The sequence below is a fragment of the Daucus carota genome, chromosome 1 (genome assembly GCF_001625215.2).
Source record: "Daucus carota subsp. sativus chromosome 1, DH1 v3.0, whole genome shotgun sequence".
Lineage (NCBI taxonomy): Eukaryota > Viridiplantae > Streptophyta > Magnoliopsida > Apiales > Apiaceae > Daucus > Daucus carota.
In genome coordinates, this window is record NC_030381.2 from 38,127,594 (window position 1) to 38,245,889 (window position 118,296).

The following is a 118,296-nucleotide window of genomic DNA, read 5'->3' on the forward strand; positions in this document are numbered from 1 at the left end:
GTGAACATATGATATATGAATATGATTTCTTCTCCCTGTGAACAAAAATTTTTGATTTATATTTTTATTCAAACTTTTTTTTTCTAAAACTAATAATAAAAAATATGTCTTTTATGCATGTTAAATCACATGTGAAAAGTCAAATGGACATTTATAATAGTACAATGAGTATTTAATTTAAACTTGGTCAAATGATATGATAAAAAAACTGAAATGTACATGTATTTTAGATCCAATCATCCCAAGGAAGTAGAATTCAAATTTGACTTCTAGAATTTACTAAAATAAAAAATACTTACTAGTAAAAACTTTTTTGCATGCAGGAATATCACTATTAGTAAAATTATAATTAATAAAATTTTACCCTCTAACAAAATGGTTGTTAATACATGAACACATCAGCGAATTCGTTTAAAAATATTTAAAATGGACTTGTCAATTTTTTTATTTTGTTTCTTTTTTAAACACGGAGGAGCTTCGGTGATAACTTTGGCAGGGATGTTTCTATGGAAAGCAACCGATTAAAAGTTAGCAAAGAAAATCAACTTTATTTTTGTGATAGAGAATCATACAACTAAGATGTACATCACTTTTTCTCAAAAAAAGATGTACATCGCTCAAATGATTAGTCCTTTCAGATGGGTGCACCATGTGCGATATTATAATTCGAGTGTAACTTACAGGTCAATGCGATACCCGTGCTTCGTTAGATTTACGATAATTATATAATAGTACTACTCTTTTGTTCTCGCAATTCCGAACATAATAGAGGGTCACCTCACCTTTAAAGAATCACCTCACCTGTCTCGCATCTAAAGAAGCATATGATCATTTATTAAGACCCATGCTCAGAAACCGCCCAGGCATTATGGTTGCAATTTAATAAACTACACCCCGAAATCTGAAGGAAAAAAAAAAAAAAAAAAACTTGCATACCGAAGCGTAGTGTAATAATAATCGAACAATTATTTTAAAAAAATGATCCGACGCTCACTACCTTTTTCAAATTATCTGTTAGATTATGATAAACAAGGCGAAGGAACTATGTCAGATAATCTGATTCGGGGAAGGAAAAATATCGTCCGATAAAGATAATTAGTTTAACAAAATATGTCAAGATATATTAAATATTTATGCTTATTTAAACTAAGCTCCCTCCGTCCCAATCATTTGTATACAAATGGTTGGGACATGGAGACCAATGAAAAGTAGGTAAAGTGGTGGTATCTATTTATTTTTAATAATAGATTTGAGATAATGGAGGAAAGTAGCGGGTGTAATAGTGTTTTTATTATTATAAAATGAAGATAGTGGAAGAAAGTAAGGGGTGTAATAGTGTTTTATATTATAAAATGTTACTATTTGGAATGTATACAAATGATGGGAATCTCAAAAGGAAACTGTATATAGATGACTGGGACGGAGGGAGTATTAAATACTGGTGATGCTTCCTTAAATCAAGAGTATCAATCCCATTATAAACAAACTTTTATAAATCATAATCCAATGATAGATTCGTAAGTAAACTTTCAAAATAAATAAAGTGTTAATCAGTCGGCCAAGGATAAATGAGGAAGATTCACATTTCATAAAAGGTGCCCACGCGTTATGCACACTCAATGACATTACATTCACTTTGTAATAACGAAAACTAAACACAAACTTAAACACAAGCACAACAACCTATGCATAAACATTCGTGCATCCATAACATGTTCACCCTTCTCGAGGAATCATCACCATCATCGTACCCACCTCATCCAAAACCCTAACATTTTCACATTCATATTCGTAAACTACGTCGTTTTGCTCGTCGCAAGCTGCATTGTATGCACCATTAACGCAAGGTTGTTTCGATTAATATTTGTTTTCAAATTAGTATGTTTTTGTTCATTAATAAAATATGAAATTATTTTACACAGATCGTAGATTGTTAGTTGAATGCAGCTCATGCATTTGTATGTTTGCTCTCGGATGTTTTCACTAATATTTTGAGTGTTTTTTAAGTTGTTGATGATTTTCTCATATTTACAGCTCTCTCTGTGTGTGTATGTGTGTGTGTGTTTTTAATCATCTTAGGCCATGAAAATTGAAAAACAGCATAAATAATTGGTGAAAGAAATGTGGTCCACTAGTATTGGTTGATTGGTAGGCCTTAGTGTGTGTTGTTAATTATTAATGTCTTAGTCCACTTTTTTTAGGATGGATTGAGCTTACTTTTGAGTGATTTGATTGTTAATTATTGATTTAGTATGGTTTCGTGTCGAGCTTTTGCCTGATGCCGTAGTTTGTTGGCATAAAAGGAAAGTAGTTGAGGAATTTGGTAGGTTTGGTATCAGTTTTCTCGTTCAGGCTATTGTTGCATAGAGAGTTAGTTCTGTTTTTCCGCTTTGAAATTCATGTCGATTATGTGAAATAAACAGTTTTTTAGTACACGGTTTAGGAATTGGGACAATGTCATGTATTTTAACTTCTTGAGATATAAATTGACCGGAGCTAACCTATATATGTTTACTAATAATCAGAACTTGCTTTTTCTGTGCCACTGTTAGGACATTGTGTCATGATAGTACATTGCAAACCAGACATATTTGGATGTAGTTGAGGTCATTTGAAGAATTATTATTGCTGTATATTAACTGCAATGTGTCTTACCTGCTTTTACTTTGATGTGATTCAGGTGATTGTACTATTCAAGGAAAAATATGGCTAGTTTGGAGGATATTGGTGTTGCTGCCGGAATTAATGGTTTATCTGCCTTGGTATTTCTTCTGGCATATTCAATCTTAAGGCTTCAACCAATTAACGATAGAGTATACTTTCCAAAATGGTACTTAAAGGGTATAAGAGCCAGCCCAGTCAGTTCAGGGTCAGTGACGAAAATTGTGAATTTAGATCCCAGAATGTACCTGAGGTTCTGGAACTGGATGCCTGCTGCCTTACAAATGCCTGAACCAGAGCTTATAGATCATGCAGGTCTTGATTCTGCTGTATATATTAGGATTTACCTTCTTGGGTGAGTTAATGTTTCCTCTTAATTATAAAGAAAACCATTTGCACTTCTGTTTATATTAGTTTTTCTACCTAATGGACGTGTTATATTATTATGATTATCCATATGTATGTTTTGTGAACTGTATTGGAAAAGCAAACCATTTTAGAAACATAAGCAATCTGACTAAAAGAAAAAGTGCTACAACTTAAATTTAATAATACCATGTAATTTTTAAATGCAGCTTGAAGATCTTTATTCCCATAACTGCACTTGCTTTTGTGGTTTTGGTGCCTGTAAATTGGACCAATGAATATCTTGCGAAACTCAAAGATGTAACATCTAGTGATATTGACAAGCTTTCAATATCTAATGTTCCTCCTGGATCCTCGAGGTGAGATTTACTTGTAATTTGTTTTTGAGCTATAGTACCATTTATGCGTGTAGTATGATAATATAATTTCTGTCCTTTGGTTAATATTTTTCCACATCATGCTGAATTTTTTTTTCAAATCCTATTTCCATAGTTCTTATTATGAAGAACCAGTATGTCATAAAACATGAGTTGTCGTAAAACTGTCATTGTTAAATACTTTTTTTTAACTTCTGTAGACTCGTAGTAGCAAACTTGGAGGTGCATTATGATTGCATTCCTGCCGAGTTTAATCTGTATCCAGCGTTTGTGTGGTTCATCCTAATAATACTTCTACTTTGCTTTTATTATATATATTTATGGAACAGATTATGCATTAGAATATTAGATTAGATGGTAGGTGTGTTGATGTTGCAAGTTGCAACAGATGTGCAGAGGCTCTGCATCCATCTATAGCATGCAATTAAGTTTTAATTGATATTTCAGCTATCTCAGGTCAAGGGTTAAAAGAAAGTTATGACTGAGATCCTTGTCTAACTGTATATATGGGTTTTAGTCTGTTAGATGCAGAAAGGAGGCCCGATTATTATATCTAATGGCAATTCCCAATTTTCAATTCACAAAGTAAATTTTCCAATTGGACCACTTCACAAATTTACTGTATTTGGCTGTACACTCTGTATTTGGCATTTATTGGGTCTTGTTGAGCCTAAAGCACTTTTAACGAGGATATGTCTATGTACTGGAGTATAAAACTTTTAACCTCAATTTGTTATATGCTTTACAGTCACTACCATAGACATCATTTTAATGTGATTTTTTATATATTAAAAAAACCTTAAACCACTTGATGACAAGAAATTTAGTTTTGTTGGCACCGGTGCATCACCCTTTGTTGGCAGGTGTCTTAATTTAGTAACATTCTCTGTTTACAGGTTTTGGGCACATATAGTAATGGCTTATGTCTTCTCTTTCTGGACTTGGTATAAACTTTACATGGAATACAAGATCGTAACTAAAATGAGATTGCAATTTCTAGCCTCTGAAAGTCGCCGTCCAGATCAATATACAGTGAGTATGCCGACTTTTGTACCAGATTAGGCTTGCATGTATTTCTGTGAATGTGTCTTAATCAGTTCTTCTTTCTTGTTTGAATGGTCACTGGGCACATGTTGAGAGAGATCTATTTCAGTTTCTGAGCTATTAAAATATTTAATAGCTACTTGAGCAACTATTTTAGCACACAAGCAGAAATAACAGAATGCTAATAAGGTGAACTTTCATGAAAAGAATTTCATGCCTGCACTGCACTCTGTAAAACTGTACCATGGCTGCGGTATTTTGTATCATTGTATAAGGTCATTAAACTCTAAATGAATATTTTGTTTACTCATTGAATGCTAAGTTATTCCTAGTGAGTTGTCTGTGGCTTTTCAAATCACAAAACAGATTTTAAAATGCATGCCATCCTTGAAGATAACAACATGATATTAATAACAGTAGAAACTAGGAAATGCTTTTGTTTTTGAAGGTATATAATAAGCGACAATTTGTAGTATCAAAAGTAGGAAAAGTAGGAATTAGAAAGTCTGTTGCCAACAGTAGGAACTGGGAAGTACCCGATATAGAAAGTGCATGTTCAAACTGCTATGTGGATACATAGTTTCATGATACACAGAGAGGAGGTCATATCCACCTCTTAATTTATAGGGCTGTGGAATCATAAGGAGCATCAAGTCAAGCGCCTATAAAATTAATTTGGACTTGTGAGCTAGTTTGACATAGTATACACATTGATGCATATGTGAAAATGACTGCATCCAAAACAAAATTTTATACTTGACTTGCTAAAACGGGTACTAAGGAAACTGAGCAGTTGAATTCGATATTAGTGGCTTTGCTAACTATAAAAATTATTCTTTAATATTTACTTAAAAACTAACAAACTAATCAATTTAACAATCTAGTGTTTCTTCTGTTGAATGATGTGTTATGACTGAATTTGTATCATGACAAGCTTAATATGAGTAATGACACTTTAGTTTGCTTGAATGCTAATCAGGTCCAACTCCTTTTGCAGGTCCTTGTGAAAAATGTCCCTGCGGATCCTGATGAATCAGTTAGTGAGCATGTTGATCACTTCTTTTGCGTTAATCATTCTGATCATTACCTTACTCACCAGGTCTGCTTGTCTATCATTTATATTTAAAATCAGTAACTTTACAAGTAATGACGAGATTTGTGCATAGTGAGGGCTACTTGCGAGGTTTTGACAAGATTCCATGAGTGTGATGTTTATCTGTTATTTAACACAGATATAATTTGGAAATCTGATTTTTATATGTTGCTTAAAAGTTCAAGTTCTGTCATTATTAATTTCTTTAGGAGTTATATTAATACAATTTTGTCCTGAACTGTCAGATAGTGTACAACGCAAACCGTCTTGCTACTTTGGTGGAAAATAAGAAGAGTTTGCATAATTGGCTTACTTATTACCAGAACAAATACGAGAGAAATCCTTCAGCGAAACCAACTGTCAAGGTACCTGCTCAATTTGATATATTATTTTGAGCCTCATTAACATTTTATTGTTGTACTTTATTTTGTCAATCAATTTCCCGTTATTCATTTCAATAAATGATGGTAAGAACTCAGACCATATTTATGTGTATAGACAGGTTTTTGGGGTCTTTGGGGACAGAGAGTAGATGCAATTGACTACTATGCAACTGAAATAGAAAAGCTGACTGAAGAAGTAAGTTTCCATAGATACTATATTGTTTGTTTTTCCAAGATTATATGATCAGTTTGATGTTGCCTTGAAGAACTTGCATACATGAGTCGTTCTCAGTTCTAGAAATTAGTAGCCATCAGGGTTTAGGCGAGAGAGAAGGAAAAAAAGCTGGTGAATTAAGTAATTAGAGTTGAAGTGCATAAATTGGAGAACGTTTTTAAACAAGAATTATTTTTTTGTTTATTTGTTCACTTTTAAGTTGCGAAGTTCATTCGTGGCCTCATTCACAGACAATTAAAGGCTCACTTGCAGTAGAATAAATGTTATATACAAATCTAAGCACAGATGACAAAACACCACACTTGTCACTAACAGACGTCCCTAACAAGCAACAATTCATAAGAACGTGTGTGTATCATATATGAAGCACGGACACTTCATTTTGGTTGCCATATGCGAGTTCGACTCGCCCGACTCGACAACTTGGCCCCGACTGGGCTGAGTGTGTAGCGGACTAGCCAGGTGGAGTGTCGGCTCGAAAACGTCATTGGACTCGCCACCGACTGGGGGTCACACGCCTCTGACTCAGCCCAACCGCCCAACTAGAAAAAACCCATTTTCTTTTAAACCTAATTTTAAAGAGAGCCGACTATATACTCACATCTTAGGTTTTTATTAGTTTTCCACTTATTTCAAAGAATGAAACTTCCATTATTTGTTATAAACTTAGAATTTCTGAATGAAAATGTTAAAGTATTTCCAGATGCAAATCTTATCATGGACGAAGCGACGAACACACACACGCGCGCGCGCGCAATTGCTTAAATACAAACCAAAATTAAAATGGAAACTGCAAACTTTTTTAAGCCCTTAGGGCACGTCCAACAATGTCCGAAAATGAAAATTTAAGGCATTTTGAAGAAATGAGTGCTCCAATAATGTTCTAGTGGTGCCTCAAAACACTAGGACATCCAACAAGTGCCTTATTTTTAAGGCACCACTATGCATGTCCTAAACCATGTTTTATCAGTGGAAAATTAGCTTCCCTCCATTTCAAGACATCTGTCTCCTCTCAACTTTTCACTTCCCTTCGATAGTAATTCAAATATATTATTATTTAATAACAAGGCACAATTATAAGGCATGTTGTTGGAGTTCATACATCAAAATGATGTCCTAAATCACTAAAACAGTATTTTTTATTATATTTATAAGGCATGTGGTAGGACATTGTTGGACTTGCTTTTAGGTTAATTTAATCTAGTGTCCCTCGAAGTTATCACGCACAATTAAAATACAACTTCCCACACATGTTCCCATGTGATCCTATCCGTTTCTAATATGATTTTTTCTGTTAATCAATGAGCTTTTTTCGTAATCTGACTCCACTGTATTTTTCTTCATGTCCCAATGATCAATTTGCATACCATATGTGTTATATCTTGATGTGATTAAGAAATTTTTTATTTTAGTTTTTAGTTTAAGGAGGTTTGTAGTGGAGGAGGACCCTCCGAGCCTCATATCCAAGTCTCTTCTTTGATTCGCGAGTCCCCTTGTCGTCGTATCGGAGTCTGTGCTTCCTAGATCATGCCGTGATAATTTTACAGTACATCGGCAAAATAGTTGATAGGCGTGTCGATCGGAAAGGGAACATTCTTTTGATTATTCAAATTCTTCTAGAATAAGTGAAACTGATGAATTCCCATGTTTCATTGCATGCACAATCTGTTAATGATCTTCAGGACTCCTAATATCTATCCGTCCACAACGTTTATTAGGGATTTATCTAATTAACTTCAGTTATGATGAACTTAAACTCATGTGATATTTTGAGCTATAGATACTGAGGGAAACCCTTGTCTAACTAAAATTAATAGCATTAATGTAAGTCCTTATCTACTGCTCTTCACTTTGCGTTGGCACTAAGATGCATTTTGGAGTTAAGTAAAGCAATAACTGTATATATGTTTTAGTAATAGAAAAGAAAAACAAAGCACTAGAAAAAAAAGATTATAGAATAAATATTGTACAACACGTATACCAATATGGAGATGGGTCGATGAAATTTAAGTATCAGTTTGCCTTGGGATTACATAATTCTAATATTCTCATGGTTAAATTTATCAATCAACAGTGTTAGTGTATTGGGGCTATGGATGAGACTTTGATCTCTCCCTAATCTGGCAGTGTGTTCTACTGATTATTTAAGGTTATATTACTTATAATGGATTCTATGTTTCCTGGCAGCATCTCATTCAAATGGTTCTTAATGGTCAATCAAATGGGCTTATTTGTTTTCCCTTTCCGCATCGTATAAACACCTCAGATAGTGTCTCACTTTATCTAAATCATCATTTAATCATGGCTTAATTATTGAAGCCAGCCACATATGTAGGAACATAAAGTAATTTCAGACATTCTATTGCAGCAACTACATTCATCCTTAATATTTCCTTTTTCTGTTTATGTGATTGATATTAAATAAATTTACAATTATATTAATTTCTTATATCATATACTTTAGAATGCACTTAATCTTGATAATTAGTTATGCAAATCACATTAATCTCTTGAGGCCAAATATTATATTGAGATATCGTGAGCTGGATCAACTGTTCTTCTGTAAGAAGCTCCATGCTTAAATTCATCTAGTCATGAATTATGTATTTTTCCAGTAATTTTTTAATGCACTAATAAACCCACCAAATCACATCGCAGGAAGAAATAAATCATATCGTCTTCATGTTTTGGTTAGTTGTCTTATGGGAGTGAGCAGTCTTTAGTTTTTGAGAAGCACTATCAATTTGGGTATTGCCGTATGAGGCTTTTTTCTTGATTTTGGTTGACGCTTTCTGATTTTTTTCAGGAAGAAGCAGAAAGAGATAAGATTACAAGGGACCCGAAAGCAGTGATTCCGTCTGCGTTTGTTTCATTTAAGTCGAGATGGGGAGCCGCTGTTTGTGCTCAAACCCAGCAATCAAGTAATCCTACCATTTGGTTGACTGAATGGGCTCCTGAGCCACGTGATGTTTATTGGAGAAATTTAGCCATACCATACGTTGAACTCAGTCTTAGAAGGCTGCTCATAGCTGTTGCTCTCTTTTTTCTTGTGTTTTTCTTTATGATACCTATAGCTATCGTCCAGTCTTTTGCCAACATTGAGGGAATAGAGAAAGTCCTTCCTTTCTTGAAGCCAGTAATAGAAGCGTAAGTCATATTTCTTGTCTAAATCTATTATGTCTTTTTTATGGTAAAGTTGAGTCAATTATCTCTATAGCCTGTTTGGAAAAATGCACATTTTAAATTTTAGTTTTGAGGAGATGGCATGTTTCGATAAACAAAAGCATTTTTTTCATTTGAAATTCAAAACATTCAAGTACTATTATAGACTAGAGAATTTGAAATGATAACTAAAATCATGTTATTTGAAATGATTTACATGTTCCGAAACACAATCTTATTGTATTTCCTTTGTTGAACAACTTTAAATACTAAAACTGTTTACGTCATATGCTGACAAGTATTACTGTTTACACTTGGGTTTGGGCATGCATAATGCTGGTTTAACTGTAAAATGGTTAAATATTAGTACTGGAATGTGCAACAGTCTGGTGTGTGAACAAGTACATCATCTATATCTGAGTAATATATTATGTATCTATCTGGGGGATAGATTTGGCATATTTTAATTGTAAAATGTTTTATTTCATGAAATGATCACACCTCAAATCCCACAACGCAAATGAAGAATTTATTTTTATTAGTTTCACAGAAAAAAAAAAACCTGGGATGTTCTTGTTTTAGCAAGCGGAAGCAATTCTAATTGTAAACTAAAGTAAAATATTTTACAGGAGCTCTTTTGATTAATTTATTCTTGTGTAGGTACTCATATAATGCCTGATGTTCTTCCTCATCCCCATTATATTTGTTTATTTATACTTGTTACTGCACTTTCCTGGCTATATTTTGAGATGGTTTTTATGTTTCTAATATAAAATCCTCATTTGCAGAAAAACCATCAAGTCTTTTATTCAAGGGTTTCTTCCAGGCATTGCACTAAAGATATTTCTCATTCTTCTTCCAACATTACTCATGATCATGTCTAAAATAGAAGGATATACGTCTCTTTCAGCTTTAGAGAGAAAATCCGCTTCCAAATATCACAAGTTTATACTAGTTAACGTCTTTCTTGGAAGCATTGTTACAGGAACTGCATTGCAGCAACTTCACGACTTTTTGCATCAGTCTCCAGCACAGTATGTTTCCTTGAATAAGTACTAGCTTCTTTAGTTTGACACTTATAAATTGATATCTCTACTATGTGTCTATGTTGCTTGATAATTCTTGAGGATGTCTATGGAATTATGTTGAGCTCAATTATGAACATAGATTTATGTGGGAAAGTGGAGCTCCTCAGCTATTTGTTTTTTTGGGAGATGTGTTTATTCAATTATCGATATATTATTATTATCATTAATTAATTAATTAATTATTATTATTATCATTAATTGACTATTATTATTATTATTATTATTATTATTATTATTTTGGGTGGGTGGGTGGGGGTGTGGGGGGGGGGGGGGGGGGGGGGGGTTGAAAGTTAACTATGCTTTGTACGATGTACTGCTATTAAAATATTGTTGATGAGGTTTGGAAAATTTCTTCATCACTTGTTGAAGATTACCTAAAAAAATACTCCAATAGTATGAGAAATGGGAGCTAAAGTCATGGTTACACTATTTGATGCACAGTTTCTAGCAATTGTACTAAATCATGATTTGTAAAAAATTGAAATGAGTTCTAGACAAAAAATTGTTGTCGAAATCAAATTAGGTAGCCTGCCCCCAGTGAGATTCCCGTTTGATCCCCCAAAATAAATTAGAGAGGAGAAATTGGTAAAGAACAGTCCATGGGATTATATTAGGGGGATTATTCATGATAGGATGAAGTGAGTGCAAATTAGAAGAAATCTTAAGTAAAAACGGTCTTATGTATGATGTTACGTTGCTGCAAGTAAGATATATGCCTAGTTTATACTTTATATTATATGTATATTTGATGCACTTTCTGCTCCTAAATATAAATTTTGATCCTGGTTTATAATTCATGTGTCCGTCAATGAATGTGATGTAAAAGCAGTCTGTACAGTGGCCCATTTGTGCCTCTTCTCGTATATGTTCCCATATTATAAAAATATCTGCTTTTTTGCCTAATGAGAATCTCACAAATCATAATGAAAATATTGAACCACAAAATCGTACCCTCCTTGCAGGATACCAAAAACTGTTGGTGTGTCCATTCCAATGAAAGCCACTTTCTTTATATCATATGTAATGGTTGATGGTTGGTCTGGAATTGCTGCGGAGATCCTCAGATTAGTTCCCTTTGTTATTTTCCACTTGAAAAATTCATTTCTGGTGAAGACAGAAAAGGACAGGGAACAGGCGATGGATCCTGGTTCATTGGCCTTTTCTATTACAGAACCTCGCCTTCAGTTATATTTTCTGCTGGGGCTTGTGTACGCACCGGTCTCTCCTATACTGCTTCCCTTCATTATTGTCTTCTTTGCCTTCGCCTATGTGGTTTTTCGCCATCAGGTATATTTGCTTTGTAATTGCCATATGTTAACATTTGGATGGACGCACATGCTTTAGTGAAAAGAATGATGGAACTAAAGGATTTTAAGTGTGTAAAAGGAAGAACAACTGCATAAGTGTAAATTATTTAAAAATGCGTATGACCAAACATAACAATTTGACCTTTCACTTTCTTTGTCCTGCCAGAAAGATAGGAATAAACTGCCATGAGAAGATCAGATCACCCTTATGGTTGGTCTTCTTCTTCATCAGTCCTGTGAGCCCAAACCCAGCTCATATCAGCTCCATGTGTTCCACAAACTATTATGTGAACCAACAAAAAAGTATAGCTTGGTTATCTTTAAAAAAATAAATTGTTAAATAGGGCAGCACAAATTTTGGCAGACATGATTTACTCTGGGCAGACCACATTGGACATAGAGCTTTTTTTTTTATAGTCGATGTTCGTGCTTTCTACTATTATTATTTTCTATTCTTGGTGAACCCGATTGATAGAGGAAGTCTTTTCTAAGGGCAAAGTTAATCAGGAGATGGTAGTCTAAAGGAAGTGATAATCAGAAACCATCATAGTTGAGGAATATAACAGGAAAAATCTGGTAGCTGCCACACCATATATAAATTTTGGAACCTGCTTAGAGAAAACCTACTTAATTAGCTGAATTAAGTATGTTAGATGACTATAGGTCTTATAGTTTTTCGAGTCTCTTAAATTTTGTTTTATTACTTTTTGGTTGTACCCAATTAATTAAAATGTTTTCAACTTCAAGGTCATCAATGTCTACGATCAAAAATACGAGAGTGGGGCCTCATTTTGGCCAGATGTGCATCGTCGCATATTAATTGGTCAGGTTATATCACAGCTTCTGCTTCTGGGATTACTGAGCACAAAGGAGGCAGCCCAAACGACGCCTTTTTTGATTGCACTCCCTCTCCTAACAATCTGGTTCCATCTATTCTGCAAGGGACGCTTCGAATCAGCATTCTTAAGACTCCCATTACAAGTAAGTTCAGGTTATATGTACGAGTTATTATAGGCTTATCATAAATATTTATATGTAAATCCGGTACTGTTTTTCGCATGATTACTAGTGTTGGATATACTGCTAGCAAGTATCAGCCCTTTATTCAAAATTTAAAATAGAGAAGCATTTTGGAGAGTTTCTACTTAAATTTGATCCTTATAGTCATAATCTGACAGTGTAGTCCGCATTGAGATTCAGTACTAAGGGTGATACTGGTGAAATTATTGTTTATGGCATTGTTTTGCCAAAATTAGTCATAGTAGTCAATGCGAGTTACCTTTCTAGCCTTATAATTGCTAGTTGTATACTTCGACCTGTTATTTCCAAGATTTTATGATATGATGAAATATATCATGTTTTATTGGAAGTCAAAACTTCTACATGTTTTCTCTTCAATCTCCATAAATCTCCATATGTGACCAAGGTCCTAGGTCTCGACGTGCAATATGTTTTGCAGGTTACATTTCATTCCATCATGCTAGCTCCTGTCATTTTGCTGACTGCCTTATTTCTTGTAATGCAGAATGCAGTAATCAAGGATACACTAGAGAGGGCCACAGAACCAGAACTAAACTTAAAAGTGTATCTCGAAGATGCATATATTCACCCGATCTTCAAATGTGGTGAGTATCGGAGACCAATCATAGACGAAGAGAGCGACCCCGTGATCGTTGCAACCAAGAGGAATTCACGAAAGGGTAGTAAAACTGGTTCCAGTGAAAGCAGTCTCAAATTATCTTCTACTAGATGATGGTTTATGACAACAATATATTACTTGCCCACCTTGTACACTTCCACAGTTGCACATACTACTCTAGCTTATGTATACCGAAAATTTATTGTCAATAGTAGGAAATAGAATAGGAGCTGAATCACATCTTACGTTGGGTTCGACAATTTTTGCGGAATTATTAAAGTGATATGTTAGCAGATTTTCTCCTTATCGTGGTGTAATTTCGTGCACACAAGCAGAACCTTCTGCGTTTCACCATCTGTGAATAACATTTTGCATATCAAAAAGAATGTATTCGGGTCCTAATAAAAATTTGAGAAATATATACCACGATGGATTATGATTGATAATCATGCTGGAGAATATACGTACTAGAATTTTTGCTCGCCGGTTCTATTTTAATTAGTTTTTTTAATCAAAATTCTACTTATCCGCGTTAAAAATTGAATTTTTTATTATTTGTTTCTTAAAATGTGAGAGCACCTCCAAGCCCCGACAACAAAAAATTCTTAACTAAAAATAGATAAGAATTGCTATAAATAATATAGTATATAAAAGAGACATGATTCATTAATTTGTGTGAATTAATATGAATTGCTCCGCATTTGACAATTAGTTTGCCGATAATATATGTACTCTCTCCGTCTCAATTTATAGGTCCATTTTGGAATAAACACGCATATTAAGAAAAAAAATCGATTAGATAGAATTTTTTTCTCATGTATCATTAATTAGTGCATTGATAAGTGAGAATATAGTTGAATTTCAAAAAAATCACAATTAATATGTAGATAAATTTGTATTGAAAGAAGAGAGGGACAAGTATTTTGGGACAAATTTTTTTTCCAAAATGGACCTATAAATTGAGACGGAGGGAGTATTGTGTATTTATTGAATTATTTTATTTTCTTCAAAAAATGTATTATGTACTTTAATTTTATATAATAAATATATAATTATTATTTACATGTCATACTTCGAGAAAAGAGCTATCGCTTCCCCTATGTTAGAGTTTATAATAATAAAATGTTAAATATTGTTTAACGCTAATATTTCTATGCCTTTTCAATTATCAATATTAAAAAGATTAACATCATAAAATGATATTTAAAATCATAATTTTGAGACTGATATTTGAAACATATTATCAATTACTATTTGAAGTTATGATAGGGAAAAACCAACATCCGAACACTTTCAAATCCATATAATTAACGAACTACCCTTTATCCCAATTTCTATTAAAATTTTGTTATATGATCTCGGGAAATGAAAAACGAAGCAACAAAAATAAATTTAATCATAAACAAATTAAATAATGACAGGAGTCCCATGGTTTTGTGTGTTTCAAAAACCTAGACTAATTTCTGAGTATTTATCTAAAGCATATTTATCCGATAGTTATCCGATAGTTTTGTTAATTACTTTCTATTTTCCAAGTTAAAATTTAATTTTCAAATTAATTTATGTAGCTATCGGTTAATGTGAAGTACATGGACTATTTTGTTTTTAGCAATGGAGTCTTTTCAACAAGAATAAAATAAATTAATTAATAAATACATTAATGGTCATCTTTTAGCTAGAATAGTGAATAGATATGGGGTTTGTCTTGATTTTGAAGCTGTGTAACATGCTGCACTAGTTCTTGATTTTAGCACACCCTTCTCATTTCCACCTCGAAAACTGTGACAAATTCTTCAATTTTCTGAACCCAGACTGTTAAAGTGAGCCTCTTTGAGTCTCTCTCACCTCAGCATTGCAGCTTCTATCTGTAAATTTCAATGATGTAAGGTAAAGTTTCAATCTTTTCTGTTTTCTTGATCTGGGTGTTCTTTATTTTCAGGATCTATGCAATATTAATGTGAATTGTAGCTTCACCCATCTTCATTTTACTATTTTATATGAAATAATCATTGGCTTGGATGTCCTTTTTAAGTTTGCTCAACTGGGTAATAGTTATTTATAGTGCTGGTTGTGATAAATTGTGTAATGTATGACTGTCTTGACTTGTGTTGTTGCAATCACAGTTGTATGATTTGTTGTAAGTTAGTACATAATTTGAAGTATAGTGATATAAAATTGATTTGGAGTAGGGTTTTGGTTTACGAATATTGAGTATGATTTAAGGTTTTTGTATTCTAAATATTGTGATTCTTGTTGTTTTAAGCAGAACCAGGTTAAAGATCAGATAGAGCAATTCTTCTGTTGTAGCCAGTTTTATGTCCATATTTGCGGTTTTATCATGGCTACATTTCCAGTATCCTCTATAGTAGGATCAAATGTTTTTTTCAGTCGGGCCACTGATTTGAGTAATTTGGTTTTTGCTGGTCACATGATCTCTAAGAAAATAGTGGCACAAAGTGCAGGAAAAAAAGATGGGCAGAGAAATTTAGTTTTTCAAGGAGTTGCAATGAGTGCGGCAAATAGATCTTATCATGAACACAGGCAAAATGTGTTGATTACATCACAATCTTTTGTTCTTCACACTCCAGAAAAGGTCTGGAAATATCTATTTAGGACGGAAACTGGTGATCTGGTAAAGGTGTGGATTGAGATGAAGAATAATAATTACAGTGTCTTTGTCGAAGTTTCATCACCACAACTTTTAGATGGAAATGGCGATCTGCTTATGGTTTGGGGAATGTATAGGTCTGATTCATCATCGTTCATGACTATGGATCATCAAAGTTCCAGTGTAACTTCCCCACAAAATACTACAGAGACCCCGCTGTTGCTAAAGTCTTCAGGGAAGATTGCAGTTGAGCTAAATTTAGAAGCAAATCTAGCCCCATTTTACCTCTCATTCAAACTTAAGTTTCGTTCAAGCGATGGCTTAAGAATATCTGAAATTAGAAGCCACAGAAATACAAACTTTTGTGTGCCAGTCGGTTTCAGTTCAGGGTATCCAGCTCCTTTAGGTCTTTCCTTCTCTACTGATGGTTCAATGAACTTCTCCTTATTTTCACGAAGCGCGGAAAGGGTTGTTCTGTGTTTGTATGACACTTCAATGAATGCTGAGCCTGCTCTAGAGATTGATCTAGATCCTTATGTCAATCGGACAGGTGACATCTGGCATGCCTCGATAAATAGTGCAATTCCTCTTTTAAGCTACGGCTATAAGTGTCAGGCTGGTACCAAGCAAAAAAAAGATACTGTCCTTTTAGATCCCTATGCTAAAATCATTGGGAACAATAGTTCAAGTTTGCTTCCACGGTATCTTGGACAACTGCAGAAGGAACCGAATTTTGATTGGACTGGTGATATTCGCCCCTTCTTACCTTTAGAGAAGCTTGTGGTCTATCGATTAAATGTTCTGTGTTTCACTAAAGATCAATCAAGTGAATTACCTGATGACATTGCAGGTACTTTCACTGGTATCTCTCAGAAGTTGCAGCATTTTAAAGATCTTGGTGTCAATACAATCTTATTAGAACCATTCTTCCCTTTTAATGATCAACAAGGACCCTATTATCCCTTTCATCTCTTTTCTCCAGCAAATATTTATGGACATTCCAAAAGTCCTATATCCAATATAAAGTCAGTTAAGGAGATGGTAAAGACATTACATGCCAATGGCATAGAGGTTTTTATGGAAGTTGTTTTTACCCATACCGCTGATACTGAATCACTTAAAGATATCGATAATTCATCATATCATTATGTAAGAGAATATGATGGTATTCACCAAAATACTTTAAATTGTAATTTTCCTGTTGTCCAGCAGTTGATTTTGGATAGCCTTCGACATTGGGTAATTGAGTTTCATATTGATGGCTTCTGTTTCATAAATGCTGCTTCATTATTGAGAGGGTGTAATGGGGAGACCCTCTTCCGCCCCCCTTTGGTGGAAGCGATTGCGTTTGATCCCATACTCTCAAATGTCAAGATCATAGCAGATTGTTGGGATCCACATGATGCTGAGCCAAAGGCTGTACGTTTTCCACACTGGAAGAGGTGGGCAGAAGTGAATACAAGATTTTGTGAGGATGTAAGAAATTATCTGAGAGGTGAGAATCTTTTAAGTAACCTTGCAACTAGGCTTTGTGGGAGTGGAGATAATTTTTCGGCTGGTCGAGGCCCAGCTTTCTCCTTCAATTTTATTTCCAGAAATTCTGGACTCTCTCTTGTTGACTTGGTCAGTTTTAGTGCCAGTGAGTTGGCTTCAGAGTTAAGTTGGAATTGTGGAGTAGAAGGTGCAACAACTAATCCTGATATACTTGAAACACGACTTAAACAAGTTCGAAATTTTCTCTTCATTTTGTTTGTTTCCTTAGGAGTTCCTGTCCTAAATATGGGAGATGAATGTGGTCAATCTTCTGGTGGTTCTCCTGCATATGCAGACAGAAAGCCCTTTAATTGGGATTCTCTAAAAACTGGCTTCGGCATTCAGACCACAGAGTTTATCTCTTTCCTGAGTTCACTGAGAGTGCGGAGAAGTGATCTTCTTCAAAAGAAGAACTTCTTAAAAGAAGAGAATATTGAATGGCACGGGATTGATCTGAGTCCTCCAAGTTGGGAGGACTCGGAAAGCAAATTCTTAGGCATGATATTGAAGGTTTATGAAGAAGAAATTCAGTCAACCTCCTCCGCACCTAGTGTGAATGGTAACATGTTTATTGCTTTTAATGCCGCAGATCATTCAGAGGACATTCTTTTACCCCCACCCCCAGCTGACATGGAATGGCAACGTTTGGTTGACACATCTCTTTTATACCCGGGATTTTTCTCCTTGGATGGTGATCCAGTATTTGAGCAGATGCCAGAATTAGTATACGAGATGAAGTCTCACAGTTGCATCTTGTTCGAGTCTAGACACACAAGTGGTTAATCTATAGTCTCTTACCAGCCAAACTCGGGTTGCCTCTTTGGCAGTGCAAATCATGTTTCCCCCATCATATCTGCTGCATGTATCATCAGTTCAATTTCTCAACATGGCAACTCACTGTGGCTCTTAGGCCAGACAACAGTGCAGCTTTGTTAGAGATACTTAGTACATAAAATGTTCTTGAAGCGAGGTAGATGCACATATTCCATACCATGTAACTATTATATATCCTGAAGTACGATTTTCTGGCCCAGTTTTCTATAATCTAAAATTTTCTGATACAGTTATTGATCTACTTTAGTATCATCTTAGTTCACATTGATCATAATATAAGTTGGTGCATCATAAAAGTGTCATCTGTCGGTAAATGTAGCACCAAGAAGCTGGAGATATTTATTAGTGAGTGATTTTCCCCAGCAGGGAAAAGCCAAAAAAAATAACATTGTGTGAGAATTGCACTACTACATTCAGGTGAAATTTGTACTCTGATTCACTCAAAAGGTATGCACAGAAGTTGATTGTATTTTAAGAATTTCGCAGTAGTGAGAATTTACTCGAATCAACTTGAAATGTGATTGCATTTGCTACAATCGTATATACAAAACAGTCTTGTAATCAAGGTTGCAGAAAACACGATTCAGAATCGATTCAGGATTTATTAGATATTTATCAGAGATTTTTCTGATAAATCGAAGATTTTTAATTAAATCAAAGTGTAATTAATAAATCGGTAAATATTTTTTAAGGATTAATTGGAGATTTTTAAATAAATCGGGATCTTTATAACACGACTATAACGAATAAAAAAAGGGATTATAGTGGATGAATCTAAAATTTTGATAACAGAAGTAACAGAACAGGTCCTCAAGTTACATACTGAAGCATATACCTAAATTATATTGTTAATAATGTTAATGTCAATTACAATCTCTACACAACAGAAATACACCTAGTAAACTAACTAGAAGGGCTCTGTTCGACTAGCTCAAGTAAATTTTTTGGAAAAAACGAAGTATATAAACCAGTCTACCACTGTAAATTGATAGCCAACTCCAGGACGGCTTCAACTTGGTGTATAGCTTTTTGTTTCTCCTGTTGTTTCAACCTTCTTGCGACAGATTCAGCATCAAAGCCTTGTCCCCCGGGAGTTTGACTTTGTTCATGTCGTACTTCTCGCAGCAATTCATCAACTTCTCTAACGAAATCTACTCTCAAAAGAATATCATCAGCTTCCAGTGGCGGTGTCAGTGGGCCTTCATGCTGCATCATGAGATAATAAAAGGTCATCTATTGCAAATCATGAATTTATCTACTAGCTTAATTAGTCATGGCCTCAGATATAGTTGACAGCAGAATTAGCTTATGGCCCCATATTAATAACATAACGTTTGAAGTGCATTCCAGTTTCCTAATAAGGCCTCGTTAAGATACCTATAAATTTGGTGCCTCTACCAATATCTTCATTGGCCTTGTCATACATTAGGTCTGAGGAATAGCTAAAAAATATAATGCCTAATCTTTTGCTACTCTTAGGTGAATAACGATTACACTAATCATTGCGTCGAAGGATGTCGAAAGTTATACATTGCATCCTCCACTGTACCTTATCAATGTCAAATCCTGCTGGAACTAATATACTAAATGGATCCTCACGTGGAAAGGTATCAATCATACGCTTTTTGCATGCTTTCAGCCACCCATCATCGTCAAATCCGTCATGCATGATTAAAAGATCATTGAGTAGTCTCATGGCAGGAGTAGCCTCGCGTTTCAAAATCTCTGTCTAAGACAAAAGTACATTTCAGAGTTTCTGATATTTTATGTAAAAGTCATTACATATAATATTATTTGAAACACAAGGAAGTACAGTGCAAAGCATGAAAGCATGTCGTTCAATTTTAGTAGATAAATCTTGGGGATATTACACAGGTAAACCAAATATATGTTATTTAATTAGTATTCCCAAGTCATTCATTATGCACAGTAATTCTGCCAGTTTAGTATTAACGTTTCTTGTATTCATTTTGGCATGTTCAATACTTGCAGCATTATAGGCAACTGTGGGCTTTTATAAATCAAGAAGTGCATACCTCAACACGCCTGTATAGAAGATCAAGACTTCGAACTGCATCTTTCTCTTCCTGTTACAATGTCGTAGATATTTGAAAGATTAAAAAGATATAGAATTCTCCAGAACAAGTCGGAGCATAAATTTTCTCAGCAAGTCATTAGATGTTCAATCAAATCTATTTATATAAAACAGCTGAAAGTTTAAGGCTGCAAAAGCTTAAAAGTTAAGAGTAGACGTGTAGTACAGTAAGAATACACATTGGGGAGGCAGGTTGTCGACCACTCGACCCGACCTTATGGAACTCGATGAACAAGAATAATAGGATTAGTTCATGACAATTAATGAAAGTTTAATTATATGATTGAATGACCACAGAACCTTACAGGTAAACGACCAATGCCATTGTGAGAGGTCATATTTATATGCTTGAACCTATTCATCATATATATCCCTAGTGCAACTTCATTAGAACGGCTATAAGAAAATTACCAGGGTGCTTCATATAATTAGACAACTACGCAAAACGCTTTGATTAAAGTCAGCCATTAACTTTGTTGGTACAAGGCATTAATGTAAAAGACCCATTTTCTTCGATACTTATTCACTATAACAGAACCAGAGGGCTACTGCTATAAGGAATACCATTTTCGATCAACGTCTCAACTAATTGGCATTTAATATAATAGAACAAGTATGTCACATACATCACGTCGAGCAAGATCAAGGCGATTCCAAATAACCATAAGCACAAGCTCGTTAAGCTCGCCTTTCTCAGCAGCTTCCTCAATTTTCTGCAAAAATAGAACAGAAAAACTATATAGCTTCACAGTATTCAAAGATACTGTAGTCCAAGGGACAGCCAATAATTCAGATATGGATATGGGTGTCCCAAATGATTTATACATAAATATGGTAAAGAAGCAAGGGTGAGCTACTGCTACAGAGGTTATCTAGTTAAGGGTTCCATATCCAGAAAATTATCTATTTAACCAAGTGGTAAACGATGAGAAGAAAAAAGGAGCAATTTTCAGCTTTAGGCTCTTTCTAAGCAGAAAAAACAAGGACTAAAAACTTGGGTGATGGATTTGTATTACTACGCAATATCATTATAATAGGATGCACCGCAGCCTGGTACAAAATCCAGTAAAATGATATACCTATCCTTGACTTGGCACGACAAATACAACAGTTGCTTATCAAATACAATGAGCCACATGTGATTAAATTCTTTAGAACCGGATCCCGATCCAGATATATGACAGGATAGGAGCAACTGAGGTCTGAGAACGTAACAATTCTAGTCATAGACCCATATATATTCATATAGTTAAAGGCCCCAGAATACTTCCAATGTAACATCCTTTTTAGACATCTTAATATTGTATGAAATTTAGATTTACGTTCTTATGCCAGGTCAAATATACAAGATTAGCATCTCAGATTATTTTTATTCTTAATAACTTCTCAGGCTATTTAAATACAAAAAACGAATATAAAAGTTAGTTTTAAAAATATATAATTACCTCTTCCACTTCTTCAGCAGACTTGATGAAGCTTGATACTAATTTCTTCGCGTTCCGCACTTCTTCTTCAGGATAATTTTTTAATCTGAAGCCAATTTCACGATACTCATCGATCTTTCTTTCCTCTTCATCTTCTTCTTCTTGACGCTTTCGGTGAAATTCCTTTGTCTTCTCACGCTGACGTGCTTGCCATTCCTGGTTAAAGGAAACAAAGTGACAGTGGTAAACTTCAATTTTAAAAATTCAAGACAACAATTTTCTTTCTTACTATCCAATATTTAATGATTCTGCTTAGTTTCACAATCCCAATCTCTCTAAGCTTTGCAATGAGTATTTATTTGGTTTCGCAAATGGTCAACAGGCATCTGAGAATTTTTAGGTTTAATGCAGGTGATTTAACAATATACAACAGCTCCATCTCAATAATATTCACACTGCTTGTCCATGAGAAGTGATAGCACTAGGCATGTTGTTGCAAATTCTTGTAATGATTATGATTAGTGCCAGTGTGTGATGTACTGACCTAAATATTATCACAGGAAAACCACACATAGCTATAAAAAAAGAATAATGATATTGGATGTTGATGAATCAATATAAGATTTCATATACAAAATCTTGGGAAGATAATTGTTAACTCAATAGTCAATATTAAAAAGCATGTTGTTTAAGGTGAACCATGAATTACATTGGAGAATATAGATGAAGTTTTATGATGGTAAAGGGACTCAGTATGAACAGGACATTGTCAATTATCATATCTTGATAATGGAGACTCTTAATTTAAATCATACTCCAATCTCAGCAACTTATTTTTGACACCAGCTGAATTCATACTGCAAGGTATATATTTTACACACTATTGCACTCTTGTTTTTTGCCTTTCAACTTAATAGTCTCAATTGTTCATACTCAAGGCACACACTATCTTTTTTAAAAATAAAATAAACTTACAAGCTCAATTATCTCTAAAAGTAACATTTCCGTATTCATAACACAGTTACATACTTGCACATGTAGAAATCATAAGGAACTGCATACTTATTAATATTCAGATTGGTACAAACTCTCCAAGGTAGACACCAAATCCAAACAGGTAACCACTTCATCGACTTTCACAAAACCAACCCAATAAAAAAAACACTAAAAACATAAAGAACCTATTTTTCCCTCACAAAATTAAAAACTGCATCTTTTAAAGAAGCTGACACCCAACATTACCCAAATCTTGCACAACCCAATAATCAAAGATTCTAAACAAACCCAAATGAAATTTCACCAAAATCAAGTACACAAGGGGGGTGAATCAAGAAAATCAAGAAATGACATACATCATCATAATACTCTTCGGGAAGCCCTTCAACTTGTTGTTGCTCTTTTTCTCCAGCCTTCTTGCTCCTACACACAACTCTTAATCTAACACAACCCACTAAATATCAAAGAAAAATTCAATACATGAGTAATGCAAAATTGTTAATTTAATCAAGAAAATAAAGGGTTAAAATATAGATAAATAATTAAACCTGAATTGAAGTTGAAGAATGTTGGAGAGAGAGTTAAAGGGGGTGATGAAAATGGTGGGAAGAGAGCTGAGGGAGCTGAGCTCGTCAGCTGGAACAACTTTGCCTCCATTTCACCGCCTAGACATGTCAAGTGTGTTCATTCTCGTATTATCTTTTGTAGTATGATTTAAGAAAAACTATTTGTAATAACTTGTGTCGGATTAAAAAGCTTAAATATATAATCATGTTAAAGAATAAATTCGAAGTAAAATTGTATTTTAAAAGATGGGTTAAATTTCATGCACTACAAAAATATTGAAGTATCATTAATAATTTTTTAACTGAATTATAAGAAATATTTTTCATTATCTAAATTTATACTCCCTCTGTCTCATTCATTCAATTGTATACGTTATATTTTGGTACGCTTTTTAAGTCTTGTTTAAAATATATCTCCATAATATTTTTTGAATTTTTTTTCCTTTTATAAAAGTTGATGTTTAAACTTTTACTAAAAAAATTAAAAAGACATTATGAAATTATATTTTATAGGAACATGCAAACAATGGACGTATACTACTCATAAGGACGGAGGGAATATATAATTTATCATTTATAAGTAGTCTTAAACACTACTTATCAACTAATTACTGATTTTTTAAGTTTAACAAGTATTAAGATTATTATTCTACTTATGAGTTATATTGTAGTAGGGGTATAATTCAAGTCGGGTAAGTCGAGTTTCGAGCCGAGTCTAATTCGAGCCAAGTTTAATCGATTCGAGCAGAGCCGGCTCACTTAGTTAATCGAGTTTAAACTTCTGCCCGAACTCGACTCCTAAAATTTCACAGGTCGAGTCGAGTCGAGTCGGCTCGTTTAGTTAAATGAGCTGATTTTGATGGGTCAAGCGAGCCAGTTCATATAATTTTACACTTAATCTAGCCTAAACCACTCGACTCGTCTAATTTCATGAGTCGAGTCGAGCCGGATCGTTTAATTAAACAAGCTGAAATTTTTGTATGAATTCGACTCGTTTAACGAGCTGAGTCGAACCGAGCCTAGTTAAATGAGTTCGAACAGGCGAGCTCGCTTAGCCACCCGACTCAAATTACAGTTCTATATTGTAGAACCTATACCACAATTTATAAAATAATTGTTCTACCTTTTGATAATAATTGATTACAATGTTCATGTCCATGCTTACAAATATTGTTGAGAAAAAAAATTAAAATTTAAATGATTAAATTATATTTTATTCAATTTCGTTCTCCAATACTTGAATATTTTTATATACTCCATTGAACTTGACTCAAAAAAAATATATTATATTTAACGGTTCTTTTTTCTTTTTTTCCCGGATATTTAACGGTTCTTTTAGTTCTTTTGAAAGTAAGTAAAAGTTGTTTACTAAAATTGAAATTCGATTTTTTCAAATGTAATCTTGTTTTCTGGAAAAATGAATTATCCATTAAAAAAGAACTAGTTTCAACACTAGGTCGAGCAATTTATTTCAATTTTAATTTATTTTTTTCATAAGATTGTTACAAATACTCCGAAACAGAGGCTCATCTATTATATTTACGAAACATCAATAGTTTACACCGTATATTTTTATAACTTCAGAAAAGCTTATACTACGACTAATAACCTATTTGGATGTACTTACGACTTATGACTTAACAATTAATGTGACTTATCTCATAAGATGAGAACTTAAAAAGTATATTTGGGTAATTTTGACTTATTAATGATTTATGAATTATTAAAATATAATAATAAAAATAAAAGTGATTATGAGTAATTTATAATTTAGGAGTAATTTTTATTAAAAAAAATTCAAAAAAATTTAGTCACCGAAAAAAATACCTCAAACTAACATGTGGCTTTAAGTAAGTTTCTGACTTATTTCTGATTTTAAGCTGACTTCTGACTTAAATCCCGGGTTTTAGGCCCAGACAAACCCGCTAATACACAATCGATATTTTAGCAATTCACAATTTCACTCACTCTAGGAGCCCGTTTGGCTGAGTTTATGGCTTATGACTTAACGTGGCTTATGACTTAATGTTACTTATCTGATAAGCTGACTTAATGTCTATTTGGGTAATTTGACTTATGAATGACTTATGACTTATTAAAAATATAATAATAAAAATAAAAGTGATTTATGAGTAACTTATGACTTATGAGTAATTTTTATCAAAGAAAAAATTTTAAAAAATTAAGTCACTGAAAAAGGTACCTCAAACTAACTTCTGGTTTTAAGTCAGCTTATGGCTTATTTCTGACTTTAAGCTGACTTCTGATTTATTATACAAACAGACATTTTTCAGTTTAAAGCTGGCAACAACTTTAAGTCCCAGCTTAAAGCCGGGACAAACACGCTCTGAATCATAACTGGACTAGTTACAAATCGTTGGTTCAAATTTCCACGTACAACATATTCTCATATACTCTTGGTTTCACCCTTCTGCCATGTGCATCTCTGCCCTCCCTCCAAGAGACATTCATTCCCCCTGCGGTTGAGGACAACAGAATGCATACTCAAACAGTTACATAAAAAAACAATTAAAATAATTTACAAAACTATATTATATAAAATATTAAAATGTTTGTTGAATCCGTCCAAAATATATTCAAACTCAAAAACACTGAGGGGGTAAGTGCCAACCAAGCTTCGCTCCAAATTCTCAAGTGAAACCACTCGAATCGTAGACCAAGAGTATGTAATTATCTTCTAAACTTGTTGGGCCAGCCAAGCGAGCCTAACTCCACAATAGTATGATGGGGCCGTTTGGCTGAGCTTAAAATAAGTGTTTTTTACTTAAAATAAAAAAGTGAAGTAGAAGTTAGAAGTTAGTTAAGACTTATAAGTGATTAAAGTGTTTGGCAAAAAAGTAGAAGTCATGAAACAAAAGCTAGGATTCGTAGCTTTTTTTAAGTGCTTCTCGACTTTTTACACAAACGGTACGAATAAGTGCTTCCAACTTAAAAGTCCAGAAGCGGGGCTTAAAAGCCCCGCCAAACACCCACGATATTGTCAGCTTTGGACCGAGCCGCACGGAGTATTGGAGTTGTTCTGGCCCCTCCAACAACCAATGTGGGACAACTCTAACAATCTCCTCCTTCACACATCGGGCTCGACACCTGCCAATGTGGGACAACTCTAACAATCTCCTCCTTCACACATCGGGCTCGACACCTGTCAAATTCGGCCTCCTGATGTGTGATCGGCCTCCTCATGCCCATACTGGAAGTCAGGACAACTCCTAACAAAACTCTCATTGGGAGATACCTTTAGTTCTGTCCCACAATGGCTGTTGCAGCGCCAAAAGGCCAAAGATTGTTACCTCACTTGCAAGTTGCACACACAATAGAAGAAAAGAGATGGAGTGAAAGAGCACTGAATGTGCTTAAACCTAGTCTGAGTTCACACAAATGCTTCGTCTTGGTTTCTGTGAAGAATACAGACATTTGAATTAGCGCGTCATATTCAGCATAAATAGGGATGCATAGGCCTTCATTGAGTCCCAAAACATAGAAAAGGAGTAAGATAACCGAGATACAAACTGATAAATTTCTCAATACATTTATATGGCTGGCAAAGATGGTGGTTCAAACAACCGTGGGAATAACAATAGAAAGAAAAATAATGAGAGCTTGGTACTTCCTCCAAGGACACATGTCATAAATATGGTGGGTGCGCGACTTGCTCAATCTGTTACCGCACTTGTCAACAACAAAAAGAATAAGATCAGCCGGGAAAATGATGATGACAATGCTGCTGCTTCTGCTTCTGCTTCTTCTTAGCTGCATAGTTACAACTTACAATATGCGTGGTGGAAGTGGTGATGGTGGGGCGGGCTGGGTGCTATCAATAACTTATTGTGTTGTCTTGATAGAGTTTTGTCTTGTTGTCTAGAAAGAAGTTAATGAATCGGTTTGGTTTTGATTAGCATAGCTTAAGATTATAGTCCAAGTTCTGGCAAAAAAAAAAGATTATAGTCCAAGTTATATGTTATGTTTTATGAGGTTTGATAAAGTTTTGTCTTCTTGTCTAGAAACAAGTTTATGATTTAATCAGTTTGTTTTTAACTAGCATGGCTTAAGATTATAGTACAAGTCATATTGCTTTTGTGACAAAAGTTTCAAATTGCACCTGTTGAAATATATGGCATTGCCATCTATTTCACTTTACATAAGCACTATGCCTTCACATTTTAGCTTGCACAAAAAATTTGAATTATTTTGTCAGATATATAGATTAGCAGGGATGGATTTCACTGTCTTCTGAACCAAGCACGTACGTATTAAACAACCATGTCAGGGAGAGAGTTTAAGTGGTTGTCAACCGGAAAAACTTTGCCAGACTAATAGTATTAGTAAATTTTAAATACATTGTTGTCGTCTGACTAAAAGAACTTATTTCTGGAGAAAAAGTACATAAAACTCTATTTTTATCTGAGATAGATGACAAGTTGGTTCAAATAGAAGCAACTTTTACATAGCTGGGTATATTTGACAAATAAAAACTCTAGTTCAACTGAACTTCTTTTAAGATTCCACGTGGAAAGTAGAGAAACATCTGTATTGCTTTAAGAGAACACACAACATACATCTATTACACCATGAAAAAAACAGAAAGTTCAAGCTCCACAAATCAGAAATCAAAACATTTTAACAGAGAACAAGATTAGCAGAAGAATTCAATAACCGGTTTGGTTGTACGAGTGCAGAATTACATCCCCTGATGGGAGTTTTTATAGTACAACCCATACACAATCAGATATTACACACTCTGACACTCTTGAGCAATCCATCAAGTTCATCATTACTAAAAAGTTTTTAAAACCAATTTACATCTAATAAGAAAAGAAGAGCTGAATCAACTTTCCTGACTCTAGATCAACACTAGACTATGTTACAGATCATTGGTTAAAATTTTCACCCACAACAAATTCTCATATAGTCTTTGTTTTACCCTTCTGCCATGTACATCACTGCCATCCAAGAGACCTTCATTCCCACTGCGGTTGATGACAACAGAATGCTTACTGAACCTAGCTACATACTCCAATAATTCGGTCAGGACAGATGGACAACTCTCTTTTAGATAATCAAAACCATCGGTTTGCATTACAGCTGCAGGAAAAAACATACACCAAGCTTAGTATAACACTCTATTCCAAATTCTCAAGTGAACTACTTGAAGCATAGACCTAAGAGGATGTATATATGACCAAGAATCAGGAAATTACAAATTCTGGTTAATAACAAGTAGAAGATACAGATCAACTAAATGGATACAAGTATTGAAGGATAAAGGGGAAAAATGGTACACCACAATACATTACTAACTTTCGAACTGATCAAATTCTTGTCTTGTTATTTCTCAATTACTTCTAACTTGCAAATTAAGCTAGAGGATTTAACATTGCAAGTCCCAGATTCACCTCTTAAGTTCTTGGGCATTGCAACAAATTTCAGACACACAGATTTCAGCTGGGAACAGTGGTGCTGCTCAGCCAAGGCCAGTGTGGTTGAGACAGTGTCTATAGAAACACCGTCACAGAGGCTAGCCTCACATAGTAATCTGAGCCTCTCTAGACCATATTGGTCAGCAGCTGCAAGCAGATGTTGGAACATCACAGTTGAAGCCCATTGCGATTTCAAACCAGTAAGCTCTTCAAAGTCGGGAAGTGAATCCCAGTACATAAAGTGAAGCAATGCCTGCAAATTAATAAGCAAATAAACAGAGAGAGAGAGTGAGGGAGGGACTGACAAGTGTTGAAAGACATAGATGTATTTGCATAATGATAACACATTAGACATAGAGGAAACAGTAACTTTGACAATGTAGCGAAGAGTATGACACAAGTCCTTTGTTATCTAATATTTTGGTTAATTATTCATCGTAATTCTTGCTACCACATCATTTTGCTCCAAAGTCAGTATAGGGACCTCTGCAATAAAAACATACTGGAAGTATACTACTTAAACTTTACCAAGTATTATTGGCTTGTACCACAATAGTACAGTAGCCATAAAAACAGTTACACCATCAGTTATTAAAATATAATAAGCAATTTATATATGAGTCTGTTGACCAATTCCTTTAACATGAATATTTTACAATTTTAATAGTGTTCATATCTGCTTTTTTCCAAAACAGGGAAGATTGATATTTAAATCTACCAGGGACAATCCACATAAGATATATGGTCTAATGTTTCTTAAGTTTGCATAGATTGCGTAATGGATCGGTCACAAATATATACAGCACTGGCTCACAATTATATACGAGTTAATTCTCAAACAAGACACATTGACAAATCTTCACCCAACTTGTCCACTACATTCTTTTATAAGTGAACCAATTACAAATTATTTGTGGACAAAAGCTGGGCAAGCATACACAGAAATTTCTAACCAATGTGACAATCTTTAAAGGTAATACCAATAATTCAGATTCAAAGTAAACAAAAACCAGTATTGCAGCGATCAAGACATAAGCGACTAGTAACCACCCTCTTAAGCAACAATTTGAAACCAGTACTGCCATCTAGTACATATATCACATACGTAATTACTCTCACCGACAGTAGGGCATCCACACGAAAGATGGGCAATAGATAAAACTGAAGAAATCATCCATAAACATACATCTCTATAAAAGATAAGGCACAAAAAAAATAGATGTCTAAACCTTGAAAACAGGAACCTCCATCTCCTCGATATTTATGAACTCCGTATTTTGGTCTTTCATCTGGCCAAAAAGTTGTGCCCTAAATACAGGTGAGCGAGCTGCAAGCACCAACTTGTGAGCAGCAAGGATTTCTCCATTTACTTGAATATTAACATCAGTTCCTTTTCCACTTTCTAATAGCTGTCCAAAATGTTGACCAATATCAGACACTGGCACTGGTATGGAGTAGATTTTTGGACCTTCAGTGTGAGACTTGACAACCCCTACGCAGCAATGAACTTGAAGGCAATCGTCTTTTAAGTAGTCTGATGTCTCCAGATTTGTTCTTCTGAAGAACCGCTTATAACCCCTACAGCAGCTCCAAACAATTGAATCTAAATACTAAGCACTTGTATTGAAATACGAGGGACCTCGTAGTAGAATCTAGACATAAGAATCATTAAAAACCTTAAGAGTACATGATTATGGTGTTGCATGATCTCTTCATGCCACATATGTTCCTATTACTGTCAACTAGTGTTATATCAACTGCTGTCTGTAAATATGAAAAACTAAATATCCGCGTGAAACAGTAGTAAGTTTTTAGCAAGTAAAGATTGGAATGAAGTAGTTTTTGCAGTTATTTAAAAATTTTAATGAGCAAGGGAAATTTACTAATGAGTTAAGTGAATTGATAGGCCAAGAAAACTTCTAAGATAAATTTTCTACGAACTTATGAGTTATGACACATTAGATTTAGCGTAAATGAAGGTCAGCTAATAGCATCAGAGTTCATCGCTTATCAAAAGTGAAATATAAACAGGCAAACTAACACTTTAGCACAGGCAATATCATTTATTAACAGTGCTTACTTTTCTGTTAAATACTACAACTGCATTAGGCTACAAAATGCTGTCGCCGTTTGGTGGATAACAAGTACTTTAACATCAAAAGGACCAAAAATGTTTTGTTCTTATAAAACCGTGACTTGTTTAGACTGAAAGTAAAGACCATAACAAACAATAAATGGAAGATATATGAGAATGGAATAAAGTACACTAACATATTGCATCAGAAACTATAATCACCTTACTAAATGATATTTTAACCACAATCTTAAGTTCCATAGAACTTCTCATGGTCTGCTGTTAAATTAGAGCAGTAATGTAAGCCGAGCTCTTTGCTAGCTAGCTCATGCTCGGCCTGAGCTGACAAACAAGCCAAGCTTCATCTGACCTTCTAAGCTAGTGAAGGTTTTGATTCAAGCTGAACTTTTGATTTAACTTGACGAGCTCGAGCCCACTCCACTTACATATTTTTGCACAAAATAGAACATATATCTGTTACCAGTGTATATAATATAAAAAGATCATCAAAATATAACTATAATCTTTTAAGAAACTTTGGAGTACTTTTACATAATTGAAGCACTTAATAAGAAAATATTATTCGGTTTTACATATATAAATTGATATAATAGAATACACTAAAAAGTAAGAGGACCAATCTTGCAATTAAGCTTAAAATAGTATCTTAATTCTTCTTGATCCAAATAAACTCAAATATCATAGAAGCTCGCATTAAAAAAGTTATGCATGCTCTGCTCGGCTCTAAAAGCGCACAAGCTAACTGAAGCTCAAGGCAAGGCCAAGCTCAACACAAGTATGGAACTCATTCAGATTAGAGCTCAGCTCAAATTATTAAAAAACTCTACCTCCAACTCGCATATTCGGCTCTATAAGTAGCACTAAGCCCTGAATCACAAATTGGAATGGCTATTCTCAGCTTCAAAAATTATTAAGCTTATCACTCTCATCTGCCAAGTCAATTACAAACACCCCAGCGCTGAACCCTAAAGCGATACACCAACTAGGTTGCTAAATGTTATCATTAAGAAAAAAAAAATATGGGCTTTTTTCAAAAATACCCAAGTTGCAATTTTTTTTCTTTCAAAAATACGGTGCAACCATATATGCAACCTCAATTGCAACTCCAGTAACCTGAAAATCAACTGATTTCAACGTTGCAACTCCCTTAACCTGAAAAATCAACTGATTTTAACCAACATTGCAACCACATATACAACTTCGACCGTATTTTTGAAAATAAGTTTAAAAACATGGGTATTTTTGCAAATTTCCAAAAAAATATTAATTAATTTTCACTCTTCCAACTTCTTTTCTTTACCAGAAGTGTTGAGATTAAAGATAACATAAGGCCAAGACTAGAAACTCGCAAGAAAATCATTTTGATGATTTTGAAAGTACTATTAGCTTTCACCTATTTTCCATGGAACATATATCTGGAAAGCAGGTATATTGCCTAAAAGAATCTTCCCTTTTAACACAAGGAATTGGAAAACGCTTCTGTGGAATTTTTTGCTCCTTGCAGTGACAATTTATTTCAAAATTCGATTCATCAAAAAATCAACCAACAAGACAATCAAATCACACTCCGCAAGCAATCAAACCAATTCACAAAAACATATAATCACAACAAAACGTAACTCGATAAAATCCAAAACACACCATCTAAAATTCTCGATAAACAAATAAAAGAGACGAAACTCACCACATGCTACCTCTGTATTTAAGTGTATAAGGCCCACTTTCCAAAGGCCTCCCAAAATGTGTATGAATCTTGTGCCTCTCATTCCCACTCTGATCCATAAGGGTCAATTCAAAAAGAGCCCTAACATCATTCCCTTCACTAGCAAGTGCAATAAACAAAGAAACATACACACTGTTATCTTCATGACTTTTACCATCTGGGTAAAAGTAAATAGCCCAAGAATAACCCCCCACATCAAATGTCTCAGAAGCTATGTATTTCCCTATGCCTATTCCTTTAGAAAGTGAATACCCCATGATCTTGAAATCATGAAACCCATTGATCGTCTCTGTTACAGACAGAGATGATGAGGTGGGTCCACCTGGGGTTTCGGTTCTTCCAATCGGGTTGGTTTTCGGGTCGGGTTGGGGAATTGGGGGTGCCATTAGGGTTTGGAAATTGAGGGGAATTTGGGGATTGTGGAGTGGTTAAAGAGAGATGGTTGAATGGGGAGATGGGGTAGGTGTAATATCAAGAATCGATATGGTTTCAGACATGTATGTTAATGTATGTATAAGTGTTTGTATAGATGGTAGGTTGAGACATTACATAACATTGTTTAAGCTACCTTCTGTCCATGACAGCTGCCAGCTGTCAATGTAAGGAATGTTTAGGAGAATTTTTTTATTATTTTAGAATTAAATTAAAATTGAGCATAACTAACATATGAAATTCCTAAATATTACTACTACTTTTTTTAATAAAAATTTTACTTTAACTAAAAATAAATTGTCAATAATTTTACCAATTACTTATTCATATGGCATAGTTCTCCCTCTATTTTGTGAAATTTTTATTTGTGTACCAAGTATGATATTGTACATGAAATCGATAGTCATACATCAATAGTTGAAACTATTTTATAATTAAAGTGCATAAATGCATATAATCTTTTGATAAAAAGAATTTTCTAAGAGGAAAACTTTATGACTAAACAATTGAATTGATTTCAAAGTGTAACAAAAAAATTATTTCTGTGTTCTAAACCATATTTGCAGATGAAACAGCATAAACAGATGCAGAACATTCCGAAAATCCTCAACAGAAGATTGTAGTAAAAAAAACCGACCACCTCAGTCAGAAACAGTTCAAGAACAGGATCTGGGAATGCATCCAAGTAAGGTGGTTAATAGTCTTCAGCGGCCATGAACTTATTCATTAATCATATATATGAACTAAAACAGTCTTAAGCAACCATAAATGTATCTGCAAAGGTTTTAAATGTAGCAACTTGCCAGCTTGAATCACTTCCTTTTTCCACGGTAAATGTTTACTGGCACCTTGGTCTACAGTTCAAATAGCAAATTGTCGCATTAGATTAGATCCTGATATGCAAGTACTTGGAAAGTAATTTTCAAAAGATTTTAGCTATTCCACATATTTCTTACCCCTATTTGGTGTACGGAAAGAGGAAAGGCATAATACATAATGCATCATATCTCAGGATCTCAGCTCAACACTTTAGAAACTACTCCAGCACCAACAGTTCTACCTCCCTCTCTCAAGGCAAACCTTTGTCCTGTCAGAAAACAAGCTATAAATCTCCATTCCTTCGCTCTCAATAATTCTTTTTGAAATAAATACATCTTATGATTTGAAACAAGAAATTTCATAGTATCGATGAGATATCTTCATAAAGAAGAAAAGCTATCAAAAGCATATAGAGCTAAACATATCATTTGTTCATTTATTTTGCTAATTAAACATCATATAATTAATTGAACCAACAGTTTTGCTTGCTTAGCAGACACACGTCGCAAGCTACTTCCAAAAAGACTATCAAGCATAAGACGGAAGAGAAAATAAAGATAGACCCAAACTCACAGACTCTATCCAGTTCATCTCAAAGTGAACTAGCAGCATTAGAGTTTAGACAAATGGCAGCAGAATTAACATTTAGCTCCCTAAGAAATCATACTAACATAACATAACAAAACAGATAGCTACCATTTGACTGTGCCTTTTTTCCAATCATATGAACTATATGAGTAAATTTGACAACTATATATGAGTTTTTATGATGAAAATGGGAACACCTTGGTTCAAGGAGTGGAAATCATTTGAAGAGCTAAAAAAATCTAAAGTAAATAAAAGCATATGTTTCTGCTTACAAAATTAAAAATCTAATTAAATACAGAAGTACAGTTTATTCAGTCAGAAGATGTCTACACGAACCTGCATCAAGTGGCACTGGAGTGATTAGCTCAAATACAGCAGTCACATTGTCCCCAGGCATAACCATCTTGACATCTTCAGGCAGTTCCACTTTACCAGTAACATCTGCAGTTCTCAAGTAAAACTGAGGCCTGTAGTTGGAGAAAAAAGCAGTATGACGACCACCTTCATCCTTTGTTAAGACATATATTTCTGCTTCAAATCTTTTGTATGTTTTCACAGAACCAGGCTTGGCAATCACCTATTTATCATTGTAAATCAGAAATTTAGTAAAGAAAAATTGAAGTTCCAACTTTCTTTCTTTCTTTTCACTAAAACATCTAACTTCCAACTTTGCATTTTGCACATTCAGATTCTTAACTGACAGACATTCCCCAACAAAAACTCCAGGTGAGGATGTAAAATGGCATAGCCAGCCATAAATAATTTTCTAAACAATGAGATTATCCAAACAATCAAGAAGAAGAAGAAAGTAAAAAGTTGATCCTGCTATCCACTACACTTGGGAGCCTGTGTGATATTCATTTAATAAGATAAAAGTGGTTTTGCCACTATTATTTCAGTTTTATATAAGCTAATGGTTATTAGCTAACAGGAAAAGGCACCGTTTTTAAAGTCAAGGTTCAAATAATTTTTGTCAACACTTCTAAAATGTTGCAACTTACCTGTCCTCGTTGAATATCATCCCTTTTTAAGCCACGTAATAAAAGCCCCACATTGTCACCAGCCTAGTAAAATGTAAGAATATGAGAACATCATTAATTCATTATACAAAATTTGAAAAGTTTGAAGCTTAAAGGGGACAGTTTAATCACTTACTTCCCCATGATCCAATATTTTCTTAAACATCTCGACACCAGTTACTGTAGACTTCAGATTACCCTAAAAATGGTGGCCAATGCAAAAAAAGGGGGTAAAGTAGGCAATTTATAACCATGCATAAACGCATTAAAATGAGACATAATCCAAAAGTTACCGGCATCAACCCCATGATCTCAACATCCTCCCCAACTTTAATCATCCCTTGTTCAATACGGCCAGTGGCAACAGTTCCACGCCCCTTGAAGATAGACAAATATCATAGAAAAAACATTGGTGTTACACGCAGAGAAACGTAGACTTGCACAGATAGAACTTATTAAGGATGACAAATTAGGAGGAAATGCAATTTGGCTTACAATCTAATAGTACACAAAGGAAGAGAAGGAAAACACGGAAGAAAATTACATGTCCAGTAACATATTATAACCATGTAGTTATACAAATAAAGTTGAGGGGGTTAACAACTGCTAAAACAGCTATATTCACATATTCTTGAAACTGGCGTGAATCGTGATTCATATATTCGGCGAGGGTGGGTTGGGGTGGGGGTGGGGGAGGGGGGGATTGATGACTGTGGAAAAGCTATGTTAATAAAAAAAAAAAAATTTACTTTTTCAGACCATGTACTCAAACTCTTCGGTACGAACTTGTAACAGACACTTGGACACGACACTGATCCTTCAACAGAAATAGAGACTCTCAAACAAAACAAAGTATTATATGAACTTGGATGTAAAATATATATGATTAACAAAAAATACTAGAAGGCACCTATTTTGCAAAGTCAACTTTAATTTTGGCTTTTTTTTGAAAATTAAACACACTTAAACAACCACTTGTCTTTGCCCCAAAAATCTATTTAATATTAACGTTCAAAAATAAAGTATGGCATGTGGAAATTCTTAGTCCGGCAGTCAGATGTGTGACACTCTATACCGAATCCAATATAACTGTTTTGAATAAGCAATGAGCCACTTTTACCTGAATAGAGAAAACATCTTCTATTGGCATCAAAAAAGGCTTGTCAAGTTGGCGGACAGGGTCTGGAATGTATTCATCTACAGCATCCATCAATTTTAATATAGCCTTCTTTCCTATTTCTTCATTTGTACCCTGTAAAGCTGACAAGGCTGAACCTCTTATTATTGGGATATCATCTCCAGGGAACTTGTAAAAGTTGAGCAAGTCTGTCAAAGATATCATTGTTATGGTTAAAACTTAATAAATCATAGTTGGTGATGTCACCCAATGAATCACTTCTAATTCTAATGGGCAGAACAAAAAATCTGTTGCCCACATGTAAAAGGAAAAGAAGGAAGAGACGGAATGGGAATACCTCGGAGCTCCATCTCCACAAGTTCTAGTAGTTCAGGATCATCAACGGCATCAACTTTGTTTAAAAAGCAGACCAGTGATGGCACACCAACCTGCAGAAGAAAGAAGCAATGCCATACTTGAATGTGAACGGATGTAAACCATTTTATAAAAGTCAATGCACAAAGATTAAAGAGATTCACAAATAGACATCCACCTGGCGTGCAAGCAGAATATGTTCCTTCGTCTGCGGCATAGGACCATCAGGGGCAGATACAACCAGAATACCACCATCCATTTGAGCAGCTCCAGTAATCATGTTCTGAAAATAAATGAAGTCCATACACAGTTTATGAGTACAGAAAACAAGCAATATATCAAAAAATTGTTTTTCAACTTACAACTATGGATAGATACAAGCTATAATTTTATAAGAAAACAAATTCCTCCGTTCAAAATAATATATCTTGATACCAGGATAGATATTACTAACAATTCTGGCTCAATATAGCAAGTTCAATTACTGAATAGTACTAATATATACTCGGTACATGTCTTAAATGAATAGCTTACTTTGACATAATCAGCATGACCTGGACAATCTACATGGGCATAATGTCGCTTGGCTGTCTCATATTCAACATGGGCCTGGACACAAAATTGTACTCTTATCAATGTGCCAATACAGAATCAAAACATTCCAAATGAATCAAAGCAAGAAATTAGGTTTAAATGATGTTCCAACCGTCGCAATGGTGATTCCTCTCTTTTTCTCTTCAGGGGCCTTGTCAATTTCATCGAAGGCAACAGCCTTCGCATTTCCTTCCTCAGCTAGCACCTAGAGGAATATATCTTTAAGCTTTAATGACTGGATGATTAATATATTGCTGTATGTTGGAAAAATTAATCTGTAGGTTTATATCATAAATATCAAGCACTAACACTTCTAGTGCAAAAAAAAAAAAAATAGTAATCAAGTGGTGAGCCTTTCCCAATAATAACAGTTCACATTATAAAATCGATGACAGGAAAACCAACTCTCTAACTTAAGAAAGTTATCTCACTTATAACTTATAAGAAGTGGACGCACATTGAGATATAAAAGTTAGCTTCAAATGGGAGTCTTTTGGTGGGATAAATGGCGTCTAACAAGAACAGCAGCAGACTTATTCATAAAGCACAGGAATCCTACCTTTGTAATTGCCGCAGTTAAAGTTGTCTTTCCATGATCGACATGTCCAATTGTTCCTACATTTACGTGAGGTTTACTGCAAGCAACAAAATGTCATTTATATGGGAAATTCAAGTTCCAATCATATCACAGATAAATGAATCTGTTTATGACATGTCACAAACAAACAAGAAGATCAAGCATTGCGCTCATAATTTCAATTAAGAAGCATAAACTGCAAAGCCACTTTTAGGCAAGTCTTTTGAGTTCGGAAGCATGTACAAAGCTACCACATCTAGAAAAGAAACATACATGACCCGCATAACCTGCACTGAAAAAGTTTGTTTTTACTTGAATCTCATCATTGAGCTACCGTGTGAACTAGAATCACTTTTTAGCTACTTGCATGAATTGATTATAAATTAGTACAAAGTGGAATTGGATAGTCCCCTTGAAATGAAGTAAAAAAATGATGCAAACTTCACCTAAACCGTGGTTAGTTTCCGGGAAATAATTATCTTCAGGGGTTTTGTCCTACTTAATCTAAATCCTACCATCTAGTCCTTATATAATTTCATACAGCGATCGATATTTAGTTAATTCTTAGTTCATATTAATTGAAATAACAAAACAGGGAAAAGCAAAGATTGACATCAAACACTCCCCAAAATGAATCACAGAACGATCATAATCATCTGTTCCTCTTCTAATTGGACCATCCACTAAGGGGTAGATAGGTTGAATACAATTTCATAACATCCCACGACATATTTACGTCTTATGAACACTGCAATTACTTTGATTAATCGCCAAATAATTCAAAAATAATCCTCAATTCATGATTGCTCACACACTTCCTCACACATCATTGCATACTACTACAATTCACTACTTATAGCTACACGATTCCTACTAGCAATCCAGAAGCTTACAAAACTTAATTCCGAGAAATCGAAACTATAAAGTAACAAAAACGATACTAAATAGTAACTTGAAATGCTAAATATGTATATAAATGATGTAATTCAGTGTTGAGAGGAGTTACGTTCGGGTGAAAGTGGCCATAGATCTCCACCATGAGGCCGCAGCGGCGTCGTTTCGATGCAGCAGCGATTGGGAGACATTGGAGTTGATTATAGAAGTAGCGATTCGAGCGATTCGTTTTGTATTTTGATTTCTCAACGCTACACACGCCATTGATTTTTGAAAAGAACACGCACTAGTGTGTGTAACTGTGTGTTTTTGAGGGTTTCTCCGGGGTTTTAGACAGGAGGACCCTTTTAAGACACTGGTGCGGTAGATTAGGTAACAACGGAACGACGTCGCTGGCTGGTTTTAGTTCCCGATGTTTTTAATATGACATACATATTATGTTAAATCTATAGATATTATGTTAAATCTATTAAATTTATTCAATAAATATTATTCCTGCAATATCTAACAATATTTTATTTTATATATTAATATTCAACACTCTCGTTATGGAGACTTTAATTATGAGTTTTTAGTTTTTCTTTTAACTCAATAATGTAAAGAAAAAGGAATTTAAAGAAGTCGATTCAAATATATCAAACATTTAAAAATTAATGAATTCTGATCTATATAAATTTAATCAAAATTAATTATGACGTGTGATGGATGATTACACATGATGACATGATGCTTTAACACCCGTTAAAAATAGTTGTTTCTCTGTGTGATCCTCACCACTCGCATGGTAAACTGTATAAATTTCGACTTGTACGAATCTGATTCTGCCTGATGTTCAGACATGGTCTCCTATGATCAGGCTTCACTTTCATGTCTTTCCTCTGTAAAGGCATATATGATGAGTTTCTATGCTGTGTGAAACAACAAAGTGTTGAATCCTTCTGTTGGTCTTTTTGTCACACTGATTAGATACTCTAAAGAGAAACCAAGCTAGTTTAATCTCTATATAGAATCTGATCCTCAAGACCTCAACCAATTACTTTAGAAATTTAAGAAACCAGTTCACATGAGATTCCATTAGTAAGTTACGAAACACGATGAAGATTCCTCGACTCCAAAGTATGTGTTCCACTAAGAAAACTACGGGCTTGTTATAAATGATAAGTAGGTTATGATTTATAAGTTATTAAAGTATTTGGACGAAGTAACTTATAAGTTATCTAAGTGTTTGGACAAGAACAGGGCTTCTTGTTGCACAAACATGCACTACTACTATTTGTTTCACACCTTATTAAATAGCATAGAGCACTCCATTGTAAATCATATCGACACTTTCCAAGTAACTGAATGGCAAAGAATCAACAGAGCCAAAACTCCTCTGGAGAGTACAGAGAAATTTACATTGCCACTTCACACAGCCTCATCTCCTCGCCTCCAGCTCCGCATCAAACATTCACTATATCTCCAACTACTGCACATGCTTTCCGCCTGAAAGCAGCTGCGCGACAATTGCCAAGTTCAGGTGAGGTGATCCCCATAGAGATTCATCCCCACCTTCTGCCAGAAAAGCGGAATCATCTGGAGTCTTCTCGGAAGAAAACTGGTGAACTGACAAAGGTTTCGTCGAAGATTAAGCAGGATGCTGGATCAACTAGTGTCCCAGTGCAGCACCAGGAGAAGGAGACTATGAACGACAAGTTTACTCAATACATCAACCGAGTTAAACACGGGATGCTGAGAAGTTTATCAAATGTTGAAAGCACTGAAAAAATCGATGATGATAATGAAGTGTGCATCACTCATAAATTTTAAGCACAAATGACGATAAGGAATCATTAAGCCGTGTGGTGGAAAGAATTTCACCTTTTAATGAAGATCAAGGGAGCCTTGTGTTTTACTTTGCGATATGATTATAAATCAGAGTCTAAGTATTTTGTTCGAGTACTAAAAATATGATAAAAAATAGGTCAAAACTCTGTCATCAGTGTGCATATGCATGATGCATGAGTGTAATATTATCTGCATTATTATTCAATAAACGTTCTGGTGCGTTTTCATTTGTTTATAACAATTTTCGATCTTGTGTAATATCCTGATTTCAATTCTGATCATTCCTGGTTTATAACCTGTCCACAGTAATTTACAATATTTATTATTTTATCAAAAATATTTTAATATTTCATTTTATTATGAAGATAAAATAATGTAGTATATTACTAATTATCGCATTTTTAGAGAGAATATAATAAATATATGAAATAATTTTCAAAAGAATCTCACATTTTCCCGTATCACTTGAGTTACCGGGGTGGACAGAAGAAAGAAATCATGGGCCTGGAGAATTATTTATTGAAGCGAAACAAATTATAGGACTGCGTGTTACAAAATTTGTTAATAAAAATTTGGGTCAATAACTTATGGTGAGTTGGGCTTGGTAGCACGTTTGGTTCTCATGCTGTGGGCAACCGGGCCTCTGGGCTCTGGTATATTCTGTACATGGAATATCAAGAACTCAAGTACACGTTGAGACGTAAACAATTCAAGACATGACTGTTGTTTGTACTTGAACAAATACCAAAACATATAAAACATGCAAACAGCATAAGACAGTATAATTGCCGCTTTGAAAACACCGCAAGGCATAGTCTTATTAGTCTGTCAATTTCATAATATCTCAAAATGATCGTTGACTTTTATTTGTGAGGCCCTGATCAATGTTGAAAGTACAAAATTTATATTCAACGAAGTCTTTGAGAGCTGTTCAGAACCTCACTTATATAATACTTACTAGTTGCATGCGGAGCTATCTTTAAAATTACATCTAATGACAGCCGATTCAGATCATACTATTGATAGTAATATGATAATGATATATTGAGTGTGAACATGAAAAATTCTAGAAATAAATAATTCTCGCTCGATAATATATGTATATAAAAAGTTTTAAATTAATGTATTCGGTATTAATTTTCGTTGAACATGAGTTGGTGACATATGTATATCGGGACTCCGACCCGTATTTTATAAGCCCTTCATCTTTGTTTAAAAATTTGAGCTCTATTTTTTTAGTGAAAAGAATGTTTTTGTAGTTTTATTTTTCTGATTGTTTTGTAATTCTGGTTCCGCTTTCTGCACAGTAGTCATGGAATCTTGTCTTGCAGAGTTCATAATCAACTGTCTCTATAATAATACATGCGTTACGGCCAGGGAGCATGCTGGAATGCCTCATGAAGCTGACAAGCTTATAATACACTTCTTAATTAAATTGTTTATTTCCAATATTTTATCTTTAGTTTAGCCCTGTGGCATGAGAAATGATGAATGTCGAGAGGACTTTCTTTATAAAATAGAGAGGTCGGTGTCCCTACTACAGTGCCAAGGATCAATAAGATCATGCTTAGGAGTTGTTGTCTCCAACTAATTACTAATTATAGGTAAAGCTTAATTAATTAGCAACTATAACAGCTGATCTCATACATAATTTAATCAGTTTAGTATGAAGTTGACCAATTACTCTACTGGCTAGTGATCTTGATAGGCACAGGTTGTGATTTATAAATTATTCGAGCTTAACTAGTGTGAATACTTACGTATACTAGACATCTGTTAATTAATCATATAGTACCTAATATCATCATTAGTTTCAATGGAGCTAATCAGCATTGTTCTGTTTCTATTTTGTTTCTTGTTTTTAGCTTTTTGGAGATATATAAAATACATACATAAGTTTCAACTGTTATGGATGGCAGGGTGTGCGAGCACGATTGAGGTTGCAATGTCTGAAGTGCAAACTTTTCTTTTCTTGACGAAAATTAAATATATAAATGAGAATCACATCAGGTACAACAGGAATGTAAAACTAATTCGAGACATTTATGTTTCGAGTAATTATACACAACTATCAATTATAGGCCGCATATAATTATCTGAGGGAAAAAAATCATTGAATGATAAAAACTCAAAACAAAAGTCATTAGATGATAAAAGCTTTAAAATAAGCATTTTTTTAGGAAAAATGTTATATCCAGAGCAATCTTTTAATATTCAAAGCAATTTGCAAAAATTTGTATTGAAATGCATGATTTGTGTAGATGCCAGGGAAGCTGAGAATTGAATATGCTCTGGAATTAAAAATGCTCATCTGGATTTAACAGTCTCTTAAAATTTATAATTAATAGTCCCTCAAAATTTATAATTAATGTCATCCGGCGTAAAAAGAACCGTTGATGATATACTACGCATGTCAGTACTTGGATCGAACCGTGAAAACATACTTTAACTAGGAAAATCCTGCAGTTATGTATTTTGTTGCAAACTTGCAATGTACATATATTCGATTATTCGAATTTGTTGAGGGTGTGCTCATTCGTATGGCATTACAATATCAGATGAAAGTCTTTTCATCATAAAATTTTATCATCTAACCGAAAAAATATAAGATACTTTTGAAAATTCAAGATATAGAAGTTATTATCCGTAAAGATGATCAAACAGAATTGGAGAAAACTATTGAATCCCATTGATTATGACGTCCTATGGAGTGAAATTGTTCCGTTAGAGTCTTATCTATGTGAGTGGTGGTGCAGGTATGTATGAATGAAGTTGGCATATATCTGGTGTGAGTGGATTGTGTATGCGTGTACTTTTCCATTCTGAGTAGTGAAGAAACTGATAGATAGATAATAAAACTGGACTGTGTGGAGGTCTTCGTCATCTCACTTCATCATTTTACAAACTGAGGTATACTAGTAATTAGTAAAGTACTGCCATGCATGCACACGTACGCTTCAACGTATATTACTTTTATACGAATCGTTCAGCTCGTCTATGTAATTGTGCCATAATGCGAAGATATGATCAGCTCTCCATGAACCATCGATGCATGACGTTCAAACACAAAATGATTCGCACTCTCTCCGGACAGGGACGGATCTAGAAAATCATGCTCGCAGGAACAGAAATTAATATTGTAGCGGTCCAGTGAGATTGTAAATTTTAATATCCCACATTCAATAGATAAAAAATATTTGGATCTTTTATAAAAATAAATAAATAATTAACATATACCAATTTCATAGCACTTGTAAGACATGTATGGATTGTTACTAGTATCATACCAGGTCACAAATTTGTATCTCACACACACAGTGTGTTGCATGAATGCAATCAATGGCGAGATCGGAATTGACCTATTCTAACTAAATTTAAGAAACCAGTATTTTGTAAAATTTATAAATTCTAGTCCCATGAACGATCAACCTTTTTCTTTTATTAATGGATGGGCAAATTAGGTTTGTCTTAAAAAATAGGAAGTCGATAGAGGTGGGAAAGAAAACGCCACTAACCCGTGCCTAAAGTTGAGTAAAATGAATAATGTGAAAATAGAAAGTTGTTCAAAAGTGACTCGCTCAAACCAAATGCCCATGACTCTTGCTTTTAGCCAGATCTATCTATCTACACTCACCTTCAAACATTATTTAATGAAATTAGCTACCAACCTACACCTCATGACTCATGACGCTCCAATATCTAGCTAGGGCCTAGGATCCCCGAATTTCATTTCGCAATCATTTCTCTCCATAATGTTTTCTATTTTTCTACAATAATATAATTATTCAACTATAAATTCACAAAATTCAACGTGGATGCAGATACAAAATGTCTTGTTTGTTGTTACTGGTTCGTGCTCAGTTTTGAAATAATATGTGGAGAAATTTCAAAATTGAGATCGGTGGAAAGTAAAGCATTAGTACGAAGAAAACAACTAATTCCAACTAAAACTTTGACAATGCTTATTGGAGTCACGGAATTCTCTCAAAATGTATGTATTAACACCTTCGTAATCACATCTTCATAATTGTTAGATAAATGTTTATTACTTATAATATAAAAATAACATTTTAAAAGTTTTAAAATTCTAGATACTTCAAAAATTATCTTTAATTTTTTTCTAAATTCTATTTGACAATATTTAATTAATTCAACTCGCATTAATAATATTGAAATTTAATGTATGTGTACTAGTTATCCAATTAAAATTAGTAATTTATAAACATAATTTAAAAATACATAGTATTATTCTTAAAATTTTAGATAAGGAGATCATCCACGAAATGGACAGAACCGTGAAATTAATTGTTTCACACTAGCTATTAGAATATATACACTAAATTGTGATTAAAAAAAACATCATAAATAGTAATTATTGATGTATAATCAAAGCACTTTTAAAGAAGCGTAGAAAAACTAAACACTTATATTATGGAGCAAATGAATTATATTACATAATTTTCAAGAGTGCATCAGGAACTGATAAACGGTGGTGTTAGCTTAATCGTGTTGATATGTTAATCGCATAAAAACCAAAGACTTGCGCAACTCGAACTTTTATTCACCAGATTCTACTTCATTAATCTGGTTGCACGGTCCTGTCGATATTTAAACGGATGCACAAAAATTATTAGGAGCAGCAAACGTGAGGAGTTTGGTTAGCTAAGGCATGCAATTCTCGAATTGCGTAATTATCTACAACTGTACATGTGACACGAAAAAAACAGATCTCGACCTTCTCCGCCATTATGAGTATTCTTAGTACTTGGTTGATAACAAATCATGGAGATGTCTCGAGCATATTACACCAAAAGGGTATATACTTTAATGATCGTCTTTCTATCTTCGAATGTCAATTTGGATGGTCCATGAGCTAGATGTGTTGTGGATGGTTCTCTACCATCCATGTATTTTGTGCCACGGATGTTAGTGATCATCAAGATGCCGTCTGCTGTCTGCTTCGTAATCGATCATATGGAATTCGAGATTTTTTTCGGGGTTATTGAATTAGTTGTCACGTTTAAATTGCGGATTTAATTCTTTCTTTTCTCGCTTTATTTAAGAAATTTGGTGGATCGTTCAGCGCATTGTAAATTTAATTCTTTATTCACCCAATTAAATTTATGGATTAATACTTTTTTGATAATTGATTTTGCATGAATCGGATGGGAAGTCTTTTTTATGATATCTACACCGACTTAAGAGTATTTTCAGACAGTTCAAAATCTTTCTAAAATTTAATAAATTATGTCATAACTAAAAATCATAGATGGTACATAAAATTTTGTACACTTCAACGACACATTATCTGATTACACATAATTTAGTATCATATTAAAATGATATGTATTATTTATAATAATTTGAAATAAAAATATGTCATTTTAAAAATATAATATATCAATATAACAAGTACTATAAAAGCAAATATCTCACAAGTTTACTAAATTTTACACAATATGTTATAGATCCAATTTAACTAATCATTTTTAAGCAAAATTATTGGAATACCTCCTTATATAAATCACTATATAAATATTATTAATCATTATAACGACTAAATTAAGCTCATGAGTTCAATTCTCTCAACATGTCATAACTTGTTCTATAAAGATATTCATTTTATTTACGGGTAAAAGTTTGCTGCAAATATGATATATTCGTACGTAGCTGTCTTTTTCACAGCCGGTCTGTGATATTTCATTACGCAAGTAGCCAAAAGAAGCGATGGTACAAAATTCCGGTGCCACGAAACCTGTCCAACGCTTTATCGTTTACACAAATATATGGGAGCAGGAGCCTAGTGTATGTTGACCTTCTATTTTGTATAGACCTGCAACTTCTGTGTATATATTTTTACCTTTAGAAGCTTTTTGGGGAGTGGAATTGAGCCATTTGGATGGGCACCATTCAATTTTGCAAGTAACTTTTGGACAAACTTTTAACAAGTGCTTCTCATCTACTTGACATTTCAATAAAAGAAATACTATAACAATGGTAACTAAAGTTTAAAGTTCAAGAATCAAGCCGAGTGAAGCCGGCTTTGCCTCGGTCACTATTAGCAAACAACAAATGCGCAGAGAAATTAAGGTTTTTTTTCATGTTTGAACCAAACAAGTAGAGAAATTAAACAAGCTTTAGTCTATGGCCTACATGTAATTACTTTTGCAATGAATGTTTTATTAATGAAGATATTAGTTCTAACTTTTCTTTTATATAATACATAACATAATATCGATATAAAAACAGGATATCGGACTTAATCGGTGATCAAAATTTAATCTGGAAATAATTAAATATTATTTATAAATTATATTATTATTATATCATATATCTCATAAAGTCAAAATAATAGCATGAAATTATATATCACAAAAATATTTTTTGTTATATATATACATCAACAAATTTAGTAAAATGTAAAATAAAATATTATTAACAATATAATATACGTTTATTAAGTATTCACGCATAACAGTACACCTTTTTTATTTTTTAAATTAAATCATTTTAATTCAAAATAAAATATAATCTTCTATAATTGACCGATTAATCTGATTTTTGACCGACTTTTCAGAAAATCAATTTTTCGAGAAATAATTTTAATATAGTTATCCTTTAATCAAGATAAATCTCATCTGATCAACGATTAATCGATGATTATTTTTAATTAATTACTGATTTTTAAAACAATGTATAATACAATGTTTATCGCTATTTTAGTCCATCATTTTGAGTATTTTATTTGTGATGATGATGAAAAGATAATATAACCGCTGGACAAGTATTATCATGAATAATTAATTCAGATATAAAAAGTAATTTTATTTATAATATATGCTAATTTATCGATCTGTTTAAAAATTGAAAACTAAAACATGGAATTTATAATTTAAATTATTCGAAAAAAGACTCTCAAAGACGAAGAATAATTGATTTGATTCTTCTGGTCACGTAAAGAACCTATCAAAGGTAAAGGCATGGCCTAACCAATTAATTAAGAAGGTTCTTACCATAATACGGAAAAGGATCTACATTCTTATCTTTTAGTACAGATAATAATGTTCAAAGTTTATCCGAGTATAATCACAGCACATAATTGAGAAGTTTCTTAAGCCTTCAACGCATGGAAAGTTTCTTTGGATTCTTTCCAACTAAAGGTTCTTCAAATCAATTTAGCGATCCGGGGTGCAACATGTAATGCACTTTGTGAGTTGATTATTAAAATAATTATATATAGAAACTAATAATTGACGTATTAAAAATCATATATGTTCCACTTAAAAAAAACTACATGTGTTATATTATTATAATTTTTAGGCTTATAATTTGAATATTGTTACCAATTTTGGATCCATTTCACAAGTGGGTCAGATATTTATATAGATACACCTACGTGTGTGATTGTTATAAAAGGAGCATAAAGCCCTTTGTCTTCCTTTTCTTTTGGAGAAAAACAATAGAAAGATAAAAAAATTCTATGCACCTACAAAAGCAGGCAAGCAAACAATATTCCAGACTTTTCTAACTGCCACACTTAATTTTATTTTATTTTGCTTTATATTTCAGATTCTTCTGCTTAAAAAGATGTTTATCGTTAGTATTTCAAATAATTTAAGTAAAATGTGATTTTATTACTTTTTCCTATATTAACAAGAACATGCATTGATGCTCTTTCTTTTCCTCTCCCTCTGGCCGTTAGAGAGAAGCTGCCTTTTGAGGAAGTCATCGTATTAACAATGTCAATAACATTAAAATTTTATGTTCTTTGTTTGTTCTTCCTTTTTTCAATAAAATTCGTTTTAAAGTTTTTTTCAAAATTTTTGTATTAGTTTGTTTTTTCGGATCTAAGAATTTAAAAACTTTTTCGATTTGACCTTCTTTCTCTTAGATCTTAATTCCACAGAGCTACGAATTTCTCGTTCTTCCCGGTGATTTTGTTCTCGACAGTGGTCGGAATTATCTTGTTTTTGTGGGCTTGTTCCCGGGATCTAAAAATTGTTTTGGTTTAGCTAGTATTTTATTTACGCATTTGCAAATTTAAGATTGCTAGGTTGTGGTTTTGGTTTTTGTTGTCTCACCTTTGTGTGAGTTTTGTTATTTTCTCACCATTTGTGTGAGTATACCATTTGTGTGAGTATGATGTTTGATTTAGTAATAAAAGTTGTTTGGGCATTGCATTCTCAGTCAATAGCTCAAACTGGTTATGGCGGAAGAGGAAGTGACGAAGCATGTGTACACATCATCTTTAACAAATCACGTGATTTTATCTCCAAGAAGAATGGATTGATTGGTGATTGTTTTTGTATTTTGTTTGTTCGACGCGACTGTTTATGTAGATGCCGTATGGCCTTTTATTATTGAATGAACTCATTTATTAAAAAAAAACTAAAATTTTATATTTCCAACAAATTACTTTATATATATATATATATATATATATATATATATATATATATATATTACTTGCCTAGTTTACATGTGTCAAAATTAATTTTTTGACAATTTAAACTTATACATGTTACAAATGAGTATTTGTTCTGATACATTTTGGTCTGAACAAGAGTGTAATTTGGATATCCGAGATAAGATGAAATTCTCTTTTTATATTATATATCACATAACAATTTACATTAAGCATACAATTATCTTTATAATATATATATTAGCAAAAGGCACTTTATTTTTGTAAAAATTTAATAATAAAGTAATGATGGACATAAGAAATATTAAGTTTAACTATAAAGAAAATTAAAATAGGGTTTCACCTTTCTACAATTTTTGTCGAATAAACCAGCCAGCTACTTTTTTCTGACCTGCTTTATTCCAAACTAGAATCAACAAAGTAAACTATTAGAATATTTAGATAAAAATAAAGTTACTAAAGTAAATATTCAGCTAATAAAAAAATGCGGAAAAATAGCAAGCCGAGCCGAAGTGATGGCGAGGGAGCGTAAGAGTATAATTTGTAAGCATGTGCACAGTGCGGTTCATCGTGGTGGTCACAAAACGATATAGGCCACTGCTACCCTACGCACTAACAAAGGTTCTCTCGCAAGGGCTGTGGGTCCCATGCTATACCCTCTCCAGTCTCCACTGGTTCTCACTTCTTAGGTCAATAACAATAAATGAGTACATGGAAAATTTCTTAATTTTTTATCTTGTGGAATAAATAAGTGTATCGTCTCAGTTGAAATTTACATATTTTGTTCACTTCTATAGTTAATTTTTGATATATAATTGGTCTTTGTATTTGGTTGTAACTCTTTGATTAAACATGAAAAATCAAGTAATATAGATAAATGAAAATAAATACAGTAATACTAGCAAAGTGGTATATTTATATAATTTTTTTTATATCCCGAAAAAGTATATATTTATTATATATATAATATATATTCAAACAAATTAAATGAAAATCAATAGAACCCTGTCGTAACCAATATCATCCGCTTCTACTCAATTCAATACCATCATCAGAAACTCGTCAAGACCCCCGACGCGTGTCTATTCAAAATGGTAATTCGAGTCGAGCGAGTTGTGGTTAGTCGAGTTGGACGAACCGACTAGTTTAATTTAATTGAGACAAGATCTATAACCTGAACTCGACTCATTTAATTTTATGAGTCGAGTTGAGCCCGTTCATTTAACTAAACGAACCAGTTTGAACTTGTGGATTTAGCGGACTTATTGAATTTTACACTTAATTGAGTTTATATATCTATATGAACTCAACTTGTTTAATTTCATGAGTCGAGACGGTTATTCGGCTCGTTTAATTTTACGAGTCGAGTCGAACCGAACCAATTTATTTAATTAAATGAGTATGAAATCATGTTCGAGCTCAACCCATATATAAATTTAAAGCGAATCAGGTTTTATTAACGAGCTCAACACTTCACGAGTAGCTTGACTCGAATTATAGACATGTCTTAGTGGGTGTTTTGGTAAAGGAACTTTTGGACATTTTTGATATAGAAGTCCACTTTTGCTTAATGGATGTATTTGGTTAATTTTGAGAAGCACTTGTATTGAAGCTTAGAAATCCAAAAAAAAAAAAGTTAGGAACCTAACTTATTTTGAGAATCTGTTCGTGCAGTGTCCAACACTGTTGTTTACTTTCCCAAACTGCCCAACATCCCGTTTAACTTCCCAATGTACCCACCTTTTTCACTCTCTCACCTCACTCTTTCACCTTATTCATCTCTCTTATTTTCACTCTCTCTTCATCTATTCTATCACTTCTTTTCTCTTTTTAACTAAACCAAATTATATTTACTCATTTTAACTTCCATCTTATATTTTTATTTGTAATTTAAATTTAAGGTTTATTAAAATTAAAAAAAATTATATCTATAATCATTAAATTCAAAACTCCTTAAAAATTAGTGACATGTCCATAAGGAAATTTAAATTAATTAAGTGATTTTAAAATAAAAAATAAAAATTTGTAATAATAATATAATTACAGTAAATATATTTTAAAAATAAAAATATTATCGTTTTAATATATAAAAATTATACATTACTCTACGATTTATTTTAAATAGAAATGTAGAAGATATATTGGGTGGAGGAGAGAATGAAATAAGGTTAGAGAATGAAAAAGGTGGGTAGAATAAGAAGATGAACAAGAAAGTGGGTATTGGCGAAACTGAAATTTGAAGCTGGGCACTGCGGGAATGGATTCTTTATTTTGGAGTATTAGTTTCTCCAAACATTTGTAATCAATTTATATCCAAACACTTTTAATAATTTATAAGTTCAAATCAACTTTTCACTTACAATCTATTTCATTTTTTAAATGATAAGTCACTTTTTTAAAAAGTACAGTCAAACGGTCTATAATAGGCACCCCCGATAATAAGTCCCATGCTGACAAACCTTTCCTACTCTTGATTTATACCGTGTTTCTTTTTAAGTTAATTTTCTTGAGGTGGGATCCAAATAATCGTTATATTCAATTGATGAAGGAGTGTCAGTGTCACATTATAATGCAAGTAAGTTATATTAATATTGTTTTATGTATTCATTATAAATAAATATTTATTTGAATTGACGAGCAACATATGATATAGAATATCATATATTATAATTTTATAATAATGAATAGTCACAAAATATAATATATATATTTTTTGGGGAAAATAGGTTTTTTACGAATTTCTGTAAGTGGTCGTTTGGTTCGCAGAGTTGTATTAGAAATCAGATTAAAGTGTTACGGGTTTAAGGTATTATATATGATCTTATGTGTTTGGTCGAGTGCTGGAATCAATATTCAATTATTTTAAAGAAATTGAGTTTTTAGTTTATATAAATTAAAAATATTAATAAAATTATTATTATTATTATGATGATTATTATTATTATATATTTTTACATCATTGATTATTCTTTTATTAAACATGTCTTTTGGTTCACTGAGTTGTATGGTATGGGTTGGAATGAGAAATCGGAATAATGAGATGTGGTTAAACATAGCATATATGATATCATGTGTTTGGGGAAGTGCTGAAATCAATACACTCGCTTTAAAAAAATATTATTTTATATTAATTATTAAAATTATTATTATACATTTTTGCAACATTGATTATTATTTTATTAAAAATTAATATCTAATTACATAAATAGATGTTAAAAATAAAATTAATCTTATACCTCAATCTCATACCCGTCTCTCCCTCCCAATATTCAAAATCTATATATCTTTGGAGTTTGAGGTATGAGTTTAAATTTTTATTATAAACAAATATTATATATTGATTTGAAATAAATAAAACTCATATATGAACAATAATTTTATTAATTAATATAAATTAATAACTAAATATGTATAAAAGTGAATATATTGATATCAATAACTCATATCTATTTTTTTTGAAATAACTAGTACTGTCTTGAATCGAATCGTTGATTATTTATCCGATTCACAAGAAAATTGTAGGATGACGGAAAACTATGTATGCTAAAGTCTAATTTACACTCCTAATTTTAACATGTCGACTTCCAGATCACGAGAAAGTATGTAATCACATGAATTTGCTTTTATTAGCCCACATAAATTGTCAATTTAGTCATTTCTTTTTCTTCTTTTTTTTGAGTAAAGTCAATTTAGTCATTTCTCATGCACACTACATAAAATCATAAAATAAAATTTACGTGGATGAATAAATAAGGGGCTGCGTAATTGACGTATGTATATAGGGAACCAGGGGGTCCTGTGGTCAGTATTACAAAAATGTGATATAGCAACCGAGGGGGCTGCGCCTGCTTGGCTGCTGAAAATTAAGCAAATGATGCGAGGTACAATTAAGTTGGTCAAAACTTTACTAGTACTTAAATAATTATGAACATGCTGCCCCTGGTCCTTGTTGTTCACCCTTCTTTGTCAAATCAATGACCCCCCATAGGCCATAGCTAATTATCATGCTGCATTAGTTTTAAGTATTTCATTACTATTAACATTCTCAAACTGATTTTGGGGAAAGGGGGATGTACATATTAATTTCACTAAATCGCTTGATCAATTTTTTCATAAAAATTGGATTAATCGACAATATGATCAACTTTATATATATTCAACTCGATTGCTCTTATAAGTATCATATGATTTTTCGTTATTGAATTAATTCGTTTTCGCACAAAATAGCAAATGCACCTTTGGCACTAATACAAAAATCAGAAGTGAGTTAGATTTAGAGGCCAGTGCCTCTTTGTGAGTTTGTCAGGGTACATACTCAGTTTCACCTCTTCGAGAGGGTTGACCTTCACCCTAATAGATCCTAATAGATGCATATAATAGTCATTTACGGGATGTATTTGATTGACATTTTTTATGAATTGTTTTTAGTCCATAAATTTTAATGGATTGTATGTGATTTTGATTTTGTGTGAATTCTTGATAAAATGTCACAGAGTTGATAGGATTTAAGCACAATGTTTCAAAATTCCATTGATTTTGGTGGGATTTCAAAAAACTTAAAATACACTGAAGAATGCCACAAAATCTATCATTTTATGAAATCCGAAGAAATCCATCAGCATTTGAATACCATCAGATTTTAATGGATTTTAAACAATCTCAATTGAATACCATCGGATTTTAAAGCAGAATTTAAAATCTCAATTGAATACTACCAGATTTTGTGGCATAATTTAAAATCCCAATTGAATACCTCAAGATTTTAATAGATTTCAAACAATCCCAATCGAATACGCTCGAATTTTATGAATAAAAAAATACCTTAAAATCCTCATCCAATACACCCTTTGTGTGTTTTTAGAAAAATGAAATATTATTTTTAGTCACAACCTTCATAAAAAAAAAGTTATTTTCAATATATTACTTAGATCACATTCTTTTTATAAATTTGATAATGTCATCGACTTGTTTTGAATCAATTATAAATATTGATTTAATTCAAAAAATAAAATTTTAATGCTGATCCGACACTTGCTTCTCATCTAACTCGTTCCACATCAATTATAAATTTTTTTATTAATTCAATTCAAATACGTCCCCAAAAGACTAGCAAAATTCAATTCAGATTTCTCGAGTTGATTCTAGAAGAAATGACTACTTACAGTGAAGGAGATCCTAAGCTCCTTTCATATTCATACCGTTTTCTCTAATTATTTTTCCTGCATATTCTTAACGTAATATACTACTAATATTAGAGCATAAAAACAAGCCAAATCTTCATAAACATAACGGCTAATAGAATCAATTATTCAGCATATACAAACATACAGCCATACAGCTACCTCACAGCTCTACGCAACAATGCAGCTACAATGTGCTCCACACAAATCCAAATAATTAATTTTTATTTAATTTCTTTTAATAATATTATTGTCACACATAATGTATTTTTCATGATTTTGTCAGGAAGAGTCTCCGTTAAACACTATGAAGCACGTGCCAGATTTAAATTAATCATAAACAATCAACCAATCTCCCATCTTTTTTGGCAGATCCGAAAATTCAATAACAATTATTAACTTTCCGATTTTTATTACCGTACTCTTCACACATTTACGCATCCCCAAACACGCCCTTAAATAATCGAATTTCGCCACGTAGATTAATTTAAATGGTTACACGTCAGCTCCACGTGGACCCCACAGGTACGGACATCGACTATATATAAACCCCCTCCTCCTCGTCCCTCTCCACGCATATACTTACACATATACATACACCGAGTGCTTATATATAGCAGCATTATATACGGAGAGTTTGGCTGAAGACTTGTTCTGTATAACCGACTCAACCTATACTTACAAACTATACATACAAGTGTTTGTGAAGAGTATCTGTGCGTAGAAATGTCGCCGGCGGCCGGCGGAGGATTACCGGGGATGACGTCCGACAGTTTCGCGAAGGACGCGATAATCTCGTGGTTCCGCGGCGAGTTCGCGGCGGCGAACGCGATGATCGACGCGCTGTGCGGACATCTGACGGAGATAGGCGGCGACGGGAAGGAGTACGAGGCGGCGTTCGCGGCGATTCACCGGCGGAGGCTCAACTGGATTCCGATTCTGCAGATGCAGAAGTTTTATTCCATTGCTGACGTGGCGAACGAGCTCAAGGCGGTGGCGGCGGCGAAGAAGGAGAGGGCGATGGAGGTCGCGGCGGTGGAGGAGAGTGTTAAGGAGGTGGACGGTGGTGAGGAGGTGGCGGATGTGGAGTCCGGGAGGTCCGATGAGTCGCCGAAAAGCGAGATCACCGATACAGGTATAACCAGAATCTCGATATACGAATAATTTCGAGAAATTATTATTTTTTATATCAGAATATAATTAATACGGAATACTTTATACTCGATGAATGAATATTAATATTCTTATATCAAAATTTAATTGTTTATTATTATTATGAACTGAAATGATTATGTGTATATTTTTTACATAAAAAGTACCGGACAGCTACGGCTACACTTGAAGTATGTTGCATCTGTATATGATGTGTTTTACCTAAGCAAGGTTTTATGGTTTTTTATTTATTTACTTTTTGATATTTTAAAATTTGCAAGTATGTAATTAAGTGTTTTTTTGAGTGTCTTTTGCTTTGTGTTTATTTGAATATTATAATCTCCATGCGGAAGAAGAGTCAAATCTCGTGGGCAGCTTTTAGGCCTGAGGTTGAAATTAACAACTTCTCATCCTTTTCTGTGAATCAATATGAAATGGTTTTAGAAGATCTTGACTCCTGAGCGTCATCACTCAGTATTCAAGGTTGATTCTTGGTTACAGTATAACGTTGTTCCTCTGTTCCCCAGGTCTTTTTAGCTTGCGGGTTGGGACTTGATTTTAAATTTTTTCTTCTTCTTCTAAATAGTAATTTAATTATTAAATATTTATATAAAAAATGAAAATTTTAAAAATAAGTGAATTATATATTTATATGCATCTGAAAATGTGTGTGAAGCTAATGAGACGGACGGAAGGAGTAGAATGACTCTGCCTCAAGCTGTTGATTTTATTTGAGGATCAAAGCTGTTGTTTACCAGCATTAAAATCATGATACATGAAAAAAAAAAATTCAAGTAAATAATAAATTTTGTTCCCGTTAATTTTATTAATCGTGATTTATGTGAGATTTGATGGCACCGTAAGAGGAAATCTATGATATAAATTAGTTTTTTCATACATGAACACAGATATAGAATTTTAGGAATACATGATCTTTGTGTTAGTTATATTTCTATATCAGATGGCTTGTTGGTATTTCTTTCTATGTGTGTATTATTTGTTCAAAGTGGAAAATTATCCAGGAATAATTCTTTTGTTGATTAGCAAGTACTAATATTCTCCTGTGATGTCTGTTCGAATTTTTGGTAGTTTTGAGTTTTTGATCGATTTTGATCACATTGATAATGCTCTTATCTAATGTTGGGTGGGTGAGCATCGAGGAAGATGTTGCATTAAACAGTTAGTATAGGGAATCCCAATCTCAGACGAATCAAAGCGAAACTTCCTAGAAGCAGTGGCCTTGAGATGCTTTTATAATTATCTGGGGTAGCTTGTGCTCACAACACCAACTTAAAACCTACACCTTTCTTATTTTTAACGACTTAGCTGGTGATATTTGTACTTTGGTTTATACGGGTAAAGCTAAATCAGATATTTATATAGTTTTATTCGATCCAAAAGAAGAGAATAAAATAAAAATAGAAGAGAAATAAATGGATGGTAGGCATAAAAGGTAGTTGTCATTTGTGTTAGTGGCACTTTTGCATGTGCTGGAGGTTACTGTTCTGTGTTTGTCCCACTGTACCTCTGCTCTAGTAGTGTTGTTGGTTTTGTGGGACTGTCTTTTTGTTTCTTTTCTTAGTCAGAATTAAAAGGCTGTGCTATATGTTAATGAAAGGAAAGCTCTGGAGCTCTTGTTTTTAGCAATTGCATTTATATATATCATCTTTTAGATAAAGGTACTGGATACTCAAGTTGGGAATAAAAACATAGACTTGAAAATGGGGCTGCTGCTGCTCTAACTATAAAGATCGTTAGAATTCAGAGGTGGTCCTTTGATTCTATTTTCTTTCAACAATAATCTGAAGGGGTTCTTTAATGTTGTTGTACCTTATTTACTGTGCCATGTATATCTGCAAATATTAGCCAAACTGTTCCAGATGCTTGGGGCCAGAGGTACTAGCAACTATCATGTACTAGTAGTCTGGTACTACTTGACAGTAAAAATTGTACTTTACTTGTCATGCTGTGTTGGGAATTTGTATCAGTTGATGTAACCTTCAGCCATGAACTCAAGCCACACCCAGTTCTATTGAAGATATACTTGTGTTCGTATTCATTATCAACTGATTAAACCTTTAAAAGCCGGTAAATGTTAGCGGCATAACCAGAATATATTAACTGTAGGGAAGAAACAATAAGCTTATAGTGCTTTATAATGATTTTGCCTTGGTGGGGCTATGTATTATTGGTATTGTATGCACTATTTGTAGTGGCTAATCAGTGCTCTGCTACTTGGAATGGTACATCGTGCAAGTATGACTGTATGTTATTTGTGAAATTGTACTCTTGAGGCACTAGCTGGTGTACTGCTTTCTGTTTTGTTTTGCATTGAATTCTCACATTCTGATGATAAAATAACCAATCTAGAAATGCATGAATTAGTTTGAAAGTACTTGGCACTTGTTCTAATATTATCACGCTGACGCTAATCCATATGAATTCATGTAGGTTCTCATGAAGTGCAGCACATGTTGCCGAACATTGAAATATGCTCAGACCATGAGAACTGTGAAGCTCGCCGTGCTCAGATCAATATGACAAAAGGGTTCGTAGCTAAGGAGCCAATGAAATGGCATACGGCGAGTTCTTTCTTTCAGAAAAAATTGAACATTTAAATTATATATATGAGGACAGATCAGGAAATAAATATGTGAGTTTGTATTCAATGCACTTTGCTGATATACAGTAAAATTGTGTTTTGCAGGTGAATGTGGTGAGAGGTCTGAAGTTGTATGATGAGATATTTACTGAAACTGAGCTGTCTAAGTTGACAGACTATGTAAATGAGCTTCGAATCGCTGGTCAGAATGGCGAATTATCAGGTGGATCCCCGTGATTCGTGATGCTTTAATAGTTAAACTTGTTTCGTTTTGGCAACGAAGTTTTGAGATATTAGAGGACGCCTTCTGTAGGTTTGCTTGAAAAGGTTTGGCCATTATTATGAATTTATCCCTGCAAGTAATTATAGTTACACTCACTAATCCTTAATGTTCCACCAACATAACATCAAGCACACTTAGGGTGTTGTGGTGTTATTATTCTTTTACAGATCATATATCCTGGGGAGCATTCCATGTATATGAGAATATAAGTTCCAGAGTTAATATAAAATCAATAATGGCAATATGGCATCTAACGAGTTTCTATCAATTACGTAGTAAAGTAGAAAGTTAAGTCGACTAGTTGAGTACATCTAGATCCTTGACTCGTTGTTGGTAGTATGTTCATCTCTTTTGATATTTTCTGGATTATATTATTTAGAATTAGTTGTTAGCTATTGGTGCCTTTTCTTTGGATAGGTTCAAAGCAAACACCCTGATTACTTATTTTGTCACCTCTAAACTATATTTGTTGATGTGCTCTTTCACTACACTGTAATCATGTCTACCGTTTTACTTTAACAATTGAGTAGATCCTCTGAAAGAACATGCAATTGTTCCAATCATCTAAAACTGTGTTTTAACGACTGAGGTTATGCATGATTACAGGTGAGACCTTTATCATGTACAACCAGGCTAAACAGCAAGTGAAGGGGGGCAATAAGAGAGAGTTGATTCAGCTTGGAGCTCCAATATTTGGACCAATAAAAGAAGATGCCACAAATCATTGCCCGAAGAGTAAATGAAATTTATTTAATTTGCTTCAGAAAATTTCAAATGTTATTCTGCATCTATCTACTTTCTTACTTAATATCTATCTGCAGGTAATATTGAGCCAATTCCAGCTACTCTACAAGGTGTCATCGACCATCTAGTTCTGTGGCATTTGATTTCAGAGAACAGAAAGCCAAACAGCTGCATAATTAACTTCTTTGATGAGGTATATATTTGCTCCAGTGTATTGTTTACTTCTCTTAAATGTTGGTTAATAGATGGCAGGTTAAAAACAGGGGATTTATACATTTTGGTTTGGAAGTGTAATTTCTAGACTACTTTTATAAGTAAATAGTTGATAATTTGGAACTTATTTTGATTTTTATGTAGGGGGAATTTTCACAGCCTTTTCTGAAACCACCTCACATAGACCAGCCTATCTCTACTCTTCTCCTCTCAGAATCAGAAATGGCTTTTGGACGTACTCTTGTATGTGATAATGATGGGAATTACAAAGGCTCGCTTATGCTTTCACTGAAGGAAGGGTATGTGCTAAAACACCTTGTATCCCTTTTACTTTAGACACAACCTCTAATTATGGAATTGCACTAGCCGAAGGCATAGAATGTTATCTTTCCTTGTTTTATATAAATCACATTCACTGATATATAATAAATTTCTGGTACTCTGCAGATCACTTTTGGTGATGAGGGGCAACAGTGCTGATGTTGCAAGGCATGTTATGTGTACATCCCCAAGCAAAAGGATCAGCATTACATTCTTCAGAGTCCGGACACAAACCCATGAGAGCATCTCAACAGCAGTGGCGCCTATGACCGGAGCCATGACTTTGTGGCAACCTGGCGTCCCTAATTCCTATGCACTATCAAATGGGGCACGCAATGGCTATGAAGAAATGGATATGATCCCAAAGTGGGGTGTTCTCCGAAGCCCAATGGTCATGCTAGCTCCAGTTCGTCCAATGGTCTTGGGCCCTAAAAGGATGTCACGGGGTGGCACCGGAGTATTTTTGCCTTGGAATGCAAGCGGGACCAGGAAACACACGAAGCATCTGCCTCCGCGTGCTCAAAAAGGACGGTTTCTCGCACTTCCTCCACCAGTCGAAACACACAAGCCCGAAGTCACTGCTGATTCTGAAATGATAAGCATCGAGGGAAAGTAGTTATAAGTTGATATGAGTAAGGAACATATTGCTGTTATCATCCGTGTTGTCTACTTATTCAAAGAGCTTTATTTAGTGTATGAGAAAGAGTCGTGGTGTTGAGATAATTCTGCCTTTGCTTCTCCTTGCTCTCCCCCTTTTGAACAGAAATTAGGCTAGAGTACTGCTGGTTGTTATACTTTTGTTGGATGCGAATTACAGTAGGGTGCTAGAGTGTCTCGAGTTTCAAGTTAAAAAGTGTGGATTAGCCCCTAAGAGAGGGCCGATTTTTGTACCGTATTTCCTTGAACTTCTATTTCATATTGATCTTTCTTTTCTTTTTCTTTTTTTTAGGCGAAGATGCAAGTATTTTTTAGATGCTCCAATGTTGTTATCACATCATATCATCAGTTTTTGTTCCAATTCTTTTTTAATCTCCCTCTACTTGATTGTATGTTTGCAGGTTAAATATCAAAAAAGGTGAGACAAACTAATTAAAAAGGTCAAGTATCTAACGACCGGATTATAACGCATGTGCATGCATCTTTGAGTGACTGATAGTCTAATTAAAAAAAAAAATACCCGGCAGAGGCCAGAGAGAGATGACTATGTCATATATATTTTTTCAAAAATAAATGACTTTGACGGGGTCGAAATAATCAAAATATTATTTATCACTCATGGATATAAAGGTCCAATTAACAAAGGCCCGATAATACAGGCCCAATGAGGGTCTGGACCGAACGCAGATGGATCATAAGAAGGAGGCCTGATTAGGTCCGGGGCCCAATTAAAAGTTCAACTACGAATCTAAGTCCTATTTTATCTATAGCACGGAAACATACTTCTGCAAGAAATTTGATACATGGAATCGTATTTCCATTCAGCTTCTAACTCCAAAACATCTATATAAAGGCTCTACCCCTCCACACTAGAACTAATAGAAGATACGTAGGTATCTCGCACACCGAAAACAATCTAAAGCACGAACGCTTCCACCCTCATTCTTGTTTTTTTCTCTCGTTTTTGTTTTTGTTCTCAAAATATTTGGCACTGTTTGTGGGAAGAAGACGACAATCATGGCATCCACAATACGCTCTGAAGTACATGTTCCATCTAGTCAAACAACCACCGGAGTCCCAACTGAATCGGTTCTCGTCACCACCACTATTCCCCTTGAGACTACCGCCACTCAAACGTTCACTCCCCTCGTCTTTGGCACGCTGCCCCCCATGACTATCCTTGTGGCAACCACCACCGTTACAGGGACTCATTACTCAACAATCATGATGACTCCCAGAGAACCAACGGATGAATATGTGGTTTATACAGAAAACTCATCTGAAGAGTCGGAGAGGGACTATGATATTCCCCGAAAAAGAAGGAAAAACGGAAATGAGGACCAAGACTCTTAGCACTAACTCTATGTAGAATAAAACCTCAATTTTTAATCCATGACAGACTTATTTTTGAAAAAAGATAATTTTTATTTTTTTATTGTAGGTTTTGGTTTTTCTCGAAATCAGGCAAACTGTTTATTTTCAGTGACAAGATTTTGTACCACATGTTATTCATAATAAAATTACACATATTATTCATAACTTTTATTTTTGACATTCTTTGAACAAAGTTGTATTATAGTACGACATTCATGTATCTTAAACTTGTTAAGCAGCACACCACTCTGGAATTATAGTTGTATTCTTTGAACAAAGTTGTATAATAGTTTTGATTAGTGATTGCAGTGCAGAAACTGATAGCCGCCTCTGAATGCATATTAAAATCATAACAGAACAAATTTAAGGCTTCCACAACAAAGCACCAGCTCGAAGAAAGTTTGTTTGTTTGTTTAATTAAACATCCAGATGGTGATTGACTGCAGCATCCCTGTAATAGATTTTCGAGATTTTCCTGCACAATCAGCTAAACTTGTGCAAGCAGGGGAAGAATGGGGATGTTTCAGGCTCGTTAACCATCACGATGTCCTCCCTGTCAGCCTCATGTCGGAGATGAAGTCTGTGGCGCGGTCACTCCAAGATTTTCCACCAGAAATCAAGTGGCAGAATACGGATATCAATCCCGGAAGTGGGTACATAAGGCCTTCTCAGGCCAACCCTCTTTATGAAGCCTTTGGCCTTTACATGTCTTGCTCTGAAGATGTTGATGTGTTTTGCTCTCAGATAAAGGCTTCTCCCAGTCAAAGGTATCATTTTAAGGTTGTATACAGTTGAGATTTTAATGTTAGATTTGTAATGATTTCAAATTTGTCAACAGAGAGACGATTCTTAAGTATGTTGAAGCTATGCATGAGTTGGTTGTGGAGATAAGTGGAAAGCTGGCTGATGGATTGGGGATATCTGGTTTTTCGATAGAGGGATGGCCTTGCCTATTCAGGATAAACAAATACAATTTTGCTCAAGAAACTGTTGGATCCTCGGGGTTTCAAGTACACACTGATTCAGGGTTCCTTACCATAGTTCAAGATGATGAAGGTGTCAGTGGACTTGAGGTCATGGACAGGTCTGGAGCTTTCGTACCTGTTGATCCCTGCCCTGGTGCTCTTGTTGTCAATCTTGGAGATGTTGCCAAGGTGAGTTCGTCTACTAAAATGCATATGACTTGTAAGACAGAATTGTAATGTTTCTTGTTGCTATAAGGCCTGGAGTAATGGAAGATTACGCACTGTAAAGCATCGAGTGCAATGCAAGGAAGCAAATCCAAGGTATTCCATTGCTGCATTTCTGGGACCTAAGGGGACAGTGGAAGCTCCTCCAGAACTGGTCGACGATGAACATCCCCGTTTGTATGCAGCTTTTACTTTCGAAGAGTACAGAAACCTTCGATTCTCAACAAAGCTGCAGGATGGTGAAGCCCTTAATCTTTTGCTCATTGATCCTTGATAGAATGGAATAGTTCTCTGGGGAGGAAGTTTACTACCAGTACTATATTTGAAATAAAGTCCTTAAAAATAGAGAAGTATTTTGTCAACATTGTGATGAGTATAAATAAGTAGTTAAAAAAAATAAAAAAAATCTAAGCTCTTTCCTAGGATTCTTCTCTTCCTCACAATCTTCGAACATCAACTCGTCTCTCTCCTCTCCCCATTTTTTTGCATAAAATAAAATGATCCATTCATTTTTCAGGTTTTCTCTTTCTTTCATTTCCTCTCCTTTCTCATCCAGCCAGACAGCCAGCCTCAATGGCTGCTTAGCCTTTTCCTCTCTGGATTAATCCCAAAACTTATTCATTGTTAGGATTGTGATTTAGAAGAATAAAGACAGGATGGCCTTCCAGAGCTACTTGATAACTCTCGGCCTCCTGTCTGTCTCCCTCATCACAACTGCTAGTGCCACCACGGCCCCAATGTTCCGTGAAGCACCTGCATTTATGAATGGGGACGAATGCACCAACTCTTCAATCCATGTGGCAATGACCCTTGATGCAAACTACATCCGGGGCACCATTGCTGCTGTTTTATCCATTCTGCAGCATTCCACCTGCCCAGAAAACGTCGTGTTCCACTTCCTCTGGTCCCAACATGACCCTGAAATCTATTCCAGCATCAACTCCACATTCCCTTACCTCAATTTCAACCTCTATCCCTTTGATTCAAACCGAGTCCAGGACAAAATATCCAAGTCCATTCGCCAAGCCCTTGATCAGCCTCTAAACTACGCCAGAATCTACCTGGCAGATATCTTACCAGAGCAAGTAGAACGTGTAATCTACCTAGACTCTGATCTTGTACTGGTAGATGACATTACAAAACTATGGCAAGTTGACTTGGAGGACAAAGTACTAGCAGCACCTGAATATTGCCATGCAAATTTCACACAATATTTCACACCTGCTTTCTGGTCTGACCCCGAATATGCCAACACATTTGAAGGGCGAACGCCATGCTACTTTAACACAGGAGTCATGGTGGTAGACCTCGACAAATGGAGACAAGGAGGGTACACACAGAAAGTTGAGGCATGGATGATAGTGCAGAAGCAGAAGAGGATATACCACCTGGGATCAATGCCGCCTTTTTTGTTGGTCCTGGCAGGAAACATAAAAGCCGTAGATCACAGATGGAATCAGCATGGTTTAGGCGGTGATAATTTAGAGGGGAAATGTAGAAATTTGCATCCGGGGCCTATTAGTTTGTTGCACTGGAGTGGGAAAGGTAAGCCATGGTTGAGGTTGGATTCCAGAAAACCATGCACTGTCGATCATCTATGGGCTCCGTACGATCTCTATCGTTCTTCCACTCATCTTTTCGAATAATCTTGAGATGCACATCAAGGTTAACAGACCAACAGAATTACATTTATATATACACACATTTAATCTTTGGTTATTCGATGTCTAAGCTAAGAACAATGACCAGAGATCTCCTATATATAAATGTAATTGCGAGGAAAAGGAGGAGAAAAGTGGTGGTTTTATGATATCGAAGATCAGAGTATTATTATTTGCTTACAGTCCTTAATTTCTTCTTTCCTTTTCCTCGAAAAACAAATTTTGAAGGAAAAATTAGAGAGGGGGGCACAGGGGAGTAGATTTTCTGTTCATATGTGTTTTGTGTTTCTTCTGGTGTTAATCAGCATTTGGATGATAATAGACCTTGCATTTGTGTTGATACTGTTTCTGCCTTCAGTCTCATTATTCATAATTTTATACAACAGGTAGTGCAAACCTAAGTATAATCTACCATTCCTAACATATGTTTTATATTTCATAATGCCACAGAAATAAAGCAATGTACTCTTCATAAAGCAAACAAAAAGTTAACATATGCATGCATAACTACGGAGGGCAAAATATAATAAAACACTACGAGAAGCTAACAAAGTACCAAGTTGTTTGTTTAGGTGGACAGCGCAAGTACAGACCCATCGACAAACTAGCATAGAACGGTCAAATCTAGAACATCATCTAGCTCATGCTGATCCGAATAATTTCTTCCCATTTTGTTTGACAATCTTCTTTTCAATACCCAGCTTCCTTACATAATCCTTCGGTATAGTTTCACTCATCACCTTTGGAGTTATGAAGCTAAAATCTGCAATGGAAATTGTTTGGTTGTACTCCGGATGTTCTTCAAGGAACGTAGCGGCTTCAACTGAAGATCTCAGCCTCTTACCCTCAGGTGTGATGTAGTGAGCATCCATTTTTGAGAAATCCTTCCTGAGGATTACCTCACGGATAAAACCTGGAGGAGTCTTGGGAACATCTGGTTTATCAATGACCCAAGTTCGCGATGAATCGTATTCGATATCAGCAGGATCATCACATGTTACCTCTAACTTCTTGTTGCACACAAATGGATCTTTTGTGGCATTAGCTCGAATCCCCTCAAACACTTCTTGTGTTGGAATCCGCCTCCACTTGAGGCATTCTTTACACTGTACAGCATACACATAAGACCAACAAGCCCCCAGCTTTCCATTCTAGACAGAGAAGGAAAAATTAAGAAACTTGATTACATTGACATGCTTTATTAACAATATACTAATAAAGTCTATACTACACAAATAGGTTGAAATGAGGCGGAACAATATAGATAAAGTTTCTTCTGCAAACTAACATTAACATCTTGTTACTCTAACATAATAAAAGAAAAAAAAGAAACGGAAGAATATATGACAATTTCTACAACTCCATTGAGATGTGTAATTAAATCACCACTTAGACACACTTATTCATGGATATAGATGATGGATGAGTTCAATATCAGTCTCCCTAATCTAGTTAGTACCAAAAAACCAACTTGTCTACTAAAAGTCTTAAACTGAGCAATAATAGACCGGGTTTAGCAATAATAAAAAAATGTAGCTTTAAAAACTCAACACAAACAAGTAACTTTTATTTAACCTACAGGCCACCAGAAATAGAATCAACTCTAAATGTTGTAAATTAGACCATAGCTAATGAACAGTAAAAAGGGTTAATTATCAAACTCATCACTGAAGTCATCAAATGGTATCAACTTGGTTACTGATCTCCACGGGGTCTCACTCTAGTCATTATAGTGATTTAATGATATCAAAATAATCAATGACGATAACTTCTTTAGCGGACCCTTAACGGGAGTGCTATATCGCAGCTTAGTGGAGGTTGAAATCGCTAATCTTTCGCAAGGCTCTGGTCATATGTTGTGTTCATGCTTGTTTGTGTTTGTGCCCAAAATCACACTTTCTTGCGTATTCTCGGTGTATTCTTACATATTAGCGTTGCTTTTACAATTTATGTGATGTTAGTTTCTTGTAATGTTAATCTGGGATGTTGCTTGGTGAATTGAAGTGAAGATAAATTACATACACACAATGAATATATACATACACGCTTAGAACCATCAAATAAATACGCAATCAAATCCATTTCTAATCACAAACAGAATCACGTGTAATGGCAATGGGTTAAGCTGAGTTAAGGACAAATTTGTTTCAATATAGGATTACGCGTTACTAATCAGAATCTTAAATCCCAAAACCAGTTTAGTACATATCTATTTTAAACTCCATAATGTGAGTGAGAAACCATAAATCAAACAAGCCCCAAGGAACTGACAACGAAGATCGGAGTTCGGAGAAGGAGGCATGTGTCGTCTCTCAGTGTGCTTGGCCAACTAATGTCAATAAGGTTTTATTCTTGGCTTCTGAAATACTACCCTAAATCCATATATGATTCTCACATTCAAAAACAGATGCCGAAATAGTATAATACACGAAGCATTTATATGGTTAATCATCACCAATCATAATATTACTGCCCGATATAATTCAATTAGATGTATAATTACAATAAATTGAACATCCACAATTTGGAAATATTATATTCTATAGCATAATACCAAATCTACCTGACAAATTTCAATGCTTGTTTCCGTTCACTTGTATAATTGTCATTAGGTTATCGTTCACTCTCAGTTACCCTATGTGTTTGCAAGCAGGACCCTACCATACCGATGTACCTAAGATTTTCTAGCCTTGCTCAGAATTCTAAACTGAGGAGTCTAGCAGCTTTAAATTTTTCAGAATAGATTATCGATATGAGTGCACCTTATTCTAGGACAAAAAAAGTTTAGAATTGGCAAAATACCTGATAGCATAATGCAAAATATGTCATTTCTTGTCGTCTCTGCCTTTTCCTTTTTATTATAGTATTCATCTACTCACATTCCTTACAGCTAAATCTTCAAGACCAGGTTAAAAGATGGAAGTGAGCTGTGAACAACCCATCTTCTTTCAAAGTTTATAAATTTCAATTAGCAGCTGTGTGTTAGAATTCGACATGACGATCCAAATCTCAGATATAGGCTGAATTTCAGAAAGATAAGAGACACATTTTTACAGCTGAATTTTCAAGAGCGGGGTAAGAGAGAGGGAGATGAAAATCAATAACAACTTAACAGTATCACAACTTATATCCCACAGTTTCCTTGAAATCCTTTATAGTCTGTACAATTTAGCCTGAACTTCTAACTTAGACAAAAGAAGTGAAACTCCACACTCTCAGTGGGATACCTATACAACCAGCCCCTAACTCTGAACCAGGGAATTGTGTGCAAATTTAACCATTTCAGATGTAATTTAGATGGAACTCCTAGAAATAACCCTCATGCTATGATAAGAGGCCGTACCAGAGTACCAGATATACAAGATACACAATCTCGCCACTAACTACACAAAAAAGCTAATTTTTCTACTAAGCACTCATTGTTCTTCCCATCCTTCATACAAATCTGATTTAATCTCAAGACACCATATTCATTCTTATACCTAAAACTCAAATGAGCACAGCTTATAGCAGCTACAAGATAGTTAATTTCGCTTCTGGACAAAGAAATCAGCAAGGCTCATATCCTATGAAACTCTCAAATATACCATAAATATTAAAGCAATGAATCTACACAGACAAACTGGTACTCCGTATCAGATTGTACTGTAGATGCTATTGTTATATTAAGCTAAAGCGTAACACTACTCCACCATTCTTACCATATCACGCTCCAAACTAATCCACAACTAATACAGAAATAGTGGCAAGTCGTTGGAGGTCAGTGCTATGGTAAAACTATGGGTAAGAATAACAGAACCACATTACAGCAGTACATAGCTTTATTTTAACTCTGATTAGGGTTTCTCCAACTTTATAATTGATAATGGTCATCAAAAGGGTTCCCGTGTTTGAAGAAAAACTGAAATGCATAAAAGGGGTTTATAAAAAGAAGTCTCAAGGACAAGTGCACAATGGAAAAGTCCTCACAGAGTCCCAACGACAACCCATTGTGTCACATTTCTAGCAAAATCAAGTCCAAAATTCAGATCAATTAATCGAGCCAAACCATCTTCTAAACCCTAACTTATACCCATAAAATGATGATGTGAAGGCCATTGAGTAAAAAATCAATTTCAACAAAGAAATCCATAACATATATGACAATATTACATACCCAATAACAACAGAACAATGACAAGTACTATAAAAACATAAAATGAGCACATGCAATGACAATATAATTAGCACATGCAATAACAAATATGACACACCAAACAAATAATAACAACAAAAAATAACAAAACCCTAAAAACCCACCAACCAACAATCAAGAAAAACACTAATAATCATAAATATTGAACAAAAAACATAACACATATATACAACCAAATATACACAACATGATATTAAAGCAAAAGGGTGACAAAAGATCGGATCTTTTTCGAATATACCTTCACCATTTTCTCAACTCTGAATCTTCACACAGTCTCTATCCCTCTGCTTTGCTGCACTCCAAGAAACAGGAACAGTCCAGTATATAGTATATAATATTGTAGATTCTTGATTTCCCAATTTTGATATATATAAATACGGGCCTGGAATGTGAATCCGAGTCGGCCCAAACTTAGTATGAAACTCTAGCCTGGCCTGATAGAATTTGACGAAAATTGGGATCAGTGGATGAAGTTAATTAATTAATTAATGGATTTGTTTCAACAAACAATATTACATATATGATTATTTATCGGATTTTTTAGTTAATTTTTTTTGACTGGTTTTTTTCAGTGAAAATGATAAAAATGCCGTATTTTAATAAGTTTGTACAGAATAATCATTTTTCAAATTAATAATAAAATATATCATCATATTACCTTTTTTCTTTGCTAAGTATCCTATAACGTTTTTGAAAATGAACAAGATTAATTTATCCGGAGAATAATTGATGATTAGATGATAGTGTTGATGATCACTCAAGAATTTTAAATAATCGGGGTACATGTGTAGATGAAGAGAAAGTGTCATATGATAAAAAATTTAAGATTTAAAATTAACTGAGATTTTAATGGATTTATAATCTAACTTGTTACTCCTTCCTAAAGCTTTGTCAATACTCTCACTCCCTGCAGAACTTGCAGTCTGATACTGCCTTCAGTCTTAATTTTGGCTTTAATACTTGGCCAAGATAGTAGCAATATAACCAGAGAAAAGTAAAATATTTGTTGAAATATAAGACAAAACATAAGAAGAGAAGAGAAGGTCAATGGAATAGAAGTGAGAGATGACATCAAATAAGTTCAGCATTGTCTTGACTCATCCATGGTAACTTTTCAAGTAACCCATCACTGCAAACGGTTTGCTCGCATTCCAACTGCATAACCTGAATTTATCATGTAAGAGAGCTTTTACGGAAAATCACAAGCCGTCTTACACAAATAAATTGATGAGCATATAAAATTAAGAAAATAGTAAAATCGGCATGCACAGCAACTAAGGATGACAATTTTTTATTTTATTTTTTGTATAAAAAAAACTGCTAACAAAGGACCAAGTTGCTTAAATATTTGTTGTTTACTTGGACACCGCAAGTAAACGACAAATAGACCTGTCAACAAACTAGTTTAAACTTTTTGAGGCAATCCCCTAAGCCCCTAACAGAATCCACAATGGAATCATGGAGAAAATGTCTGTCGCATATACATTTCTTCCCACTGTGTTTGACAATCTATGTTTTGACACACACCCTCCTTAGATAATCGTAATCCTCAGGTATAGTTTCAGCCATCACTTTTAGAGGTGTGAAGCTGAAATCTGCTACAGAAACTGATTCCTTGTACTCCGGATATTCTTCAAGGAACATAGCTACTTCAGCTGAATTTCTAAGCTCCATCCCCTCAGGTGTGACATAAAAAACATCCAATTGTGAGCAATCCTTCCTGAGAATTCCATCACGATCAAAACCTGGAGGAGTCTTTGGAGCACCTGCTTCATCAAAGGCCCAAATAATGGATGAATCGGGTTTCATATCACCTGGATCATCACATGTTAACTTTAACTTCTTGCACGTAAATGGATCTTCAGAAACATTAGCTCGGATCTCCTCAAACTCTTTTATTGTGGGAATGGGCCTCCACTTGAGGCATTCTACACACTGTACAGTATACCCATAAAACCGCTCCCTCAAATTTTCATTCTAGACAGAGAAGGAAAAGTAAGAAACTTATTAAATATGTCATAACAAATGAATACTATACTACACAAATTGGTTGAAATGAGATGGAACAATATGGAAAAGTTTCGTCCACAAACGAACTCCAAACATCTTGTTATATTTCCTTGTAAACTCTCACATTATTATAGACAGCGAGAAAATTTGTACAAATTGGTAAGGAAAAAGAAGAAAAGAAAGAAAATATGCCAATTTCTACACAATTCCATATAGATGTGCGGTTAAATCACCACTAAGACACACTTATTCATAGATATAGTACATGATAATTGAGTTTATATCAATCTCCCTGATGATCTTGTTAGTACCAAATAACACAACTTAAAAGTTAAAACTGAGAAATAATAGAGCAGATTTAGCAATAATGAAATATATAACTTAAAAAAGTCGACACAAACAAGTCATTTTTATTTAACCTACAGGCCACAAGGAATAGGATCAACTCTTAGGTGTTGTAAATTTACGCTAGCTAGTAGCTAATGAACAATAAAAAGGGCGGACCAAGTAAAAAAGTGTAAAATCATGTGGTGCCATTGGGACACGAGGCAACAAGGTCATCTGTACTCCTAACTCCTACCAACATTATTTTAGAGTCATTTAATTCCTCACAAGAGTTGCCATGTGACAATGCGAGCTAGAGCAAGACTCAACACATATATTTATTTTCTGTTCTGTACTCTGTCTATGCTTACAGCCCGGTTAATTAAACCACTTCAACTTGTGTTAGCCACAAGCTAGAGAATGTGATCATACTGACACATTCTGCGCAAAAGATCAACAAAAGTACACTTCATTTTTTGCTCTAAGGTCAAACTTATTATGGGGTAAATTTCTTCACGGCTTTGCTTAATCTCTCTTTTCCCTCTGGGAGATTGGGACATTTCCATGGCAAAATAATAAATGTAACAAGTAACCATCAAATAAATACACAATCAAATTCATTCCTAATCACAAACAGAAACACGTGTAATGCTGGTATGAGCGCCCGCGGAGCCACTCAGTAGCTAAGGTGGGCCATGTGTTACGCTGAGTTATGGACTAATTTGTTGCAATATAGTATCACATAAAAACAGGCCCAGTAATATTACGATTAGAACTCATCGTAAAGCCCAAGACCAGTTTAGTATAAATCTATTCGAACCCCGAAATGTGAGTCAGAAACCCTAAGATAAACAAGCCGCAAGGTACTGCACAACGAAGATCGGAGTTTGGAGAAGGAAGCTTATGTCATCTTTCAGTGTGCTTGCCCGACGAACGTGACAGAGGTTCTATTCTTGGCTTCTTAAATACTACCCTAGATTCATATATGATTCTCACATTCATATGCAGAAATAGTATTATACACAAAGCATATATGGTTATCATCATCAATCATACTATTACTGCCCGATATGATTCAATTAGATGTATAATTACAATAGATTGAACTATCAGCATTTGGAAATATTATATATTATAGCATAATACCAAATCTACATGACAAATTTCAATGTTTGTTTCTGTTCACTTGTGTAATTGTCATTAGATTATCGTTCACTCTCAATTACCCTATGTATTTGCAATTAGGACCCTACCATACTGATTTGCCTAAGATTTTTCTACCTATGCTCAGGACTTGAAACTGAGCTGTCCAGCAGCTTTTATTAGAATAGATAATTGATAAGGGTGCGCCCTATTCCTGGGCAAAAAACTTTTGAATTGGCAAAATACCTGATAGCATAATGCAAAATATGTCATTAATTTTCATCTCCGGCTTCCCCTTTTTATAATAGCATTCCTCTGCTCACCTTTTCTTACAACTGAAGTTTTCAAGACCCGGGTAGAAGATGGAAGTGAGCTGTGACCAGGGTAAATTCCGAACTCGGAAATTGGTACAAATTTACCCAATTTAAATGTAATCTTTGCTTTCTGGATGTTATGTTTTAGCAACTGGAAGTCCTCCATATATTCATACAAAAGTAAAATGTGATTCTTCCAAGTAGTTTAAAATCCAAATACACATTACAATTTACATAATACATGATTGGCTAGTCCATTTTGTTTTGCTTCAATATTATCTAGCCATCGACATAGCATGTTAACAATGTGTATTGCACGTACTTCTTATATACATAACCATCAACTTTTGTGCAGTAGCAGGCTAGCAGCAGCTCCAGTGTCGCTTCACATTGAACAATTTGCAATTAAGTGTTTATAAGGAGAATAGGCGCTGGGAGAAAAGGTGTGTTCCCCTAATTTGTCTAATAACATTCACCATCTTTTCTATATCGTTGTTGTGGACTTTAATTTTACTGCTACATGTAATCTTAACGTCAGTTCAGTCATTTCTTTGTTAATAGCCATTGTTGCTTAAAATCCAGTCATTTTCTCTTGTTTTACTGCTCCTCTTTCGTTTTGTTTTCAGTTCTGTTGTGCCTGTCTGTCTTATTGTTTCTAAGGGGCCTTGTTTATTTTCAGTTAATAAACATTTAAAGTTTTAAACTACAAAATAACTTAAAATTTTACCACCAGGTCTCGATTTTGGCTGCTCAAACCAAAATTTTCAACAACTCAAAGAAACCCAAAATTCATGTACACTTGAACTTCGATTAGGCTTACAGAATTCGATTAATCTCAAACAAGATGACATGCCCACCAAGAAATAATAACAAAAATAACAAAACCCTAACAAACCACCAAGTAACAATCAAGAAACACACTATAAGCAGATATGAAAGGAAAACAAAAAAACATAACACATAACAAATTTATACAAACAAATATACACAACATGATATTAAAGCAAAAGGGTGACCAAAGATTGAATCTTTTTTGAATTTACCTTCACCATCTTCACGGCTCTGAATCTTCAGTCCCTCTCTCAGACTCTGTCTGCTCGGCTGCTTCTTGGTTACCGGTTTGGATATGTACAAATACGGGCCTGGACTATGAATCCGAGTCGGCCCACACTAAGGGTAAATATGTAAATGGGTACATGTTCTGAAATTGAATACAAAAAGTAATAGTAGTAGATTATAAATTTTATATTAGTTTTAGTATAACTGCAAATATCTTATGAATTTTATATTCAAATATTAAAATAGATTATTAAAAGATTTTGGCCTTTTAATTTCTTGAATTCGATCTCTTAAAGTCATGATAAACTAGATGAGCCGCAGTCCTATAAAAATTATATTAATGATTTAATATTAATATTTGTAAATAAAATAAATTTGCGGTAATTTATAAAAATTATATTAATACGGATATATCCTTGTCCTTAATACGGACATTAATCATGTGGGGACGTATGAACTCAAATTCAGGAGTATATTAGTGACTCATTCCTTCAATTTTTTTAGATTGCTTGTCTTTAGAAACGTAATTTAAATCCATGAGATTGCGGGCTATAACTACATTTGCTTGCTAACAACCTTTATTTTTTTTAATTATATAAATAGCTTTCACTCAAAAGATGCTTGAACCGAGCAAACAGATGTTGTCGAAGTGTTGCATGAATAATATTTTTCTGTATACAAAATAAACAATATAAAAATTAACAACAAAAAAATGTCCTATTAATAAAACATATATTATAAAAGAATAACCAACAAACATATATCACTAAAAGTTAATTTATTGACATTTTCATCCATCAATATCATATGAAGACTATATTTTTCATCCCTATTTGAATTTGTCGACTCCCACTTACTTTTTTCAGTCAATCATTTTTATCGTTATTTAAAACATCTAGCATAGTGTGACTCATTATTATATTAGATTAGATGAAGAAGATAAATAGGCAAAAAAAATTTATTTATGTTTAATTCTATGATGTTTGGCCTCAACTTAGCTTCCAATATACCCGAAACTAAAAAAGTAATTTTTATTTTTGATATTTTTCATCCAAAAATTCCAGATTTTGAAAAAATCAACTCTAAAACTTGCTTCCATTATATCTGAAATTAAGAAAGGTAATTTTTATTTTTGATATTTTCATCAAAAAAATTAAAAAAATTGGAAAAATAGAACGTAAGTATCAGAGAGGCGCCACCTACACAGCCCTCGCTTCTCCTTCATATAAGTACATGAGATCATATGTCTAAAATAAAATTATAATTACTAAGATATTAGTGTTTTTTTATAATTATGATTATTTGATTTATAGCTTGTAATTATTAACGGATAAAACATGACTGCGTAGCTTAATCAAAATATTAATATGGAAATAGTTAAGTATGATAACAATAATATATAATCTCGAAAATGATAAATATTAATACTTTAAATTTTTCTAAAGTTTATATTTTAACTTATTTCTAATTAAATGATAATGATTTTTTGTGCTTCAACCAATTAATTTTCGTCCTATCTGATGTATAATGCTAACCTTTTGAAAAAACTTTATTTGATTAAGTTTTAATTATCAAAACATGATTAACTGACTATTAATCAATCTAATTGATTCATATTATCGTCTCTCAATAATTAAATATGTATTTAAATAAGTATAGTTCCTAGTTATTCCCTTTCTAAAAAATTTAGATTTTTATTACTTTTTTTATTACATGAAATTTCAAAAGCCTATGCCATTTTCATGATATATAGTTATTAGCATAATAAAATTTGCTTTCAGAACACAATAATTGACCTGAGTTTTGTTATCGTTTTCACCAAAGTAGGATATGTATTAGTCATTATTTATCTCTTTCATTTCATGGACCTTCTTTTTGCTATCATGGACAGGTTTTTCGCAGGTCAGCAATGGAGGATACACTTGCAGCTTTATTATTAAATAAATTGAAAGAGGTAAGTTCTCTCATATCTGTATTACATATGTGCAGGTGTTGTGTTGTGTACACCACTATAAATCGATGTATTAATTATACTTTTATGTAATATATTTATATATTAATTAGTATATCAAAGATGATATTATATAATTTTTTATTCCAAAAAATATTGAAAATTATGCGATATTCAAACATGATTTTACAACAGGATAATAATTATTCAGAATCATTATATTGTAGAACTAGTTTCAAAATTAACTTTTATTTCAAAATTTAAGTGTTAAATTATTAATATACACACACATATATTGTAATATTTTATATTAGAATCACATTATATATATATATATATATATATATATATTCTATAATCGAATTTACAATAAAATTAATGACATATAATGATATACTATGGAACTCCGTATAAGGAGGTATTCCGTGGAATGCTGGCATTGCGCTCAATAGATAACTCATTCGTAAAATGTAGCGTTATAATCACTAAGGTCTGTTGTTGAACCCTGAATGTTTTTTGCATCGTTGTGCGTGTTTGAAAATAATTTTAAAATATAATATATAAACGCGACACTTTTTAGAGGTGCAATTCTGCGGCAGAACCTTTTTAATACTAGAAAGTTGTAAGTTTCTTAAGTTAAAGGTTATACGATGAACATGACGCATAATATATATATATATATATATATATATATATATATATATATATATATATTATAATAGAATTTATAATAAAATTAATGATGTATAATGATATTAGAATCTCACACACATACATATACTTTCATCTTTATATATATAATGTAAGTACATAAATAAATATTTAATAAAATTATAAAATGTGATGATATATTTTCATTATGTAACTAAAATTTAATAAGTTAACAGGAAAAAAATCTACGTGTCCACCAACACATACATACATGTGTGTGTGTTTGTAATTATATGTGTGTGTTATGAAATAAATTACTCGTATACTTGAGAAATGTTATATTTTCTATGCAATATATATACTTAGTTAATAGTAGTTCTTTAAAAATTATCGTATTCAAGTAAATATTATTATTTTTGTTATATTCTGATAATACTCATTAATATTTGGAATTGAATTTAATATTATGTATAGGTTTATAACTATAAAATTTTGGACCAAATTTTTATGAAGATGAACTTGCAAGAATTTTCATATAAAATAAATATTAAAATCATTCAAAGATGCTATGCACTCGGGAAAGTTCTTCTAATTCGATGTAGATGTATTAAAATTTTCATCTAAAATTAATATTGGTTAATATTTTTACTTTTTAAAATTATGCCACTTGTGCTTGATAAATTTTTTCATTCATTATATTTACTATTATATTAATTTCAGTTTAATATTGTTTTTCATATTTATATATTAGCTGTTATGATTTTTAAATTATACATTGCAGGGTAAGAAGACAACAGTGAATGCGCTTCGCATAACCGCGGATTTTGAAGATGATTTTATGAAACTAAAATTTGACATGGTAATTTTTTTTCCTAAATACTTAATAGTATGTTAAGATTCATATTTAATCTTTGATCAGCAAAAAACATTACAAATTTATTAAAACGTTTCCTTTGATTCTAAATTTGAAATTATTTTTATTAGCGAAACTTTGAAATATTTAGATAGAATCCATAAAACTTAAAAAAAATTAGGAATTACGTTTTAGTTCTAGATATTATAATCATCCATAAGCTTGCATAATGATAACAATGTTTGAAAATGATTAAGTGTTTAGATGATCGTTTTTCTTTGTTTCAAACAAAATTTTAATAAAATGAACAATATATATATTAATGACATTAATAATTATGAAATTCTAATTTATGTCCCAAAATTTATCACCATCCTTCGTTTGGAGTTCTCGAAAATATTTAATGGAGTAAATAATATAAGTTATTATTAGGCTAAGTCTATATTATAATATTGGATTGGGACTAATGGGCCAGATAACTTATGAGAATTTTAGGATGATATTATTAAATTTATTACATTATAATATAGTATAAACAAAATCTTTGATTACACATGTTTTTTTAGGATTATTGTAACATTCCACATCGATAGGATAAAAGAGTATTTTAACTTTTACAATCACAAGCAAATAACTAGCGTATATCAATATGCTAACACTTTTGGACCGACTGTGCTCGGTTGTTGGATCCATTATGTATTTTGTTGTTGACTTGGGGATGTTATAAATGGGATCAGATTTCTACTCTACCCCATCAAAAATGCAAAGGCATTTTCCGGGTTTCGTAAGTTTGATTGGAGACTCGATGAGGACGTCATGCATCTACTTGTGAGTTTGGAGATGTTATAATTATGTGACAATCTGGGTCAAATCTCGAGTATTTTTCAAAATATTATAATCATCCATATGCTTGCATAATGTAAGTTTTTAACAATAAATGTTTGAAAATAATTAAGGCCCATATGCTTGCATAATGTAAGTTTTTAACAATAAATGTTTGAAAATAATTAAGGCCATGTTTAGAGATCGGAGTTTTTGGACGAAATTAGAGGTTTGAGATATTTTAGAGGTTGGATCACGGGAATACGCTGGGATACGCTAATATCACATTGTTTGGTAGTTAGCGGATCACAATAGAGGTTTGGATCCAAAAAGTTAATTTTGAAAAGGTTACTTTGGGAAGTTTTTTGGATTAGAGGTTTTGTCTTGTGTCAGAAAAAACCTAATCAATCAGCTATTTACCAAATAATTTTACGAGAAACTGCTAATTTAATCCGTTAATCAAAATATCTACTTCAATCAGCCAGTCAAAACATCTAATTCAATCCGCTAACAGTTAACCGCTAACCACTAATTGTCAAATAGGACCTAAGAGTTTAGATAATTGTTTTTCTTGGTTTCAAACAAAATTTTAATAAAAGGAACAATAATTTATTAATAACATTGATATTTCTGATTTTCTAATTTAATTATGCCCCAAGAATTCATCATTACCCTTCATTTTGAGTATTCTCTAAAATATTTAATGGAGTAAATAGAATAGGTTTCTTTTTTGAAAATAAGTAAATAGAATAGGTTATTATTGGGTTGGATTTATAATATAATATCGGATTAGGCCTAATGGGTTGGATGAAATTTAAGAATTTTAAGAAAATATTATCAAAACTACTACCCCTCCGTTTAAAATACATGTCCATATTTTTAAAAAATAATTGTTTCAAAATGCTTGTTCATTTCAACTTTCAATATATATTTATATTTTTAAAATCAACTCTCTTTCATATATTTCTAATTTATATTTCCAAGAACAACTATAGCTCAATTAATGATTTAATACAATTTTCTTTCTTAAAATCTATTTTTCTTAAATTATGTGATTTTTAGAAAATGCACATGTGATTTGAAACGAAGGGAGTACATTATAACATACTCTGATTACACGTGCTTTTGTGAGGACAACGTATTTAGAAAATATGTACAAAAAGTTAAATGACAATTATTAAAAATATTCATTGAATTGGTATTGAATTTGTATAAGCCATAAGAATATAAAGGTACCCAAATTTTTTCCAAAAGATCACACATTTACTATATAATCATTAAAATATAGAATCCAGCATATCTCGCAGAGGTCAAAGGAGTTACTTTCTTGTAACTTTTGCACTGAAATTAGTAAAAAATGTTGGGGAGATATCAAATGAGGAGATGAGATTTTGGGGGTTTAAGATGTGCCAACCAGGGTTAGTTTATAAACTAGAGTTTATTGGGTGTGTATATATAGCATTCTGAACACATAACTACACTAGTGTTGCATAAGAGGAGAGCAAGCACACAGTCTTTGAACTCTTGTTCAGTCCTGTTATGCCATTTGTGGGTTCGATAGATACATAAGCAACCATCTTCTGTAAGCTTTTTGCCCTTCTAGAATTTTCCATTTCTTGGTTGTTTTGATGTTTATGTGTTGTGATATAATGGGGTTTTGTGTGTTTATTTGTGTTGGTTTAATGTGGGGTTTTGGGAGATACCTTTTTGTTTTGTGGGTCATTTCGAGAAAATCTTGAATTATTGTGGTGGATGTGATATGGGGTTTTAGGTTTTTGGGGGTTTTTTTTTTGTGATTTGTGGATTTGGGGGTGTGTTTGTTGGTGAAAAACACAGGTAGTGCTAGAGGTTTATGCCATTTGTGGGTTTTTCGAATGCTCAATTGATTTTTTTTTTTTTTTTTATCGAAGTGTATCTGTGTATGTTTAGTTGTTTACTGTTCTTGAACTTTTGGTTTGCTGTCTGATTCCTGTTTAATTTTTTTTGTCATGAATTGATGGGGGTTTTATCTGTTTGTTAATTGATTTTGGGAAATGCCCTTTTTTGTGATTAAAATTTTAAGAATTTTATAATACCTGTGTTAGATATGATCTGAAGGTTTTATTGAAATTATGGGATTGGGGATTGTTATGTCGAGGTTTATAGACGGAATGGGTGATTGACGTCTTGTGTGTTTCAAATGTATATGAAAATTGTGGTTTGGGGTTCTTTCTGATGTTGGCTTTATTCAAATGTTTTATTGAAATTGTGGGCTTGGGGATTGTTATATTGAGGTTTATAGACTGAATGAATGAATGTTGTCTCGTGTGTTTCAAAGTATATGGAAATAGTGGTTTGGGGTTCTTTCTGATGTTGGCTTTATTTAAATGTTTTATTTGAAATTGTGGGTTTGGGGATTGTTATGTTGAGGTTTATAGACTGAATGAATGATTGTTGTTTTGTGTGTTTCAAATGTATATGGAAATAGTGGTTTGGCGTTCTTTCTGATGTTGGTTTTAGTTGAAATTACTTATTGATATTTGTGAGGTTTGCTTCAGGAGAAGCTTGATCCAGCTGAAGTTCTTGATTTGCGAAGCCAAGGTATGTTCTAATGAGTTAGGCTCTTGTTTTATTTCTTTCCTTCTATTTTTTGGGTCTGTAATTGTATCTGAGTCCAATTCTTTCCCGCTTCCTATGGAGCAGCGTGTAAATCACTAAATCTTTGTGTAACCATCTTTTGGTTACTTTATATTCCTCTGTTTTAATCTTTGTATGTTTGTGTATTACGTTTTTGATGCGGCAGAATATTTTTTTAATACTACATTGGCATTTGCAGTTAAACGTGATTACAAGAGGTTTATCTATATAGGACAGAATCTTATGGCTAGGCCCAGTGATGGAGATGTTTCCAGTCAAGGCCCCCCGTTTGAATCAGTGAAAGAAGCGGGAAGTAAGAATAAGAGGAAGCATTTGTCTGAAAGTGTCTCACATGTCCCGGTTGAGGAGATGACCCGGTCTCTTGAAGAAATCCCTACTTACGGACTAATAGATGAAAAGCTTGCTAATGAATTCAGTAATTTGGGGTTGTTCGATGAAAAGCTTGCTAATGAAAGCGGCAAGTTGGAGTCAGCTCAAGGGAGCTCTGATATCTCCACAGAGGATGAAGTGAAAGAGTATTGGGGTGAACCTTCTGAATGTCAATTTGAGGAACTTCTGTCAGCTACCCTGCACACAGCTTTTGAAAATGCAGTTAAGAAGATTGCTGAACTTGGACACAGTAAAGAGGATGCCGAGCAGGTTGTACTGAGGAGCAGCTTTTGTTATGGTGATAAAGATCTGGTGTCAAATATCGTGGATGGTGCTTTGCCTTGTTTGGAATTAAAGAAACAAGACGTAGATCTTTCAAAATATCAAGTTTTTGAGAATATGCAAAGTTTGGTAGAGTATACAATGTTGGAGATGGTTAATGCACTGAGAGAAATTAAGCCAACCTTGTCTGTCTCAGAAGCAATGTGGCTCCTATTGATCTGCGACTTAAACCTGAAGAAAGCTTGTGAAACTGAAACAGATGTTTTGCGTGGTTTACGCACTGAAGCCATTTCTGGTGGATTCTCCTCTAACTCTGTAGTCCCTCAAATCAAATCAGATGTTAAAACCTATGAAACGGTGCCTTCAAACACTGGGAAGTCAGCTATAACAAAGCCATCGGATCCTCGAAAATCGCAGACAGATATACCTTCTGAAGGGGGATCCTCTAATTCGCAGAGTATGAAGATTCCATTTCCTGGAGGGTTTATCACGACAAATGCTCAACAAAGCAACATGGAAGATGCATCTGGAGCTGCTAGGAAGTGTTGCTCTGGGAACTCCAAGAGAGAACTTCTTAGGCAGAGGACATTACATATGGAAAAATGTAGGGGTCGTATGTCAATGCCTAGAGGGGCTTTCAAAAACAAACTCACTAGCATCGGTTGTTCTGTTATGGATAAGAAATCTGCTGCTTACATGAAGAATTCCTACAAGGAAAGTAATGCACCGCAAGCTAAGGTGCAAACAACATCTGTTTCAAATACCGCGACTAGTGTCCCTGCTACATTACCCGTAAACGATGTTTCTGCTGCAGATGACAAAAAATCAATCCCTCCGGAAACAAAGCCCACCAAAGGTTCCCAGATCAGTACTGTTCCTTCTTCCAAGACTCCAGATTATTATGCTGGAATACCATATGATCAGTCCACGAACAAGTATCTGCCACAAAATAGTAAGGACGAATTGTTGTTAGCATTGGTTGCTAAGAAGGAGGCTTTGGAGAAAGAGCTCCAACATTGGTCAGATTGGGGCACTGAGAAGGTTAGGCAGGCTGCTCATAGGCTTGGGAAAGACAGAGAAGAGCTTAAGGCACTTAGGCAAGCAAAAGAAGAAGAGGAAAAACTTGTGAAAGAGAAGCAGATACTAGAGGAGAACACTTTGAAGAGGCTGTCAGAGATGGAATATGCACTGACCAATGCCACTAGGCAGACTGATATGGCGAATTCTACTTTTAGCGAACTTGAGAAGCAAAATTCTGCCTTGAAGCTGAAGCTGGAGTCTGCCAAATTACTGGCTTTGAGGTCATCTGAAGAGTTGCAGGAAGCTGTGCGTAAGGAGCAGGAAACAATGAAAAAGGTCCAATCATGCGATTCTGAAAGGGAGGTACTTGTGGAGGACTTGAAATTTCTCAAAAACAAAACAGCTAAACTGCAGAAGGATCTGAAGAAGGCTGAAGCTGTTCGCAACCAAACTGAGGTATGGTTCTAACTGAGTGCTCATGCATATCCACACCAAAACAACAACAATAAACAACTTAGTTTAACCATTTTAATCTTTTAACTGTGAACTTGCTGAGAATTTTAGATTGGCTACACTAAAAAAGTTGGGTTTATGTGATACAAAATAATATAAGTTCCTTGCCAACCAACTGACCACATGTACCTGATACGATACAATTACACAAAGGGAGCACTTTCCATCAGTTTTATGTTTAACTTTCTTTGTCAATTTCTTGTGGTGAAAGTTAAATTTCCGTCATATATTCCATTTCTGATGCTAGGTTTGTTGATATAAAATATGCCTTTATTATTAGTATGTCTTATTGGGTGATGGGTAACTGTTGGTGAATGGAACTGAACATAAAGTATATACTTTATATATGTTATTAATTAGTTTATATACATGTAGTGAAGGCAAATAGTGTATCCATATCTATGTTTTATATCTGGGTTCTTTTTTTTTTTGCCCTCATATACAAGTCATTTAGTCCCCACATATCATTGTATACTTGATTGTTAAAAATGTATTGGATATTTATTTTTATTTTTCTTTTTATAATTTGCAAGCCATCATTATTTCTCCTTCTGCGGTAAGGAAACTCTTGGGATAGCGATTCTCATGTGCTGGCTTCCCTAGTTGTATCTTTGTTGTAGTTTTGTGTCCTAAATCCGTTGTTTTCATATCTGTTCCTTATCACCAAGTACAATGACTTTTTTTAAGGCCTTGTGGAAAAAAGAGGAGAAGGAGAAGGAAAAAGTTCTTGCTCAGGCTAGCTCTATAAGGAAGGAAAGAGAACGACTAGAAGCTGTTGCAAAGGAGGAGGGGCATAAGATCAGACAAAAGGCAGATCGTGAATTACAGAAGCACAAAGAGCTTATGAAAGACCTTGAGGAGCAGATATCTAAATTGAGGATGGAGTGTGAATCTTCAAAAATAGCGGCCCTGCGGGAAGGAATCAGCCAGAACTATGGTATTCCAAGCAGCAATAATCCAGCTAAGCCGTACTATCTGATTCCTAACCATAAGAGGCTGCCAGTATTTCAGGAGATATCGCGTTCAGAATCAGTTCAGAAAAAGAACAGGGAATGCTCAATGTGCTTGATGAATGACATCTCTGTGATTCTTCTGCCATGCGCACATCAGGTTCTTTGTGAAGAATGCAATGAGGATCACGAGAAGCAAGGAGCGACTACTTGTCCTTTGTGCAGGGCTGTGATTCAGTCGAGGTTTATACCTCGTTTTGTTAAGAAGCAGAACTAGATCGAAAACGTATGGATTGAGAGGGATCAGAATACAAATGCATGTATTTCTTATCCCTTTTACTTCATACCTATAATATAGCAAACAATATAGAAAATGTGAAGAATACAGAGTAGAAGTTTAACATTGGAGGAGTTATTTCAAGTATTTTGGGGACACAAAAGTCATACATTATCGTTTGGATTTTAAGTATTTTTGGGACACAAAGAATGATAGATTATCATTTGGACCTTATCTTTTGTGTCATTTTAATTGGTTTTGATGTGGTATATTGTTATGTTTATTTTCTCTGTGATTTATATTTCTATTTGTTAGCTGGCTCTGGTGAGAACATCATACTCACCAATGAAGTTCAACATGGAAGTTACAGGTAAGTAAATATTTGCCATTGCTACTTAAGTAGTCTGCCTCTATGTCTTTGGTTTGGTAGTAAATAAATAGTTTGCCATTGCTGCTAAGTAGCCTGCCTTGGTATACCTTTGGTTTGATTTTTATACACATTATAAAGTCTTCTTAGCAGTTGGACCATAGGCTGGTCTGTGCCACTTACCTTGTCAATGTTGCTAATTCCGGACAAGGAGGCAATTGCTTTGATATCAATTTTTGGTCGTTCAAACTTGGTTTGCATTGTTTATTCTCGTAGCAGAAATTTAGAAATGTATTCTCCCTGAAATTATTCATGCCTGTGAAATTCCTAGGTGCCTGAAAACCTGCATAGAATAGATACTTATTTTGTACCCCTTCTAGCTTCCCTTTGCTCCTCTATATTTGTGCTGTACTTACCTGTGCAAATTGGTTTGTTAAGAGATGAGTGTGAAATGAACAATTTGGAGATAGATATTTCTGAGAGGCAGTAGAGTGAGCTACTGGGCTTCAGCTTTCAAAGCTGAAAGTACAGGAAACACAATTTGATTCAAGGAAAGCTTACATTAGTTACATGATACATGCTTATAGGCTAACAATAGTTACACGAAATCAAGATCTTTTATAGGTTGACAACTTGTGCAATTTTAGCTGTCTTTTGACAACATGATTACTGTACATATTACGAGATGACAGTAGACGGAAACAGTGATGAAACCTGGGCTGTTGTGGCGTTATACTCAGGTGAGATTGTTTCGTCGTACTTCCTCCTCTCGTAGGTTACTAGATTACACTGCTTCAAGTTCTTTTGTTGAGATTGATTCAGATACTGCATCTCTTAGCTATATTAGTATTGTATACTAGTGTTGATTTGACTATCTTTCATCCTCTGAAAGGTCACTCTATGAGATGCCATGATTTCGCCATTAAGCTTTCTGATCATGAAGCGTTAATGGCAGCCTGTATTTCCTCCAGAGTTCGTCCTTTTGTCTCTGGTACAACCACGAGGATAAACAATATGGAGATTGCGTTTATTGTACCATAGATGATATAAGTTCCTGAAATTGCAACAATGGCAGATGTAAGTGCTGGAACGGAAGTTTCAGTAAGTTTTTGGGTTAATTATCAATTAGATCACTTATTACGCTAGAAAATATCAAGTGGGTCACTGAAATTTTTTTGGTCTCATTTGAGTCACTAAAGTCATAAAAAATATCAAATAGATACCTCTAATATTTTTTCGAGGAGTAAACTTTATTTTTATCGAGTTCCACACATTTTTCTTAGCTGTTAGTATAATCAAATGAAAGGTTATGAATTCTAGTATTTATGATAATATATTCAGATTTTAAGAAATTTATTTGCTATTTATTTTTGATTTTACAATTATTTTGTTTAATTTATATCAAATAAATAGAAAATAAATTTTTTAAAATCTGAATATATTATCATAAATACTAGAATTCATAACCTTTCATTTGATTATACTAACAGCTAAGAAAAATGTGTGGAACTCGATGAAAAATAAAGTTTACTTCGAGATATTAGAGGTATCTATTTGATATTTTTTATGACTTTAGTGACTCAAATGAGACCAAAAATTTTCCAGTGACTCACTTGATATTTTCTAGCATAATAAGTGATCTAATTGATAATTAACCCAGTAAGTTTTTTATACTCGGAGCCAGAGGAGACTCAAAAATTTCCCTTGCGTGTTTAGTTTAGGTGCACGAATCAATGTTAACTATTGATGACGAGCTATGTTTTACCATATGAGCTCCAGCTGATGAGGAAATTGAAAGTGTAGGAAACTGCCCAGGAAGTGGACCAGTTAGCGAGCGTTGCCAGGCTTCCTGCAGATCCTTTGATGTCGAGAGGAAATATCTGGAAGACAAAAGGTAGAAGGCAGTAGATTAAGTAGTGACAGCCGGAGACGATAGATGCATTTGATGATCTCCGGGGCATACCTCAGACATTATGACCCATGGAACTGCTCCCATTCCTATGGAGAAGGATCCTATGTAAACCTGAGAACAAGTAAGGTAATGGTTTTGTGTCAAGCCACTGAATCTCCGTAAATTGTAGGTTTAAACAAAAAGTTGGTGGTATTACCAGTATGCCGCTTACAGCAAGTGCTGGTGTCACCTTCACAGCTAGTTCATACGTCTGGTGCAGAGTAAATTTTACGCTTTAGATGAATCTGAGTTAAGTGGATACAGGATGCAAGATTAGTCGACGTCTGTTACCTTCAAGTAGAACGATGACCCTGTTAGTATGCAACCGACAACCAACCCCGATGCTGAAGCCTACACATGAAGATGCACGTTCTTAGAAAACCGAAGAAAGTTAAGATGCAGATACTTGAAGACAGTGTTCTTGTTCACTAGGATGTTGGATTACCAGTATAAGTGGCTTTCTCCCAGCTCTGTCTATTACTAATGCACCTAATGCAGTAACCACAACCTACACAGAAAAATCTATTGCATAATTCTGGTCGAAGAAACGAGCACTTGGCTTATCTCTGGGGGAAGATGATAGAATTAGAGAAGCTCACCTGAAGACATGCATAGATTATAGTACCAGTATCAGAGGGAAAACCTGGAATTTTAGAGATATTAGAGATATAATAAGTATCAGAACAGAGAGCAATTCAGCGATCTCCCTGGCTAGAAGAACGGATCTTTATACCTGCTGACTCGAAGATATCTCTGACATAGAAGCAGACTCCGTTAATTCCTCCCAGTTGTTGGGTGAACATCAATCCGACTCCTATCTGGTCATTATAAGTAAGTGGTGGTCGTAGATTAGACGTGGATAATGTGAATTGCGGTGGAATATTTGGCTTATTTGACAAAATTCATCGCGGAATAGTTGTACCTAGAACTAGAAAATAACAATACGAAGAAAGGCATTTACTATGATTGAGCGCAGGTATCTTTTCTGAAACAAATCCATCAGCTTAGATTTCGGGAGCTTTGCGAGGCTTCTTATGTAATCCTGTCAAGAATTGAAATGCTCATGAGTTTCATCTTCCAAACTGTGGTAGACTCTAGTTAAAACACTGGAATTTAGAGCTTGAAATTATCAACCTGGATTTCTGTTGCTTCCTCTGATATATCAGCTTCTTTTCCCCGCAGTCTCTGCAGCGCGATAAGAAATTTTTCCTGATCTCCATTCTTAGCCTGCAGAGTTCAAAAACCATTACTCTCATCTGTTTCAAATCTTGTTTATAGATGTGCAAAATATACTTCCACCCGCGGTCTCTTTTACCAGCCATCTCGGGGACTCTGGAACGATTGGAAGGCCCAGAAGAAGGACAGCACAAGGTATTATTCCTGCAAGACATCAGAACGAGGAGATTCAGTGTTGAGTACAAAGTCATCAATAATATGATTATTGATGTTTCACCTGTCAATGCTAAGGTCCTCCATGTTATCGCTGTTCCTATGATAAAGGCAAAAGAGATTCCACAAATAATCATGAGCTGTAGAGCAAACAGAAACTGTATTAGCACAATCTTCACAACCGCAACATTATTTCTATGCTGATGGACACATTTTAGATGATCTCTTTGCGCGTCTTCTTGAGACACTTTTAACATTATTCATTATGAGGTTTTAGCATTTGATCAGGCAAAGCCTTTTACCTGATTGGTAGTTGTCAAAGCTCCTCGTAAATGCTTTGGTGAAATTTCGGCTATGAACACTGGAATCTTGTCATGATAAATATAACATTAATCCGGTGAAGTATCTGAACGTAGGGAACTCTGAGATATGAACTAGGACCGGAGTATAACTAAGACAGACGGAAAGTTTACCACATAGGAATAGACCCCCATTCCATATCCTGTTGCCAGTCTTCCGATATTCAGAGAAAGAGGCCCCTTTTAGACATAAGGATACAAGAACAGGTTCTGCATTAGTACTCTCCACTGAAATTCCAGACAATTAGGCTTTAGTTATGTTTACCAACCTCTGCGAAGTATATTGCTAGCCATCCTGCTGTGCAGAAACTGCTTGCCACCCTCAGTGCCTGTATATGTTGCTTGTTATACCGACTCTTAGCATAAGATAGAAACTCCTGCAGAGTCTAAGCATGGTGAAAGGCGTATAATTTGAGTAGCTTACCCCTTTACGTCCTGTGAAATCAGCAATGCGCCCACTTGTGATTGCGCCAATCATTGCACCAAAATTCAGTATAGAGCCAAACAATGAGTACTGCATGTGTACCATTAGAGTTTTCAGTAGTATGATTATTATGGTAGATGGACAGTGCATGTACTTTTATGCTTCTAAAGTACAGAGATATATTTGTGCTTAGTCAACTGAAGACATTTTACTTGTAGAGTCTAGGGAGGGTAAGATGTATGCAGAGTACTGCAGACCTTACCAATATTAGTGATTCCAGAACCCCTGATCGGATCTTGTGGCGTTTAAGTGCAGTTACAATGCATGAAAGTTTCATGTATATATGATTTTCATGCAGTTACTCATTCCAGATTGAAAGAGATAAATAAATGCACTCGAAACACTTTTAGACAGAATGTGCAGATTTGGACCAACCTCTGCTAAAGTCAGGTTTAGATCTTCTGTGATGGCAGACTGAATAGGCGAAGAAAAGCCAATCTGAGAGGAAAAGGAAAACAAAGGTATAAATTATAAACTTGATCATGATTTCTATTAACATCTTTGAACTATCTTGGAGGAATAAAAATATGCATGAAGTGAAAAGCACGCGTACGCATGATCCAAATGCAAAAGAACCACAAACTGTGACAAATGTTGTAAGATAAAGAATCCATTGATGACCCTTGTTCTTTCTGGTATGATATTGAACTGCATAGCCATCATCTTCAACTTTATCCTTCTCGAGTATGAGGGCCACTCTTATATCTACCTGATAGTTGTTTTCAGCTACCTCGACATTCTGTTTGATGGCCATTTTTTTGCAACAAAAGAAATAGAGAGGTCAGCTGATATGAACTCCAGTGCAGGAAGATAACCAATTATTATGGTATTTATATACTCTTAGAGATTTAGTTTCTTTAAACATATATTTTTGGCTTGTTTGCAGATTTCCACGTTGATGTAAAGCTGGCTCTTACGACGAGTCATGGCCAGATCAGCAATGACATTGTGCACAGTCAGATACCTGCATTATGTTATCACAATTGTTTGGTTTTTCAAGGCCCACAGGCAGTCCTGTCGCAGGCGATTGTTGTCTTTACCTTGTTATTTTAAGGAAAACAGGTTGCTTCTGGGATATCAAATTATCGGTTTTCCTCTGAGATTTTTTGAAGCAGGACCTACTGTAAGGACGGCCTTTGTGCTTGGCTTTTAAATCACATTCCAGCTAAGAATACAACTTATCTGCAAGTTGCAGGCATTAGTATACTTGCAACTTGGACTACTGGTTTATTCACCTCTGTAATCAACTGATAAGATTACTATTCCTGTCTTCATTTCATCTATCAAGCCTTTTGTCAACCTTAAAATGATGATCAGTGTATTGTATTCAGGCAGGTATGGGACTATGAGGGTATGCAATAATACTTTTGTTAAGTATGAAGTATGTGCGCGACGTGCAAACATAGAACCATAGAGGCATCCAATAAGAAACCAGACAATTCGAGAGGGATAAGAGATGGGATCAGAGATTTAAAATGATCCCCTACATACATATCTCGACTTCATATGTAATGCATACCATGCATTACAGATAGATGGGATCGTAGATCTGAAACGATACCTAACTATTTTATGTACACTTAAAGAAAAACCAGTTGGAGAGATTTCACCTTCATAGGCTTAATTATATGCCCAAGTTGCAGAATAAGGCTGACTCTTGTGGATGCAAGAGGCCATTAGCAATTTGAATGGATTCACACTGTGACATTGCTGTTCTTTCCTTTTAAGTCGCCACACTATATATTACAATGCTGCAGAAGTAACAGTTCGAGAGATCAAGTTGACAACATTAGTCCAAGAAGGGTGACTGGATACACAATCATTTTCGTTTGTTTGTTTCGAAGAGGACTATATGATCATAAGGACTATGGGAAAATATCAGAATACAAAGGCCTCTCAACAGACTTGCTATTTGCATGCATTGAGTGATTCATGTAAATAGCATAATTGATCTTATGCTGAATGCTTAGAGACTGTTTGTCTCCGGCAAGTCAGGCTTAAAGCTAATTTTAATGTTACGCTCAAAGATGTATGTTTGTGTAATAAACTAATTTAAATCCATAAGTTAGTTTGAGCTGCTCTTTTGAGTGACTTAATTTTTTGATAATAATTGCCCATGAGTGACAAGTTACCCATAAATCACTTTTATTTTTATTATTACATTTTTAATAACCCATAAGTCTAATAAGTCAAAATTACCCAAATTGACATTTTAATCACCCAACTTATCATATTAAGTCACGTTAAGTCATAAATCATAATTTTAAACTCAACGTTTGGCTCACCTGTAAGATTTCTTCGGGCCGATCATGCTGAAGGTTAATCAGAGGTTCGAAGACACTAATACTTAAGTTGATCAAACAATCCAATTTGAAATATAGTTTTCTTTGTTTGTTTTTAAACGACAAGCAAATTCAAAGAGTATCCCTGCCCCTATGCTCATGTCTCAAGCACACTCTGAACAGAGGTACTTGAACTCTGTTTATGGCGTTTCTACCATGTTAACTTTCCAGCTTTTAGATATAATTTTTTCTGATATTACCATCTATGGTTGCATATCATGTAAAATACACAACATACGACACAGCTTTGACAGTAAGAAACATAATTCTCAAGTTTTCATGGATTTACACCATGTTGCATCTACTTGAAATTAGAAAAGACATGAATAATAATGGAGAATTGGAGATGAACAATAAGGGCTGGTATGGTATGATTAAGTGCCTACTTCCTATAGAATCCCGAGAACAGTACAATATAAAGGAAATGTTCCTACATTACACCTTCCCAGATCCTGCAGATTCGAAAGCTTAAAAAGATCCAGCAGATTCGAAAGCCTTGAACTGGATATGTTCTTTTTGTTGCAGCCAACCAAAACCTCTCTGACTATGAAGAATTTAAGGTACTTTGAATCTGTTCTAACGTCCGTCCTTTGGTTTCTGGTACAATCATGATCACAAATACGATGGCCAGTGCATTTATAGCAGCGTAAAGAATGTATGTTCCTGACATGACATACATGTACAGAAGGTTAATCTTTGCATGTTATGTTCTAGACGTCTAGTATGTTTCAGAGCTTTGATTCACAAGTTCAAGCTTCACAAATGAGAAAATGTTAAGAGTTTATTTACCATAAGAACTCCAGCTTATTAGAAAATTGAAAGTGTATGAAACTGCCCATGCACCAAACCAGTTTACTAGTGTTGCTAGGCTTCCACCAGCTCCTTTGATATTAATATCAAATATCTACAAGAAAATGTAATTAATATTACTGGATCAGATATGGCCTTAATCTAAAAGTGTCAGGTGCTTGTAGATATATCTGCAGACGTACTTGCCAACCAAACTAAACATACTTTTGCCCTACTCCAGTGAGTAGAGAGCCTGTTATCGTGAAACAAGTCGTGGAACATAGAACTATTATGCAAAATATTTTAGGTTCATACTGTACTTACTTCAGACATCACAACCCATGGAACAGATCCCATTCCTATTGAGAAAGATCCTATGTAAACCTGGGACCAGCAAAGTCCAAAGGTTAATGTTAATATATATTCTGACAGGCCAATTTGTTAGTTAAAATAAATTAAATCACTGCTTAAAAATTACCAATATGCCTGTTACAGCCAGTGCAGGTGCTGCCTTGAGTCCTATTTCATAAGTCTGGTCCATAATAGAAGCTTCAGAATTTAACTCGAAAGCCAAGGTAAATAAAAATGGATTTATACTTTATAGATACGTAGCATGATTCATACCTTTAGGTAGAATGACAGCCCTGTTATCAGACAACCTAATACCAAGCCTGATGCTGAAGCCTATAAGAATATGACAGACAGAATATTGAATTTTAAAGAGAACATTCAGCAGAACATATCTGAAGGTGATGCTAAAATCTTTAATGCTAGGCTATACCAGTAAAAGGGGTTTTCTTCCGGCTCTGTCTATAATGAATGCGCCTAGTCCAGTAATAACAACCTGATATAGCATTATTGAAATAAAGATAAGCTCAAAGCAACCAGTTGTCTCTTAAATGTAGAATAGAGATATCAAAGACTGTTCTGAAAGGGCTGGCATTTGATACCTGAATACATGCATAAATTATGGTACCAACATCTGCAGGAAATCCTGAGATCGTACAGTTCAATTGAAACTAATCAGTGTCAATTTTATTATTCCAACTCCAAAAATATAACAGCTTCTAAGACATGGTGAATGCAGTTCAAAGAAGGTTCAGATATTATTATGAGATGAAAGGTAGGAAATAAAAATTTAAAATCCCAGGTTTTTCTTTTCTTGTTAAATTATCTGTACCTGCTGATTCAAGTATACTGCTGACATAGAAGCAGATTCCATTGATTCCCCCAAATTGCTGAAAAACCATCAACCCTACTCCTATCTGGTCGTTAATAATAACATAGTCAACACGAAGAGTTAGAACAGATAAAAAAAGATATGCTGGTACATTGAAGACTTAACAATGAAACTTAGCCACTACAGCTGCTAAGAAGCAAAGTGAAATAGATTTGAGTAATAACGGTTAAAAAAGAAGATTACAATGACTGAGCGTATGTATCTTTTTTGAAACAAATCCAGCAGCTTAGCTTTCGGGAGCTTCTCAAGAGTTTCAATATAATCCTGTAAAACGGATGGGATAATTTTGTATGTCATCTTGTAATCAGCTTAGACAGTGTGAATGTAGTCGAGAGCAGGGTGTAGAGTTAAAAGGAAGAACCTGAATTTCAGCTGCCTCTTCAGATATATCAAAATGTTTCCCACGAAGTCGTTGTAAAGCTACTTCAAATTGTTTCTGATTTCCTGTCTTTGCCTGCATGCATTTGAAATTTAATTTCCATATGTTCCCTTTTAGATAACTTTCATATAATTATATTTTCCGTTTTTTACCAGCCATCTGGGAGACTCTGGAATGAAGAAAAGACCCAAAAGCAGAACTGCACATGGTACAATTCCTGTAGAACACATAAGATACAAGTCTTTTCTCAATGTGTTTTCCTTTTTCTACTATTTTATCGACCAATGTTGATGGAAGAGTTCAATATGTAACAAAATCATAGTTAAGCTGATTCAAGAAATTTCACCTGCTAATGCTAAAGCTCTCCATGATATCATTGTTCCTATAATGAAAGACACGGAGACTCCAGTAGTAATCATGAGCTGTACATTACAAAGTATCTGTTAACTTACAGACTCACAATATGTACATTATTTAAACACATTCTTTCAGTTATATTCTAATACCTGATTTGCAACTGTTAAGGCTCCTCGTAAATTCTTAGGTGCAATTTCAGCTATAAACACGGGTACCTAAGTATGCCAATAATACCAGCTTATAGCTAAAATGTAAGGGGAAAATAGGATCCAGTGTGTATAATGTAGAACGGAAAGAATATGTACCACATAGGAGAAGACTCCCATTCCGTAACCTGTTGCTAATCTTCCAATATCCAGAGGAACAGTCCCCTTATGTAAAAATATATGAAAGAGTTAAAGTTGTGGAACTTTATGCTGTAACTGCTGTCTCGTGTAACTTGTTAACAGTTATATAAACAAACCTGAGCAAAGTATATTGCAAGCCACCCTGCAACACAGAAGCCACTCGCCACTCTCAGCGCCTGGTGAGAAGAGCAGAAGGTCCTTAGCTAAGATGTTCATTAGGTACAAAATTCTATGTAGTGGTTGCCATGCTTACCCCTTTCCGACCAATAAAATCAGCAATTCTTCCACTCGTGATTGCACCAATCATTGCCCCAAATGTCAATATAGATCCGAACAATGAGTACTACATTCAAAACCAGGATAATTCAGTTCAACAGCTCTGAAGATTAGCAACTATTCTTAAAGTCTATAAAATGTTTAATCTCTAAAACCTAAAATTCTCATACATTCAATTGGATTAAATTTGCCGAAATTTAGCTCTTATAGCAATTTAAACATTTGTCAGTTAACAATCAGTACAGTATTCTCTACTGTTAAGTTACTAAACCAAACACATGTTACCTGAGCTCTGATACAATGTTAACCAAACACATGTTACCTGAGCTCTGATACAATGTTAAGTACCCGCAGGATTATATATCTTTAACACATACGACTGCAAATATTCAATCCGCTACCAACTAACCTCAGCTATCGAAAGATTTATATCTTTAGTGATTGCAGATTGAATAGGTGAAGAATAGCCTGCCTGAGAGTGAAAGACAAACAATAAAATTAAGATCACCAAGAAATCATAAATTTGAGTATAAAAATTTGAGTGAAAAGTAAGAGAACACTCACACAGGATCCAAATGCATAAGAACCACAAACTGCCACAAATGTCGAAAAATATACCATGGTCTGATCCTCAACTCCATTCCCATCTCTCTGAGAATTCGAATTCGACTCTGATACAAGTGGAACTCTTGTCTCTTTTTCCACTCTTTTATCATCTTTCTCCATGTTTCTTCACTGATAACAGAAGAAAATTTAGCTAGAGTGCTAATGCAATCACAGAATTCTAAGTGACTGAGGATCAAGAAATTATGTTATGTAATATTTATCATTTAAATACACATATCATATGATTGATTATACAAGAAAAGTTAAGACATTTCTATTGTTTTACATGATTATATCAGTGTGTAGATGCTGACATGGCAAAGGAGGAGCTTGTACTATGTGATGTCATGGGAGAAATGAAATCTAGGAAAAAAAATTAATGGCTGAAACTCAATGATAAAAATTTTAAATTATTCCTATTTTAGAACAAACAGAAACGAAAAGAATATCCACCATCTTGGAATATAAATTACTGGGCGTATTTTATTATGATTTTAATATTATACTAATGATATTTTAATTTAATGAATTGCGGCACAAGATGAACATAGCAGAGGTTATTATGATTCTCTTTATAAATTTTTTGTATTATTTGATACATATTTTAAAATATATGTTTTTTATAATTTATTTTAAAATTTTCTTTAAAAATTTTTTATATTAAATTTTTATAAAAATAAATCAAAATAATATATAAAATTATATTTTATAAGAGATTTAAAACATAGGACAATTCTGTTCCCAAAAATAAAAAAGACCGAGGGAGGAGTAAAATTTATGTAGTAGTGTACTCAAAAGTTTGGGTGTTGTTGCTAGGGGTGAGCAAAAATCCGAATAAATCCGAAACCGAAACCGAAACCGCTAAAAACCGTATAAAACCGAACCGTATAAAACCGAACCGAAACCGAAACCGTAAATTTAAAAACCGAACCCGAAACCGATTATGCGGTTCCGGTTATAGCTAGGAACCGATCCGAAAAAACCCGAACCGATCCGATTTTTAAAATATTATATATATATATATATATATAATATTTTATATTTATAGTAAGATTTAAATGTTAACAATACAAAGTTACATATACATTTACTGAAAATATAGAATTACTGCGATTAAATTGGACTTGGGCCTGTGCTTAGTCTGATTACTGTTTTCGATTAAGCAAATAGTTTTAGTTCGTGTTACACATTATCACAATCTTCAAACTTGCTGATTGCATAATTTAAGTTTGGACATTTGTTCTGCAGGATTACAGAATACCGATGAAATGCAAGTAACCAATCCTAAATTGAGGTTTAACTAGAAAAACTGCATTGTTTGAATTCACTAATGCACTTTAATATACACCTGGGGTTGTCTCTGCAGAGCAGAACTCAGAAATCAGGTTGTCCCTGCACTCTAGTATCAGTAGTATTAATATTCATGTAAACTTCGGACGGATGCATAATTTTTACCTAAGTTTTAATTATTCATGTATAATTATTTTTTCCTTTTTTTCATGCGGTTTTATAACCGAAACCGAACCGATAAAAACCGAATCCGAGGATTTGGAACCGAAACCGAATCCGAAGATGAGGTTGCGGTTGAGGTTTTCGATTTCTAAAACCGAGGGCATGCGGTTCCGGGTGCGGTTTTATCCAAAAACCGCACCGAACCCGCATCCGCTCTCCCCTAGTTGTTGCCCCTTGGTCTCGCAATAAGTACCAAAAGAAGATGGTCCCTGTGGACTTTCAACCAAGTCTCTTTCTGTTTGGCTCATTGGCTGGGACTATAATCTGAATTGACTGAAGAATATACGTATATGCAACACTTTAAAACACTTCATTCAGTGTTGCACATCAACTTGGGCTGGCTTGTCCTCTGATTATTCTGTTAACTTGCTTATTGTTAAATACTCCTTCCGTTTCAAATTAGATGTCCACTTTCAAAAAATCACACAGTTTAAAGTTTAAGAAAAGTGGAAGTTCACAAATTAATTGCAATAAATGAACATAATATATAGAATGAGATTGATATAGGAAATATAAATAAGAGATATGTGGAGTAGAATTGATTTTGAAAATATAATTTTGTATTGAAAGTTGAAGTGGACAACTAATTTGAAACAAATTATTTTTTTGAAAGTGGACATGTAAATTGAAACGGAGGGAGTACCTTCTTTTGTCTTCTTTTAACTGCAAAATTTCTTTTTATCCGGTCCAATTTCCCGACAAACAATTATTACAATATACTATCCACGGTTATTTATAACTCATATGTTGATTTTTTTTATGTGAATACATGGATGTATAGTAACTCTATCCGTGCTAAAGACGATCATTTCAGGGTTTTCGTCGTTTTGATATAAATAATCAGGTACAATATGCCAACAAGGTGTCGGTGTGGTGGTAGAGCTCTTGTACCTCTTGCCTTGAGAGGAAACTCCGCCCTTTCATATGTTTTATTAACTAGACTAGATAAGTTGAGTACTGATACTGACAGTCGACAGAGGACTAATTTAACATGATATGCAACTCTTCAAGTTTGATTATTACACACTAGGCATCTTTCATGAGCAAGTTGTTAGAAAAACATCTCAAACATTGGATCCAGCTTTTTTATTAGTATCGTTTAAGCCACATACCAGACGACAAAAATTCTTCAGACTTGGTAGAGATGTGATTGATCCATTTAGATTATTAAAATGACTATAATAAATTGAAATTGAACAGGAACACACATGTCCACTTGTGTAGTAGAGTAATAAAAAGAGACGCCAAAGGAGGCCATAATCGAGAATCCAGCCGAGCAATGTTTTAAATCTGCATCACTGCCCTGTGTCCGTTTCTCGGACAACATAGAATAAACCCGTCATTTAGGCTATCAAATCGTGTTCAGTTTCAACATTGTTTTACTTGCACGGTTGACAGTTGTTCATTTTGCTAGATTCAGGAAACTAATTAGCGAGGTAAAAAAAAACCATCTGACTTACCTTAGTTTCCAGAAATCTAACGAATGTGATTCGAGAGCATAATTATAAGGCCGCAAAGGTTGACCTGTATGGCACTCTTCACCTCACAAATCCGTGTTTGCTGACACAGCAATGAGTCTGAATGAATGAGTTTGTTTCGTAGCAGAATTCATTCTTGTGGACATATCATTTTCAGCTGTGCTGGCTGAAAGCAATCCGGTGAGCTGTTATAGGACATCCAGGATAAATTAAATGCACGAGTTAGTTATGAAAATGATGTAATCAGAGAAGACGACAAGAAGAAATGGAAATGTATATGAACCAAACTAATTCTACTCACTGAAGGATTTTCTCAAAAATTAATCAAGTCCATGAAAAATTATTTTGGACCACGTTAGTATGGTGTTGTCCACTTTAGGCCGTTGCCAAACTGCAAGGATTTGTTTTTAGGCTCCTTCCAAAAGAGAAGTTCCTCTTTAGTAGTTACAAGCATCTGCAACCTGCAGCATGTTTGTGAATTTCGACTTCAATTCTATTGGCCTAAGTGTGCATCAACATGAATTTATGATACAAATTCATGATTTTGCTGGTGGCTCTGCCACTGATAAGAAGTGTTGTCCAGAAGGAGGCGTCGAATGAGAAGGCTGAGAGCTAGATCATGAGAGGGACATTCAGTGTCGTTAACAAAGAATGTTCCCATCGAAATAATATACTAAGAAAGATGAAATTTCCATAAGTTTCTATATTTTTGTCACAGTGCACATTGTTAACTATACTTTAGACTTATTGTCATCTTTCTTTTGATAATGCTCATGAGAAGTTAAGGATTCGAGTTTCTGCAGAATGTGAGTGTGTATGTGCCTGCAATTTACCAGTACGAGAAGTTCACAAGGTTGAGATAAAATATTGATATCTATGATGAAACCAGACACAAGTGATTTTAGTAAGGATCTTGCACACCAGAAAAACAAAAAAGAACATCCCCTCATACCAAAACCTCCCAATTCCACTAAAATATGTAATAACAAGAAATCCTACTGCCGCATAAAATCCCACAACATCCTTGCGGGTGGAAGAGATTAGAACTACTGCAAATGAAATCAACGTACTGCCTATATGTAGAACTAGTTAACTGAAACAGGCCTCTCAGGTATAACAGGAACCGGTGAAAGTGAGTCCAAGATCTTCACAATTTGGTCCATTGTAGGCCTGGCATATAACTGAGGGTGACAACAAATTACGGCAAGAAAGACATAATTTTCCATGATTTCTACTGGTCCCAACTCCGCAATGCCTTCTTCAACAACATCCAGTGGTCTCCCTTTTCTTACTAGTGACCATGCCCAATCTGCCAGAAGAGTATACTGGTCATCTTGATGCTCAAAAAGTGCCTTTTTCCCACTCAAAAGCTCAAGAAGCACAATCCCAAAACTATAAACATCACTTCTCTCTGTCAACTGTCCAAGCAAAGCATACTCGGGGGCAACATAACCCATTGTTCCAGCAGCATGAGTGCTCAAGTGTGACACTCCCTCAAGTGCAAACTTAGCAAGGCCAAAATCTGCAACTTTGGGCTCAAAATCATCATCCAAAAGTATATTACTAGCTTTAACATCCCTATGAATTATACAAGGTTGTGCCCCGTGATGCAAATAAGCCAATCCTCTAGCTGTTCCAAGTGCAATCTTTTGTCGAATTGGCCAACTCAACTTCTTCTCAGTTGAGCCGAAGAGATGGTCATCCAAGCTCCCATTCTTCATCAAATCAAACAAAATTATCCGTTGATGACCTTCATACTTTGTTATGGCTATACAGTATCCTCTTAGCGCCACTAGATTCACATGAAGAACGCTGGCTATAACCTCAACTTCATGAGCAAAACTGGTGTCGCCAGCAGCAGAACAATTCTTGAACCTCTTTACTGCAACTTCAGTCCCATCAGGCAGAACACCTTTAAACACATTACCATATTTTCCCCTCCCAATTATATTTAACAACGAGAAATTATTAGTTGCTTTCTGAACTTCACTAAAGGTAAACTTGATCAATGTAGCGTCTCCACCAATCATATCCAAATCAGGACTAGAATTAAAAATCTTTTTCTGTCTCTTGTACATATTCAACTTATATCTCCACATCAACCAAAATCCGACACAAGCCATCACCAGAATCAGAAAACCGAATGCCAAAAACACAAAAGTTATAGTCTTTATGTGTTTCTTGTTGGATTTGGGACTATCAAAAGTAAGAGCAAGCAAACAATTAGCAGTATGCCTATCAGCTGGACCATAAGAATTACCAAAGGCAGCTGCATACATCCACCTATACCCCACACAATCCGATTCATAATAAACTTTCTCACCTTTTACATCACTTGGAAGAGCCTCATGAGAATCAGATGGTCCAAGTCCACTAGTAGCTAGTGAACATTCTGCGCAAAAATTCCTGTTCTGCAATGTCTTCTTACAAGATTTAACGACGTTATTTAAAGTCAAGTGTGAGTTTTTGGCCTCGTATTGTCCCCTGGTTGTGATGTTATTGCAGCCTTGTGTGATGAATTGAGCTTGAAAGCCACAGGTGGACCTGATATTGAAACTGTGTGGGTATTCATTGAAAACAGATTGCAATGATTGCCAGCAAGACTCAGTAAATGCAGTGGAGACAAGGAAGGAGTTTGAATGGCGGAGATAATCAGATTGGACAAGACGGATACCTTGCAGGATTAACTTGCATTGACTGATAACGTCTGTGGAATTTCTGGAAGCTGCACTAAGGTGGCTGAGGATGGTGAAATCGAGTGGACAGTTGATGCTGGTGCTGGTGGATTGGGATGACACGAAACACAGATTCAGTACCACGAAGAGGATAAACTTCGACATCATTAGTGCTGGTAGTCTGAGATTATGATCAAGACCTTCATTATAAGGTTACTTTGGAAAGCTCCCTTTATGGTATTGAAGACATTAACAGGAGATTCAGCAAGCCTAGTAACCATTGACTTCCCATTGGCAATTTTTTAAATGCCGTTCAAAGCTTGCAATTGTTCTGTTTTTACAACCTGTTAGTTACATTATCTCAAAACATTGACTGACAATGTAAATTTGAATTGATCAATCTGATAAATGTTGTGATTGTGACATGTATCTGTTCTTCTATGCCATCATCTAAAGTATATTACTAGCTTTAATATCACTGTAAATTTTACCAGGTTGTGCTCCATAATGCAAATAAGCTAATCCTCAAGCAATTCTCAGAGCAACCTTTTTCTGAAATGGCCAACTAGACTTCTTCTGAACCGAACCATAGAGATGGTCACACCAGCTCTCCTTCATCGAGTCACAGACAATTATCCTCTGATGACCTTGAAATTTCGTCATGGCTATACAATATCCTCTCAGAGCCCGCCAGATTTACATGGCGGACACTGGTTATAACCTCAACTTTGTGAGATTCTTGAATCTCTCTAATGCACCTTCGGTCCCATCTATCAAAACAACTTTATAAAAGACAAAACAAACAACAACAGTATGTCTATCAGATGGACCATACCAATTACCGAAAGAAGCTGCATAGTACAGTAATTACTAAAGACTCTGATACGTGACCAATTCGCCCTAAACCTCAAGGTGTTGGGAGGAGGGCTTACCAGGATCAGATAGTATTCCAACAGACTCCCAAGTTATGTCTAATACATTTAAAGCAAGAAGCAATTTATTCTGCAAAACTACTACTTAATCATTACAAGCGGAATCAGCAAGTCACGTTTTTAACAAGCGGGATTTTGCATTTTATTCAGTGCCTAACATTGTCAGGTCTCAATCGAATTATTTAGCCTATATCCTGTTACCTGCATAATCATTTTGTCATGGCCTGAGTCGTCGCATACTGCAGATTTAAGATTCCTTACCTAATCTATCTTGTTCAGATATGGCTAACAGTGTATTGAACGCCATTTTTTCAAAAATGACTCATAAAATAATAAGAGAATAATTGAATTCCAAGAACTCGACAGCTCCATTTATCTTCAACAAATAAAGAAATTAAACACCGTCCAACTCAACAAACATTAATCCAACAACTTTCATCACTTCCAGGAAGCTGAAAGTAAGCAGTTTGTCTCAATTTTTCTTATGCTCTAATCTAGTCAGACGCGCTATATAAAATAGCAGAGTTTTATTCACTAACATCCGTTTGAACAATTCATGTTCCGACCAATCAAACAAGCACTTATTGAGATTATCCGTCCTCTTTGCAAGTGATGAAACAAGCACTAATACAACAACAATGCCATTTTCTCAACTGCTCATCATCATTATTGTTACAATAGCTGGGATTTGTTCTTTATCCTCGTCGCAGCAGCAACCAAACACAGTGGAATGTCCACTAGACTTCAATGTACTCCGGAAACTAGCCCAAGGTTCTAGACCTTCAAACAACTCAGGCTCCGACCCTTGTCGGTTAATTCTACAAGGCCTACATCTAGTTCAATCTGAGTACCTCCAACGCACAAACTCATTCCTTCCACCATCGTCGTCTTCTGAGTCCTGCTGGAACGATTACCAAAATCTATTCGACCAGTCCTCCAACAGCTTGAATATTCAAAAAGACTGTGGCTTCGAAACAGAGTGGATTTCTCAAGGCTGTGAAAACATAACAACAAGATCAGACTATGAAAACAGAAACCTGAACTCTACTCTGAAAAATGTTTTACAGGCTTGTGATCAGCCGTTGCAGATTAATGGCGCGGCTTGTGCAACGTGTACTACAAGTATTTCTACCTTGTTACCAGCTGATGTGAGCAAGAAGGAGAGAGTAGGGGGGAATGTTACAGATTGTACTGCATATAGGTTCATTTATGCTGCTGCTTTCGCTAATTCTTATGGTCCTACTAATAGAGGCACTGCTGGATGTATGTTTGCTCTTACTTTCAATAGTTCTAAATCAAAAAAGAAACATGAAAGGATTACTTTTATTTCTTTGTTTTCGACGATTGGCCTTTTGATTTTGGTGGTTGTGGGATTTGGTTGGTTTTGTTGGGTTAGGAGGAGAAAGAAGCAGCTGCAAAAGAGAGTTAGACAGGAGGAGATTACTACAAAATGGAGTCATATGAATTCCTCTGCTCTTGATTCAATTACTAGTAGTACTAATTTGATCAAGTTTTCGTTTGATGAAATTCAGGAGGCAACCAAGAATTTCTCAAGGTCGAATATAATTGGGAGGGGAGGCTATGGTAATGTGTACAAAGGTGTTTTACCTGATGGGACTGAAGTCGCGTTAAAGAGATTCAAGAATTGTTCTGATGATGGAGATGCCAGCTTTGCTCATGAAGTTGAGGTGATTGCAAGCGTCCGCCATGTGAATTTAGTGGCACTAAGAGGGTATTGTACAGCCACCACAAATTTTGAAGGGCATCAGAGGATTATTGTGTGTGATTTGATGAAGAATGGGAGCTTGCATGACCATCTGTTTGATTCGGATGAAAAGAAGTTGAGTTGGCCTATTCGACAAAAGATTGCAGTTGGAACAGCCAGAGGACTGGCTTATTTGCATTATGGAGCACAACCTACTATAATTCACAGGGATATTAAAGGTAGTAACATCCTATTGGATGATGACTTTGAGCCTAAAGTTGCAGATTTTGGCCTAGCAAAGTTTGCACCCGAGGGAGTCACACACGTGAGCACTCGGGTTGCAGGAACAATGGGCTATGTTGCCCCAGAGTATGCTTTGTATGGGCAGCTGACTGAGAGAAGTGATGTTTATAGCTTTGGCATTGTTCTTCTTGAGCTTATAAGTGGGAAAAAAGCACTTCTTGAGGCCGAGGAGGACCATCACACGCTTGTGGCAGATTGGGCATGGTCATTGGTCAGGACAGGGAGACCGCTGGACGTGGTTGAGGAAGGTATTCCAGAGTTAGGCCCTCCGGATATTCTTGAGAAGTATGTGTTGTTAGCTGTGCTTTGTTCTCATCCTCAGCTGTATGCCAGGCCTACTATGGACCAGGTTGTGAAGATCCTGGAATTGCATTTGCCGGTTCCAGTGATTCCAGAGAGGTCCATTCCTATTACTGCTGATATTGATGATATAGAAAGATCCATTGGCAGCATCAGCGCAGCTCAGTTGTCCACGTATTCCGGTTATCAGCCATACATTGATAATTCTGTGCCTTCCACCCCAAAGTTGTAGGGGCTGATAGAATGCAGGTTAGTGTTTTAATTTTGAAATGTAAGTAAGGGAAGTGCTGTTTCCTTGGACTTGTGCAAGAAGAATCTTTATAAGCCTCTTCGAGCTTTTTTGATTCGAGTGGAAATGTTACAAATAATTAGAAATCATGTCCATCTCGTTACTAACTATAATTAACCAAGTTCAACGGTCTCATATATAATGAGGAATCATGACCACCCTCGTCAGTATTTGTAATCAACCGAGTTCATCGATCATATTCGGACTCATTAACAATCAAAACCAATATCATGAATTACAATTTACAAGACATGCGGAGAGCATTAACCTACCTGCTGCTTGGAATACGAATACCATCTGCATATTTTCATTAACTGTCTTTCTAATGTGTGCCCAAGGGCACACAATAAGCACGTACTTTCATGAAAAAAAGCTTGTTTTGATTGGTGGAATTGGTGTGAATGCAGGGGGCCATTAACATTTATTACTCATCCACCAATCAAAAACTAGTATTTTCATAAGAGTCAGTGACTATTGTGTGCCCATGGGCACACCACGGAAAATTCATTTCACTAATTAAATGAATATTTTAGTTCGTATAAATCTGTAGTATCTCCAGACACTGACTTACAAGATCCCGCATATCTAAGAATTGCAAAAAGTTTGTACTACTCCCTCCGTCCCAGTCAATTGTATACGTTTCTTTTTCACTGCTCGACACGCTTTTTCAGGCTCTTATAAAACATAGTTCTACAACTTATTTTTAAGATTTTCTTTTTTTGTATAAAAGTATAAATGTTATATTTTTATACAAAAAAAGAAAATCTTAAAAATAATTTACAGAACTATACTATATTGAAGCATTAAAGTCCGTGCCGCGCCCCCGTCTCCCAATGTATACTATTGACTGGGGCTCTTATATTTAATTTATTTATGGAAGTGCTCATTGCGTAGCTTAAAAAACGGGGTGATACCGAGACAAGTGGGAATTCTATAAACATGTCTTAAAAATGGAGGATGTTGGATATATTAAACTTACCAGGCCGCAGTTTCACCGTCATCGATCAGCGATTCAGCACACACAAGGGAAAATAATTATCGAATATATTCCAAGCTCATTCCTCATCTCATGCATGCATAGGTTTGGCTCCTCTCAACACTGGCCAAACCGGCTCCAAGATACTCTACGAGGCCCAACAATTATTCATCCTCCTGCTCCGTGGGATAACCAAAAAGCCGCCTCAACTTCGTCTGAGTCACATCGTCAACTACCTCAAAGCAGTTCTTAGTGTTCAGCTGGTTGAGTTGGTGCACTGACGACCTAGTTTCATAGTTTAGTTCTCTGGAAGTTTTCGAATTTTTTTGGATCCGTGGAAACTAGGGCCGGCTCCAACAAATAAAAAGCCTATGCAAGCGCGAAAATAAATAAATAGGTCCATGGATACAGTGGCGGATCTGACTATAAAGTTAAGAGTGGCGGATCTGACTATAAAGTTAGGGGGGTCAATTTTTTTGTAAAAAAAAAATAAAAGAGGTCACAAAAAAATTAAGGGGGGTCAATTTCAATTTTACAACCTAAAATTATGTATAATATTAAAAAAAAATATAAATTAAGGGGGTTCAGTTGCCCCTCTTGCCCCTTCTAAGATCCGCCTCTGCGATGGATATCTAAGAACTAAATTTTTTTCTTAAAAATAGCTCTACCTGCATTTCTAGTCTCTAGATGCACACTCATTCATCAGAATCTCAAAATCAAGATTTTCGATTAGATCTCTTTTAATAAATAATATTACTGAATCACTTAATAATCTACTGTGACATAGCTGAACGCAGATAATTAATAAGATATCTTTATTGTAATTGCTATTTGTTGTGATTAGTTCTTAAATCTCCTATTATAATTTTACTAATAGCCTTGTAGTTCTCATTGATGCCGATTTTGGTGTGAGTTGATCCCAAAGAAAAAAAAAGGGGTAGAGATCAGAAATGGCGGTTTGGTTTTCCACTTTCTAACCTTGTTTTTATCTCAATTTGCTATCTAATGTAGGTTGTATATTATAATTTTAGGGTCATGTTCGAGAGAGAACCTCAGTGGTTTTATAGTTCTGTAGTTCTATTTTAAGTATCGGTTCTCTTTTCAACGCGACCCAATATTAATATATATAATTTTTTTATTTTGAAAATGAGCCTTGTGTAAAGCAGGTTCACGCCATTGCATGAGATGCATAGGTTTAAAGCCGGGCCTGATGGAACCAAAACGGCTGAAAATAGTAACAAAATTTTCTGAGATTCCAAGGCAATATTTAGAACCAAAACAGTCAATAATCATAACAAATTCAAAACTAATTCAGTAAAATATAATTTTTTTTTTAAAAAATGGTTCAACAACCAACAAAATCATATTATTATAACCAAAACCAACCCAACACACAGACTGCTGGGTTGAAAACTGAATACGAAGCTTCAAATATGTTGTTGCGTTTGTGTGGACAGTGGACTCAATTCTGACTACTTACTAGTGGAATGCATATTACACTACTGAGCAGCTACAGCAATGGAGACTGCAACTTCTTGGACTTGAATTATAAAAATCACCCACGTTGTGCTAAATATATTAAACCAAGGAAACACATGAGCGCAAATATTTCTGGAAGACTAGTAATTAATTACCACACCCTAAATCATCAAGTCAATGATTTCCACTGGCATTAATATTTGCTTGATGATTAAGAATCCTTGGTTACTTGCATAAAATCTTGTCGTGTGATCAGAGACTCAGAGTCGTCGCATATTGCAAAGTTACAATTTCGTAACTAATCTTTGGTGTTTACCCATTATAATTTAAGATTTTCTATAGATGGTCCTGACAAATGATTGTGACAATTACCTCCGTGCTGATGTTGAACCTGCTATATAGGACATCAAGTTTGAAAAGAAAAGCAGTATATGCAAGTTTAGTTTTTAAGTGGATGTTTCTCAGCAGCTAGCCTAAAAGGCATTTCAATACATTCTTATTCCCAAAAGTGCGCCTTAAACTAATAACAGAATGATGAAATTACAACTTTCCAGCCGCGTTCACCTGTCACTTCTATCCTCACTAGTCAAGAACATCCAAAACTCTTCTAGTTTCGTCCCTTCCATGAAGCCAGAACTGAGTACTTAATCAGATAATCTTTTGATACTTCTAATGCTCTAACGAGTCGTCGTTACTTGCACCTATCATTATCAATGTCAGTACTCCAAATTTTCATCGTTCTAGTTTTCGGGTTCTGTTCTCTGTGTACATCTCAGCCTACTAGCGCAAATACCTCAGTGAAATGCCCCCTTAACTTCAATGTCCTCAAGGAACTCGCTCAAGGTTCTAGGCCTTCCAACTCAACTGAGAAACCATGTCGATCAATTCTCCAGGGTCTCCATTATGTCCAATCCGATTACCTCCGCCGCACAAACTCATTCCTTCCCCCATCTTCGGCTTCTGAATCTTGCTGGAACGATTACCAAGACCTCTTCAATCAGTTCCCAAACAGCTTTGATATTCGCAAAACATGTGCATTTGAAACACCCTGGATATCTCAGGGCTGTGAAAACATCACAACAAGATCTCAGTACGAAAAAATTAACTCAAACTCGGTAGCTAATGTTTCCAAGGCCTGTAACCAGACGTTGGAGATCAGCGGGGCAGCTTGTACAGAATGTACTATAAGTATTTCTGTGTTGAAACCAACTGATCAGGTGAACAAGGGGAACCAATCAGTGGGGAATGTTTCAGATTGTATCGCGTATAGGTTTATTTATGCTGGCGCTTTTGGCCATTCGTTTGGCCCGGCTGATAGAGGTACTGCAGGGTGTTTGTTTAGTCTTACTTTTGATGATTCCAAATCCAACAACAAACAGAGGAATATCACTTTGGTGTCTGTGTGTTTGGCATCAGGGTTTTTGATTATGGCGGTGCTGGGATTTTCTTGGTTTTGGTGGATTAGGCGAAAGAAGCAGCTGGAAAAGATGAAGAGACAGGAGGAGATTACTAGGAAGTGGAGTAAAATGAGTTCATCTGCTCTTGATTCAATCACTAGTAGTACTACGTTGATCAAGTTTTCGTTTGATGAAATTCAGGAGGCGACCAAGAATTTCTCAAGGGCGAATATCATTGGGAGGGGAGGGTATGGTAATGTGTATAAAGGTGTTCTGCCTGATGGGACTGAAGTTGCATTGAAGAGGTTCAAGAATTGTTCGGATGCTGGTGATGCGAGTTTTGCTCATGAAGTTGAGGTGATTGCAAGCGTCCGCCATGTGAATTTAGTGGCACTAAGAGGGTATTGTACAGCCACCACAAATTTTGAAGGGCATCAGAGGATTATTGTGTGTGATTTGATGAAGAATGGGAGCTTGCATGACCATCTGTTTGATTCGGATGAAAAGAAGTTGAGTTGGCCTATTCGACAAAAGATTGCACTTGGAACAGCTAGAGGGCTGGCTTATTTGCATTATGGAGCACAACCTACTATAATTCATAGGGATATTAAAGGTAGTAACATACTATTGGATGATGACTTTGAGCCTAAAGTTGCAGACTTTGGTCTTGCAAAGTTTGCACCTGAGGGAGCGACACACGTGAGCACCCGGGTTGCTGGAACAATGGGTTATGTTGCCCCAGAATATGCATTGTATGGGCAGCTGACTGAGAGAAGTGATGTTTATAGCTTTGGGGTGGTTCTTCTTGAGCTTTTAAGTGGGAAAAAGGCACTTCTGGAGCTCGAGGAGGACCATCATACGCTTGTGGCAGACTGGGCATGGTCATTGGTGAGGACAGGGAGACCCCTGGATGTGGTTGAAGAAGGTATTCCTGAGTTAGGCTCCCCTGATATCATGGAAAAGCATGTATTGCTAGCTGTGCTTTGTTCTCATCCTCAGTTGTATGCCAGGCCTACAATGGATCAAGTCGTGAAGATCTTGGAGTCACATTTGCCAGTTCCAGTGATCCCTGAACGCGCTCTCCCTATTACTGCTGATATTGATGATATAGAGAGATCCGTTAGCAGTATTAACTCAGGTCATTTGTCCACTTACTCCGGCTATCAGACATACACTGATAATTCCGCTCCTTCCACCCCAAAATTGTAAGGGCTGATAGACTGGACGATTTTCATTTTTATTTTTTGCCATTTTAAATTTTAAGTAAGAAGGTCTCGCGGAACTAGGGGAACCGTTGTTTCCCTGAACCTGCCTGCTCCTCAGACACCCTCTGCGGACTGCAAATATACAAACGCACTATTACATATTTTTAATTATCTCTGTTTTGGATCTGTCTTCTGGTAGAGTATCCTATGACAAAGCCCCCATTATTTTTTACTGACAACTTTAATAAATTATTAAGATTATCTGGTTCCCACACATCATATAATGTGAGAAAACGTTGGTCCTCACCATTCTGATAAAGAGTAATTTAAAAGTAATCATAGATGGATATGATTAAGTGCTGTGCTAGCTGTTGTCTTAATCAGGCTTATTAAAATTTAAGTACAGTTTAATATGGGTGGTGAGTGGAACTCTGTGCTTGCTAAAGAATGTCTAGACATAACTAATAAGCTGAAAGCATGAATTTGCTGCAGCGGCAAACCAATTGTTTTTAAAGTTATCAGATATCCTTATAACTATGTACAATTACATTTAATATCAATGTACTGCTAGTATGTAGAATAACTAGACATAGAATTCGAGCCAGTGCTGCTAATGGGCGTTTCAGTACCAAAAACGTTAGCTGTGAATGAATTAGGCCTCTCTGGTATCACGGGAACTGGCTCATTTGAGTCCAGAATCTTGACAACTTGGTCCATTGTAGGCCTGGCATATAATTGTGGGTGAGAACAAAGCACTGCAAGCATTACATACTTTTCCATGATTTCGGGTGGTCCTAGCTCTGGAGTACCTTCTTCAACTATATCTAATGGCCTCCCGACTTTAACCAGTGACCACGCCCAATCTGCCAGAAGAGTGTGCTGGTCATCGCCATGCTTAAGAAGTGCCTTCTTACCACTTACAAGTTCAAGAAGCACAATCCCAAAACTATAGACATCACTTCTCTCTGTCAACTTTCCATAAAGAGCATACTCAGGGGCAACATAACCCATTGTTCCAGCGACATGAGTGCTCATGTGTGACACTCCCTCAGGTGCAATCTTCGCAAGCCCAAAATCTGCAACTTTGGGCTCAAAGTCCTCATCCAGAAGTATATTACCAGCTTTAATATCCCTGTGAATTATAGAAGGCTGTGCCCCATTATGCAGATAAGCCAATCCCCTAGCTGTTCCAAGCGCAATCTTTTGTCTAATTGGCCAACTCAACTTCTTCTCAGCCGGGCCAAAGAGATGGTCATGCAAGCTTCCGTTCTTCACTAAATCACACACAATTATCCGCTGATGGCCTTCAGATTTCGTCATGGCTATACAGTACCCTCGAAGGGCCACCAGATTGACATGGCGAACACTGGCTATAATTCTAACTTCATGAGCAAAACTTGCATCCCCAGCTGCAGAACAATTCTTGAACCTCTTCAATGCAACTTCAGTCCTATCTGGCAAAACCCCCTTGTACACATTACCATATCCTCCCCTCCCAATAATGTTGGATAACGAGAAATTCTTTGTAGCCTTCTCAACTTCACTATAGGAAAACTTAATCAATGCATTATTTCCACCAATCGAGTCCAAATGAGAAAGATTAGAATCCAAAATCCCCTTGGTCTTCTTCTTTTCGCGCTTTTTTCTCCACATCCACCAAAATCCAACAAAAGCTATCACCATAATCAAAAACCCAGATGCCGAAAATACAGAAATCAAAGTAATTCTAATTTTCTTGTTTCGCTTAGATTTATCGAAAGTCAGATTAAAGAAGCACTTGGCATTATGTGGATCAGTTGGGCCAGACAAAGTACTAAAAGCAGCAGCATAAATCGACTTATACCCCACACACTCAGATTTATACAAATCAGCCTGGCCTCTCATCATATCATTTGGCGGAACCTTGTAAGAATCCAACGGTTGAAGGAAGCTAATATTTGAATTACATATCGCGCAGGCCTGGCTGGTGTACTCTGAATGCTTACAAGCCTTTTCTATGCTTTTTAAAGTCGACTGAGAGTTTTTAGCTTCGTATTCAGCCCTAGTTGTGATGTTATGACAACCCTGAGTTATGAGTTGGTTGCTGAAGTTACATGTGGACTGAATATCAAAATGCTTTGGATACTCATTGAAAACCAATTGCAGTGACTGCCAACAAGATTCAGAGAATGCAGTGGAGATAAGAAATGAGTTCGTTTGAAGGAGATACTCAGATTGGACTAGACGGATGCCTTGCAGGATCCAGACACATTGAGTGAAGTCATTCTTGGAATTTCTTGAAGCCTGGCGCAGGCGTCTCAGGACGGTGAAATCTAGTGGACAGTCTGCAGTGCTGGTAGATTCAGACGAGGACGTAGAAAAAAACCCGAGGAATAAGAAGGAGAATAAGAAGAGAGATGCAGACTTGGACATCATCGTTCTTGACTAGGAGTTGTTTCAAATGAACACAATTCTCACAACACTTATGAATAGGATTGCTCTTTAGGAATGAACTTAGCAACTACGAGGAATTTAATATGTAATCTATAGAACACCCATGTTATGTCTAAGAAAGTGACAGGAAGCACATTAAGACAAGATTAAGCAACAGCTCCTATAAAATTACTACATATGGAACCTTTAAGGCCATGGCATTATTCAACACGTGGGGTCAAAGATTGTATTTCTTTAGTAAGTTCCTTTAATCAACCACTCGGCTTTGCAGAAGAATATTGACTAATCTGCAACTTGGAGACTGATTGTTATACCAAAACTTTGGCTCTCATATTATTAGGTGAATTTAACACCTGAGATAGATGCAGACAGGTTTCGCAGTCCATGTTCAGTACTAAGAGCAACCAGCCTGAATCCCAAAACTGAGTTCCCAGAAAAATTAAGCTGATTCGGAGTTGAAATAAATTTAAAACTACTACTTGATGATTTATTCCTAGAGAGAATAAGAATCCTCAGATGGTCACAAGTAAAAAAGGTTAAATTAATTAGTACTACCTCCATCCCAATTAGATGAGCTAGTTGACTTTGGGCACGGTGCATTGACCGTCTACTTCCGAATTTATTTTTTTTCTTCTTTTGTAAATGAAAATTTCATATTTTAATTTTTATTTGCAAAAATAAAATTTTAAAAATAAGTCATGTAGCTATGCGGTCAATGAGCTTTAAATTGTGTGCCCAAAGTCAACAGATTTCCATCTTTCTACACGGGGGTCAAAGCTTGTAATGGCTCTTATTCAGGGACTGCAATTCAAGATTCGGCAACCACTATGAGGGGCAGGTGGTGAATGAACATTAGAAAAGTGCTCTACTATGTAAAGGCTTTAAGAGCTCTTTATCATTTCGAAGTATGATATAAGGTTTAACATATATGTCAATTTCCGTTCACAAGGGACCAACATTGGGCAATCATATCTCATCTATCCTTTAATCATCTTTGGTAGTTAAGCGTGTTTTAGAAAGATCTCATGGAGGGTAAGAGATCTAAATACTGAAATTTTCCCAGTGGTCTGAGTAAAAAGGACTTGGACGGCCCATCATTCATCCTCTCGCATCTCACAGAATTAGTCTAGAAATAGTTTTATTGAAATAAAATTCCAAGCACAACAACTGTGGAAATTAATAAACTAAAAACACACGAGTAAATTGAAACATTAACAGCAGAGTAAAGACCGAAATGGACACAATGTAAGATGATAGTCCTTGATGAAGATGCACAGCCAGAGAGATCAGTACTTGTATATATGAACTAGTCACACATCACAAGTTATAATACCGCCTATTCCAGATTTGTATCATTTCATACCCCTTTGTTAGCCTAACCCACCGAAACTAGCAAAAACCAACAAGGAAAACACAGCAATCAGTGTATTTCTATGTTTCTTGTTGGATTTAGAACTATCAAGAGGAAGAGCAAACAAACGCTGAGCAGTATCTCTATTAGCTGGACCATCCAAATTAGCAAATGCAGCAGCATAGATGGACTTAAATGCAGTACAATCCGAAACATTCCCAACTCTCACCCCCTGCACATCAGAGGGTAACAAGGCAGACAGACTTGTAGTGCATGTTGCACAAGCCTCTCCACTATGCAGTGACTGATTACAAGCTTGAAGTACACCATTTAAAGTAGCATTGGAGTTGATGTTTTCATATTCTGATCGCGTTGTGATGTTTTCACAGCCCTGAGCAATCCATTGTGTCTGGAATCCACAAGTGGTCCGAATATCAAAGCTGTTTGAGGACTGGTTAATGAGGTTCTGGTAATCATTCCAGCATGACTCGGATGATGAGGATGGTGGTAGGAATGAGTTTGTACGACGAAGGTAATCAGATTGAACGAGGCGGATGCCTTGGACAATCAATAGGCATTGGTCTGAAACTGGTTCAGAAGGTCTAAAACCCTCTGTGAATTGCCTGATGATGCTGAAGTCAAGAGGGCATTTCACAGTGGTGTTTCTGGTAATGATGGGCTGGGATGCGGCGACAGAACAAAACGCTAGAATTATACTGATGAAAATCTGAAACTTTGACATTGTTTCTAGGAGTGTTACTTTCAGATTCATGCCAGTGATAGAATCAATAACAGGAGAATATATAATGCCTTTTAGGCACATGTTTCTAATGAACAAAGAAGTATTCATTATAAAAATTTGGGAATTTCAGTGCTATTTTTGTTACATATTTGTTTACTGTAAACGTGGAGTATCGTGGCGTTTAATTATTAATTGGCACTTGGCGGTGCTTTGTAAAATAGATTGGCCACTTTGTTTGAAGTTAAGTGAATATCAAAAGAAATTTGGTCCTTTGATTATTTTTTATGTATTAATTTTTAGAATTTTATTGATTGATCAATTTTGCTTGGCATCGCAAAATGAATTTGTTCGGGATCAGAAAGGAATGTTGTTGGAGATGGTGTGAGGTGAGGGAGGAGTGGAATATTGCGAGGAAGAAGAGGACTGGGGACATTGACATCATTCTATACTGGTAGTCTGAGGACTGTGACTCATGGTCTTTTTTTTTTTTTTTTTTTTGCCGGAGACTCATGGTCTTTTAGTTAAGGGAAACTTATACTCGAGAATAACTGTTCTTTACTAGTACTAGGGGTTGTTTCATGTTTGATCAGACTCAGTTGTGACTACACTTGGTGGCCTGTATGTAACTTCGGATGGCAAATTCTTGGAATTTAGTTTTAGTATTGTAAGAGGCCATGTGGTAATATTTAAGCAAGGGAGGCCATGTGGTAGTATTATGTTCTAAAATGCTTAAGGCCTGAGAGATGTGTTACATATGTAAGTAGCTAGGTTTAAACAATCCACGTGAGTAACCAGTGGCGGAGCCACAACTGAAAATCAAGGAGGGCCAAAGTATCAAGTATCATGAGTTCATGACCCTTTGGAGAGCTATACTATGACCAGTACCACTTGATCTACTTATCACACCTAACACCTAACGTATCTCGTCAACACAAATCCATTTTTTTATATTGAAAAAATTTAACAATATAATGTCAAATCACTGGCTAACAAAATAATTCAGTAGGCAGAAAATAAACTAATAAGAGACTTAACGAAGGCAGAAAATAAACTAACAAAAGACTGTATTAATTGAGAAAAGAAAATAGAAGTAGTCGGGTAGCAAATGCAAATCCAATTTTTAGACAAATAAGGTGTTATAAAGATGAAGCGCATTTAAAAACTAGCAGCTGACAACTGGATCATAAGAGTTATAAAGGTGAAGTTATTGGCAGACAAGTTAAGAAGCTTAAAGCTGCATGGAGAAGCAGCAGATGGAAGGTGTTACCAGAAAATGAGTTGCCACCAAATGAAGATGAGACAATCTTAGCACATAGGCCATCAGCTGCAATTGCGAAGTAACCGAACCAGACATTCCTTGAAATAATTTGAACCGAAATCATCTGGGACTTGTACTGTGGCCTCAAAGTCAAGCTTGCAAGTTGCACTAATGAATACAATTATTTATTTTTTTGACAGAAATGAATACAAAAATTTAATTTTTTTTTATATATAATAAAAAGTTTGGCATCGTTTAAAATTTTCATTTGTGGTAAGTTTTATAAAAAAAATTATATTTAAACATAGATTTTTTTTTATTATTATCAAAAAAAAAAAAAAAACATAGATTTTTACACATTAAAATACAGGTAACAAAATAAAAAAAATGTTAAAATGGGACATATTCCCTCTAGTTTTTATTTAATATTTTGATCTTTAACACGTAATAATATGTTATGACTTTATAATAAAAGTAACTATTGGTGAAATAAATTTTTGATAATATATTTTATTTGTAATATGGTCAAAGTACTGTATGTTTAAAATGAGAGCGTCAAATGAAAAAAGAAGAGAGGAAGTACATGTCACCGTGAAGAATTATCCAATTATCCCCGTTGTAACTATAGTTTCTTGAGAAGAAAAAGAAGAAATTGTTATAGTATAATTGGGAGCGAGAAGTATATGTAATTGATGAAGTTACCGAAGAAAAATTATCGAAAATTAATTAATTTGATAAAAATTAATCGAATATTTAACTAAGTAATTGAATATCTAATCCTTGCGACGAATTGCGAAAAATGATTAACTAGTGGATGGGATCCGGGAAGTTTGGACGAGGACATAGAGCCTGGGCCCATATTGTCAAGGACCGTTTATTTCTAAGAAAACCCAGTTTGATGGACCGTCATATGCCAATATCACTTACCCAAAATGTGTCTGCACGGGCACGACACACAAGGCCCATTTCAAATTATATAATATCTCAAAATTTTATTTATATTCATTTAAAAAAGGGAAAATAGATTTTTTTGTCACCGAACTTATTATGTTTTTAGAAATTTGCCACTCAACTAAATTTTTTTTCATTTTAGTCACTGATGTTAGGTTCGGAATTTTTTTTGCCACTAAAGTTAGGTTCGGATTTGATTATTACCATTATATTAATTCTTTGCAATATTATTAGAATATAGTAATAACCTGTAATATTTTGATGATTTGATATATTTCTATCTTTATATATAGTACTTTTATGTACCCAAGATCGTTTATATTCGGTAATAAGAGTTTAACACGCATTTTACGGTTTCTAAAAGTGTGGTCTCATAAATTATGAGAATTATCTTGTATACTGTTTTTTCAATCTTATTTTCAAAAATACTACCTTCTCCAATCTTATTTTCAAAAGTACTACATTCTCTAAAATATTTTCAAAAATACTATCTTTTTGAAAATATTTTCCAAAAATACGGTGGTTGCATATGCAACCATATATGCAACTACAATTCCTGATTCTATTGCATTTAGTTGTAACTTACAACTAAATGCAATAAAATTTTTGAAAACTTACAGTTGTAACTTACAGTTTTCAGTTGCATTTAGTTGCATATGAGGTTGCATTTAGTTGCATATGAGGTTGCATTCAGTTGATTCTATTGCAATCTAATGGCTCCGCCAGAGGCACCCATATCAGTTGCAACTTACAGTTTTCAGTTGCATTTAGTTGCATATGAGGTTGCACATATGCAACTAAATGCAACTGAAAACTGTAAGTTGTCACTGATGTATGGGTGCCTCTGGCGGGGCCATTAGATTGCAATAGAATCGACTGAATACAACCTCATATGCAACCATATATGCAACTGAAAAATCGATTCCAAAGATGAGGTCGAAAATGACATTTGAAAACTGGAACTTGAAATCAGGAATTCAGTTGCATATATGGTTGCATATGCAACACAGTATTTTTGAAAATATTTTAGAGAAGGTAATATTTTTGAAAATAAGATTGGAGAAGGTAGTATTTTTGAAAATAAGATTGAAAACGTGGTTATGAATAAAAAAAGCCCTAAATTATTTTATTTTTTTTCGAATAAAAATTTTAGTGTTTGAATTTTTATACACAAAAATAAAATCTCATAAATCATCGAAGATTAAGTTTTCCTCTCTATTAATTTATCTTTATCTTGAAAATTATAATAAGATAAAGTTATTAAAAATTATGAAGATAAATTTAAGAGAGATCTTAGGCTGAACTAGGTGATTGAAACTTTAATAGTAAAAGATGATGCATCGTATCACTCAATTAGACTTTATTTTATCATGGAGAGCATTAATTATTTGAAGTCATTGATTCCATGCTGATGATTTAATGAATTTCTAGAATTCTAATTACGATTTTTCCTGATTTTAATATTATATCACCTCATTTTATGTTATTGCTGCTATATACAAAGATATAAACATACATCATATTATCAAAAAATTATATACTATCACTATGTATTAATAATGCTACAAAAAATTATCACAATGCTAATAATCATATCCGAACCTAAGTTAGTGACTAAAAACAAATCCAAACCTAACATCAGTGACGAAAAGGAAAAAAAATTTAGTACAGTGGCAAATTTCTAAAAACATAATAAGTTCGGTGACAAAAAAATCTATTTTCCCTTTAAAAAAAACATAGACTTCTTGTTTCAGGAAAAAAAAACATAGACTTCATAATTTCAAATTATTTTTTTCATTTTCATTCAAAATAGAATATGTTATATTCTTTTTAATTTTTTATAATCCGGAGGCCAACAAAATCTAGATCGTAAATGACACAACTCTCACCAAAATCAACATGATAATGCAACCAATGACATGGAATAGCTTGGCAATCAAGTGAGCTCATCATCACAGCAATAGAAATGATGGATATTATGGTTCACTTCGTGTGCTTGTGTAAGGAGATTATGTGTACGAAATAAGCAATGATAAGAGCATCTCCAAGAGGCTCTTCATTTAGGCTCCTAACTTGAGATTTGAGGAGGGAGAAGCAAAATGTTGCTCCAAGAGACTCTTAAGTGGCTCTTAAATCTTAAGAGCCTCTTGTTTCTCTCTCCTCTCTCCTCAAAGTTAAGAGCCACCACATGGCTCCTAACTTATTTTTTTACAATAAAAAAATCCTTCCCTCCAATCAACCTCCATCTTGCCCTCTCTTTTGTTATAGTGGAGCCCAATATATGAATATAATATGAAATAGAGAAGAGATGTAGAGAGTATTATTGGAGTTTACACTCTTAAC

The 118,296-nt window shown here is 34.8% G+C and overlaps 17 protein-coding genes across 24 annotated transcripts; 8 read left to right on the forward strand and 9 right to left on the reverse strand.

The window, feature by feature from the left end:
- Positions 1-1,627: 1,627 nt before the first annotated feature.
- Positions 1,628-13,661, forward strand: LOC108208613 (CSC1-like protein At4g02900). Of its 4 annotated transcripts, none has more exons than XM_017379148.2 (12): positions 1,628-1,847; positions 2,681-3,016; positions 3,237-3,386; positions 4,301-4,436; positions 5,446-5,547; positions 5,787-5,906; positions 6,040-6,120; positions 8,966-9,306; positions 10,110-10,355; positions 11,372-11,696; positions 12,464-12,697; positions 13,242-13,661. In XM_017379148.2, exons 2-12 carry the CDS (start codon positions 2,706-2,708, stop codon positions 13,467-13,469), a joined length of 2,274 nt encoding a protein of 757 aa, XP_017234637.1. In that variant the 5' UTR covers positions 1,628-1,847; positions 2,681-2,705; the 3' UTR covers positions 13,470-13,661. The 4 variants fall into 4 exon arrangements, with proteins under 4 accessions (XP_017234637.1, XP_017234651.1, XP_017234654.1 ...); XM_017379162.2 differs by lacking the exon at positions 1,628-1,847 and adding an exon at positions 2,083-2,323; XM_017379165.2 differs by lacking the exon at positions 1,628-1,847 and adding an exon at positions 2,349-2,370.
- A 1,363-nt stretch (positions 13,662-15,024) lies between these two features.
- On the forward strand, positions 15,025-18,559 carry LOC108205216 (isoamylase 2, chloroplastic). Of its 3 annotated transcripts, none has more exons than XM_064082880.1 (2): positions 15,025-15,242; positions 15,619-18,559. In XM_064082880.1, exon 2 carries the CDS (start codon positions 15,694-15,696, stop codon positions 18,277-18,279), a length of 2,586 nt encoding a protein of 861 aa, XP_063938950.1. In that variant the 5' UTR covers positions 15,025-15,242; positions 15,619-15,693; the 3' UTR covers positions 18,280-18,559. The 3 variants fall into 3 exon arrangements, with proteins under 3 accessions (XP_063938950.1, XP_017230565.1, XP_017230566.1); XM_017375076.2 differs by having other exon boundaries at positions 15,622-18,559; XM_017375077.2 differs by having other exon boundaries at positions 15,025-15,237; positions 15,622-18,559.
- A 530-nt stretch (positions 18,560-19,089) lies between these two features.
- Positions 19,090-23,553, reverse strand: LOC108208956 (protein PALE CRESS, chloroplastic). The gene is made up of 7 exons (XM_017379603.2): positions 23,394-23,553; positions 23,202-23,299; positions 21,871-22,065; positions 21,052-21,138; positions 20,367-20,417; positions 19,880-20,059; positions 19,090-19,536 (listed from the first exon to the last, which is right to left on the reverse strand). The coding sequence occupies exons 1-7, from the start codon at positions 23,500-23,502 to the stop codon at positions 19,303-19,305; spliced, it is 954 nt and encodes a 317-aa protein (XP_017235092.1). The 5' UTR covers positions 23,503-23,553; the 3' UTR covers positions 19,090-19,302.
- A 4,479-nt stretch (positions 23,554-28,032) lies between these two features.
- LOC108204437 (BTB/POZ and MATH domain-containing protein 2) lies at positions 28,033-33,246 on the reverse strand. Its single transcript, XM_017373866.2, has 4 exons — positions 32,629-33,246; positions 30,079-30,427; positions 28,826-29,102; positions 28,033-28,514 (listed from the first exon to the last, which is right to left on the reverse strand). Exons 1-4 carry the CDS (start codon positions 33,051-33,053, stop codon positions 28,294-28,296), a joined length of 1,272 nt encoding a protein of 423 aa, XP_017229355.1. The 5' UTR covers positions 33,054-33,246; the 3' UTR covers positions 28,033-28,293.
- A 344-nt stretch (positions 33,247-33,590) lies between these two features.
- LOC108204436 (elongation factor Tu, mitochondrial) lies at positions 33,591-39,485 on the reverse strand. 3 transcript variants are annotated; one of them, XM_017373865.2, is made up of 13 exons: positions 39,195-39,485; positions 38,171-38,246; positions 37,724-37,816; positions 37,552-37,626; positions 37,196-37,300; positions 37,001-37,091; positions 36,646-36,851; positions 35,819-35,902; positions 35,662-35,724; positions 35,508-35,570; positions 34,843-35,083; positions 34,056-34,186; positions 33,591-33,953 (listed from the first exon to the last, which is right to left on the reverse strand). In XM_017373865.2, the coding sequence occupies exons 1-12, from the start codon at positions 39,344-39,346 to the stop codon at positions 34,116-34,118; spliced, it is 1,320 nt and encodes a 439-aa protein (XP_017229354.1). In that variant the 5' UTR covers positions 39,347-39,485; the 3' UTR covers positions 33,591-33,953; positions 34,056-34,115. The 3 variants fall into 3 exon arrangements, with proteins under 3 accessions (XP_017229354.1, XP_063938972.1, XP_063938967.1); XM_064082902.1 differs by having other exon boundaries at positions 33,809-33,953; positions 34,056-34,135; positions 39,195-39,451; XM_064082897.1 differs by having other exon boundaries at positions 33,809-33,953; positions 34,056-34,155; positions 39,195-39,451.
- Positions 39,486-55,086: 15,601 nt separating this feature from the next.
- Positions 55,087-60,762, forward strand: LOC108203038 (RNA demethylase ALKBH10B). The gene is made up of 7 exons (XM_017371733.2): positions 55,087-55,649; positions 58,118-58,248; positions 58,374-58,491; positions 59,158-59,286; positions 59,373-59,488; positions 59,653-59,807; positions 59,956-60,762. The coding sequence occupies exons 1-7, from the start codon at positions 55,241-55,243 to the stop codon at positions 60,443-60,445; spliced, it is 1,548 nt and encodes a 515-aa protein (XP_017227222.1). The 5' UTR covers positions 55,087-55,240; the 3' UTR covers positions 60,446-60,762.
- Positions 60,763-62,147: 1,385 nt separating this feature from the next.
- LOC108203051 (2-oxoglutarate-dependent dioxygenase DAO) lies at positions 62,148-63,472 on the forward strand. The gene is made up of 3 exons (XM_017371761.2): positions 62,148-62,627; positions 62,699-63,014; positions 63,082-63,472. Exons 1-3 carry the CDS (start codon positions 62,290-62,292, stop codon positions 63,322-63,324), a joined length of 897 nt encoding a protein of 298 aa, XP_017227250.1. The 5' UTR covers positions 62,148-62,289; the 3' UTR covers positions 63,325-63,472.
- Positions 63,473-63,557: 85 nt separating this feature from the next.
- Positions 63,558-65,049, forward strand: LOC108203044 (probable galacturonosyltransferase-like 4). Its single transcript, XM_017371748.2, has one exon. The coding sequence runs from the start codon at positions 63,707-63,709 to the stop codon at positions 64,694-64,696; it is 990 nt and encodes a 329-aa protein (XP_017227237.1). The 5' UTR covers positions 63,558-63,706; the 3' UTR covers positions 64,697-65,049.
- Positions 65,050-65,120: 71 nt separating this feature from the next.
- Positions 65,121-69,284, reverse strand: LOC108203057 (methyl-CpG-binding domain-containing protein 4-like). Its single transcript, XM_017371773.2, has 2 exons — positions 69,145-69,284; positions 65,121-65,862 (listed from the first exon to the last, which is right to left on the reverse strand). Exons 1-2 carry the CDS (start codon positions 69,151-69,153, stop codon positions 65,353-65,355), a joined length of 519 nt encoding a protein of 172 aa, XP_017227262.1. The 5' UTR covers positions 69,154-69,284; the 3' UTR covers positions 65,121-65,352.
- An 897-nt stretch (positions 69,285-70,181) lies between these two features.
- Positions 70,182-73,898, reverse strand: LOC108203068 (methyl-CpG-binding domain-containing protein 1-like). The gene is made up of 2 exons (XM_017371785.2): positions 73,741-73,898; positions 70,182-70,883 (listed from the first exon to the last, which is right to left on the reverse strand). Exons 1-2 carry the CDS (start codon positions 73,747-73,749, stop codon positions 70,416-70,418), a joined length of 477 nt encoding a protein of 158 aa, XP_017227274.1. The 5' UTR covers positions 73,750-73,898; the 3' UTR covers positions 70,182-70,415.
- A 5,577-nt stretch (positions 73,899-79,475) lies between these two features.
- On the forward strand, positions 79,476-84,369 carry LOC108203401 (putative E3 ubiquitin-protein ligase RF298). Its single transcript, XM_017372319.2, has 4 exons — positions 79,476-79,615; positions 80,571-80,613; positions 80,849-82,797; positions 83,542-84,369. The coding sequence occupies exons 3-4, from the start codon at positions 80,893-80,895 to the stop codon at positions 84,079-84,081; spliced, it is 2,445 nt and encodes an 814-aa protein (XP_017227808.1). The 5' UTR covers positions 79,476-79,615; positions 80,571-80,613; positions 80,849-80,892; the 3' UTR covers positions 84,082-84,369.
- A 605-nt stretch (positions 84,370-84,974) lies between these two features.
- On the reverse strand, positions 84,975-89,451 carry LOC108203405 (sugar transporter ERD6-like 7). The gene is made up of 18 exons (XM_017372321.2): positions 89,185-89,451; positions 89,007-89,069; positions 88,572-88,661; positions 88,417-88,476; positions 88,262-88,327; positions 88,091-88,156; positions 87,853-87,928; positions 87,715-87,779; positions 87,534-87,626; positions 87,361-87,441; positions 87,133-87,217; positions 86,999-87,042; positions 86,845-86,907; positions 86,691-86,750; positions 86,557-86,610; positions 86,412-86,471; positions 86,214-86,328; positions 84,975-85,502 (listed from the first exon to the last, which is right to left on the reverse strand). Exons 1-18 carry the CDS (start codon positions 89,383-89,385, stop codon positions 85,384-85,386), a joined length of 1,461 nt encoding a protein of 486 aa, XP_017227810.1. The 5' UTR covers positions 89,386-89,451; the 3' UTR covers positions 84,975-85,383.
- A 1,768-nt stretch (positions 89,452-91,219) lies between these two features.
- On the reverse strand, positions 91,220-95,326 carry LOC108203409 (sugar transporter ERD6-like 7). Its single transcript, XM_017372329.2, has 19 exons — positions 95,254-95,326; positions 94,926-95,096; positions 94,771-94,833; positions 94,339-94,428; positions 94,202-94,261; positions 94,044-94,109; positions 93,888-93,953; positions 93,728-93,803; positions 93,534-93,598; positions 93,364-93,456; positions 93,186-93,266; positions 92,943-93,027; positions 92,713-92,756; positions 92,544-92,606; positions 92,387-92,446; positions 92,241-92,294; positions 92,087-92,146; positions 91,763-91,877; positions 91,220-91,636 (listed from the first exon to the last, which is right to left on the reverse strand). The coding sequence occupies exons 2-19, from the start codon at positions 95,085-95,087 to the stop codon at positions 91,518-91,520; spliced, it is 1,422 nt and encodes a 473-aa protein (XP_017227818.1). The 5' UTR covers positions 95,088-95,096; positions 95,254-95,326; the 3' UTR covers positions 91,220-91,517.
- Positions 95,327-98,811: 3,485 nt separating this feature from the next.
- On the reverse strand, positions 98,812-101,613 carry LOC108204804 (probable LRR receptor-like serine/threonine-protein kinase RKF3). The gene is made up of 2 exons (XM_064082956.1): positions 101,565-101,613; positions 98,812-101,414 (listed from the first exon to the last, which is right to left on the reverse strand). The coding sequence occupies exon 2, from the start codon at positions 100,798-100,800 to the stop codon at positions 99,043-99,045; it is 1,758 nt and encodes a 585-aa protein (XP_063939026.1). The 5' UTR covers positions 100,801-101,414; positions 101,565-101,613; the 3' UTR covers positions 98,812-99,042.
- A 302-nt stretch (positions 101,614-101,915) lies between these two features.
- On the forward strand, positions 101,916-104,250 carry LOC108204803 (probable LRR receptor-like serine/threonine-protein kinase RKF3). Its single transcript, XM_017374423.2, has one exon. It carries the CDS (start codon positions 102,203-102,205, stop codon positions 104,102-104,104), a length of 1,902 nt encoding a protein of 633 aa, XP_017229912.1. The 5' UTR covers positions 101,916-102,202; the 3' UTR covers positions 104,105-104,250.
- A 2,823-nt stretch (positions 104,251-107,073) lies between these two features.
- LOC108212056 (probable LRR receptor-like serine/threonine-protein kinase RKF3) lies at positions 107,074-109,404 on the forward strand. Its single transcript, XM_017383792.2, has one exon. The coding sequence runs from the start codon at positions 107,330-107,332 to the stop codon at positions 109,220-109,222; it is 1,893 nt and encodes a 630-aa protein (XP_017239281.1). The 5' UTR covers positions 107,074-107,329; the 3' UTR covers positions 109,223-109,404.
- A 317-nt stretch (positions 109,405-109,721) lies between these two features.
- Positions 109,722-113,855, reverse strand: LOC108213354 (probable LRR receptor-like serine/threonine-protein kinase RKF3). The gene is made up of 2 exons (XM_017385145.2): positions 113,036-113,855; positions 109,722-110,891 (listed from the first exon to the last, which is right to left on the reverse strand). Exons 1-2 carry the CDS (start codon positions 113,850-113,852, stop codon positions 109,786-109,788), a joined length of 1,923 nt encoding a protein of 640 aa, XP_017240634.2. The 5' UTR covers positions 113,853-113,855; the 3' UTR covers positions 109,722-109,785.
- Positions 113,856-118,296: the final 4,441 nt, after the last annotated feature.

What these genes read in the sequence shown, in the direction of transcription:
- LOC108208613 (XM_017379148.2), top strand. Translation starts at nt 2,706, where the DNA reads ATGGCTAGTTTGGAGGATATTGGTGTTGCTGCCGGAATTAATGGTTTA. An exon ending in ATTAGGATTTACCTTCTTGG is followed by an intron (nt 3,017 to 3,236) that starts GTGAGTTAATGT and finishes TTTTAAATGCAG; the next exon opens with CTTGAAGATCTTTATTCCCA. An exon ending in ATCATTACCTTACTCACCAG is followed by an intron (nt 5,548 to 5,786) that starts GTCTGCTTGTCT and finishes CTGAACTGTCAG; the next exon opens with ATAGTGTACAACGCAAACCG.
- LOC108205216 (XM_064082880.1), top strand. Translation starts at nt 15,694, where the DNA reads ATGGCTACATTTCCAGTATCCTCTATAGTAGGATCAAATGTTTTTTTC.
- LOC108208956 (XM_017379603.2), bottom strand. Translation starts at nt 23,502, where the DNA reads ATGGAGGCAAAGTTGTTCCAGCTGACGAGCTCAGCTCCCTCAGCTCTC. An exon ending in CCGAAGAGTATTATGATGAT is followed by an intron (nt 22,066 to 23,201) that starts GTATGTCATTTC and finishes TCCTTTAACCAG; the next exon opens with GAATGGCAAGCACGTCAGCG. An exon ending in TTCTATACAGGCGTGTTGAG is followed by an intron (nt 20,060 to 20,366) that starts GTATGCACTTCT and finishes CTTTTGTCTTAG; the next exon opens with ACAGAGATTTTGAAACGCGA.
- LOC108204437 (XM_017373866.2), bottom strand. Translation starts at nt 33,053, where the DNA reads ATGGCACCCCCAATTCCCCAACCCGACCCGAAAACCAACCCGATTGGA. An exon ending in AAATACAGAGGTAGCATGTG is followed by an intron (nt 30,428 to 32,628) that starts GTGAGTTTCGTC and finishes GAGCTGCTGTAG; the next exon opens with GGGTTATAAGCGGTTCTTCA. An exon ending in AATGCCCAAGAACTTAAGAG is followed by an intron (nt 28,515 to 28,825) that starts GTGAATCTGGGA and finishes TTTTTCCTGCAG; the next exon opens with CTGTAATGCAAACCGATGGT.
- LOC108204436 (XM_017373865.2), bottom strand. Translation starts at nt 39,346, where the DNA reads ATGGCGTGTGTAGCGTTGAGAAATCAAAATACAAAACGAATCGCTCGA. An exon ending in AAATATTGGATCATGGGGAA is followed by an intron (nt 35,571 to 35,661) that starts GTAAGTGATTAA and finishes ACATTTTACTAG; the next exon opens with GCTGGTGACAATGTGGGGCT. An exon ending in TCCAGTGCCACTTGATGCAG is followed by an intron (nt 34,187 to 34,842) that starts GTTCGTGTAGAC and finishes GTTTTCTGACAG; the next exon opens with GACAAAGGTTTGCCTTGAGA.
- LOC108203038 (XM_017371733.2), top strand. Translation starts at nt 55,241, where the DNA reads ATGTCGCCGGCGGCCGGCGGAGGATTACCGGGGATGACGTCCGACAGT. An exon ending in AGCCAATGAAATGGCATACG is followed by an intron (nt 58,249 to 58,373) that starts GCGAGTTCTTTC and finishes TGTGTTTTGCAG; the next exon opens with GTGAATGTGGTGAGAGGTCT. An exon ending in TAATTAACTTCTTTGATGAG is followed by an intron (nt 59,489 to 59,652) that starts GTATATATTTGC and finishes ATTTTTATGTAG; the next exon opens with GGGGAATTTTCACAGCCTTT.
- LOC108203051 (XM_017371761.2), top strand. Translation starts at nt 62,290, where the DNA reads ATGGTGATTGACTGCAGCATCCCTGTAATAGATTTTCGAGATTTTCCT. An exon ending in AAGGCTTCTCCCAGTCAAAG is followed by an intron (nt 62,628 to 62,698) that starts GTATCATTTTAA and finishes ATTTGTCAACAG; the next exon opens with AGAGACGATTCTTAAGTATG. An exon ending in ATCTTGGAGATGTTGCCAAG is followed by an intron (nt 63,015 to 63,081) that starts GTGAGTTCGTCT and finishes TGTTGCTATAAG; the next exon opens with GCCTGGAGTAATGGAAGATT.
- LOC108203044 (XM_017371748.2), top strand. Translation starts at nt 63,707, where the DNA reads ATGGCCTTCCAGAGCTACTTGATAACTCTCGGCCTCCTGTCTGTCTCC.
- LOC108203401 (XM_017372319.2), top strand. Translation starts at nt 80,893, where the DNA reads ATGGCTAGGCCCAGTGATGGAGATGTTTCCAGTCAAGGCCCCCCGTTT. An exon ending in CTGTTCGCAACCAAACTGAG is followed by an intron (nt 82,798 to 83,541) that starts GTATGGTTCTAA and finishes ACTTTTTTTAAG; the next exon opens with GCCTTGTGGAAAAAAGAGGA.
- LOC108203405 (XM_017372321.2), bottom strand. Translation starts at nt 89,385, where the DNA reads ATGGCCATCAAACAGAATGTCGAGGTAGCTGAAAACAACTATCAGGTA. An exon ending in GAGGACCTTAGCATTGACAG is followed by an intron (nt 87,780 to 87,852) that starts GTGAAACATCAA and finishes GATGTCTTGCAG; the next exon opens with GAATAATACCTTGTGCTGTC. An exon ending in TAATCTATGCATGTCTTCAG is followed by an intron (nt 86,908 to 86,998) that starts GTGAGCTTCTCT and finishes TTTTCTGTGTAG; the next exon opens with GTTGTGGTTACTGCATTAGG.
- LOC108203409 (XM_017372329.2), bottom strand. Translation starts at nt 95,087, where the DNA reads ATGGAGAAAGATGATAAAAGAGTGGAAAAAGAGACAAGAGTTCCACTT. An exon ending in CTTATGCATTTGGATCCTGT is followed by an intron (nt 94,834 to 94,925) that starts GTGAGTGTTCTC and finishes TTTCACTCTCAG; the next exon opens with GCAGGCTATTCTTCACCTAT. An exon ending in GAAGAAAACCCCTTTTACTG is followed by an intron (nt 92,447 to 92,543) that starts GTATAGCCTAGC and finishes ATATTCTTATAG; the next exon opens with GCTTCAGCATCAGGCTTGGT.
- LOC108204804 (XM_064082956.1), bottom strand. Translation starts at nt 100,800, where the DNA reads ATGATGTCGAAGTTTATCCTCTTCGTGGTACTGAATCTGTGTTTCGTG.
- LOC108204803 (XM_017374423.2), top strand. Translation starts at nt 102,203, where the DNA reads ATGCCATTTTCTCAACTGCTCATCATCATTATTGTTACAATAGCTGGG.
- LOC108212056 (XM_017383792.2), top strand. Translation starts at nt 107,330, where the DNA reads ATGTCAGTACTCCAAATTTTCATCGTTCTAGTTTTCGGGTTCTGTTCT.
- LOC108213354 (XM_017385145.2), bottom strand. Translation starts at nt 113,852, where the DNA reads ATGAATACTTCTTTGTTCATTAGAAACATGTGCCTAAAAGGCATTATA. An exon ending in GTTGGTTTTTGCTAGTTTCG is followed by an intron (nt 110,892 to 113,035) that starts GTGGGTTAGGCT and finishes TTATGGTGATAG; the next exon opens with CTTTTGTTGGATTTTGGTGG.